This window comes from Citrus sinensis, chromosome 2 (assembly GCF_022201045.2).
Source record: "Citrus sinensis cultivar Valencia sweet orange chromosome 2, DVS_A1.0, whole genome shotgun sequence".
Classification (NCBI taxonomy): Eukaryota; Viridiplantae; Streptophyta; class Magnoliopsida; order Sapindales; family Rutaceae; genus Citrus; species Citrus sinensis.
Genome location: NC_068557.1, coordinates 29,901,011 through 30,041,952, shown reverse-complemented (window position 1 = coordinate 30,041,952; position 140,942 = coordinate 29,901,011). Strand labels below are relative to the sequence as shown.

Sequence of the window (140,942 nt, the reverse complement as noted above, 5' to 3'; positions counted from 1 at the left end):
CTGGGTCCGGTATAAAAAATATGCGTCCGGGTCCAGATCCGGAAAGGCTAAACCCGCACCCGGACCCAGATTTTGCCATCCCTACGTCTGTCAGCCTGTGTCTATTCAAACCTGCACCCACCTGGGTTTGTGCGTGTGGTTATATTATTTTTTTAATATTATCATTTATAGATTATAAGTATTTAGTTGTTATTATTATTATTATTATTATTATTATTATTATTATTATTATTATTATTCCGGTTGAAAGTCTTTGATAAAATGTTATTTTTTTTTTGGAATACTGATTAATCATCAGATTACTGCATTACACAGATATTTACAACAACTGCTATTGTAGCAGAGATATTACACTGATATTTACAATCAGATATACATGATTGGAACTTACATTATTACATTGAATTCTATGAAGTAGATGCCCAGACAAATAACCTCTCACAGGAGAGGGATGTCCATACTCCACTTGCATTTCGCAAGGGAGAAAGATTTTTAAATATAAAGAACATTTAGCCCCCACAATGCTTTTGTGGGGGCTAGAACTGCTTGTGAGGGCAGCAGCCCACCACTTCGGCCAAGGCCGAAGTGACAATAAAATATTGTTAATATATCTAAAGATGGAGAAATTTTAGAATATATTAGAGGTATGATTTCAGAAATATAACAAGTAAATGATGCTATGACATATGCGTATTTATTTTAAAAAATCACCATATAAATAATAGTTATATTAAATTTAATTACACACACGCATAATGGTTAGGTTTTTTTCAGTTTCGATTCAATATTTTTAAAGCTAAAAAAATGTAAAAGTACCAAACCAAACCATTTGAAATTGAACCGAGAGTAACAAAACCCGAACTGAATCGATAATATCATTTTGATCCCTATCCTTTATAAAATTTTAGTATCACCCAATGTTTACGAAATGTTTGCATGTAGAAATTTTGTTATGTCGTAATATTTTTTGTAAACTTTTAAAGAGGGTCCACCTTGAAAGGAAGTTGTTGGGTAAAATATTGTTATGGTCCCTAAAGTTTTGATAAAACTATTATGGCATGGAAACTTAATTTATTTTATTTAAATTTTAGTCCAAATTTTTTTATATTAAAGATAGTCATAATAATTACGAAAATTCTTCATTATAGTCCAAAATGATTGCAATTTTTTTTTTTTGTGAATACCAATTTATAAATTATTTATTTTTATTTATTATACATTGATCGTAGTAGATCTTGTGTACAAGTTAAGCCGAACCAAAAAATTAATTTGTTAATCTAAACCATCACCGAAAAATCAAAACCAAACTAAAAAATTAAAACCGAACTGAAAAATTAAGAAATCGTACCAAACTAAACTATTAGTTTCGATTCTATTTTTATTATCCTTAAAGACTGGATGATTTTTTTTAAAATTTCAAATCCGAATTAAACCGAAATAAAAAATTTATTCCAAAACCAAATCGATCCTAACCAACGCCCACCCCCATTAGTTAATTGTAATACATTAAAACTGTTTATAAATCTCTCCTAAACTTGGCACTGAGCAGTGTCGTAGTATAATTGCGTAGTGTATGGATAAACATTTTGAAGTTTGAACCCTGACCACAACAACACAGGGGATGGATCCCACCAACCCCACCATTGATTTGAAAACTCGAAGCAGCCTTGCGTGCCTCAAAACTGGGTAATATGCTTTTATTTATTAGCTACACTGATTACTGATTACCAGCACTGGAATTGATGTAGCCACAAAATGAGTGGATAAGGAAGGAGATCTCTTCTGCTATGGCCATAATCATATAAGCCAATGCATTCAGATTTACGCTCCATTTTATTTTACTTTCTAAGTTTCTAGTCTTGAAGGAAAAATTAAAACAGTAACCATGTGGCACCTTTTTTTTTTCTTTTTCTATATATATATATATCGCATTGCATGGCAACATACACTGTTGCCCTTTATGCATTATTCTGTTCTGTTGTACATAATATGATGAAATAAACCTCTACGTGCAATATTAATTGACTTTATTACTAAAATGTCTCTTCTCATTAATTAATACATCAATTAATATGCAATTGTGTCTGAAGACTTGCATTAGCGCTTTTAACATGCAAACATATGGCCAGTCATCAATAATCTTCGACGGGTTTAATTAAAAAGGAAGAAATTAATAAAGAAAGCAAACTCATTCTCTCACACCTTAAACCAAAGTGCATCTGAATTTACAAGCAATTTTGACATAGAAATATTCTTTTACTTTTGCTAGTTGTCACTCATCTTCCCGGAGTCTTCAAAATCTGTGGCCATATAATAAATGTTTTATAAGCTGATTGCAAACATGATTTGATTTCTCATACCAATCTCAAATTCTAAAGTGTAGGATTTAGAATAATATGCATGCAGTCGCTTGTGAACATTGCATGTTCTAGCAATCTGGCTATTTAATATCCAGTACAATCCTAGTTAACCTAATACTATCATATCTAATTTAATCCGGCAGGCCAAATGCACCCAAATTACCACGATAGCATATATAAAGATGAGCAGTGTTGTGTAACTAGACCACTACAACGCAAAGAGGAATGGGTCCTGTTGGTTTGAAAACTTGAAAAAGCCTAAATTAATTTCAACATGGGATGTCTAGTGATATTATTAGTTAAATACAAATTATGTAACTGTAAACATTATTGTGTTCAGATTGACTTAGACTTTATTTATTTTCTAGCACAAGTAGTTGAGGGGGAAAAAAAATAAATGAAACTCTATTCTCTGTCACTTAAATATTTTCCTCAGCTCAGAAGAATCAATACTCGTTTAAATTTCTACTTTCTGATTTATTTGATGATGAAAAAATATTTTATGCTCTAAAATTAAATTGCAAATATGGCCTCATGAGGAAATGGACCCGCGAGAAACAAATATTATATTTATGCGTGCAATCCTTCAACAACATATCCCTTCAATACCCTTCATGACTTCATCCCATGTCAGTCTTCTTGACTGCTTCAAACATATAAATGACCAGTCATCAATCATCTTTGAAGTGGGGAAAAAGAAAGGAAAAAAAAAAAGGAAGAAGAAGGAAATAAACTCATTTTTTCACTCTTTCAAAAAAAAAAAAAAAAAATCATTTTTTCACACCTAAAAAAAAGTGTATCTAATTTTACAAACAATTTGACACATTTAGAAGATCTTTATACTCTTGCCAGTTGCCACTCATCTTGCTAAAGTCTTCAAAACTAGTAGCCATATATATCTATTGTATATATAAGTTGAATACAAACATGATTTTCCAATATTACCAATCTCAAATTCAAAAGTCGCAACCAAATTGATTATCTCCTCTAACAATTTAGAAGATACATGCTGTACTTGTATGTAAACATTACATGTTAATCTAGCTATTTAATATAAGAATGGAAGGAATGTCAAAGTCAACATGTGATGAACAAGGAACATTGAGAGGTCAAGATTTTTATATATTAATCTAAACAGACGAGACCAAATGTGCCCATTTGTAGCCAATAAGATATAACCAGCAGAAGCATAAATAATTAACGCTAGCTTTATCAAATCCACATTATGATCATCAAATTAAGTGTAACCCAAAATTAATCAAGCAACTAAGTGTAATCCAATATTAATCAAGCAATTATCGTAGCATTTGAAAGCAAATAGTCGTCTGAACACATTACCAGATGAAATATTCAAAAGCTGCTGCACTAGCCGTAGTTTAACTAGAATTAATTAATAACACACAGAACTCTAATCACACTTTAATTAGCTAGGGTTATTGTGTCGATAGCTAGACAGTCAAATACAGTTCTTTTTTTCAACTGCATCAACACAAAAACCAAGATGGAAAGACTACTAAGAACAAAAAATCCTCAATGGGCACACTTTTTAATTAGAGCATTTAGGTTTCTAGATCATATTGATGCAAATATATTGAGTGATGAACCTTACATGCTTCCTCCATAAAAAAGGAATCATGCATCTTACCGTATACTTCAAAATGCACTACCATCTTGGCCAAACTTCTTCAGTCTCTCTGATATCCTTGCTGAAGCATCATGGTCCGACCCAGAATCTCCAATCTGCTTCACAATTTAAACAGCCAAAAGAAATTTGTAAACCACTGAAACATTCTTAATTAGAAAACCTAAAGATGATTGTTATATATGTAATATGTTTGTGCAACTTAATTAATAATACCTTGGAATGTATTGTGTGAAAGATGGTATCTTCAACAACATTGAAACTGGCATTGACTATTTCAACACCTTCTTCGTGGAGCAAGCGAATAGTCTCAATAAACATGAACTGAAAATCCAACCCAGTTGTCAAAACCACCTCCAAAGCCGAACCCATTTCGTGAATCTCAATTTGCGGTGACCTTAACCCGGTCGTTATTGTTCCACTACTATTCCCACTGCTGCTTGTGGCTGCAGCTGCATCAGGCTTTTCAATTCCCATTAACCTCTCTTTTCTCTCCTTCATTCTCTCCAAGTTTGTCTGTAACCTCTTTATGTACTTGGTAGCTTCATCTAGCTGATCAGGTAGTGATGTCGCTTCCTGCAACTCCATGTTGATTAAACCGAAAAGAAAAACAGAAATGATCAGTTAGAAAATTAATGTTGTTGAGAGAGAGATATATACCATAGGTCTTTGATGGGGCACAATAGAATTGAGAGTGGAGTAAAGGGCCTTCATTTGATTTCTTCTATTTCTCTCAATGGTTTTTCTGTCAGTTCTAGAGGAACTAGGGTTGTTCTCCATCAGGATTATTTTTATTTCCCTCTGTTAGTTCCTTAAATTACTTAATAGATGTAAGTTTTGCCTGGGTTTTTATCACGGAAAAGAAAAGTCAATTGCCGACGAAAAAAGAAACAAAAGACTATTACTATCATGAGATGCTACTGAAAAAGCGTTTGCTAATTTGATGAGAGGATGGTGGGGGAGCTTGCTGGCTCGCTGTTAATGTTGCTGTGGGCCTATCACTTTTTCAGAATTTACAAAATCCACTGTATGAATTTCGGCTTTAACCGTAAAAGGGTATTTTGACTTAACCTTGACTCCATTGGCAAAGCTTAAGAGAGTGTCCTATACGTGTTCATCACAACAGACTTACGGTTCTTTAATTTTTCGGAATCGGAAGGAATGAGTAAGAATAGAATAAGTTGGAATCAAGATGATGAATAAAAATAATAGTAAATTATTAACTTGAGTTACAAGAATCAGAAACAGAAATAGAATCAGAATTAGAGATAGAGTTATATTTCTATTAATATGTTTATTTTATCTTGTAATCGAAATGAATTGTCACAAGTTATTAAAATGCTCGTAGTTATAATTATGTATTTGTTCACTAACAAAATAAAGAGCAAATATTTTTACTGTAATTATTATTATTATTATCATCATCATCATCATCATCTAGTATTTAAATGGGTAAAATGAATTTTTTATTCTATTTATGTGTAAAAATATCAATACACTCTCCGTTCTCATTATCTCATTTTCATTCTCAAATTCTCTATAAAAATGTAATTCTTATTTCTTAAAATTTGTGGATCCCATTTAAAATTCATTCCGGTTCCTTTTATAGCAAATTCAATCCCTTTCCAAGAGGCAAACACACCGCTAATTGCTAATTACATTCGTTTGTGCAAAATATCTAGGTGTCAAGGATTGCTTTTTAAAAAGTTGTAATATTAATGGAAATTGCGACGAAACCAGCATAAATAAAATTGAAAAATGGAAAGTTTGATTGAAGTATATACACTACATATATTCAGAGTCGCAGTCTCACACCCTACCAAGAAAGTCTAGTGGTGTTAACATCATCAATTGTGAGCACATCAACATCCAATGTAATTTCACATATTTATGATGATTTTAAATTTAGTAATTAGTGTATGAGTAATGTTATGCTTCCTTCTCTTTGGATGTTTAATTAGGATACTTAATAATATGGCATATTATGTGTCAACCATTAATTGAGTTATAAAAATAATAGATTAATAATTGATAATAAAATCAATTATTATCATACACATGGCATTAAATGATTGATGACACATCAGCAAGTATCTTAATTAAGTATTTGAACTTAGTGCCTGTTTGATATGGCTTATTTAAGAGCCATAAGTGCTTATTTAATCGTATAAGCACTTTTTAAAATTTTTTATGGTGTTTGGTTATTTTTTTAGTAGAGTTTTTTTAGCTTAAATAAGCTAATTTACCTCTACTAGCAAAAGCCCAAAATTTGAGCTTTTGGGAGTAGAGGTTATAGAGCTTTTCTAAAAATATCTAATATAAAAAATATCACACAATTTAATGGTTCAAAAGTACTTTTTTTATTGACAACCAAACACCCAATGACTTTTTGTCCAAAAGCTCTATTGGTATAAGCTCTAGTGCTATAAGCTCTACTGTTATAAGCTCTATTTAATAAGCTGTACCAAACGGAGCCTTAGTAAGGTCCCATTTAGTATTGAGGTTAGACAATTATAGTTTAAAAACTACAACACTAAAATGTTTATTAAACACTAGTTACTGTAAATTGAAAAGTAAATTAATTTGATCAGTTATTTTTACGTTAAAAACTTTAATATCTTTGCTATTTTTGTTAACATTATTATTTAATAGCCATATTTACTATACACTATTAATTTTTATTTTATTACTACAATTTTTTTGACAGTGATTGCAGCTTAAAAGTTACAGCACAAAATAAGACTAAAATATAGCATTATTGCTAGTGCATATGGAAAAAGTTTATTGAATAATTGTCTGCTTACGTGTTAACATCACAACCACATATCCACCTTATTTCTAAAAATTAAATTTGGTCAAATTTTCAATGGAAAATATCTAAGGTACTACTAGTATCTAAAATCAATTGTTTTGTAATATATATATAAAAAAAAATTATTTAGCATTACGACATTTCAATCTCCTCTCTCTGCTTACGAGTAAGGTTCTAACTTTAGATCTTAATATAAGAAAGTTCACTAATTCAACTAATAAGCACCCCCCAAAATGTCAAATATGTTAATGGGAGAAATGAAAGTGTGTGGATCCCATGCATGAGGAATTTAGAAATTTCGAGTCCGTGCAGAAGCTAGTGATTAAAACACGATTCTTTAGTTCTCATAATTCTAAAACCATAGTTTGGAAAAAGAAGGCCAAAGAATCAACGAGGAACTGACTTTTAATTGTGTGGTGCCTGGTTGAATAACGTGGTGATAGATCGCCTGCATGATGAGGAATATTATATATATTTCTAACGAATAGTATGAAATTGTTTAATTAAAAACTTGTAGCCGATCAAAAAAGTGATTAAGGATCCATCCTTATCTTAATAATGGCAGCTAAATGGTCGGTTCCAATTACATGGATCACGTGGTTGACGAGATGTCGCAAGTCTACAGATAACACTGGAAGGCTAGACTAATAAGCCGGTAATTACACACAAGGTTAATAATATAAACCCAACCAAATTTTACGTTCACACAACGAGTCATGAATCATGCAAGACATAGTACTCTTTTGTCGTTTCCAATTTAAGCACGAGATGCAAGATGCCAGCCAGAAAAACTGATAGGGCACTAAATCAAAATTCAAAAACTTTTAATTGAGAAAGAGATAGTCTGCTTAAAGTCACTTTGAGTCTCTAATTTACAAGAGCCAGAAACATGTTTCACATCTTATCCAAATAAATAAATAAACATGTACCACATGTATGTGTTAATAACTTTGAACTTTGTGGTGTGTATTGAAAAATAAGAGAGCCAGACACTCGCTCTTGCTTTCAAATCTTGATGAAAAAATCAATCAGTCCAAATCGAGTTGTTGCTTTCTCCGATGTGAAAGGGGGGAGTCATACGTAAGTCTTGAATGATAACAGAGTCTAAATTCTATTTAATGGTCCTTCTCAATGTAGATAAGGACAAAAGCTTTAAAGGGAGCCTTTTAGTTTCTTGCCTTATTCGCGGCATAAATGGTTGCTTCAACTGTACATTGACGATCATTTAGAGGTAACTAGAGATTCTTTTTAGATCAGGAGCTCAAGACTAGCCGTTACATACAACTTAATTATAGCCTTGGCTTTGCTTTGATAGCGTGAAACGGCTATTCATTTGGATTAAATCCTAACAAACTATTAGGTATAGATTTTAATCTAGCTGTCAAGTAAAAATGCGTATCTGTCAAACACTTTAGATTCAAAATTGAGTAGAAGCACAATAAGACATATATATATATATATATATATGACTTTCTTTTATCCGTTAGTATATTAGTATCTATAATTTTTTTTTTTTTGGTTAATAACATTCTCACTTTATTAAAATGAAATTATCTTTCACTAGGACAAAATTTCTAAACATAATATCCATAATTTATACATATCATCTGTAAAATCTCTGTCAAATCTATTTTGGATGTATAAGCAAGGTTTATGACGTACAAAGGTGGCCAAACTTCTAATCTTCCAAAGGACAATTCATTTGTCGCTATCCAGAAACAAATCTTAGTGGACGATGTCTAAAGTGAAATATTGAGTTGATTTTCAATCTAGAAAAAGTAACCAACAATCCAAGGCTAAAATTTTTAGTGATGAGTGTGAAATCCAAGCTAAGCAATAATATGTGGCGTTGTCCACTGACAAATAACCCCACTTGCATTGCATATATTGAATCATTGATCCAAACTTTACGACCCAAAACAATACAGAAAGAATGATATTTTCCAACAAGAGCTGATCCGTCGTACAAAAGCACTAAAAATCAGCTTCATTTGAGATACACTGCTTTAACTGCTTCAAGTTGGTGCTTTCTTGTTAGTGCTTTTACTTTAGCTATTATTTCGAGTACATGTTGGATACGCAAATCCTACGACCCCACCTGCTAAGTGAGCTTGAATCGTTTCAGCTAGCCACCAACAATTTTCCCCATTCAACCTTCTTCTGTTATATATGTTCTTCATTCTAACTACCACAGTTGCTTTCCAATTGTTGCTTCTGTTAAGAGGAAAAAATCAGTTGGACTTCAACCCAAAAGCTTAAGCTTATGCCTTACAGTTATAGGACATGCCCTGAATATGAAACGTGGAGAGAGGCTTCAGACAAGAGGTTCTAAATAGACTGATAAGCAAGGATTTAATAATAGTATTATAAATAAGTCTGACTTTTCCTTCTCAATTATAGTAGAATAAAGACTTAGAACTTAGGACAGAAGCGTATAGATGAGTCGAAAGATAAGAGAGTTTAAAAGTGTGGGAAAAAAAATTAAAATAGAGTTTGCAAACGAGAGAGTAAATTTAAACTTAAGACTTTGATGTCGTATAAAACAAATCACAACTTAAAAATTTAAATGGATAGACAATAATTAATATTAATACTAAAAATAAGTCTAATAATTACAAGGACATTGAATTTTGAAGTATCATCAAATTTCCATAACTTGTTGATATTTTTTCCTAATTTTTTATTAACATCCAAGTAAAAGTTTCTTATCAAATAATGATAGAGAGTGCACTCCAATCTCACCTTAATCCCCCACAAGAGTAAATAAAAGTTGAATTAATAATAAAATTACTCCAAATTTTGAATTAATAATAAACTTATCCAAAAATTTATTTTCATGGGGTTGAGATGGGATTTATTTATGGTGTCAGTATTTTTTTTCTTTCTATTTCTCATCGGAATAAATGTTTCAATAACATATTAGTGTTGGGTCTAAGATGCAATCGAATCTAATTTGATGCACCTGTAGAGGCTGACCAGTTACGGCCATGCAAGTCTTTAACTTTGATCATTTTTACAATTTAAAAAAAAAAAAGAATAAATAAAACTTTGATAATGGTTATATCAAGTCAAGGTATTTGAGTTATCCAATCGAAAAGATCCACGTTTCAGCCTATCACACAATAATGTTGATTTCTTCACATATTCCCATTAAAGTTGATAGGAGGAGTCAAGTCTACCGCCAATTTGGGTCCAAAGAATGGAAGAATTCCCACCTCCACCCCCGGAAATAATAAAACTACAGGAAAGTTCATTCCGAGGAAAATATACCTAAATAAGTAAATATTGTCTGTAAGCTTAACAAACCTTCATCTTTATTCATTTATTATTACTGCCCAAAAATCCATGTTAGGTACAAAGACCTGCTCCGATCGACAAGGCACTTACTCTATGATAGATTAAAATAAGACTCAATTCGTACGGACGTGGGTTGTAATATGGATGGTATGAATAACTCAATTCGTATTAAACTCTTGATTAAGTCTATTTAAGAGATCTTAATCCAGAAAGTAATACCTCGTGAAACGAGTTTATTTATTTGTTTATTACATAAAACTATTGCTCAAACTACAACCGACTTACATCAATACTTATGGAGTTCTGCTCAAATTTTAAGTCTCACTAATATTCGAGAAATGTTTATTCCACTCACACTTGGATAAGGGAGAAAACTACATTCACTCAATTATACAATATAATTAAGGAATGAAATACTCTCCCGTTACGCTTGTGGAGGTTTGAACTGTTGCCCTAACCACTTGGCCAAACGAGTTAGTGAAGAATTAATTATTTTAAAAATAATAATAAGTCTAGTTTAAAACAATGAATCCTAAATCACATATATACATTGTACATACATTCACTGCTTATTAGCTTTTAAATTAAAAGTCAATGGGATAACTTTTTTATTAGTTAAAGAAGCTCACTTTGGCGAGTATTCATCACATTTGAATATACATGGTTGACAATGAGAAATGCAAGCTCATAAAAAAAAAAATTAATGCATAAACAAAGCATGCATAAAGTTAAATTCAACTGACAAATGTTTTTACTATACCAATTAATAATGATAAATTTATATGAAGTAGATTCTCGTGTGGTCTAATATAAATATAAACATCATAATAATAATAAGAAAAAAGTAGCAAAAATGATGTGGAGAGTTCATAGGTTCTCAATTAAGACTCCAAATAAAAAAAATTCTTAAAAGTCAATGAGCATGTCTTAATTAAATGCATGCTGTTGATATGGATGAAGCATGCACACCCTCAAATTAAATGCAAGCATGTATGACATAAATGCAAAGGAAAAATTGAAGTCCATAAATAGCAGGCTTCACAATTCTTTTGGGATCATCCATTTTTTTAGCTAAGTAATTCAAGAGATAATTAAAATTAAGTTAAAAGCATTTCCTAATCCATTTTTTTCTCCAAAAAAAATTATTTTTTAAATTCAGCCTGAAAACATATTCAAAAAATAATGTTGAGAAAATATTTTCAATTTTTTCCCATTAAATACATTTCCAGAGTCACTTCAGGAATATTTCCTAAGATAATTTCTAAACACATCTCCATATTCCTTTTCTAAAAATATTTTGTTTTTTTTTTTACATTTTTCTTAATTGCACTTTGTAGACTATAACAATTCTAGAATATTAATATTAAGTTATTAGTGCTCTATTATTCATTGGTGTATTCCGCTCCCACATCAATATTTATAACAGGTGCCATTATTATTTATGGTCAATTCTGCTACTCTACGAAACAACAACCATAGTCAAAATTGCAATATGAGCTTATTTAGGTCATACTAACGCCTAAATATGCTTTTGAAACTTACTTTTCAAACGACACAAAGTAATCAAACGGACCGCAGACTATTAAGACTGAATTTTTAATCAAGCTTAACCTTATTTCAATCAAAAAATAGTCTATCATTGTGACAAGTGGCCCCGATTTTTTTATCAAGATGATACTTGACTAATTTGGTAAAAATTCTTGCTCGAGTGAAATTCTTACCACAAAAGGCTGTCATGCGTGTAATAAGTGTTGACTATTGGCATCACCTCTAAAATCTTTCAAAACCCCGTAAAATATTTACAACTCTACCTTTCACTGAAATTACATTGGAGGATAAAATATTACCTTTGGACCAACATACGTGTTATATGTATTATATATAATTCCAACTCAAAATTTATTAATTGAAAACTATTATGGTTAATTGAGTTTGTGCTAGTCCCTAATTGATACCAGCAAGAGCATCGACTTGAAGGAAAGGGAAAAAAAAAAAAAAGACAATGGTTCGTGATATGCAAATTTTTCATGATTGAAGTTTAGAGAATAATCTTTTTGACTAAATTTTGTGAGCAACGCAGACAGACAACTCCATTTTTTTGGGGTTTGAACAGTAACAAAGAAAATTAAAAGACTTTGTTTTTTGAGAAATGATTTTAATTAACGTCAATTTTTCCATTTAAAAAGGTGTAATTAGAAATTTATTGTATTTTTAAATATTGAATGGAGTAAACAAAGAGAAAGAGGTTGAATAGGTCGATCTATGGGTCCGAATAGTCCAAGTCGTGTAAAAAAGAAAGCAAGCCCAACAAAAGTTACTGCGAGGTGGGCTTCACAGGATTTTGTTTCTGCGAGAATAATCTTTTTGACTAAATTTTGTGAGCAACGCAAACAGACAACTCCATTTTTTTGGGGTTTGAATAGTAACAAAGAAAATTAAAAGACTGTGTTTTTTGAGAAACGATTTTAATTAACGTCACTTTTTCCATTTAAAAAGGTGTAATTAGAAATTTATTGTATTTTTAAATATTGAATGGAGTAAACAAAGAGAAAGAGGTTTAATAGGTCGATCTATGGGTCCGAATAGTCCAAGTCGTGTAATAAAGAAAGCAAGCCCAACAAAAGTTACAGCGAGGTGGGCTTCAAAGGATTTTGTTTCCAGGGCCTAAAAAATTTCTACCCAAGTCAAATTTGACATAATAATATCTTGAGTGGAACTATTGGTAGCCTCCAAAAAATCTCTTAAAAGCCCTTATTCTATTACATTACAATTATAATATCTTGAGTGATACTTATTTTTTCTCTCTCTTCACTCTATTTTTTAAATGAAATTTACATTTATAACCAAATACTCATGTAATTAACAAACTCGAAATCTATACTCAGGTTAAATAATTTGCTGTAGCTCAAGCATAAACCACTGCTTTTCTTTCTACCTAAAACTAGTTGAATCAGTTTTGCTTCTCTTTCTCTCTCTCTCTGGTATATTTTTTTAAGTCTCATCTACAAAATTGACTTGTGCAAACTTAAGACATTATTATTTTTTACTTCTCTCTTTCTTTTTCATTTTGATTATTTTTATTTTTATTTTCTGAAATTAGTGTTTTTGAATTTGCAAAGAGAGAAAATTTGAAAAAAGAAAAGTTTATTTAAGAGGATTTCGGACGGGGCCATATATATATATATATATATATATAATGCTAAATTACAGTCGGCTCTAACTTAGTTAGATCCTATATATATACTCAACCCATAATTATGAGAGAAATTTTAATTAGATTACCAATTAAAAGGAGAATTTGAGTTTTTATTTATACAGACTGCACAGAATTTCAACTGATCCGCAGTATAATTTCTTTTTTCCAAAAAAATAAAAGGTAAAAAAAAAAAAGAGCAAGAATAAGAAATTCATGAAGACAACCTTGGAAAATATAGGACGATGTTCTTCGTTTTAAAAACACAAATCCAAGGCGTGTCAAATTGTGATTATGTAATGGGTCGTACTAATTTTATCATTTTAAGAATTACACCCAATAAAACAAGCTTTGTTACTCTGTTAAACAAACTGATTATTACCAACTCCCAACAGGTCTTCATTCCTGATGGGTGAGTCCGTGAGTGCCATAAATATGGTTTTCGAATGCAGCGTCGACTCAACAAACTCAGAACCAGCAATAAATGTTAGGATAATTTTTTTTAGCCCAAAGGGAGTATAGTTACGTGATTGTGAGAAGATATATAAATGAGGCGTAATCATATAATAAAGACTGGCAATTCCAGGCATGCAGGTAGCTGATTAAAAAGAGTAAATCACGTGATCTACTTTGTTCAAAAAACAGGGTGATGATGACACCTTCAACTTCTTCTGAGTAATAAATAAAATGATCATGGGACCGACACGGAGCGAATGTGAGAATTATTGAAGGCATCTACTTTCCTTGCTTCTTCAATCGTATATTCATCGTGTATGCAGAGATTGGTACACCCGACAATCTAACAAGAAACAGAAAGATGTGCGTAGGGCATGCACTTGCAACAGCACATGCGTGTGTTAGTTTTCAGTTTTCGTGAACATGCGTACACACATATGAATGAAAAAGCTATGCTATCATTCTTATTGCAGAATGAGTTTTCAGCCCTTTGAATGGAAAGAGTGAATGCAAGCATCTAAGCAAAGTTACAAGTGAAGCTAACTGAAGATGGTCGAATCAGATAAGGCAACAATGTTCTACAGTCACAGTTCAATCAAAAAGTGCCATGACTAGTTAGAAGATCATAAGTATTGATATTGTTAAAAGAAAACATGATGACAGTTGCAATAACAAAGATAGAAAAAAGAAACGCAGACTACCAATTTGTTCATAAAAACTACAACGGATTAATACATTTACCACGACTTGAAGAAAAAAAATTATACGTTACACACGACGGTTGCCAACAGAGTTATCTCGCCATAAACAGAGATCCTATGGAAAATTTTATAGAAGAATATAACCAACAAGCCATGATCCTGAATAAAGTGAACCCGAGAGATAAATAAAACACAAAAACAATTGGGACATACATAAACTAATCCTAATGTAGTAAATTCACCAACACATTTACTAAGAATCAATGCCTCCGCACCGTGTATCTATGGACAATTTTTTCGCTCACTCTTGCTATTGTACAAACTTCAACTGTTAAAGAGAATATTACAAGGATGCAACATAAGCAGTGGAATCCAGCAGTGGAAATCACACCAAATTTAAGAAAAATTGTATGAGAATAAGTTGGAAACCATAAACGAAACATGAAAAATGGACCATTTTTTATATACATGCATAGAAACAAGCAGTAAAACCAGTATATGTTTAAAATCTTCCAAAAGAAGTCCCCCAAACAGCCTTAAAAAAAAAAAAAAATGCTTTTCCTGACCCAATATCGAGTGTTCACCATGTCCAGAGCAACATACATTGATGATCATTTGCTGTGTAGGTATGATTGAAAGTCAAAGACGTTTCACTTCAAAGCATGCCTAACAAAATATTCATTCACTCTCACATGAATGTGTCATTGAGTACAAACACAGCAGCCTATAAACGAACCTTTTAATTACAAGTGACCTGGACGTACTACAAAAGCCAGGTCATAAGGAAGATTCATGTGAATTTAGGTTTGGGCATAGGTGAGCTATGAGGATGCATAGGACCAAGCTTTTGAATCCAATGAAGGAGCCCTTTCTTATGATCTTGGCAAATTGGGTTCTGAACCAAATTCAGGGTTCCATTGCAAGCAAGTGAAGTCTCAAATTGCTCCAGTACTTTCACAATGTGCCAGAACTCAGGCCTCTTGTCTGGTTGCAAGGACCAACATTGCTCAATTAAAGCTGCCATGGCAGGCGGACAGTCACCTGGGATAGCAGGTCGCAAATTCTGAAAAAGAGAAAAAAAATTCAATGGCACAATTACTGACCTCATAAACAAATTATCAAAAATGCCTCTAGGGATGAAGAGATAGAGATGTTTCCAGCTCATTTGATATCCCATGTTTAGCAAAGCAAAAACCAAGAAAAAGAACAGTAAAAAAGCAGTTACTCTGCTTGATTATTGATCTAAAGTAGCATGGAAATCTAGATGAATATATTACACATCAGAATCAATTTGATCTGTTGATGTTATGTTCTTAAAGAAAACTTCTGAACATGCCTACTAAAAATAAAATCTGTTACAGCAAACTATTTCTGCATATGAATGTTATGAAATATAATTTTTGCCATTCCCCATGAAAACCCAAACAAAGCTTCTTCTTCTTTTTTTTCCTTGTTTTCTTTTTGCTCTACTATAATGTCAATGCAGATTGAAGTTGTTTCAACAATAAAAATATATTTTACAGAAACATACCATAGTCAAGGAAATTGTGCATCATGAATATTACACAACCCTGAAGATTAGTAAGTTAAATTGATCAAGGCATTTAGTGCACTTTCATGCTAATGTTTCTTGTGATTGCACTCTGTGGGCTCATTGTCTATAAACAACAAACTCAACAATGATTAATTAGAGAGTTGAAACCACGGGGCAATTCATTTTCAGTTTCAATGGAAAATTACTAACAAAGAGTCGAAGATACCATTCAGAAAAAATTAAGCTATGTCAGAGCAGCTCATTGCATATGATGAATTCAGATGAAATGGACCAGATATGCAGTCATAAACCAGACAAATTTATCAGCAAGAAGCACCAAAGTTTACCTTATTCACTACTGCAAAAGCAGCTTGGATTGGATTCATTTCTTCATATGGGATAGTTCCAGCCACCATTTCCCACAAGATGAGTCCAAAACTGTAAACATCGACCTTTCTCCCATATGATTTGTGCTTGATCATCTCAGGTGCCATCCAACGATAAGTTCCTGGGTCATCAGACAATGCATCACAGTACACCTCCTCACAGGCTATGCCAAAATCAGCAATTTTCAGGTGGAATTCTTGATCAATAAGGACATTTTCTGGCTTAAGATCCCGATGAATGACACCTTGAGAGTGAATGTATTCCATTCCACGTGCAATATCGAGAGCAATTGCAATCAGTTTCGGTAAGGGGAGGGTTTTGTGCTCCAGCTTATGCAAGTATGCCCTCAAGGAACCCTCTGATAGATATTCTGTGATGACACAATATACTGGTGGCTTTTTACATGCTGCTACAAACTGTTTAGCAGATAAAATAATCTTACATAAGAACAGATTCAAAAGGCAGCAGCTACGAAATTCTTCACTAGTAGTAACAAACCAATTACTAAATCGCAAAGAAAGCTAAATAAAATATGAAAGGGGAAATGAAAGAATGTTGTCACCTTTATGACATTTGGATTGTGGAGGCGAGATAAAAGAGCTACTTCTCGATTGAATTGTTTCTCTAATCGAGCTGCCAAGGTTTCATTTTCGTCATCATCTGGTATCCTGATAATCTTCACCGCAACAGGCTCATCCTTATATATCCCATGGTAAAGTCGGCTATGTGCCCCGTGAGCAAACCTAAGCCCAAGAAAGAGCTGAGAGAGGTCAACAGTGTGTTCATCTGCAGCATCCACAGCATTAACCCTAACTCCGCCATGATCAAAATACTTGGTCCAAGCTGATTCCTTTCTGCTCTTATATCTCTCGGTAACTCTCAAAGAACCCAAGTGCCTGAGAGGGCTTGTACTGTAGGAATTGGAGGATGCCTTGGTCTCTTGTTGAGGTTGTTTATATAAAAACTTACCCACCAATCCCTTGTCTGATTCTTTTCTCCTAGGATGTGGAGTTGAAAATCTCTTGGTGGCAGACCTTGCTTCCTTGAATGTATCAGGGAGAACTGTTTCGGGAAGGGGTGATACAGATCTTGGCTTGTTTGCGGCAGGATTTTGCTGACTCTGTGAACTGTTTGGAGCTGATTTCTGATTGGAGGAAGCTGGTCCAGGCCTTGATTTCAATACAGAAATCGTTTCTGGCAGGTTAAGCGGAAGGGAGGCCAATATAGATGAATCCAACCTATGACAAACTGTGTGAGAAAACTTGGTCCTCCTGATCCAAGAATTAGCCCCATCCCCCATCTCTTTTTACTTTTTCTTTTCAAGTAGCTATACTAATACTGGAGAGTTGAAATTCTAACAAACCCTATACACTAAAATGTTACAGAGTTGAAGAAATAAAATATCTTCAAACCCATTAACAGTCTAGCCACTGAAGGATCAAATTTTGACTTCACTACAATCAAGAATACCAATCAAACCAATGGATTAGACTAATAAAAGAAGAGACTGTCACAGACGCCAATCTAATCCCCATCAAAATCAAAATCAAAATCAAAATCTATTGAAACCCATCAAATCCCATAAAAAGGACAAATCTTTGAGACCATGAAAGCGGACCCTGACCAGACCACAGCTTCACAACCAAACCCTTCACCACCAAGCCAATCCTGTTTATATTTTATATTTATTATTATTATTATTTTTTTTTTGGCTTCAAAGTCAAACGCCACCTCCCTTATGAGCCTGGAAAATCCCACAACCCAAATGAATAAATCAACCAAAAAGAAAATACGCAATTTGATTAAATTATATCGAAAAAGAAGACACACCCATGATTACGAACCCCATTACAAACACCGAGCCAAATAATTTAAACAAGAAAAAAAAGGGCAATCTTTTTGTCAAAACAATCATAAAGCTATATTAAAATAATTCAAAGACAACAGAGGCCCAGATGAAGGTATCACCTTACACACACATAAATAAATAAAAAGTCATAAAAGTACCAGCTAGTACAAATACCAAAAATGGGGCACATACCTAACCACAGGATGTTGGTGGCATTTTTTTACTATGAAAAAACAAATACAAAAAATAAATTGAAAAAATAAACACGATGCCTTTGTTTTTGGAAGGGGTTTTTATTTTTAACAAGGACAGAGAATCTTTTGTTTTAGCTTTTTTTTTTTGTTTGCTGGATAGCAAAAATAAGGTTTTACATTTTTATTACCAAAACTAGTAGTAGAAATACGTATTCGTATGGGAGACACAGGCCGTAGATTCAGTTGACCCGATATTTAGCGTCAGTAGGGCCCAGGTGAGAGTAGGGGTGTGGTGGTGGTGGGGGACCACACAGGGAAAGTCAATAAAAGACGGAGGAGGGAATTTAAAAAATGTCTAGTTTATGTGAATGTGAAATCATAAGTCATAACGTGAACAGTGGGGCCCCTGCGAGAATACAAGTGTCGTTATCGGAGAGAATAGTAGAATGTGCGGGTCTATGGTGCTGGGTGGTACGGTTCGCACGGATACTTTCGTTTTACTTAATTTTTATTTTTTTTATTTTTTTATTTTGGTGGTGATGGATGGGGATTTGTATTTTGTAAATTGTAGGTATGATTTCATTTTTGGTGCTATGTTTGTGGGTGCAGTTAAATTGATCTGTGAAACCTTACCGCCTTAATTAAGCAACGTTTGGTATTTTCATTTCATATGAATGTTGACATGTTAAGTAAGATCCATAACTTTACGTCTTAGTAAATATCATTTTTATTTTAAGGATTTGGGAGAGAATATTCCTTGAAAATACTTGTTAGGATCAGTTGGTAATATTATAATTTTTAAAATGATAAATTTATCCTACCCCTTTAGTAGATTAGCATATTTTAATTTATCTCTTAAAAGTATGAAAACTTCAATTTATCTCTTAAAAACCGTTTTCTCCCCCTTAATTTTAATGATCGAAAGGGTAAAATTGTATTTATATAGTCTCTTAATAATCAACTCACAAATAGGGATGGCAAACAGCGGGCTTGGGCCGGGCTCGGGCCGGGTTTGGGCTTTAATTATTTATTTTAAAAAATTAAAATTATTGTAAATTTGAAATAAATTAATGATCAACAAGTTATTACAATCATAGATAAATTAAAGAAAATCAATATTTCAAATTAAAATAATAAATAAAGTAAATAAAAACTCATAATTTTAATTTTCTTTAATACTTGATTTTCTAATTCAAACGCTCTCTTAATTAATTGACACAAAAGAGAGAATTTAGTATAATAATTTTAATTTTTTTGAATCATAATTGATTTATAAGTTAAGAATTTAAGTTTTCTTTTTTATTTTTAAAGTACTTTTCAATTTTAATTATATTATTCTAATTTATAAAATTATTTTTTTTAAAAGTAGTAGGCTTGGGCTTTGTCCAGGCTTTTTTTCTTGGGCCCTTGTCCAGGCCCTCATGGGTGAGGGCCGGGCCTAAGCCCGCAGGCCTGGACTGAGCCCGGGCGGGCCCGAGCTTTTTTGCCAACCCTACTCACAAATAAGAAGTCAATACATATAAGTTAATTTCCACAAAACGCAAATGTTTCAGCAAAATTCACTTTGCACCCAATTAGTAATTTTTATTTTTTTAATTAGTTAGTTTTTTAGCTGTAGAAGCATAAAAATTTAGTTCTTGTTAAAATAAGAAAATTTAATTTCTTTCTCACTTTTTTCTTTTATTTTTTGTTTCTAGTTAATTTCTTCATTTTTTTTTTTCCATTTCCTGCCTTTTTCTCCATCAGCTCCACGCTTCATTTTCTCCAAGCATCATAAACCCACAACGTCCACGCCAGCAACTCACAGCAATGTTTGGGGCCGCACGAAACTATGGGCATATCTAGAATGGTCACGTGCAACCATGGGTTTTGCTGGGCAATGGCCAATGGGCATGGGTTTTGCTGGACTAATTTGGATTAAAAGTGGTTGTAGAGTCGTTAAGTATGCAAAAGAGGAAAGAAAAAAAACTGAAAGAAGAAGAAGATGAAGAAGAAAGAAGAAGAGAGAGAGAAAAAATTTCCTTTCTTATAAATTTTGAGATTTTTATTTCAAAAAACTTAAATATTTTTCTTAAATTTGAGAATGGATTGAGGGTGAGGTTTTCTTTGCAACTATATATAGAAGGAGGTTTTTAAGTGGTTTTTTGGTTGGGTTTAACAAGAAATATTATTGTTTTATGTATTATTGAGATTTTGTTTTATTTTCTAAAAAAGAGATTAAAGGGTGATTGTGTTAGTGCTGCACATAAAGTTTGAGTTAGTTTTATTTTAGAAACAGTAGAGGCACAAAAGATTATCTATCTAATATAGGTATAACTGTGAGATAACCTATTCTATAATTAATAAGGATATTATCATATTTTAGTAAGTCAATGTTGGTCAATAGTTAAATTTAACATATTTTATGGGGTAAGTTGAAGTTTTCATATTTTGGAGGTGTAAATTTTAGTATGTATAAATGACTAAATTGGATATAATCTGAAATAAAATTTATTAAAATATTTTTACTATGTACATATAATAATTGATAACTAAAATAAATATCTTAAATAATTAATTTTCTTTTTTATTTGTTATCTCAGTTATAAAAGTATAATAATCTCTCTAAATTTAATGATTGTATTTTCTAATTAATAAGAATAATTTTACATTTTAATAACATATGAAGATATATTTGGAATTTATTAAGTATAAAAGTAATTCTTAAAATCAGATTTTGAAAAGCTAATCCTTTCCATTTTCTAAGTTTTTCAAAATATATTGTAGAATTAGGTGATTTTACCAAAAGTGATTTTTTAAAAAAATTTACTAAATACTACAATTAACTTTAATTATTTTAAAATTACTTTTAAACTCCCGAAAAGTAATCTCAAACAGGCCTTTAAACCCTCTTGAGCGTAAAGAGAATCATTGCTAATGAAGAAATCTTAATACGGTATACTTAAGGATGACAAAAAATTAAAGTACAGCTTGATCTACATCGCAAAGATCTGAAAGATCTGGATCCAAAAAAATTCAGATTCGTACATTAAAAAATGTGGATTTGAATGCTAAAAATTGAAATTCGTGTGGATCTGAATCTGAATGCAAATGCATCCATAAAATTAGATATGCGGATCCACATTATTTTTTAATTAAATTAAAAAATATATAAGTTAATTAAAATAAAAATTATTTGAATGTACATTATTTTATGTAGATTTACGGTGTTTTTATAATTTTATTTGTGGATTTATGGTGGTGTTAGGCTTGGATTTATGTTAGTCTTGATGTTTAATTTTTGTTATAGCATTTTTATTTATGAATTTATTGTGTTGTTATTATTCTGGGGAAACATGTGGTACAACTGTGGTACCGTGCCACAGTTGCATCTAGCCGTTGGATGACAATGGACCCCATCAATCTAAGTGTATCTAACGGCTAGATGCAACTGTGGCACGGTACCACAGTTGCACCGTAGCCTGATCCTGTTATTCTAGGTATTGAATTGTTGTTTGTTGGATTATGATTTGATTTGATTTAATTAAATAAATTTGTTGAGTATTACTTGCATTCAGATCCGTACATGTATTTTTGTAATAAATCCAGATCTCAAAATATTATGGTAAATTTGGATATGATTGCACCTGCATTCGGATTTTGCCATGCTAGGTATAATATTCGTAATGTAGAAATAAGAGATTTTCAAATCTATCACGTTAAAGCGTTTTTTAACCATTAAATGAAAAAGATAGATGACCGATGATATGGTAAACGACATCATAAAAAATGTGATATAATTTGTGGAATATAGACATAATTATAACGTGGGAATCTCAGATTGCGGAGATCGGGAGAGAAATTTAGATAGGGATAAGACTTTTCTTTTTGGTTTTCCTTCCTGAAACGTGAAAATAAAGAAGAGATTAAAAGAAATAAAAAAATTAATGTTCACTTGCCGTGCCATGTACGTTTGCTTTTCGAAACTCCACGGATGTACAATAAATTTGACACTTCCTGCCGAAGGAAATTTATCTGCTCTTCCATATTCGTTGCACTTGCACCGTTCTTGTCGTGCAAAAAACACCTTTGCGTCCTTCGGTTTTTGACCTTTTTTTTCTTTTTCTTTTATCACATGGCCAATACAATTACAAATATCTTCTTTTAGTGGACTTTTCATCTGATAGTTGTTGGGCCTTTTGGGTCACTGGATCTTATCTTACAACCCCAGGCATTTGGAGGAGCTATTGGCACCATGCTATCATTCTCATAAAACCCCTCTTTTAAATTCACCCATTTAAAATTCATGTTTATTGTCCCCAATCATCATAACTTTTTACCTTACCATGATCTGATTTCGCTCGTTCTTCTTAAGACTCGTTCATGCATCATCGACTACTCTAGAAACAGCTTGCTAATGCTAAGCATGCGGGCTATGAGACGAGCGTGGCCCACATAGCCAACGACGGTGCAAAGAACTCGAGCCCATAGTTATATATATATAACTGTAACTCAATGTACAAAAGTTTTGATAAAGGAGAGAAATTAAATACTAAGTAGACAAGGATTTATACATACTACTTTAGCTGGTAGCAGAGAAGATGAAATTAAAATAACAAATGTTGTTTTTCGTAATTTACGATCCATCGATCCATCTTTCGCATATCCACACTCTAAATATTTTACAAATAAAAAACTAATTTTGGCCCTTGAGGACTTACAAACCAAGAAATGAACACGGCAAAATCTAGCTATTTTGCGTAACAATAAAAATAATCACACAAGCCCCAAAGGGTGCGGTCGGGTCGGTTGCAGTGCAGTTATAGCCTTTACTAAAACCCGAGTTCGATTCTTGAGAGTAGTAAAGGAGTAAAAAAAAAATTGTATTTGGACTTGGCCACCCCCTTACCTTTATATATATATATATATATATATATATATATATAATCACACAACCTCGACGGCTGTACAGTGCATATTGGGCAACTTTTCTAACAAATCTACCGTTAGCATGGATGCCCTTGGCTTTGGCAATCGATCAGGATCATATTTACTAGCCATCGATAAATTTTGCACAGATGTGGTCCTTTCGCATGCGCCAAGCCACTTGGCTTGCATGTATCTTTGTTTCCTCCACGGACCCATGTGCATCTTTTTCTCCTTCATGCATTTCTTGGCAGCAGAGCACAAGATCTTGATCACATTACTTAATCTCTCAACTTTTCCAACGAATAATTCCGGCAGCCGGCGGACTAACCTGTTGTATTCTTCGCTTGCTCTAGCCATCTCAAACTCAGCCCTAAAGTTCAACTCTACGATCACCCTCACCTCCCCTTTCTTTGCACTTGAATTATCTCTCACATCCATGAATGTATGCTCACCTGATGGGATATCCGGAGAGCTTCTCCACTTGGACTTGCAGATGGCACTGTTATAACCAGCGTTTCCTAGCCGTCCGGAGACCTCTCTCATCAAGCAACTCCGGCAAGCACCGGAAGCCACCGGCCGTCTCCCACAACCACAGACGTTATTGCCGGCAGTCACTTGTAATTGTATCTCCTTCAATATTTCTTTAGTAGCGTTTCTAATCTTCGACTCCAAAGAGCTAGTCCTACACAACGTTGACTGTAGACACTGGTGCTGTGACTCCCAGAAGTTTCTTTTTTCTTCAGCACTCTCCTGATGTTCTTTTTCTTCATCTTCGCCTTCATGATCATCATCATCTAGAGCTTCGTTTTCGGGCGAAGCAACGCTAGTAAAGCCCGCCGGAATCAGCTCGCCGTCTTCAGGAAGCCCGAAGAACATGTCGGATAAGCTCCCAAGTGGTTGCTCTGGAATTCTGGTGGCTGTAACACCTGGCATGTTTCCGTATTGCAACAGTTTACGTTCTTTATGTATCTATATATGCAGATAACCAGGATTATTCTTGTGATGACTTAGCTTGGATTAGGAGGATTTATGATGTCTCCTTTATATACAAAATGTTTGGTGCGAGCGGGACCCATATCTGTACACGTGGACCAACAAGCCGCCGATCAGACGAGGGCTGACTCTTGCTGACGTGGCGCAGTACCATTGGTAGATGTACATCAAAACAGTCCATTATTATTTTTGGCTTATAATAAGTCAGACAGCAAGGATCCACGTCAGTCAAATCCAATAATTTTGATCTATACTCATCTGGATATACTCGAATATTCACCATAATAATGTCTTTTTCATAATATGTATTATTAAGGGGACCAATACTTGCCAAGTTTTATTTATGTTCATTTAAGGTAATTATCTAATTCTCCTTTCTTTTCTTTTCTTTTGTTTTTGGGATATAAAATTCGCAATAAAAGGTCATATGTCGTTTCCTTATATCCTGTATCCTGATTCCTGTCCTGTGAAATGGAGGGACCAACATAACGTGATGCACAGTGATGTTCATCCAAATGATGATTACGATGATGAGACGTGGCGGAATGAGGGACGCGCGATTTCAGGTTTTATCCAAAAGTGGGACCGACTTGCATGGAGCCTCACCAAACGAGTATTGATTTTGTTTTATGTATTGTTGAATTTTGGCCGAGGGTATAATGATTTAATTTTTAAAAAGGAACGTGGCAGAAAAGATTGTCGGGAAAACGCGGCGTCTTGCCAATGGTTTAAAGCATTTCTGTGCACCAAGACAATCTTTTCCAACGACGACTGGTGGTTTAGTTTACATCCGAAGTGGACACAATAGAGTACAAAATTGTCATTTTGAATGATTCAATAATTGTTGGATTCAATCCTGAACTGGAGGAGTCCTTCATACTGGATCACGAATCCTGAGGTGGCATTCGTGTTGGATATAAAACAACTTATACTTTTATTTTTATTAAGGGAGCTTTTTTGCTGAGTATACTTTTAACAAGAAATACATATAAATATATATATGTTCTAAAAGGTTCGTGTCAACTATTTTTCTAACCTAGGTGATAAAAAAGGAAATTAATATTTACATTAGTAGTGAGCTTTTCCACGTAACTCAATGAAGGATACTGGAACATTTCCGAGCCTACGCTTCTTGAATTTCTAGTGCCAAAGTCAACTTTCCACATGAATTAGGCATTTTTTTCTTGTCACGACAAAATTCTGGTCGGTATATAGAGCATGACTAATATTACAATCATTAGAATCACAATTTATCTAGAGTTAAAAAATCAAGTGGGAGTTCTTTTTTCTTTTTCTTTTTTTTAACTAAGAAGTGGGAGAATTTAGTAAATCAACTTGAAAATTAAAAATAATAAAAATCAAGACAAGTGAACAAACTTCTGATCAAATTTCATAGCATTTTTTTAAAAAAATGTAATCCTCGTTTTGATTGAAGATATTTCTTGTTTCGATTTCACCAAGTTTACTTTAATGCAAACAATATGGGTCGGATGTTTAGTCACCATTTCTGATCAAAGTCGATGTTAACACCTAACCTCATTTAATAAATATACATCCATGAGTTACAAAATCCTCAAAAATAAATTAATTATGGCAATTTTGACTAGTTAATAGCTAGCTGGCCACGTGCGATAGGGGAGATTGATAACAAGTTGACACCCACGTGGATTTGACTAGTTAGTATTCCAGCTCGCTGTAGATATCGCAGTTGATTATTACTTAATTAATTATCAACTAGAGGAAACAGTCAGATGTAAACAACTTGTGCCTTATTGCAGGTATTAATGAGCCAACTTGATCTTGAACTTGATCGAACTTGTAGTGGGGATGGTGTTTTGAATATTGAGTCAAGCAAATAATAATAAATGACATGTGTTAAACACGTGCTTTTATCTTAAACGACCTAACCTCATCATCGAGAACCATCGCGGATCCTGCCAGATCCATCAAAATTTTCTTTAATCTTCCACTATTCAATTATTGAAATTAGAGTTAAAATCGACAAGCCATTTCACGAGTATTCGTGAAAATTAAACAATCAAGTTGCTGCAGCTCATTTTTACGTGTGGACTGACTTGGAGGTGAGTTTGTGATAACCCACCTTCGCCAAGTTAATTTTTAATAATTTCTGTTATAGTTGTCATTTTTCTGTATGATTTAATGTCTCTAATTACTGTGGTGATAACAATCAAATAAAATTGATAGAAATAAAACAGTCAGTTAAATAATTGATTATTTCCGTCTTAATCATTAATTAAGAAAGATTAATTATCAATCAATATAAAAATCGACTGATTTTTGTCTTTGCTGATCAATAATTTTTTTAAAAACTATTGTAATTGTATCGTTTCCTTTTCTATGTTTCAAGTGCTAGTATAAATTGAGTTTTTATATTCATGAATCAGAAAGAGTTAGATTAATATATCTACTCTATATTAATTGTCTCATAAAAGTTTTTACGGTATCAAAGTAAAACACATGTGCCCATATTACCCAACCACTGCACGTAATGGTATAAACAATATTTCACACCAACTGAATAGAATAAATATCGGATTAAGCGTGTAAGAATTTGTTAACCATTAGCTCTTGAACTAGTTTTTGAATATAAGTTATAGGCCTAAAGGCTCCTATACTTGGAGATTTATCAACTGAACTTTCAGGAAAAAAATAATGAAGATGGTGGAAATCAAAACTCATTGCAAGTATATCTTTTCTATCTCTTAATTACTCGTAATACAAATTTATTTCTTGTCCAGTTTCATGTGGACACGAACAGAATATGCTTTCTTAATTTAATGAAAACACCAGCCAGAATACAATTCGATAATCTTGCACGTATAGTTATTGTTTAAGCTGGTTCGTTAAGGTAGTTGCATACTTCATTAGATGTTGGGAAAAGAAAGGTATGAACAGAAAAATGTGAATAATAAACTAATAATCTTCATTGATTGTCACTTCATTGATTATCTGGGGAGTAGAAAAATATGAATAATAATATAAACTGGTTCGTTAAGGTAGTTGCATATGTTATGTGAAGAATATTGTTTTTTTTTTTTTTTGTCTGAACCACGAGGTGGTCCTGAGTGGACCTCAACTGTGGAAGACACCTTTAACTTCGTACCACAATCTAAACTAATCCTAACTCACACCAAGTCGGCCCATAAAAAATAAAGTACGACACAAGAATATGCTCTGAGACTTGAGATACGTACTTCACTGATTATTCTTCTTCAATGTTCGTTGATAATTTGATTCGAATAATTAAGCAGGCACCCTACTTTTTTCACCGATTGTAATTTAATCAGTAATATACATGTGACCCACGGAGAGAGAAGAGACAGATAAGAGTAGTGACACCTGACAGGTACGTACACTACTTCAATAGAAACAAACCGATAAGGTTAGGTCTAGAATTTAAGTAGATAACATGATTCATGTGGCCGCCCAGCCAATAGTTAGCTGCAAGTTAAATTACCTACAGGCCACAGCTAAATCATACATAGTTTGAATTGATTTTTTCAGCCATGCCCAATAATCCGGTCATAGTTTCCAAATGAACTCCTGACAATTATTGGTTAATGCTCATGATCTGCAGTGGATTTCACAACTAGTGATCATGTGCGGCAACTTGTCACTGCAAAGCATCTACGCTCGGGGGTGTCACTGCCGATCATCTCCTTCTATAAATGGTTTTGCACGTGCGTCGCTGCATGGATCGAAATCACAGAACGAGGTCATATTTTCTGTTGCCACATGTCTATATATCACCTGTAATATGATTTTTAGTTATGATTTCTCTGTAAACAATTAATTGGTCGGGCACTTGAAACGCATTTATGAACCTCGTGACCATGAGGGAGGAAGAAAGACGAGAAACCATCCATGCCTGTGGACACGATTTCTTAAAAGTGCTAAATAAACGTGTCACGATTGATAAAATATAATTTATATATAGTTTAACGCATGTGACGGCCAATTTTTTTTTTTTTTTAAATGTTAATGCGTGTAATTAAACAACTTTTAAAAGGAGAAGAAACAAAACTACATAACGTCGGCGAGATTACTCTTTCAAATATGTCCTGCTTATTGTAATTAAAGGATATGCTCAGAAGTTCGAAGAACTATTTTTAGCATCGCCATGGAATTTTCAAGTATTGGGTTACAATCAGTATTGCGAAACAATGGAAAAAAAAAAAAATTCCACATCTAGGGCTGGGCGACATTAATCTAATGACTTCAATAATGCTGTAGATAAATCTAATAACCGTCTTTGTGGGGATTTTTCTCTGTCTAATATTTAGAAATAAATAAAGTCTTTTAGGCTTAGGTATCTGATCACGACACAAGAGTTGGACATTCTAAAGATTTCTTATTTTAAATATGAGAAAATTTGTAATATTATTTATATTCAAAGGATAATCAATAATTTTTCTAGTACAAGGAGAAGAATTACGGATTAATGGCTGGCAAGTTTAAAGGACTTCCGGTCAAGGACGGTGGACTGAAGTATCTACAAGAGTAGTACTATTGGCACACCGTTAAAGAAAATCCTCTTCCTGCCACACCTCATATAATAAATTTTATAATTATATTTTAATTTATATCCCAATAAAATTTTAAAATTAGCCCTATTCCTTCTTCTACAACTAAAAACTTTCTCTGGTTGCATGCATCGATCTTTTATGTGTTATATATATATAAATTGAATGGTTAAATTTATGAAAAGTTTTTAGTTAATCACTAAAACAAATTACTTGGAATGCGGTAGGTTTTTAATAAATCATAAAACAAACTGCTGATAGCGGTTGATGGGACGACTGACAGCTGAAAGACAAGAGCTGTTGGTTAGCTGTGGCTCGGGTGCAGCTACTACTCTTCTCTGGCGATGAGAAGAATAATCTGAATAGATAGTCTAGAAATTTGGCCGATGGCAGCCCGCGGTTGTTAAGCGATGAAGATGCTTTGTGCGCCTTGGGTTTGTTTGTTGTTTAGAGAAGATGGGGGCGTCTAGAGTTTCTTTTTTTTAAAAAAAAATATCATGGAGGGCATTAAAATGAATCGAGATGTGAGAGATGAGGGTAATATTGGAACTATAATGGGGTTTCTGAAAGGTGTAAGGTTGCAAAATATGTATGTTGTAAAATTACGTATAAAGTGTACTTAGAAATGGGGTCGTTCCATTCCATGAAATTAGAGGGGTGTCAGTAGGATCACTCTATCCATGCAATGGTGATTAGGCCTTTGCATTCAAAGCCCAAATATCAAATGGGGCAGAAGGGGGTAATGATTATGGGCTATCGCCTAGGGTGAACAATGAATTGGACTGAATTGCCTTAAGCCGTACTAGAAAAGGGCTAAAATAATAAAAGATTTGCGGTGAGCGTGGATCGAACACGCGACCTTCAGATCTTCAGTCTGACGCTCTCCCAACTGAGCTATCCCCGCTTGGTGATTCCCGTTTATTTATACCTTATATATTCAAGAAACAAAGAAACGATCATCTTGAAAGCATCCCTTTATTTCACAGGAATAGGCCAACAGAGAGGGGGAGAGGGGCAGAATGATTACTGCGATAATAAAGTTTTAACGGTAAGAGACCCACTCACCAAACAAAAATCACATGCAGTGAGAAAAAAGTAACTTGATATGATTTAGAACCTAATATCATCCTTCAATTATGGTAAACTCTCTGTTTCCATTTCACAATTCACATATGTACAGAAACAAGCATTCATTAAACAAAAATCAATAAAAATAATTAATCTCCCTTATAAAATCCTCACCACCCTAATAATCGCAAATAAAGGTATAAAGAAAAGATGTAATTTTCCTTTGTTAAACCAAAAAAATAATAATAATAATAAATGAAGCGCTTGTAGTTGTATAGCATTTGCCTGCCCCTCCATTTTCCCTGATAATGTACACTACAACTCTATCTACCTTCCATTATCGTATTGGACCAAGACAGTGACATTGAATACGAATTCGACTGTCTTATATCATGGAATGTTGGGTGTGTTGCGTAGCCATAGCCGAAACTTCGCGAGTAATTGGCCCACATATCCTTAGACTTCACTTGCTGCAGCAAATATGCATCCATGTCCTCAGTTTCATTCTCAATACCAGCCTCAATCTTTCCTTCTAACACTTTGACCACTTGCCTCATTGTTGGCCTTGCTCTGGGGTCAGGATAAGCACACAACAACCCCAAATGCAGCACTCTCTCCACTTCCTCCTCATCGAATCCTCCTTTAGCCCTCAATCTTGCATCCAATGCATCAAGTAATTTCCCCTGCACCATCAGTTCCCACACCATTTCCACCAAATTTGGCTTCCCTTCTTCTATAGGCCTCCTACCACTCAAGACCTCTAATATTAAGATCCCAAATCCAAACACATCAGTTTGAGTCGAAGCTCGCCCGCTACTAAATACCTCCGGCGCCAAGTACCCCACTGTTCCGACCACGCGTGTTGTGCTGGCCACTTGTCCGTGCCCGTGCATTCGGGCTAAACCGAAATCCCCTAGCCGTCCATTCATTTCTTTATCAAGCAACACATTGCTGGACTTAATGTCCCTATGCAGTACCTTTTTCTCCCATCCCTCGTGTAAGTACAATACCCCGGCAGCCACATCTTTTAAAACCCTTATTCTCTCTTCACAGCTCAACATCATACTCCCGTCGCACTGAAAAATCCACTTGTCCAAACTCCCATTTTCCATGTAATCATACACCAACATTAAGCTCCCTTTTTCTCTTTTACACCAACCTCTTAAGCCTACTAGACTCTTGTGCTTCAGTCTTCCAAGGCTTGAAATTTCAGCAAGAAATGCTCTCGTCCCTCCATCATTTTCATGCGAAATGCGCTTCACAGCAATCTCAGCCCCTCCTCCTTCAAGAACACCTTTATGGACCTTCCCATTTCCTCCAACACCAATCACATTTTCCTCTGAGAATCCCTTTGTCGCCGCCTCGATTTCTTGGTATGTTATCCTATGTGGCCAATACTCCAATTCCCAATCTTCCATTTCCTCCCTTTCCCTTGCTCTCCTTTGCTTTCTCTTAATCAAAAACAGAGAACACAGAACAACGGCCACGATAATAAACAGACCTCCAACTGTTACTCCTGCAATGAACCCTTTTGATTTGAAAATCGAATCTTTCGGAAGAACAAAAGACGGCAACCCGCTAGTGATCAACTCTTCACTTAATGAAAATTTTGTATTACTAAAACTCCAAGCCAAAATCTTGTGACTTTCAACCAATTGCCCGGTTGCTGCAGTGAACCCCACATACATTTCATCCTCAAGAACCCCAGATAAGTTAAGAGGAACACTCAACAAAGGCCTTTTAGGCCTTTTCATGCCTGCTTCAACCATAGTAATATTGATAAAAGAATCCGCATAGTCAATCCAAACTTGATAATTCTTACCATTGTTCAACTTCAATTCCTTGAATGACTTCTCATCATCGCCTGTACCGCTGTTGCTGTTGCTGCCGCTGCTATCTGTTTGATTATCGGGCCAATATCCGGCCGCGTGCGCACTTACCGAAGTAAGTGAATTCACATCAATCCCAACATGATTTTCATCAATATCGTTGAACTCTTGGTTCTTGAAAACATCAAACTCGACACCAAACACATGGTTGCTTGAATTGCCATCATTTGTGCGGTTAAAGAGGCCAAGATGCTGAGCTTCTGTGGCGCCTTTGATACCATGAAACGGTACAAAAAGGAAAACTAAGCCGTGCCCCGCAAGAACTCCCTTGTAAGGAGCCATGGCGAAGATGAAGGAAGTTGAAAATGGATACACATAGGAGGAGTTTGGCCTCTTTGTTGGTATCTTTGAAGGGTACAGAGCACGACCAATTGTGAAAGTTGTACTGTTTGTAAGAGTGAGAATGCGAGACTCAACGGTGGCGGTTCCATAGAGTGACAAGTTCGAAGAATTGAAGCCGTTAAATACGAAATCAACAGCTGATATGGATTCAAAAGATAGGAAAATCGATAACAGTAGGGAAAAGAGAAGAGGTTTCGGGTGATTCTTCATTGCAAATGAAAATGAAGCTAAAGCCTCTGTGTCATGTGCAATTTTAGGTTGGGGGGGGGGGGGGGGGAACAAGTGAAACTAAAATGAATGGATGAATGAGGGAGGACAAGGAAGGTCCGAGAGAAAGGTCTTAGTTAGCAAGGTGACCAGAGTTTCTTTGAATTGAAACTTCATTGGTCAACATTATTATTATTATTATTATTTATGTGGATTAATGGATTGGGGCGGTTTTACCTTTATATTTTAGCCCTTAGATAAATTAAAGATTGTATTTGTTAAATGTTTATGATGAATTTTTAGGTGTGGGGGGTGTGCTGACGGATTCATATTAAAGGCAAAGTGGTTGGCTGCATTCATGAGTGTGACCACAAGTGCACCAGTCAATCATCTTCCTGGAAACTCAATAAAATTACTTTGTTGTCTGTAGAGGAAAAAAACAACTGGAAAATCTGTTTGCATTATCTTCAACAGCATTATCTTATTCTTTTTTTTCCCCCCCTTTATTTTGCTGGGCGCTGCACCGGGAACGCCCCCCTTTTCAATTCTTAAATTATTTATTGATTATTGATTAACCCACCGACTTTGATTATTACTAATTAAAATTATAAAGTGCCTGTTATGGAGCTGTACTTGAAATTTCCTACGCACGCAAGCTGCTAAACCTAAAACTAAAGATGGGTTTAAATTATGACCAATATTTTTAATTTTTAGTTTCTAATTTTCTTTTGTTTTTTCTCTTTTTTTTTTTTGGTTCATTTATAAGGATATTTTGGTGGTTTTAGAAGAAGGTGAACCTTAAAACGTAAGTGTGATGAGGTTGATCTTTACGTACAGCAGAGGGTCAGAGATGATGCAATCGGCTGCGTGTCGGCCACTCGAGAAAAATCTTTATTAGATGGTTAGATAAGTTGAAACATTGAAAATAAGGCTGTAAGATTTTTTTAAAAAAAAATAAAAATAAAAAACAAAAAAATCTGTTAGATATTTAAACCCAAGTACTATTGAGCGTACCGCACAGTAATAAAACATGTCAAAAATTCTCAGTTGAAAAACAAAAAAGAAATTTTGCAAAGCAGAGTAGTGGGACACGCAAGATAAGTGGCTGGAAATTGGTAAGGTAATATGCCAATAAATGGGGTTTATGATTGTCAAAAGGTGATCAAGATGATAATAAAAAAGTATGAATACAGTCTGCTTCAAGAGATACGTAGTGGATTACTTAAAATTGTTCTCTTAACAGTTTGTTTTCTATTTTTAAGTTCAGAAGTTGAAAAGTTGAAAGCTCCTGGTGGTTGGCTTCTTGTGATTGACTAGTTGAACCTTTAAATAAATAGAATTTTTCAGGCGAGAGGTCTTGTCTTGTAATGAATCGTGTTTGAGGCTTAATAATTATAATTAATTATGCAAGTCTGAGTAATTACTATCGCAGCCATATTTTCCATGTCTCTAGCTAGCATTTTGATCGGTGTTAAAATCATCAGATCTTTGATTTCATTTCGTAATAACTTGTACAGAGAAATATATTTGCATGCTAATAGAAACGATAAAAATGGTGGTAGGCTGGTAGCTGGATCTCTAAGTATATATTTAGAACTCATCAACACCTTTGAGTAAATTCAATTATTCAAACTGAAAATACATTTTTGGGGTGTTCAAGAATAATTGATTGCTGATCAGTCCATAGAATCATTTTTTTTTTTTACTTCTGCTGGAAAAAAAAAAAAAAAAAAAAAGTCCAAGATTAACGAGTTAATGTCAGATCTTATATCATCAACAACGACCCTTCCTGCATGAAGATTTCTTTCTTTTTTGTTTTTTTTATCTTGGGTTTTTGATAGGCTGCATGGCGAAAATTAAAGCTAAGTGCGAATGCAGATTTTGATCAGCCGAAAGTTAATGCTATTTTGAAAGTCGTATTATTTTTTGAAGAAGATCGCGCAGGCAGCGACGGGGTGAATTTTGAATTTGTTATTTCACATATTAAATAAAAAGGGTTGACAAATGGGGACGCAAAACAAATGGGCCGCGCTGCATATTAATTATAATCCCAGCTCGGGTCTCCGCCCGCTTCACGCACTCAGGAAAAGCCAAAAGTCTAACCGGTTGTGTAAAGAAAAGTCTTTGTACAAATTTTGCTTCTACACACAAGCAAACGAGAGAGTGTACCCACTATCCAGACTCCAGAACGAAAATTTTGATTACAATTACAGACTTACAGCATCAATGTCAAAATAAAGTATAAATTTTATAAATTATATATAAGATTAGTAAATGAAAAGTTAAATTAATAAGTAAATATTAGATTATTAATCAATAAAATTGATGTAACATGGTCTCTATAAAATTTGAATGAAAAAATAGTTTATTTGTTTACTTTAATTAAACAAAGAGAAACACTCATCAATTGAAAAAAAATAAAAATAACATTGAAAGCAAGTGGATAAATTTTATTGAATTGCTTTAACTATAAATTTTATATCTATTTGAGCACATTTGTAAATTTTTTTTTTCATTTTCTATAATAGTATTTGTTTACTGCACGGTTAATTAAGCATAATTATTTATCTTGATATGGATCAAACCAAAAAAATAATAATCTTATATTACTAGATACATATATAATATATGAATAAAATTATATCTAATTTTGAGTCTTATGCATATTTTTTATAGTTTTAAATTTTATTTCTTATTTATACTTAGAGATCATATAGGGCTGTTGTTGAAGAGGTGTAGAGGAATACAAAATTGTCTCATCTTATAACAACTTTGAAAAATATTTAAAAGAATAGTTTTTCAAAATCCAATTTTTGAGAATAAGTTTTATATCTTTAATAAAATATCACGAGTATTACATAAACCCACACTATGATTATTCAATTTAAATATAAAATTAGCAAATCTATAAGGTAATCAATAATATAATTAGTTTTAAGTTTACATTTGTATTTTTTTTTTCTAATAACTCTTTATATTAATTTACTTATTCACCTTCTATTCATAAGTTTTAGGTGTGATCTACAAAATTTATATATTTTTTACATTTAATATTGATTTATAAGTTATATGTTACATTTTTTTTAAACTAGTAAGCACCAATTTACCATTCTTATATTAATTTACTCGTTTTATCTTCCATATACAAGTATTGTATTTTATTTTTAAAATTTATGTTTTATTTTATACTTAATGTTGATTTACTAGTTTTAAGTTATATTTGCAAGTTTTTATTTTGTTCAATACTAATACATCATTTTACCGGTTTTGTTAATTTACTTGTTTTATTTTTCATTTACAAGTCCTATGTCTCATTTCTAAAATTTATGTGTTATTTTACCCTAAAAATTAGTGAATTAGATTTACGTTATATTTGAAAGTTTTCGTTTTGTTTACTAACAATACATCAATTTATTAGTTTTTATAATAATTTACTTGTTTTTGTTGGATCTTTAATTCTCAGTTACAAATTGTCTTATAAGGTTAAACCCAATTAAAAGTTATTTGTAAAAGCTTTCTATAATTTGGGCTTTAACTTATCTAGTAGGGTGTGAGCATTTAATACTTACAAACTCAAGGGTAATTTATATTTTTATGATTCACTGAAATAGAAATATCTAATGATATCAAGAAAGTTATTTATATAAGTCGTTATGGTCCCCAAATCACGCGTAACATTATATTCTTTTCTGACATCTCATTATCATAGAGAGTGCAGAGAGAATTTTAAAGGATTCTCTGGGATAATATATTGATTTGAAAGCCAAATCATATGACTCCAGAAAATAATTAAGTATTATAGATTTATGTATGCTTCCACATATTTAATTATTGATTCTTGATGATACAACATGAATATTGCTAGATTCTAATTGACGATTGTCACTAAGGGATTATTTTCTAACAGTTTTACATTATATTTACAAGTTATGTGTTCCATTTCTAAGAATTATTTTTTATCTTGCATTTTAATATTGATTTACTAGTTTCATGTTATGTTTGTAAGCCCTTTATCTGTTCACTCGTAGTATATTAATTTACACATTTTACTTCTTATTTACAAGTATTATATTTAATTTTGAAGATTTATGTTTTATTTTACTGTCAATTTTGATCTATAATTTTTGTATTAAATTTACAAGTCTTGATTTTTTAATTACATAATTTATGTTTAATTATAATATTAATGTCATAATTTTAATCACAGCTTGAGTGCTTGCCACATGAGTACGTATGTATGTGTGTGTATAATATATAATTTGATATTTCATGCAGAATAAAAGTATGGGCTTATAGATAGAGCCCACAAAATAATAGCTATACTTCTAGGCCTTCAATTAAACCCATTTCTTGAGGGGTGTATGTCATTCGCCACAGTGTTTTTTTCTTTGTACGACACCCTCACTATATGTCGAAAGACGAAAGCTTGCATGAATTTTTTTTCCCCCCTTTATTATTATTATTAATTTTTTTTTTTGGTTACACTTTTAAGATTTTTATTGTTGGCAATTGACATCCTACACTATCTAATAGTGGACATATTATAAAACAAGTTGGGAAAACAAGAATAAAAATGAAACAAAAAAAAACATCAGAAATTAAAAGCGAATGTTATATGAAGGATGGGCATGAAAAGGCTGTTCAAACAACCTGTACTGTTTTGTCATTCTCTTCATTAAATAGGTACCTAATACCTTCACTCTAAGAAGCAAAATTAAATGAGCGGCTATGGGTAAACTGAAAAAAAAAAAAAACAAAATTATGTGAGTTGGTGTTTGGATTAGTCCTTGCCAATATGCAATAAACTACTATTCAGAGATAATGGATTCAATTTTAAATCCAAGTACATCACGATCGCATTGGAGTCGCCTTCATAATTAAGAGAATTATTAATGACAATAAATGAAAGCTACTCACCAATTAATAGTTCAACTCTTGCCGATCACCCCTCAATTGAGTTGGTTAGTCACTTTCTCACCATCTGTTTTTTTTTTTTAAACGAGATTATTACTCATAATATTTATAATCATATAATTATTGAGACAAGTTTATATTAAATTTTATATAACATTGTTTAAATTTTAATCATCTTTAATATTCAGGGGACGTCAATAATTTTGAGAGAGAAAATTTAAATTAATTCGAACCACTCTTCTCACACTTCTAAAGAAGTGGCCTTTGAGCGAGTGATTTTTCTCACCTTATCTTTAAATTTGGAGATTCAAGTCTTTTTATAAATGTAAAAATAAATATATTTGTTGCTATCTATAATTTTAAATTTTAAACAATAAAATAATAAATAATAAACTACTATATTTAAGGGAAAAAAAAAGATGGCAATAAATAATAATTTAAGAATTAAAAAATAATAATCTGTAAGGTAACCCTTATTTATAATTTTTTACTCAATACCTGTCGCCTATCGTAGAAGAGTTTGCTGCCGACATCACAGTCCTCCATGGACGGCCAGCCGAATCCCGTTGCCGATTGCACAGAACATTATATTTAACTACGTACCTTTACCTCCCTTCAGACTCTTCTTGAGATTGTTCATGAATGTTCTGTGGCTGTTCTCCACTTCTTCTTTAGAGTCTTTTGGAGATTTCAATGTTATGCCATATGCGGCTATTCTTCTTCTTCTTCCTGAGCTTAAGTTGATTTCCCCCATTTTTTTTTTTTTCATGCGTGGAAATTTTTAAATTTATACAGAGGTCTAATGTTGTCGACAAACTGCCTTTATTATCAACTATTATTATTATTAGTTTAGTTTCGAAAATTATTAATTTTTATTTACATTTTAAAGACTAAAAAAATTAAATATTTGGGGATTGGACTCCCCTCGTTTGGAAAGTATTGGTGTATTCTCGATCCAATTCCAGTTACCCTAATAAGACGAAGACAAGGACGGGTTCGGGGATCACTTTGTGTTTAATCACTATTTGCATTGATAAATTTATTCCATTTATCATTATTAATACTCTAGAATCTAATACTATTAATAAAATACTAATACTAATAATAATAATTATTATTATTATTAATAATAGTAGTAGTAGTAGTTCAAATCTCACCATCACAAAAATAAATAATATAAATACAGGATGTAGCTAATAATTCAGTATGCTAGTTGTTTCGTCATCAATAAATCTGGGCTTTTCTTTCTTCTTATGTCAAGGAGGAAACTATTTATGATTTTTTTTAATATTTATATATATTTTTTACTGATATTTTACAACTAAAAGTCAATCAGGACTCTCATTCATCGAGTCCGAAAAACAAAACTAACTTAATAGTAGAATGGGAAAGCCCAAAGACAAAGAGGTGCAAAATTATTAGCTCTACAAAACCATATCTCTCACCTCAACTTCGGAAAGCAAAAAACACAGCTTCAAAACTGAACTTCGAAAGTGAGAATGGAGAAGGCAGGGAGGAGCTTCACCATGTAAACGAGTTAGCGGCGGTGGCTGTGAAACAGCCCCGCCGACAACTATGAATCTCTTGAGTTGGAACGTTCGGGGGCTGGGGAAAGACCGAACGTTCCGTGAAGCCCAGCACCTCTTGCAAGAGCATAAGCCGAAAATCCTTTTTCTCAGCGAAACAAAGATGACGGTGAAGCAAATGCAAGAGAAAGCGAATAAGTTAAATTTTCAGAATTGCTTTGCTATTAGTAGAGAAGGGTTGGGAGGTGGTTTGGCCTTATTGTGGAGCTCTGAGGTAACCGTGGATATAAAGTCCTACAGCAAGCACCATGTGGATGCAGTTATTTACGGCGAGAATGGCAGATACTGGAGATGTACGGGAGTGTACGGCCACCCGGAAGCAGAACAAAAAAAGCATACGTGGGAGTTATTAAGAAGGTTAGCTGCTCTTTCTTCCTTGCCTTGGTTGTGTTTTGGTGACTTCAATGAGGTGTTGGACCCAATCGAAAAATCAGGGGGGAGGGATAAGAGAGTGAACTCGGTGAATGATTTTCGGGAGGCAATGAGGGATAGTGACTTAAGGGATTTGGGAAGCACAGGGTATCCTTATACATGGTCTAACCGGAGATTCGGATCTAACTTTATCGAGGAGAGGCTCGATAGATTCCTTTGTAATAGTAGTTGGGGAAGCTGTTTTCAGGATAAGGCAGCAAAAAATTTGATCTCCTGGAGCTCGGACCACAACCCAATTCTGATAGAGGTAATAGAGAAGGGTGAAGAAAGAAGATACACAAAAAGGTCTTTTCCTAGAGTCCACTACGAAGATATGTGGAGCTCATATGAGAAGTGCAAAGAAATTATTATGCATGAGTGGTCGAAATCGTGCCGTTGGGAGGAAGGCAATCCAGCTGAAATGCTAAAAAAGAAATTAAAAGAGTCCTTGGCAGAGCTGAAGATATGGAGTAAAAATGAATTTGAAGGAAGGAGGAGGAAGCTGAAGCAACTGACGAATAAGCTAGAAGAGATAAAGAAGGGGCTCGGGCAATCTAGCGGGGGAGATGAGGTGCAAAACTTGGAAAACCAGATTGATAACATCCTTTTAGATGAGGAAATTTTCTGGAGGCAAAGATCGAGGGCAGAGTGGTTGAAAGAGGGGGATAAAAATACGAAGTTTTTTCATTCAAAAGCTTCGGCAAGAAAGCGAAAAAACAGAATCAGTGGCCTAGAAGATGAAACAGGAAAGTGGATAGAAGATGCTGAAAAGATTGAACAGATGATTGGCGTTCACTTCACAAACATGTTCACATCATCAAACCCTTCATCTAACCAAATTGAGGCAGCAGTGTCCGGGCTGAACTCAAAGGTCACAGTGGAGATGACAAACTCTATGGACCAACCTTTCACAGAGGAGGAATTAGTGGAGGCTCTAGCTCAAATGGGTCCGACGAAAGCCCCCGGTCCGGATGGTTTCCCAGCAGCCTTCTTCCAAAAACATTGGAGCTCAGTAAAAGAAGGAGTAATCAGAACATGTCTGCACATCCTGAATGAGGGAGGTAACCTAGCCCCTCTTAATCATACTTACATTGCTCTAATCCCAAAGGTGAATAAGCCTAAGAAAGTGTCTGAATTTAGGCCCATTAGCTTATGCAATGTCATCTATAAACTTATTGCAAAAACATTGGCTAATAGACTTAAACAGGTGTTAAATGACATCATATCACCCACCCAGAGTGCTTTTGTCCCCAATAGGCTCATTACCGATAATGTTATCATAGGATATGAGTGTTTGAACAAGATTAGACAAAGTAAGTGTAAAAAGAAAGGGCTTGTAGCTCTGAAATTAGACATAAGTAAAGCTTATGACAGGGTGGAGTGGGATTTTGTCAAATGCACAATGCACAAACTAGGTTTCTCAGAAAAATGGGTGAGTTTGATCATGTCATGTATCTCTACAGTAAGGTTCTCTGTGCTAATAAACGGAGCGGCGACAGGTCTCATCCTTCCCCAAAGAGGATTGAGACAAGGATGCCCCCTTTCGCCTTACCTTTTCATTATGTGCGCAGAAGTTTTTTCTAACATGTTGAAGCAAGCAGAAAACCAGAGCCTCATCCATGGGTTGAAATTCAGCAGAGACATCTCAGTTTCCCATCTCCTGTTCGCTGACGACAGTTTGGTATTCTCAAGGGCCTCAACCACTGATTGTAAAAACTTGAAGAAGATCTTCGATTGCTATGCAGCAGCCTCGGGTCAGGAGTTTAACTACGATAAATCTTCCATGCTTTTCAGCTCAAGCACAAGTCAGAATCAAAGGGAGGAGATTAAAAGCATCTTTGGGCTGAATGTTGTGTCAAAACATGAGAGATATCTGGGTTTACCTTCTATGGTGGGGAGGAAAAAAGTTAGCTTCTTCAACGACATAAAATTAAGAGTGGTAGGCAAGCTGTCCAGTTGGCAGCACAAATGCTTCTCCAGCGGGGGCAAGGAAGTCCTCATCAAAGCAGTGGCACAAGCCGTGCCAGCTTACGCAATGAGTGTGTTCAGAATTCCCCAAGGTCTCTGTAATGACATTGAAAAAGCTATAGCTAAGTTCTGGTGGGGCTCCTCTAATAAACACAAGGGCATACACTGGGCTAGGTGGGAAAGGATGTGCCACGCAAAGATCAGAGGGGGATTGGGCTTCAGGGATTTTTCGAGTTTTAATCATGCTCTTCTAGCAAAACAGGGCTGGAGGTTACTGCACAATCCAGATTCTTTAATGGCCAAAATCCTAAAAGCTAAATACTTCAGCCACTGTGGTTTCATGGAGGCTAAGCTCGGCTCAAAACCTTCATTTGTGTGGAGGAGCATTATATGGGGCAGGGAGCTGCTTAAAGAGGGATTGAGATGAAGAATAGGCCAGGGAACCAAAATCTCAGCCTGCAGCAAAATTTGGTTGAGGAATGTAGGCAGTTGTACTTCAATACCCCCCTCAAACTCACTCAAAGATGTTGTGGTGGCTGATCTCATTAATGACATAAACCAGTGGAAAGAAGATAAGATTGCCCAGCTCTATCCCAAGGAGATCTCAGAAAGGATTGTAAAGCTCCCTCTCCCGAAAACCCCTCAAGAAGATATTCTGATTTGGAGATTTGATAAGCACGGAACCTATACGGTTAAAAGTGGCTATCAATTGGCAGTCCAACTTAAGTTTCCAGAAAATCCAGGTTGCTCTGATGCTTCTAAATCTCAGTGGAAAGTCATTTGGTCAACCGAAATTCCAGAAAAGGTTAAGATCTTTATGTGGAGGGCTGCCAAAAATTTGCTTCCAACAGCCAACAACCTATGGAAGAAAAAAGTGGTGCCATCCCCCATATGTCAACGATGTTTTTGCAAAAGTGAAGACCCCTGTCATGCACTGTTGGACTGCAAAGCTGCGCGCAAAACTTGGAAGCTGACAACATTTTATGATGATGTGAAACAGATGGCTCACCAAGACATGTTAAGTGCGCTCCAAGAACTAGCCTTAAGCAGGGGGAAGGAGGACTTGGCACATTTTATTGCGGTTTGCTGGGCAATTTGGCATGAGAGAAATCTTTCAGTTTTGGAAGGTAATCAAATTAGCCCGCAAATAACAGCAGCAAGAGCAATAGCCATTGTGGAATCTTATAGGAGGATCAAGCAGCCAAAAAACCCAGCCATGCTCACACAGAGGCAATCAGAGAATAAGAACTGGAAACCTCCCCCAAAGAATTGGTTCAAGGTAAATGTTGATGCTACTGTTAAAATGTCAGATTTGCAAGCTGGTTTGGGAGTTGTGATCAGAGATTCAAGTGGCAAAATTGTAAGCGTAGCAGTCCAGAGAATTTGTTTTAGAGGAAACGTAGCCTGTATGGAGGCTGAAGCTGTTCTATTTGGCATTCAAGCTGCTCATCAGGCAAAGTGTGTGCCTTTCATTATTGAATCTGACTCGCTGGAAGTGGTGGATCTATCAAAGAATAGGAAGAGAAGCTTGGCCGAAATAAGCTGGACAATCAAAGAAATACAATCAAGCCTGAAGAACCAGAGTCAATCCTCAATTCAGTTCATTCCAAGACTATGTAATTCCATTGCCCATTCTACAGCAAAAGTTGCTTTAGAATATGAGCACCCAGTTCTATGGTTGGATGATTTTCCAGCAAGAATCTTGTTGACTCTTTCAAAGTTTCTTTAATCGAAAGCTTTACTTTCCCATCAAAAAAAAAAAAAAAAAAAATTCCTATCAGAAAGGACATTGAGTCTCAATAATTACTAAAACTCGAACTCTTACGCACAAAATTATTAAGCGCGTGAGCTGTCAAGAAGGAAACTATTTACCTGTACAATTTATTATTATTATTTTTTAACCTTAAAAGATTCGTTTGAAAGCTCGCGAATAAAGGGAATTAGGGTATGTTCATCTGGTTGATAAGAGCATATGTGTAATTTTTTTTTGTTTTTTGTTTTTTTGGTTTTTAAGAATATTCATGTTTGGAACCCAAGAAAAGTTGATTAAAAAATGCACAAGTAAACCGCAAGTGCGCGGAATTTTCATGCCTGTCATACTATACTTCTTTAAGAAGTCGTTGCCACCAAATTCAATCATAATGTTGAAGCAAGCCCACGCCGCCCTCATACTTAAAAAAGATAATTCTATTATTAACTACGCATATTATAATTATGTTCACCTCTTTTCTTTCTTTTTTTTTGGATAAAAGTTAAATTTTACTTCTAATCTAAATAATATTTTTTTTTATATATAAATACCAATGGAGGAAGCGTGTAATTGTTTGTTAATAACGATTTTGATATTGATATCTCACTATTAAATGCTAAAAGCAATGTATAATATACTAATCCAAATATTTGATGTCAACTTTATTAAATATTTATTTACTTCTTCCCCTTGTTTTAGAAAGAAGCGTTGTATCGAGGCATTATGGGTATTACTAACATATGGTTGTTTGTGAATTTGTTGAAAGAACTATGCATATTTTAAGCTAAGTTTAACATGTGATTGTTACTTGTTAATTGTTTGAGAACAACGAACACGTCTCTAATTTTATTAAAAAAAGATTTTAATTGTTGATAATATTTCTATAACATTGCATAACAAGTAATCTCGTATCTTATTTGTACCCCAATTAGATTAGTCCATTTAATCAAATTCACAACTCATAAAAAAAGTGTCATCACATGGAAACATTCCTTATAATTTAGTCCATTATTAATTTAAATGAAGGTCCACCTTCCATGAATATTACGCATAGTGCATGAATATGGAAATAGACTAATGGTCAAAATAATTCAACTCTTTTATTCTTCAAACGTTGCTCACAAATGTGCAAGTGCTAATCATTAAAAACGGCCCTTAATCAATTAAAAGGCAATTTCATCATAACTCTCTATTACAAAACAATTGGCTTTCTTTATACATACAAAATGAACCAGCTCGCTGGGCAGGCATGATAGGTTACATATGGACTGGAAAGTAAAAAACACAAGCTTTATATTGTTCTAATCCGTATGCAAAATCAATCGTTGCCCTTTTCTAATGTAAACGTCGGCAATTTTTTTTTTTTTTTTTTGGAAAGTTGTTCACAGAAATTTGATAAATGCATTAATAAATCTTGAAGGAGAAATATTGTTGCTTTTGAGACAATGGCAAACTCTCTATTTCCTCATATTTGACCCACTCTTTTATATGAAGATAATGATTCCATACAAAATTTTAATGCTGAATTTGGTATTAAATTAATTCTCTTAAAATCAATGAAATTATGTTAGTGGGGTGTCATGTGTTTATGACACCTTGCATCGAATTGAAATGAAGACATTGACATAGCAACACATTCATACTTACTAGATTTAAAAAAAAAGGGGCTTACCCTAGCCAAATTATTTGAATTTTTTTTATATATATAGTTTTCTGATATGAAATTTTAATATACGGAAAAATTAGGAAAAAATTTAAAATTACATAATTTTAAATATATTATGAAATTAATTTTAAAACCATAGGATTTTAAAAATTTTTCTAAATTTTTTCACACTTTAAAATACTAAATTAAAATTTTTTTATACACACATGCATTATTAATTAAAATAAGTTATTTATTTAATCATGTAACCAATTAAATTCAGGTAATTGTATGATAATTATCTTCGTTCTGAAAAAAAAAAGAAAAGATAAGATTAGAACAAATCCAAAAACACACAGATTCATCAAGACAACGAGCCATGATTCCATGAAGATGAAGTCGCCTAATGTTTTTCATCGTCCGGCAATTTCTAATTTTTCTGACTTCTGAGCTAATCGATTAATGACGTGATTATCTCATTCGCAATTGTCTCTGTCTTAAATAAAGGTCACATTTTTTAATTACATCAGCTGGATTTAACCATCACCGTCTGATTTTTGACATCACGCGCACATGGCTTTAACTAAACCTATCAGATATTTCCACGTTGATATTTAATTTTCCCCATTATATTATAAAAATTACACCAATAATTTGTCATTTGTAACATCCTCAAAATTAGCAAAATATATTACCAGATTCGATCACTTCCCCATTTATTTATTTTTTTGTTAAAAAAGGAAAATCGTTGTTTCACCAAACTTCTTATGATTTCAGCCGAAAATTTTGTATAGCTAATCGAAACCATTTTTTTGTTTAAACATATATTTCTGCGTAAAGATACTCATTTTGATCTAAACGTTCAATTGTGTGTTTTTGCCTTCAATTTTGAAGTACTAATTGTTTCTTCAACTCATTCAGAAACTTTACACGTACTTGCATTATCTTCTTTGATCTGAAGCTTCATTGTGTTTGTTGCAGTTCTGAATCAGTACCTGTTTTCTAAAAAGTTTGTTTTTTTAGAACCAAATACCCAAAAAGGCTAAAAAAAACATTTTTTTTTTAAACTGGATTGATTTAGATGTGATTGTTTAAGTGAATTTGATTAGCTTTGGAGATGCCCCAGAGGTTAAAGGGCAGATTTAGTGAAGTGGGTGTTTCATATTTTGAGCAACTGAATTGGTCATGTTCGTGTATCTAGAGTTTTTGAGTTGATGAGTTTTGTGTTAAGTTTTGGGCTTTGAATGAGAGTGAAATGAGAGGAGTGTGCGTGAGATTTAAAGGAGAATGAGTGGAGGAGGGTCACTGGGGATTCGTTCTGGTAGCTATGGGTCCTTGGATAAACAACTACAAAACGGTGGAAGTTTGTTGCCAGTTCAGCAAACGTCGGCACGTACTAAGCCTTCAAAGATGTTCAAAGAGAAGGAGGGATTGCTGTATTGGATCTGTAAATTTGCTGGCCGCAAGAAGGTTGGAATGTTGCTCCTTTGTGTCATCTCTGCGGCGGTTTTCCTTTGGGTCTTGTACGTTGGCAAAGGTTTGTTGTTGTTGTTGTTTTTTTTTTTTTTTAATCTGAATCTGCTGCTCGATTGGTTTAATATTGATAGTTGAAGTGTAATGGATGCTTATATGTTCTTTTAGTTAAAGTTTTTAATGAGGTTTTGCAGAAAAGTACGCTTGCTTAATTGAATTAGGATTATGCTTCTTCGGGACAATGCTTAGATTTGGAGGCTGTAATGGATGCTTAATTATATTGGTAGTGCTCACGCTGAGCTAAGTTTATCACACTGCCGTCTGTGGGTTTTATTTGGGCTTTGCTGTTGTCAAAAATCTGAGATTAGTGACCATTTTATAGTTGGGTTATTAATTCTGAGACTAATTGCCTGACTTGAATACTATGCTCTCAACCATGTGCCGTCTTTGCTTAAGCCTTATTTGTCGTGTTCTTGTTTTGGATATGCAGCTGCAATCTAATAACAAAAGTAATATATGCTTTTTTGCACAATTTCAGGTGAAGATGCACAGGAAGGTGACCAGGTCCCAAACTTGCGTCTCAATGATAGCTTGTCTATAAACTATTCTGAATCTTCTCCAATATACAGAGAGCAAACTAAGAAGATGTACAATGAGACTTCTTTTAACAATATAGAGAGTCAAAATTCTATAGCAAACTCTGTTGAGGCAATGGATAAAATGGTTTCTGTGAGACCAATTGAAAGTACAGTTTTCCCCCCTCCTCCTCCTTCATATTTTCTGGGCTACACTCTTCCTCCAGGGCATCCGTGTAACAGTTTCACTTTACCTCCCCCACCTGCAGATAAAAAGAGGACTGGACCAAGGCGTAAGCTCTATTGTTTTTTTCCCTTTTTTTTTTTGTGTTTACCATTGCCATATGGACATTTGCGCATAAATGCAAAATAGTCTATATATGTTCCAAAATGGTAGGATCATGCAGCAGCAACGACGTACTTCACAATTACTTTGATGTCAATATGCTGCTGAGTGCTGAGTTTTTCTGCATGTATATCTTTCAGCATGTCCTGTATGTTACCTTCCCGTGGAAGAAGCCATTGCCTTAATGCCAAAGGTCCCCTCATTTTCTCCAGTACTTAAGAATCTGACTTACATCACTGAGCCAGTGTTAAATAGAGAGGCAGAATTTGGAGGTTCGGACTTTGGTGGATATCCTCCTTTAGCACAGAGAAACAATTCTTATGATATAAGAGAGTCAATGAGTGTGCACTGTGGGTATGATTTTTCTTTTTTTATTAATTGTAGTTACTGAGTTAAAATTATGAGTATGTGTGGCTATATCCTTTGAAACTTTACCTTCTATGTTTTTAGTTTTTTTTTTTTTTTTAAATATCCACATTAGTAAGACATTCTACTTGGTTTTCTCCTGACCCCTTGCTCAAATGAGTTGATTTTGTATCAATCAGGTTTGTCAAAGGAAAACCTGGCCGTGGAACGGGGTATGACCTTGACGAGGAGGACATTCTTGATATGGAACAATGCCATGGAATTGTTGTTGTATCAGCAATTTTTGGTACAGCTCAACTTTAGTTGAACTTTTAACTGTTCATTTCTTGTTTATAACCTGGCATTAGCTTATTAAATGATTATATTCTTTTCCAGGGGCTTTTGATGACATAAACCAGCCGAGTAATATTAGTGAATATTCCAGGAAGACTGTATGCTTTGTCATGTTTGTTGATGAAGAAACAGAAGCATATCTCAAAGCTAACAGTGGTTTGGATAGGACGAAGAAAATAGGGATATGGAGAATTGTTGTTATCCATAATCCTCCTTACTCTGATGCTAGGCGGACTGGAAAGGTAACATTTTTAGTTTTGATCTGGCCTTTCTCTGCTTTATATTAAAATCGGTGTTTGGCTAAAACACTGTCTAGTTGATTGTATATGGCACAAATAGCATTTAATAATTGTATACTATTCTATGTTTGATTTTGTGAATGGATTAGCTAGATGGCTCTATAAGTTACTAACTTTCTCATATTCAAGAGAAAATTTTTACTTAAGGATTGGTGTTGCCCTATCCAAGCATGTGAATTAGGATCATCGGGCTTTATGCCCAAAAGTTGTGTTATTTTAATGTGCCTTTTGACTCAGGTTTTCCTTATCTCAGATTCCAAAGCTTCTGGCACATAGATTGTTCCCCAATGCCCGCTTTTCTTTATGGATTGATGGGAAACTTGAGCTCGTTGTTGATCCATATCAAATTCTTGAAAGGTACAGCCTTTTATTAGTTTACTGATTTTTTTTTTTTTGGAACTTTCAACTGTAGTGATTAGAGGAAATTAATGATGTCGAGATATAACCCTGATATTGTCTCTTTTCTTGGTTTGGTTAAACTTTTGGGCCTTAATAACTGGTTACTTCTACTCAGTGGTAAGCTTTGTGACAGACCACAATCTCAACCTGTTAATTAGTCCTTAAATACTTAATTGCAGCTGCTGATGTCATCCTATATATTCTCAGCTTGGAAATTTTTTCTTTTGGCTTTATTCTTACAAATTTGTCATGCTCACTAAACTAAATGACTTTTTGTATATTGATGTGGCTACGGAAAATATTTCTGTTTTTTTTTTCCTTATTTGTGGGGGAAAAGGGCTTGGGATAATGAATGTACATCTTATTGATAAATGCAATGTTGGATTGCTTGATTCTTTTTAATTTTTCTCAAGTCTTCTGCTTATGGATGTCATAATAAGAAGTTGGATTCTTTACCTGTTAAGGGCTCAGTATAATTTTGATGCAAGCATCCATTGGATGGATGAAGCTCTACTGTTTTGTTTTAATTTCATACTTTCAGGATAATTGTGTTTGTTTCTAACCTTTTTCCTTTTTTGAGCAATTTCTTTAGGCACTTGTGGAGAAAGAATGCCACTTTTGCAATCTCTAGACATTATAAACGGTTCGATGTCTTGGTGGAAGCCGAGGCAAATAAAGCTGCTAAGAAGTATGATAACGCATCCATTGACTTTCAGATTGAGTTTTATAAAAATGAGGGTTTGACCCCATATTCTGAGGCTAAGCTTCCGATTACAAGTGGTAGGTGCAAGATCCTTGATCTCCTTTTTCTTTCTCCGGTTGCCTTTTGTTCTGCCTCTGATTAAAGTTTCTGTTTTGGTTGGCTTTGTAGATGTTCCTGAAGGATGTGTGATAATAAGGGAGCATGTTCCTATTAGCAACCTCTTTGTCTGTCTTTGGTTTAATGAAGTTGACCGATTTACCTCCCGAGACCAAATCAGTTTCTCAACCGTGAGGGATAAGCTCTGGGCGAAGACAAATTGGACCGTCAATATGTTTTTGGATTGTGAAAGGCGGAATTTTGTAGTTCAGGTGATTTCTTTCAAACTGAAATATAAAATTTTTCTTCATCCACTTATTTTCTTCATTTATATATTATATGTTTTTTTCCTTGATCATTTTGTTCTGTTGCTTTGGCTACAATGCAGAAATACCATAGAGATCACATCCTTCCAAATCCGCCGCCCGTTCCTGTTGATCTTGAGCCCCCACCCCTCTCTCTTGCTGTTGAAGCTCCACCACCACCAGCCTTGGTTAGTGACTTGCCGAAGAAATTTCCACTGGAAACTACTGGTGAAAGAGTTGTACGTGTTCCTACCAGGAAGGTCTCACCAAGGCGTGGGAGCAGGAGGTCTGCATCGAGGCGTCATCGCAAAACCATTAGCAGTGACAGGGACACTGATTCAAGTTAAAAAAAAATTTTGTTCAGCGAAAAGAAAAAAAAGAAAGAAAGAAAGGAAAAAAAAATCTTCATTCTTTTTCCTACCCCTTTGAGAATTCATCACGGGGCTGGGACATTTGTGGAAGGTGACCGAATGGTCGTAGTTTTATCTCCACAGACTGAAATCTCAAATTTTTTTCATACTTCTGGAGTTGTCTGCTATTGGTATTCAATTTTTTGGTTGTATATATTTATACACATTATAATTCCGAATAATTTTAATGTGGGTTGCCTCAAAATTACCTAGATGTGGTAACCCACTTTGTTGTTCTCATCACTGTAGTAACAACTGTATTAGTGCTCAACTGTTCAATACTTACAAGGCTGTCCCTTCTTCATTAAAATTTATTAATGAAAACTCATCCATTCTATTCTGAATAATTTCCCTTTTCCCCTTGGTTTTATTTTTCCAGCATCAAGAATAACGCATCTTGCGCTGCCTGGGGAAATGGCGGCAAAGCCAATATACAAAAAGTCTTTCAGGTGACAGCGTGGCTAATAAGAATCCAGCTCACGAATTTGATTTGTCGTCGAAGAAGTTCCTTCATTTCTTGAAAAGCGAAGACACTGTACTGTTCTTGAATTGTGTTGGGTGGCAAAAAGATGGCCACAAAATTGACTAGGAACTGTCACAATTATGACACCAACAATAACTAATGAAACCATAATTATGCTAGAAAGAAACACACTCCGATGACTGTTTTAATTTAAGCCAGCTTAATTGAAGCCTTGAACGCGGAAATGTAAGGATTTACACTTAAATTCAGGAGAGTAATATTGTTGATATCTTGTTTTCTAAATGATCAGCTTCAGATTCATATTATTTTAATTTATCACACTCTCTTACTCCTATCTATATGATCTTCTAATTTCATTTTTTTTTTTAAATTTGAACTTTAGGAATATATATTACTTAGTATAGTGTAGAATTCTAAATTTTATTAAAGTATGAAAAAATTATTAAATTATATGGTTATTATTAAGTCACATGGATTAATAGTGTTCTTAGTTTTTAATAAATTTAAGATCTTAATTTTTATATCTATATATATTTATATTTGGAGTTTTTTTTATAAAAAAAAATCACAGTGCGGCTAATTTTTTCACGAAATTCTGTTAGGTTAGATGCAATGATTATGAGGGTCCAGCTAAAATTACGAAGTATGAACTCATATATAAACTTAATTTTTAATGAGTAGCTCTATATATTTATTGAACAATTAAATAAAAAAAACCATCAGCATTGATTCTCTTAAAACGTTGCCAAAAATTTCGTTGAAATTTAAATAAGGCCCGTGCCAAACGTACGCCTGTCGGCACTACTAAAAACATGCCACGTGTCCAGATACTGCAGTCTGTTCCTGATTGATAATCCGATGTCTTCTTTGTGGGTTCCGCTAGACACCTATCGACGGAGAAAATTACATTCTTCTCCAGAAAGTTTTCAAAAATACAGTGTTCCGAAAATTTTACCAGAATGATAAAAAAAATCCTCAACCTCAACAATGTGACAGATACCCCCCACCACACGGTGTTACGAAGACGTTAATTATCATAAACGATCATTTTGACTGAAAGATCTCACCACACCGACAGCTAATAATTTACTGCGTACCCTTTTAAGTTTTTGTTACAGCCACTTTATGAGAGTTAAAAATTTGATTATCACATATAATCCAGCAACGGCCTACAATAAATTTTTTTTTGTAATTATTTTCAAAATTGAGGGGATATTGGTGCGAAACTGATCAAAGTTTGGATATAAGTATACTTTTGCAACAATAGAGGAGAGAACTGTAATTTTTCTTCTCATCTTTTTTTTAAGCCGAAGCTTTCAACATGCATACGTCAAAACCTCAGAATCTTCTCCATAGAAGATAATTCGAAACAAAACCGTGGCTGAAAACCAAAAATAAAAAATAAAAAATTGTAGTAATAATAAATAAAACGGAATAAATAAAAGCCCATAAACCTTTCTCGATTATCATCTTTAATCCCCTCAAAGCAACCAAAGTTTGAAGGTTGTGTGGTCTCTGTTGTTTTATTTATTTATTTATTTATCTATTTCTTGTCTTGGTGCTTTTGGCACGAACATGTCTACAACAGCAGCGACCCGTTGATCACCGTTTCGATCAAAAAGGTCACCAATGTCATCATCCGGGGCGTTCGTCGTGATTTGCCTTCTGCACTCTGTGATCGCACTTACAAGTGGGGCCCTAATGATGTTCAAAATGAAGGAAATCTACACGTTGACTCACGGAGCGGAAACCGCCACCAAACTGCTAGGTTCGAACCCGCATGATCAGCTCTTAATCCGGACCTCCGATTCCTTCTCGGGTCTGCTCCTTTTTGCTATCGGGTTTTTAATCTTCATGGTGTCTTTCGTCAAGGACAAAGAGTTCCAGTCCTTTTTTGCTAAAGGTTGTGTAGTTTTGCTCATTTTCATGGCTTCGTGGAGGGTGTACTTTGAGAGAAGGGTCGAGTATTTGGCTTGGGATTGGTTGAGGAAGACAGTTGGCGATGTCTTATTGGCTCTCTCGTGGGTGTTCTTTCTTGTGTATTCTTGGAGAGAAAAGTATGATTGATGTTAATTTTTCAAAGTATTTTTTTTTCCCTTTTTGTAAGTATTTAGTGTTTTGGTACATAATTTGGGTTCACCTCAATGCTGTAAAGGAAAATTAAATTAATAATGGAGGGGCTAACATGTTATTTCATTTTCTTTTTCTTTTTCGGGTTGAAAATTTGATCTTCAATGCAATAGTGATTTTATTTGAAGTGCTTTGAATTTGAATATGAAATTTGTAGGCAGTGCATATGATATTATGAATCATAGAGCTGTAATGAGAATATTCTATATTTCTATCTGATAATTTATTGAATGTGAATATGGATAAAAATGAATGTTTTGATTTTTTGTGTTTTCTGATTTAGTTTGTTGTGGAAGAAATTATGTGTGGTGTAGTTTAGAACTGCAAGCTTGTAGAAAATTGAATATTTGTGAATATGAAAGTCTAGCGGTGGTAGAATCAACATGATTGCTTACGTTGTTTTAGTTGTGGTGGCAGTGAATATGGATATTGCTTGCTGTCGGATTAGTTTTGTTTTGTGTTGATCATTATCTGCTCTCTTCTTTTAGTTTTAGGAGTGTAAAAGTAAGCAAAGCATGTCTTTGTATTAAGTCAGTTAATTGCTATGAAGGCACCGATGCTTTACACAACTTTGTATGATGTGAGAAAAACAGGGAGCAATTTCTTGCTCAGATAACAGTGGTAAAGAAAGATGAAGGATGGTTGTATTGTGAAACTTCTTTTGGATTTAAATATAGCGGATTAGCTTCTTTATTGAAGAGCATGAAGTTGAGAAATCCTCAACATGCACCTTGAGGTGGGTGCAAATTGTGTACTGTCATCAGGTAATTACTTACATTTTGCTTCAATATTGTGTTTTGGGTTTATCTATTTTAAGAACTTGCATGAAACGGGACTATTATATTTCATATTGGATTCTTGGTAATTAGAGCTTTACTAATGATCTTGTTGCTATCATGAATGATCAGGTAGCTGTTGCTTTTATTAGTTTTATGTGTACACGTATATGTCATCCTTATCTGTATTTTTTTTTCTCTTTCTTGCTACATACACTGAACTGTCATACTTGCTATGTGAAATGCACATATAATTGCATGCAGAAGCATTTTTCTACAATAAGACTGTTTTCCTGGTTGTCTAAATTAGGTAACCAATTGTTTACCTCTGTCCCATTTTCAGCCCAACCTGCACCTGCATGGTTATTGTTTTTGTTTTCTTAGTCATTTGCCCATGTTAAGTTTTGACTGAATACCCTTTTGGGTGCTTGGATTTGCCTCTGTTTCTGTGTTGCTTTAACAATTTTTCTTCCTCTGCTCAGCATCGGTTCATTTTCTGCTAGGCAAACTTCCTTTTGTCCTTCGTTTTACTTTCAATGAAATCCTCTCTCATTGATGTATTCTGATAAAAGATGTGGCTCTGTAAAGTTGTTTCTGCTCTACAACTTTTATCTCATTTTTCGCTGCATAACTATTGCGTATTTGAACGCATATTTACATAGGTGCTATGTAATTAGGTTTTAGGGAAACAGATGGGTTATTTGCTAATTGCTACTCATAATTTTCTTGCACGGCGGCATTTGGAGAGGTAATTCATCTTTCGTCTGGGATGAAATAGATAGTGTGGGTCAGCAAATCCCTAATCAGCTTTTGTCTGATCTGTCTAGCTAGCTATGTAGGAGGTTTAAGGGATGAGATAAAATTCTGCGCGTTATGTACTGCAACCTTATGGCAACAAGATATAATCACTAATTACCATTGGGCATGACATAAGACACAATTACTACTTACCTTTTACCTTTGGCCATTGGCGGTGCAGGCTTTTCAAATGATCTATTTTGTAGCATCATTGTTGGTTTGTTACCTCTTTATACATAGCATTTATCCTGGGAAACCTCTTGATGGCATCAGTATTATCAGAAAAATAAATGTTTGTTTTGGAAGGAATCAAATTATTGAGCTTTCTGTTCAGTCTTCTGTATTATTTTTTGATATCTGGTTACTCACCTTAGCATTGATTCTTTCATTCATTGGGACTCATTGTTCACATGTGTAGGAAACTCTATATCTACCATAAATGTTGTATATACACAATTGCAGAGATGTAATGCACACTTTGCAATTAAGGCACAATTGCAGAGATGTAATGCACACTTTGCAATTAAGGCAAAATTTGAACTGCGTTTGTTGCTCACTGTCACGGCATGGCTCCTGGTAAATTATACTTTTTTGAGTCCACCGTTAAATTCAACACTTCCTTGTTAGCTTTTGCCGCATTGCGTGAAGATTTGCTCAATTACTTTTTCGCATTTCTATCATTTTCATTTTAAACGAAAATCTGTCACTGGGTTTTGTTTGTATTCATGGAAAAAATTGTTTCTTTGAACCTTTTCATACAATTCAAAAGAAGGGTGCGACAAAATTAACATGATATCTTGAACAACTCAAATTTAATCTGTTTCTACTTGTGATGCGAATTTAAAGATCTTTTTTATGCACTTACCGGTAGTTGAAATGTACTATAAAAGAACGGGCCGATTTTGGGTGCAATTTTAACTTAAAAGTTGTGGTATAAATTTTCATTCATCTCATTTTTATTGTCATTCTTATTCATACACTAGCAATAAGAAAGCAGAGGAGTTAGAAGAGTAAAATGAGTTGAATAATTAAGTTTAACGGATTCTTTATGCACGAAATAGATACAAATTCAGTCCTTGTTTGTGATTCTTCCTAAAATCCAGGGCCCAAATGTTATTGTCCCACGTCCCATTCCCAATACCAAATAACGGAGCGAAACTTAAAACAAAAGAACCAAAACCCCGCCTGCACATTTGTCTATTTCACTAAAACCCTAGTGACGCCAAACGCCGTGAGCGCCACCACCCAGCCATGGCTCACCGACGGTGCCTCCACGTGCTCAGTCGCCACGCCGCGGCTCTTCTATCACTCAAGACTCCCCCAACACTTCCTTTCTCTACATCAATTTCCCTAAAAGGCCTAACACCATTCCAACACCGGTCCCTCATTTCTTCTACGTTGGGACCCACTAACTGGTCTCACTATCGGCATTTCTCCTCCAACAAAAACGATGACGAAGGGGAAGACGTGGACGAAGACGAAGACGAAGACGAAGAGACTGCCGATGAGAGTTACGAGGGAGAGGAGATTGGTGATACGGTGCCGGATTTGGGGAGGGAGTACACGCTGGAAGAGAAGGAAGCGGAGGCGGCGGAGATTGGGTATAAAGTGCTGGGTCCACTGCGGAAATCTGATCGGGTTTTTAAAAAATATGAACCGGCTTTTGCTGTTGTTCAGGTGATATTTTGTGATTTTTATTTATGTGTTTATTTTGTAAATGTTTTTGGAAAAAAAACTTTTTTGAATTTGTTGGCTCGTTTAATTTTAGATTGGGTCGCACCAGTTTAAGGTGAGCAATGGGGATTCGATTTTTACCGAGAGATTGAAGTTCTGTGAGGTGAATGACAAGGTTGGTAGATTTTTGTTTTTTTTTTTTTTTAATATTATCATTCAAATGTTGATCGGGTTATAATTGGCATTTTGATCTTAATAGAATATTGCGCCCTTGTTAATTTTATGTTTGATATTTCAATGAAAACAACAATTTTATTTAGAGAGAAAATAGTTTGCAAGGAGAAGGTGCTGTCTAGGACTAGACTATTGCTGTGTTGAGTGTGGTTGAGCACAACACTATGTATTAGGCTATGATAAATTGACAAAAATAAATTAATCATGTTCTGACAGCTTTCGTTTGAACGTCCTTGCTGGTTTTGATAATGAATGTGAGTGGGCATTCCACTATGGTTCTGGTTGGAGCATTACCTGGTTTGTGGCCAAAGATTGGATCAGTGACAGTGTGAACTTGCTTCTGAATGTTGTCATTGTTATAACCTGCGGTTTGCAGAAAAGATGTGTAGTCATTATACGCCTAAGAAAAATTAAGATTATTTATTCTTTTTCTATTTATCATTTAGTTGACTGTTTCTGTTGCAGTTGATTTTGAACAAGGTTCTGTTGTTGGGTTCACAACATCAAACGATCATTGGTAGGCCCATGGTTCCAGATGCAGCCGTTCATGCAGTTGTTGAGGAGCATGTAAGTTGACACCTAATCTCTCACTGTTTCCCCTTTTGTTTATGTTTGTCATGGAATTGTCTAAAAAGAGGGAAAGAGGTGATCGGCTGGGGTGGGTTTCAAGAGCCTGCAAAAAACACCTCTTGGGATTTTGAAGTGGGTTGAGGTTCTAAAACTAAAGGTAGCCTATGGAGTTTCTTGTGCAGAAATTGTTTTGGGGTTGTGTCTAGATTTGACCTCTAGAAGCTGCATTGTAGTAGAAAATGAGTCAAGCCATTGGATTGGCTGTCTTTTTATGCAGCATGCCAGTCCATGCTGCTTCCTGAGCTCTCTTCTCTTGTAACATTAAAGGTTTCTATGAATTGTAGATCCAATGGTTGTTGTTTGACAGAGGTCAGCCTGACGGTTACTTGTGGGAGTGCTATTATCCTGGTTAGGAGTTAAAAATTGGTTGCAAACCAAAAATTCTATGTTGATAGCAAGAATTGAGAGTTTGGCAGACTTCAATTTGTTGTAGATATTGTTGCTAAAACACCATTCACAATTTTTATACTGTACACTCTACAGTGACCTAGTCATCAGTTTGTGCACATTATATCATTGTAATGTTTAGATGCTTATACTATCTTTGTTAGTCAATATCTTCTTCCTTTCTCTCAGGCAATATCTTCTTTCTTTCTCTCAGGCATTAGATGCAAAGGTAATTATTTTCAAGAAAAAGAGAAGAAAGAACTACCGACGTACTAAAGGACATCGCCAGGTCTGTCTGAAGATGTGTATGTTTATGTTTACATGTTGATTTATGATTTATTTTTCTTGACACATGGACTCATCTTTGTTCAGGAACTTACCAAGCTGAGAATAGTTGATATTCAAGGAATTGAGAAACGAGTAGAGGTTGCAACAGCTGCTTAGGAAGTATTTTTTTTAGGCATGAGTATGTAGTAACATTAGTAATAACACACCTGAATGCTCATAACTTCTGAGTTATGGCTTTCTCATACAATATGGTCAAGAACTTTCTCATCCCTGATTGGGTTCATGTACATTTTGGATGTCATATTTGGGCAGAAAGCCTCACATCCAACCAGGTTAATTTTTTGTAGGTTTGGTTTACATGGAGGTGTTGCTTCTCTGCAATATTTTTGTTTCCTTTGTATTTCTTGTTAGTTTATTTGTATTTAGCAGTCCCCAGTCTATGAACTTTCAGTGGAGCAAACAAAAAGTTTTGCAAATAGAATTGTTACTCGGGTTTGAATTGATCAACACACTTTGCCTGATGGTTCTGCCTAGGGATGGCAATGGGGAGAGGAGGGGAGGGGACCAATCTCTCCGTACCTATTCTTGATATTTTGCGTATGTCCCTGTCCCCTCCCCGTCCCCGTCCCCGTCAGAATTACTTGAGAGAATCCCCATCCCCTCCCCGAATAATAACAGGGGATCTCCAAGGGTCCATGATCCCCGAATAACTAATACATTTTTTGTTTTCGATTTCGAGTTAATCATATTAAAATAAAAAATTCAAATAAAAGTAAAGTTTGAAATATATGTTACATTAATAGCCATTATAAAAGTCACATACATTAAATTAGTAAGTAACGCAGCATGTAAGGGATATAAATTTCTTTTACAAACTATCGTGAATAAATTAATAGTCTAATATAAAATTGTTACAAATAAAATTGAATTTAAATTCAAAATTAGCTTTTTCAATGGTGGCGTGGGCACTTTATAAATGTTGATTATTTCCTTTACAACACAATAGTTGAGTCGGAGCAAATCAAGAGCAAATATTAGATTATATTAAATTAAATTAAATATAAAAATTGTGATTCGCTGTGGGTAATTATAACATCTAAAAATAAATAAATAATATATTTAAGTTTAAAACATTTAATGAATATTAAAATTAAAACAAATTTTTTGGGCTAATAGAATTTACCCGGTTTTTTTAATGTCCTAAATAAAAATTTAGGACTTTAATTAGTTAATTAGGCCTAAAAATTTAATAATATAAATATTTTGATATTTTTTATTTTTACCAATATTTATAATTTTATTATTTATTTACTAGTAATTTTAAAAAATAAAAATAAAATTAAAAATTAAAATAGGGAAATGGGTAGGGGATGGGGATTCCACCTCATCCCCGTCCCTTCCTCGAATAAGAAATTAGGTAAAAAAATTTCCCCGTTCTTTCCCTGAATAAAAAATTGGGTATGAAATTATCCTCGTACCCTCTCCGAATGGAGAAAATCTCTGAGAGTACCCGTCTCCGTAGGATTTTTGCCATCCCTAGTTCTGCCCAAGCATAGTGGTTGAAAAACTTTGTTGTTTACTCGATGCTTGTGATGTTATTTGATAATCAAGAACTATTTGTTGCCTGGTTGTCGGTTTAGTTTAAGTTAGAACCAAATCATATGATACGATGATTTAAATCGTTTGCCTAGCCGATAACAAACTTTTGGGCATTCTCTAATTTGAACGTCTCCTAAGATTTTGGGTTTGGCTTTGGTTACTGGGTAACAGAAGTGTGACCATGAGCCCACGCCCTTTTAATATTTTGATCGTAGCTACAATAGAACCTGAGTAAAATACCATTTGAGTAAAATACCATTTGATAAATATTGTGGTTTGAAAGTTAAGTTTATAATTTCATATTTTTATGATGAAAAATATATAATATTTTTATTATTTTGTTATAATTAATAATTAATAATTATATTTATTATATAATATGAATTTTTATTTTATAAATGTAGTTTTTTTTTTTTCATAATAGTTGTGTCTTAAAAAATACAATATCTTAAAACACTAATTAAGATCTAGAGTAAGTGGATTTTTCTTTTCACATGCTTTGTCACATTTTGGTCAACATTTTTTTTCGAATCATTATTTTGCTCAAGATTTATGCATACTTGAAACACAGACTGAAATTATAATACAGACGTTATTAGTAAAGCACGAGGCGACGACATAACATAACATCTCTATCAGCATTAGTAGTATTACTAGTATTTCACCTCTGCCTCCTACCATCAACGATTCAACAGTGAGTGTTCCCATTTCCACTAACAAATATCTCTTTGGTTGACCCAAGCCCCAACTGTACGGAACTTGCTATGTTACAGATTCTGTATGTAAGATAGCCATTGAGCAGCTTACACGCTGTTGCAGGAGAGAGGAAAAGCTGGCTGATGCAAGGCCATAAAGAACTCGGCTGTTAGTTGCAGGTGCTGCAACTTAGCTGAGTCCCAACTCTATAATGAACTAAATTCTCTCCACTTTCGGTGATTATACCATTTTACTCTTTTCTTTTCTATTTCTTTTTCGAAAATGATTTTTTTTATATATATTTTTTTCCCGCCTCAGTACCCAATGCCCCCCACCCTCCACCCCACACCACAATCTTCAAAACATCAAGGGCTTACTTTGCGTGCCAAGTAAGTTCCAGTCTTAAAATTCGAGAAATTATAAAATACATATGAAGTAATACAATTAATTAATATATGTATAACATGTATAATTAAATTTATCATAAACAACATTTATATTATAATTTTTTAAAAATAAATACAAATATATTATAACATTATTTATTTATTGTATAATTTACATAATACTTCTAACGTGTTTTAAAACTTCTCCTTAACATCCACTACCAACCCAAGATCTTTTGTTTATTTAATTTATCTTTCTTCTTTTTCTTATTGTTTTTTTTAGATGTTCCACAGAATACCCGTTATGAAAAATTCTCGAGAGTCGACAGTTTTAATTAGCAAACGCATAATACAGTTAAAAATCAAAGGTGGAGAAATAAAAATGCCCAAAAGATAGCTGGAAGTTGTTTATTGGCAAATGGTGACCCCAGCAAGACCACTTCGAAGATTTTATCTATTCTGTGGTTAGTGGAATAGAATAGGAGGGGCCTTTGATTTGAGTTAAGTTTTGCTGTAAAGAGTACCCCCCATTTGTTGAAAGTTGAAGCAAAGTGCTTTTTGCTGGACTCACATTTTGTGTCATCTATTAGCTAGGAACATCCTAATGTGTTTACTTGATAATTTAGAGAATGAGATGAAGAAATAGAAATGAAACTTATGTTTACTTGATAAAATATAATTTGAGAATAAAAATGAAATGTGTGAGTCCCACACAATTTAAGAATAAAGAATGAGAATCTCATTACCATGGGGGTTCAGAATGGGGATTCTCATTTCCTGAATTGATTTTTGTATCCCTCTAATTTTTTTATATTTTCTGAATTACCTTCGTTCAAATCACAATTAATTTTATTATTTTAAATATCATTAGTATTATTATTAAATTTTATTAATTTTATTAACTTTATTATTTTAGTTATTATTAATTATTTTTATTTTATTAATATTGTCATTATTAACATTTATCATTATTAATAATTTTATTTTTTAATTAATATCATTTTTATAATAATATTTATACATATATCTAGTTAATAAAAATTACATTATTTAATACTATGAGTATTTTAGTAAATCGATTCTCATTCACATTTCTCATTCCTATTTATTTTGTCAAGTAATCACGTTAATATCATTTCAGCACATTCTCATTCCCATTTATTTTTGCCAAATAAACATTGGAATCTCATTCTCATTCCAGCCCATTTACATTCTCAGCTCATTCTCATTCCACCTCATTCTCATTCCATAAAGTAAACGCACCATAATCGATATGTTAGAAGGATCCCTTAATTTTAACATTTTGGACTTAAAAATGAAATAATTTTTTATTTATTAAATTCACTCAATTTGATAAAGATGGATCATGGTCCATGGATGGAAGGAAACCTCCCCATATCACAAAGACTGGACATTTTTTTTCCAAAAGCACTTTTGGCCGCTCCCACTTCCGCCTTTAAATATGATTATGCTAATGGAATTCATTATCACAATAGTTTCTCCACTTCACCTTACCGCACCTCAGGCCCTCGAATATATATCTTCATCCAAATAATTTTAATGTTTTGATTAAGGGTGAGACTATTTGAACCCACCAAAATATTTATTAAATTTAATATTTAATAAATTTTTTAATTGCTAAAATGTCCACATAGAAAATTACTATAATAGATAAGATTTTATAATTAAATTAAATAAAAAAATTACAACTTTTCTCCTATTTTCTTTATTATTCGATGTATTGTTTTCATGCTGTTTACGATTTTTTAAACCCAAAGATTAAATTTGTTTTCCCTTATTTATACTTTTGACTTTTCTTATGGAATAAAATTTCAATTAATTTTTTAATATATTTGGATGAAAGTTTATTGCTATTACAATTCCTCTTGACTTCCACCATCTAATTTCATCACTTCCAATTTCTTTGAATAGGACAACAAATCATCTTTCCATTCAGCAAGCTTTCTTCTATGTAAGAAAAAAAAAAAAATGCAAGAACTGTTGCAATTACTTGAATTTTTTATTTATTATAAATGTATTTGTAATTTTGTTATCAGTTGTTTATTTTAAATTTTTTTAGTGTATTGTTCCAAACACATGAAATATCAAGGGGAAAACATCTACTAAAAATTTAAAAAAAAGTTTAAGAATTTGGGATAATATAGTGATGGGAAAAAGTCCAAATAAAGAAGAAAATGATTAGAGAAATTATGATAATTTAGCTTAATAAGGGTATTTTAGGTATTAACATGGGTTAATAAAGTAAAATTGCATATTTTAAATTTTAGAAGTGTGTTTATTCAGTAAATGAGTTTAATGAGTAATTAAGTGGGTTCAAATAGCCATACTCTTTTATTAAAATGTATTCTATTTATTTCTCAACTTAAACTGTTTATTTTATTTGAAAATGTGCGGCCACCAGTTGCTGATATTATGTGTACTCCGTTTTACCAAGATTTCCCTTTTTTTTTTTAATACCACAAATGGTAACTCAAGATGCATTGTCAACTTTTTTTTTTATCAAGCCAGTCAAACAAATTGAACCAAAAAGAGGAATCAATCTTTAACGAATCATACGATATGTCGCTGCGAATCCTTCGAAGTTGAGATTGGTTGGGTTCCAGCGCATGCAGCTCAAAGTATTGCTTGCCTTTTTCTTGATTTTTGATTGTTAATGCGTATTTTTTTAACCATATATTGTTGCACAGGCATTAAAGAAGAACATTAATTCTCAAATAATAATACACGTTAGAAGTCCATTAGGTTTCTAAATATTAGTAGTATATATCTATAGTATATATATACACATCAAGTCAAGCACTTAACTTGGTAGTGGACTGTGATGGCATCCATACGATTAATTCTTGTTAGTTTTCGATAATTATGGAGCAACCCTATATGCATTAAACTATGATAATGCTCGAGAATAAAATTCCTCTTCTTATTCTATTATTATTATTATTATTATTACTATATTTTGGAATCGGCATGAGCAATTAAAGAGCTACAGAACTTGCGCAATACTTACGAATTGGGGGGGGGGGGGGGGGAAGGGTTTGTATTGTTGATTAAAATCTTTTTTCTCATCTTCTACTGCCTAGAATCATATGAAAAGTGTAGGCAAATTAACATGCAAACTTCACGAAGTTGTACTTGCACGTTCAATGTGTTAAAGGGTCTGAGTTTTTTTTTTTTTGGGCCTTTTTGCCTCTCTCTCTCTGTGAAGTAACTCTTCCCATTTTCCAAAGCTTAATTATAAAAGCTGAGCATGAGGGCACGTAGCAGAAGCTGTGGAGTTGATTATTTGATGTGATAAGAAGTTGACTATCAAGTCAAGCACTATGCCACATAGTGACCTTCACGGAAAGAATTATCTAGATAGCTGGGTCATAATGAGCATAATTAGAAAAGCACTTTTGTTTGATTTTGTCAATCCAAGCATACATGTATTATTAAAAATATTCTGAGTTCCACATTCATCGGTTAAGTTGCTCCAATCCAGGGGGTGCGGTATACAACACCGCCTATTAATCAACAGCTACTCATTATGCCTAATATCACATCGAATTCACGTAATTATATATGTCTGCGACTTGTGAAGCCCTTATTAGCAAGATTTTTCTTTTTCTTGTTTCACAGAAGCCTTATTTAATTTTTTTTTTTTTATGGATAATTTCTATTTGCATATATTTTTATTCTCTTTAACAATTGGCAATCTCTTTATAAACAATAAAAAGTCTCTGGACAAAATTATCACATCTGTCATCATAGAGTTGAGACCTATTATTAATTCTGCAAGAACAGCTTAAGGGGTAAGTAAGAGTTGAGTCCCTTTAGTGACATGAAGCTTATCATCAATTTTCTGCACATGGGTATCTGTATAGTTCTAGCTAGCTTGGTTCCTTGTGATTTTCATGGGGTCACAAGAATTCATTAGGATTACATTCAGGCCACAATCATAAATCTGACGAAAGCGCATAAACAAAGAACTGGCATTTTATAATCCACCCCCCCCCAACCCAAAAAAAAAAAGAAACAGTTTAAAATAGGTGTTTAAACTTTGGAGATTGAATCAAGTTGGAAAAGATAGTTAGGAAGTAGTCACTTTCAGGCAATACTTTTAATATTGTATATCGATCGATTTCCAATTACATAGTGTGTCTTAGTGCTGTTAGACTCTATCATTTCTTAAAAGATTTCACCTAAAAAAAGACCCAACTTATTGCTCCTTTGTCTTGTTTGTAGTTTATACACTTTATTGTAGCCACCCAAATAATTTATTCGAACTTGTTGGCTTTGGTTATGGTTGCTTTATCTCGTTATGGACAAGGAGTTCTGTTGATGATTTTGTACTTGTTAGAAAAATAAACTAGTTCCAGTAGCAGCCATTTTTCCTCAGCAAAACATTCCAAAAACTTCATTTTGTTTTTGAGACATTTGTCTCGTATTATCTTCTTTTTGTGTAAGCAGACAAACACAGCTGAACTTTGCATTTTTTTTTTTTTTTTAGGTAGTCTTGATAGGCATGTCATCAATGAATGATACATTAGGCAAATTCAACTGTGAAAGCTAAATGAGTATTAATTAACAGAAGAAACAATGCCGATTTTAGCAAAATATTCAACGAATAAGAGCCGAGCAATTTTGTTAACCACATATGGTGTCACAAGTTTATTGCTTTTATGTCTCTTGACAACGTTCGAAAGATCACTTGATCAATCATCTAAGAATCTAGCAGTGATGCCTTGCATATTCTTCTTCTTTTAGTGAAAAAGTTTTGGGAAAAAAATTTAATTATGGTCCAATAAGCTCACATGTGAATGCCATTACTGGGATGCCCACAAGAAAAAGCAAAACTAAAAGAGAGTAATGGAACTGGGGAATCCAGCAGCCAGCTGCCTTAATTGAAAGCTACTATTGGCATTGGTTAGGCAACAAACTTAAAAAAAGTCTCCTCTCTTGAGGTTGACACATGGATGGAATAATTCTTCAAATTTGATTTCTGTTACATGCCACGTGCTGGCATTAAAGACAGGGAAGGGGTCACTATGAATCATATATGCTAATTGCTCTTTAGTTTTAATTATATATATATATATATATATATATATATATATATATATATATATGGAGAATAATTTTCTAATTAGTACATTTTTATCTTAACAAAGTAAAGGTGTATTAACAGATAAAAGATACATATTTTAATATATTAATAGATTAAAAATATTTTTCAATATATATATAATAATGTTGAAAATCTTAATATTGAAAAAAAAACTCAATATCAATTATGTTTTACTATTTATTAGTTGATGAGTATAATTTTATTTATTACTGTATTCTATCATCCAATTAATAAATCACAATTAAGACTCAAATGTTGGAGCCCCTATCATCACTCTCTCTATAATATATGAATTTTTCTAATTAACTTTTTAATTTTATAAAGTATCAATTAAAATTAAATCTAATGCTTATACCATTATTAATGCTGTAATATATATATATATATATATAGAAAAGTAAGGGTGATGGGGGTAATAAGGAGATTTGAGTTTGAGCAATAACTGTACAGTATTTGTTTGACACTGTTGGTGTTGGGTATATTCTTCCTTTCCCATAAGAACTGAAAAATACATACTAAGATAACGGTCCGTTTTATCCATATCTCAAAAGGACAAGTAAGTCGCTGCCAACGTTTCACAGAGAGCTCACCGTGTCTGTGTCTGTGTCTGTGTCTGCAATGTTTTCAGGCTTCGTTAATGGCGTGATGGGTGGGATTCAGGGAGGCACCTGCTGAACCTCTCTGAATTTCCCACCCCTTTTCTTCCCCTTGTGCTGGCGTTGGTTTGGTTTCTTGGCTGGGAAAGAAAGTAAAGAAAAGCGAGAGAAAATCTTGAAATGGCCCGTTCAGTGGTTGCTATTGTTCTGAGTCGAGTTCCTTTGATCGTTGCATGTAATTTTTAATTTTTTATGCTGTTTTCTCTCTGTCTTTCTGGAACCAGGGATTTGCAGAGGCTACAAATGGTACAGTTCTTTCTTCTGCTGTTTGTTACCTTTTGATATGTGTGTGTGTGTGTGTGTGTGTGTGTGTAGTAATGTAATTAGTGGAGCCGGTGAATATTTGTCTAATTATTGTGTTAGCTTTCTTTCATTTTTTGTTTTGTTTTGTTTTGTTTTGATAATCTTTTATGACTGTTTATTGTGGCCTGCAATAATTGGAGTAACTCTTTGTTAACTTTTGGTGGGTTTTGAGTTTTGTTAGGAAGCATAAGTTTGGTGTTTAAGCTTTTGAGGTTGTTGAAATTCTTTGAAATTGAAGTTGTATGTGAAAGTTCCAACAGAAATAGATAAAGAATGTACTTTGAATCTTTGTTGTACTGTATAATTCTGGTCTCTCACAATGTTTTAATCAGAAATTTCAATTACGGACAAAAATTTAACACGCTTCCAATTTGGTTGCTCATAGTTATGATGCCTTTCTACTTGAATTTAATATGTTTGCTAGAATGAACTTTAAGAAAATTCAAGTTTTATTTAGTTGTCCTCCGGAGGCTACTTATATAATAGTAATGATTTGTCAAATTCCTAATAGAAAATTCATAATTTTTTCTTTTGTGAAGATTGAATTTATGTTTGGTGCCTTTTTTCATCTGCAGGAAAATCTACAAAATAAGTTTTAGATGTGAAAGTAATTGCTTGTTTTAATAAGAATATGACTTTCAGAAGAGAGGCTGCTGTTCCTTTTTTCAAATTAAAATTCTCATATTTTTCACTTTCTAAATCTGTTGATATTGAAAAGTCTCTGAACAATATTAAGATGTTATTTTTGGTGCAGGTTGAGATATTGCACAGGTCAAAGGAGCTCAATTGACTTTTGGGGAAAGAAAAGCAGTTTTTAGAATAACTCTCTTTGAAGAATTATATGATACAATGACCGAGATTGTTTGAAACAAGCTGCTAGAAATGGTGCTTATTAGTTGTCTTTGTTGGGCAGCTAAGATGTGATGAATCTTGGTTGAACTGATAGAATTCTAGTTTCAGTTTGGGGCAAATCTCCTTTGGCAATAAAAATTTGGTTTCTCTAAGGAGCAAATTTTTAAAACCTGTAACATTCCACTGTTGGGCAAATCTCCTTTGGCAAAAATTTTGTAAGTTTCCTTTGTTGGATACTTACCTTTGCAGTGGTTGATTTTGGAAGAGTCCATTGGTTGTTGGAAATCTATCATTTTGTTTGGAACTCCAAACACCACTGCAGGGCAGATCTCCTTTGGCATTCAGGTTGTCCAACAACCTGTAGGAACAATCTCATCTGGCAGTTGTACCAATTTGTTACTTCTGCTGTTGGGAGTACATGTTCAAAGTTTCACCCAGTGGAAACTTTAGTCTGTTCATTGGGCAAATCTCCTTTGGCATTTGGAGTCCTTTGTTGGCTCCTATTATTGTTGTGAGGAGTCTTTAGTTGACTCCAGTTCCCTGTTGGGGCAAATCTCCTTTGGCAATAGATCTCCAGTTTTCGAGTCAATATATCCTTTTGGAGATTTGGACTTATAAATTGGAAGATCTGTAATTAAAGATCCTTTACAAAGAGTCATACCGATAACCACAGCTTTACACTTGTATCAACTTTTGGAATTGACAACTGATGACAGACCTGCATTGCAATCATTAAGATTTTAACTAGCATACCGTTGGAGAATTCGATTTTTTCAACAGGACTCAAAGTTGACGGTACCTCTCTTCATCTCTACTCTTTTATACAGTTCTTTTGTGTTTTCTGTGCCAAAAGAAGTTCTGGCAAACCCTAAGTAGCTCAAATTTGCTCCAGTGAAGTGAAATGTGGTTTATAACTGCTTCTGTTTGTGTTTATAACTGCTTCACTTTTTTCCCTGGTGAACTGTTATAGTACTCTGTGAAGATTACCAAAGTATTTGAGCAAATTCAGTACTAGAAAAGATAAATTTATATCATTGTTTCTGTGACGAAGGTGAGAACTTTTGCCTGATGGACAATGCAATTTGAAGTTGTCTTGCTACCGTATTTGTCTTCTTTACACTTGTGGTATTGATGGTAACTTAAAGATTTTTGTAAATCTCTTTTGTTAGGCATTTAAATGATGGATGCGCTCTTCAGTGACTCTGATTGGGAAAGTTTTAGTGAGAGTGGTAGCAGTGAGGGGCATGAGGAAAATGACTTTCTGTATGGGGGGCAGGCTACAAGCATTTTATCAAGCCTGGAGGAGAGCATTGGAAAAATTGATGACTTCCTCTCATTTGACCGGGGATTTACGCATGGGGACATTGTGCGCTCTGTAACAGATCCATCTGGACAAATGGGCAGAGTGATTAATATTAACATGCTCGTGGACTTGGAGGGCATTCCCGGATACATCATAAAAGATGTAAATTCCAAAAATATTTTAAAGATCCGCTCCATCTCAGTGGGGGATTTTGTGGTTCTTGGTGCATGGCTTGGCAGGGTTGATAAAGTAATTGACTCTGTGAATATAGTTTTAGATGATGGGTCCAAGTATGAAGTCACTGCTGTAGATCATGAGAAGCTCTTACCTATTTCTCCCAGCTTGCTTGAAGATTCTCAGTATCCGTATTATCCAGGACAGAGAGTAAAGGTTAGGCTCTCAACTGTTAAATCGGTTTCATGGTTATGTGGTACTGGGAGGGAAAATCAAGTTGAGGGAACCGTTTGCAAAGTAGATGCAGGTTTGGTGTATGTTGATTGGCTTGCATCTGCCCTAATGGGTTCTGATCTGAATTTAGCTGCTCCACCACGTCTACAAGACTCAAAAAACTTGACTTTGTTGTCAGGTTTTTCCCATGCTAACTGGCAGCTAGGTGACTGGTGCATGCTTCCAACTGCTGACGACAAGGTTATCACGGAGCCAACTTTTATCAATTCATCTACTTGTGATAACAAGAAATTGGAAAGAGGACTTAGGAGAAGAAACCCTGGTTCAAGTTTAGCAGAGGTTTTTGTTATCGTGAAAACAAAGACCAAATTTGATGTTGTGTGGCAAGATGGTAGCTGCTCTGTGGGTTTGGATTCTCAGGCTCTGCTCCCCGTTAATGTTGTAAATTCTCATGAATTTTGGCCTGATCAGTTTGTGCTGGAAAAGGGCATTTCCGATGATCCACATATACCTAGCGGACAAAGATGGGGGGTTGTGCAGGGTGTGGACGCAAAGGAAAGGACTGTAACAGTCCAATGGAGGGCGAAGGCCAATAGTGATTCTGATGCAAATCAGTCTGAGGTAAGTGCTTATGAACTGGTTGAGCACCCAGACTACTCCTACTGTTATGGGGATGTAGTGTTTAAGTTGGTCCAGAACCAGTTTGGCATGTGTAAAGATGCTGCTTTGGAAGGCACGATCTCTGATTGGGAACAGAATGATTGCCCTGATACACATTATTCATCTTGCATTGGCATTGTTACTGGCTTTAAAGATGGTGCTGTGGAGGTGAGATGGGCTACTGGTTTTACAACCAAGGTATGTGAAATTTAGTCATCCTTACTGTTTGATTAATCTTGGCTATATTCTATGTTTTGCATTGAGTATACTTTTCAATGCATGAATTTTTCACTGACACTTTCCGATAAAGGTTGTGCTGGTAATCATGGGCCACTGTAGCGTACAGTTCAGCTTCATGGTTAGTAGCTAGGAATTTTTAACTGAATTATCCTTCTGAATGTGTATTTCAGAAAGGATTTCTTGTCAGCAAAATGGTAATGCATGCTTAAATTTGATGGTTTTCGCGTGGACACAATGAGCTTGTATCATGGCTGCAATGCTGGTTAAAACAGCAAAACTTTTACATCATTCATCCAACTCAGCACTTAATATACCAGTTTCTTATTGATTGAGTATTCATGATTAATTAGTATCACTTAGGTTCAGCATCTTTAAATTTATACTTGGGCATTGTTACAGGTTGGACCTAATGAAATTTATGGGGTTGAAAAATATGAAGGTTCAGCTACAACCCCTGGGACAAATGAAGGTAATATCGAGGAATTGAATCGAGAACTGCATGGCAAACAATATTCAAGCCATGGAGGAGAGGTAATTTCTCCCTCGCTCCTTTTCTATTGTTATAGACACTTAAAATTCGCTGAATTTGAATTTTGTTTTCAACCCAGCTTAAGCTTGTGTTATTTTAGATTATCTCTTAATCACTGGATAGCTGTTCTGTCTGCTCAGAATTTGCCAAGTTTTGATGGTTCTGGTGAAGGCTGCAAAAAGTACCCATGGGAGTCAAGTTCCTTTTCTCTTGCCTGTGCTGCCATTGGATTTTTCACTAGCATTGTGACAAGCCTATTTGGACCCCTTGGTTCCACATCGCAGTCAGACTCAGTGTCATCTGGTCATATACCTGAAGATGCGAATGAGACTGAGATTCTGCTTGAGAAAGAAGTATTTGAAGCTAAAAATATCTGCTGTGAGCCCCATCCTAGTGAGTTGCAGACACGTGGAAAGACAAATTTAATTCAAGAAGTTGAAGAGGACCCAGAGAAAGAAGAATTTAAAGCTTTTACAGCTTGTGAGAATTCAGAAGATCAGTTTCGGCAGTTTGATATGGTTAGCGATTCTTCAGACCACCATTTTCTTGGTGCCAGCAAGGGGTTAGCACTGTCTCAGGTTAGAGACATCTTTCATTTATCTCTGCAAATATACTGGTTGATACCATCAAACAATCTGGATAATCCTTTTTCTTTTCCTCTCTCCATTTTTTTCCCGACAGGTGAAAAGAGCTTGGGTGAAGAAGGTTCAGCAAGAATGGAGCATTCTAGAGAAATCCCTTCCTGGTTAGTACTATTATATTTTCTGTATGCTGCTTCAGTGTACTTATTCCAGTATTATTCCATTTCTATTAGTTGTAACTTGCAAAAATTGGACTAGCAAATGTATTAGATGGTATCAGCTGCTACACTGGTAAACCCTATCTTGTGATAACAAATGCTCTTTTTCTACTGAAAGATACGGAAACTTGAGCGGGGGAAAAAGAAGTGTTAAGAAAAGGAAAAGAAAGGTTATTCTTCTAGGGAAGAAGATTGATCAGGGACCTTTACTCCAATATATTACTTCTGTTTTTATTTTTTTCCATATGGCGGTGATTATTATGCAGTTAGTTCTATATCTCAAAAATGTCAAAAAAGTGATTAACTGTCAAAGGTAAAAACAGAAGATTTCTGCTGTTAAAGTAGAACTAGTACAAAGGAAAACATTTTAAGTAGGGAGAAAAAAAAAAGTTTCTGCAGCTATGTTATTTACATATGTGAACTGTTAGCACATAAAACTGGAATTTCCAATATCAATGTTAAAGCTGTCAAATTTTTATTCTTTCAATTTCTTATAAGAGTGTGATAACCGGGACAGAAACAATCTATGTCCGCATCTTCGAGGATAGGGTGGATCTCATACGGGCAGCCATTGTTGGTGCAAAGGGAACTCCCTATCACGACGGGCTGTTCTTCTTTGACATCTTTCTTCCTCCAGAGTATCCTCATGAGCCGCCTGTAAGTTTTCGTATATAATTTTGCTTTACTTGTTACTGAGTTCACGCTTGAATAAATCACTGCTGTCTTGTGTAGCCCCAACTTTGGTAGTGCAAAGACTATATTGCCATTTCAATCATTATCGTTTTCTATGCAATAAAGGATGCTGCTTATATGAGTTTCCGAGCACTTTGTAAATATTTGTCTATGCAAACATCTTTACGAATGTATTCATTAAATAATTATTTTGCCTGAACAAAATTATTTTTGTGCAGTTAGTACACTATATTTCTGGTGGACTCCGTGTGAACCCTAACTTGTATGAGTCCGGAAAGGTCTGTCTCAGCCTCCTCAATACTTGGACGGGTTCAGGCACTGAAGTATGGAATCCAGGGGGCTCCACGATTCTTCAAGTTCTTCTCTCCCTCCAAGCTCTTGTGCTTAATGAGAAACCTTATTTCAACGAGGCTGGATATGATAAGCAGATAGGAAGAGCTGAGGGAGAGAAAAACTCAGTAAGCTACAATGAAAATGCATTCCTTGTGACTTGCAAGTCCATGCTTTACCTACTTCACAAGCCACCCAAGGTAATGTCTTAAATTTGGAATTTGGTTTTACCGTGTCAGTAAAGTTGCTATGCTGTTTACTGTCGATCTCTCATTGAAATAATGAGAATAAGATGATCACTAGTCTTTGATCTAAAGCATATTGCAAGCATTACATCTGTGCAATTGAAAATCAGAGAAATAGTGGAATTCTCAATTGACAGAAATAGATGCCATTTAAAACCACCAAGTGTGTTTATCTGGAATATAGAAATTCTTAGTAATGGTTGAATTTTTTTATTTTTTTTTTATGTAGCATTTTAAGGAGCTTGTGGAGGAGCACTTCAGTCAACGCTGCAAATACATTTTATTGGCTTGTAAGGCATACATGGAAGGAGCTGCAGTAGGAACTGCCTCTGGATGCAAAGAAAATGGAGAAAATTCCAACGGATGTTCAGTGGGCTTCAAAATCATGCTTGCTAAGTTATTTCCAAAGCTTGTGGAGGCCTTTTCTAGTAAGGGAATCGATTGCAACCAATTTATTGAGCCTGAAAACTGAAAAATGAATGCCCTTCACGGGTTCAAATAATTAAAAGAACTCGCATTTACCTTATGAACACATTCCTATCGTGTGAATTAAAATGTAAAATAACAAAATATGCTTGTGTTTCTTCTGTGCTCTGTTTACATGGGCGTTGAATTTGTATTATAAGATTGGTTGAATAAGCGTTTGCTGCTGTAATATATGGTGTATCACAATGTACAATAATGAAGAAACAATGGTCGCAGTGGTGTGCCTTAAGATCTTTGTAACAATGATGCCTTATGCAGCTGGATGATCTCTCTGTGATAGTTACTTTAAAATTTAAAATTCCAGAGGCAAGGACAATGCAGCCATAGAAAAGCTTTGGAAAGGAGCCGCAAGTTCAATGTCGCCGCTCAAAATTACTAATATAATTTCATTTTCATCCATGAGTTTGACTAAAACAGGCTTTCATTGACGCCACCAAGTGAGGATAATGTGAAACCAGCCACTGTTAAAGCTGCAACACAGAGCACGTAACTCAAGATTACTTAGACCAGGGCGTAGGCTTCAGGATAGCAGAAAAACTCGGCCAGACTTGAGACCAGGTGTTTTTTGGGAAAGGTTTGGCCCAATCCGAGCATATTCAGATGAAGCCACAGTCTGGTCCGAAAGCTCGAGAACTGATTAATTTTTTTTTTTATATAAAAAAAATATTATTTTAATTAAAAATACATATTTTAACATGTATTTAACCCACTTATGATATGTATTTAAAGTTTTAAATCTTTTGAATCCAACTTCTGAATCCTAAACTAACAAAAAAATAATAATTTACAAGCCATAAAATTTATAAAGCAAAATAAAAAAAATTAAAATGATAAAATTCAAAGTTTTTTTTGGCCGGATAAAAAAAAGAAAAAAGAAAAAAAAGTCTTAACCCGAAAAAACATGTTAAACACACGTTTTACCATCGCCAGATGGGCAGCTACAGCACTTTTCAATAACTTAAAAAAAGGAGCCGGCTAATGGCTATATATATGAAAGTAAATTAATTGATACGCTGTTCTTATTATTATGCGACCGACAAACAACCTTCCTGCATTTGTAGAATATTGTAATTAAGAGGTGTATTATTTAATGTTCCCCCGCCCCCCCCTTTATTTCCTTTTGGAGTATGAGGTTATTTATTGCCTTTCATTTTCTGCGCTGCACACGAGGCATGATTCTGACATACGATCACATTATTGTCTTGCTCACACCCAATTACCCAAAGCAAACTTTTACGTTTCCATTTTCACTCAAAAGATAATTATGGTTTTAATCGAAAAAAAAAAGGAGATAAATCATATGAAACTATGTATATTCTTTAAAAAAATAAAAAAAAAATTAAGCATGGACATTTCTTGGTAATAAGTGCTTCTCGAAAAAGCATTTTTTACCAAGCCACCTATAAATATAAAAATAAATATACAAATCTAAAATTCTTGCAGATGAGTTGATTCGTTCAGCTTCTGTTACACCCATCTCCGTTAGTATCGGGGGGGTAAGGGGCGATACCATCACCGATGGAGATAATTTCCGTTCCTCAACTTTCCCAGATAAACCCTCCAAAAACCCCAAAATGGCGATCGAATCATTTCCAGCGCCAGCGCCAGCGCCAGCGCCGCAGCCTCCTCCTCCTTTTGGGCATGTCCTTCTCCCTCCTCACGACATTTTGCGAATCTTACATTCCAAATCCCACCACCGTAAACTCACAAATCCAATACTCCAAACACTGCAACCACATAGTCCCCGAACCACTTCTCGACCGAACCAACTTCCCTGCCTCCCCTTCATCCCTTCGCTTCACCACCGCGTTTTTCGCCGGCGGCGACCCCCTTTTCATTTCTCATCAGACCATCTGGCCGAATTCCGTCGCTTTTGTCCCCCACATTGACGGTAAAACAGTTAACAGTACCGTGTTCAAACTCGAAGCACGATTGAGTCTTATGATCTCCCCCAAAGATGACGCTAATATAAGGTTCCGTAGATTACGGATGGTTAAATTTCGAGGGCCGAGGATTCCGTTGCGGCGTGGATCGGCGAGCTTTTGGCTAAGTGGTTTCTGGTCCGAAGCTGATGGGAAGCTTTGTATGGTTGGATCAGGATCCAATCGTATAAATTCAGGTAAATCCAATAATCTTAATGTGGTTTTGAAGCTTAATTATTCTAGAAAATTCAATTTGAGTGTTTTTGATAGCTTGGTTAGTGGGGTTTTGGAAAGTTTGGATTTTGAAGGTAGTGAGAGTTACTTTAAGCCGGTCTCGATATTAGGTGTGGCTAAGCTTGAGGAGAGGTCTTATGAGTTTACATTGATAGATAAAGGAAATGAAAGTGATTTTGAGGATGGACTTGATAGAGACAAGAGTTTGTCTGTGAGTGATGCTGATCAAGGTGTGTGTTCGGTGTTTGGTTTTGGTAATTTTAAGTTTGAATTGGCTTTTAATAGTGCGTGTTATAGTGGTGGAAATGTTAGTTGCAGTCCTGTTACAGAGAACGTTGATTATTTACCAAGTGCTCTGCTTTTAAGAAAGATTAGGTGTGTTGAGAAACAAAAAATGGTGATGTTACTGGGGTTTCTGAACTCCAGCATTATTCGTGCAACATTTCCTTTTGACCCTAAGACCACGTTGATTGCTGAAGGTGTATGGGATGACGAGAAGAACCAGCTGCATGGCGTCGCATGCCGAATCTTGAATTTCACTCAAATTATAACTAATGCTTACGTTGGAGATTGCTCGGTTAGGTTTAATTTGAGATTTCCTACAGTTTTCTCTGTTAGAAATAGGAGTACAATTTTAGGGCAAATTTGGAGCAACAAAAGTGAGCATGATCCGGGATATTTTGATAAAATTGGGTTTCAAAGTTCTCAGGAAGTATTAATGGGTCTCTCCGGTTTCAAGTACCGGTACACTCTGGTAGATGTTGCTAGGAAATCTTGTGCAATTAAGAATAATGTTAAACACAAGGGAAAGACGTACCCCGATGTGAATTCTGTGGACATGAGGTTTAGTATGTATGTAAAAAATAGCAACGGACAAATATCCCATGGTTTTGCTTCTCCGCTGTTTGTGGGTGATCACTTATATCAGCACCCGCTGTCTGGACACTTGCATTTGCCGCCATTGCAGAGGTATACTGTGTTTGCTTTTAAGCCAAATAACCAGCACAATATGCAGAACATTAGCTACAAGATGAGTATCGTGCCTCCATCTGGTTTCATGTTTGGTGGTAGTGAGATATCTGAAGCAATAGAAATTTCAGCTGAAGGAGTGTATGATAGGGATACAGGTGTCTTGTGCATGAGAGGGTGTCGCAATTTGAGGCCAAGTCATCAACAAATGAAATTGGCAAAAAATGATTCTCTGGATTGTGAGATTGATGTCAATTTCCAGTTTCGTGCATTGAACGAAGAGGACAGTGAAAATGTCAAGGGAACAATTGAAAGCACACGGCAGAAGTCAGACTCTCTTTATTTTGGACGTCTCGAATTGTTTTCCAGTTCAATTTACACAAGCCAAGCTAAGGAATCTGTTTGGAGAATGGATTTAGAGATTACTATGGCTCTTATATTGAATACAGTTGCATGTTTCTTTGTTGGCTTGCAGCTCTTCTATGTTAAGAAGCACCCTGGTGTGCTTCCTTTCATATCTGTTGTGATGCTCATCATTCTTACTCTCGGGTACATGATTCCTTTGCTGTTGAACTTTGAGGCCTTATTCAAGGCCAATCATAACCAGCAGAATCTTTTTCTTGGTAGTGGTGGATGGCTCGAAGCAAATGAAATAATTGTAAGGATGGTAACAATGGTAGCTTTCCTTCTGCAGTTCCGCCTTCTCCAACTTACTTGGTCTGCTAGACAAGGCAATGGAAGTCAAAATGAAACATGGATTTCCGAGAGGAAAGTTCTATATGCAACTTTACCATTGTATATTGCTGGTGGGTTGAGTGCTTGGGTTGTGTATCGATCGAGGAATTCTTACCATGGTCCATATATTGTACATCGTCATATACAACCTCTCCACCCTCGCCGGGTGCGCTTAAACTGGCAGCATTCTCTTTGGGCTGATCTCAAATCCTATGGTGGGTTGATTCTTGATGGTTTTTTGCTCCCACAGATTCTGTTCAACATGTTCAACAACTCAACAGAAAAGACCATGGCTGCTCCTTTCTACATTGGAACAACCGTTGTTCGACTGTTGCCTCATGCTTATGATCTTTACAGGGCTAATACTTCCAGTTGGTACCCTGATTGGTCTTACATTTATGCAAATCCCAAGATGGATTTTTACTCCACAGCTTGGGACATTATCATACCCTGTGGTGGTCTGCTGTTTGCTGCTCTTATTTATTTGCAGCAACAAAATGGTGGTCGGTGTATTCTTCCCAGGAGGTTTAGAGAGATTGTTGCTTATGAAAAAATTCCTGTAGTTAGCAATGTGGAATTACAAGGAGAACCTGTTGACAAAAATATTTATACTTAATGATAATTGAACTCTCATTTTAGTACATAAAATACAGAGTCCTCATTTTTGTTAATCAAGTTATAGTATTTCATTTTTCTTTTAAATATATATATATATATTTTGGTGCAGGTCTTTTTTTAATATCAGTTGTCACTGTATTTGTTCTTTCTCTAGAAACTTTTGACTTGCAAGTGTAAAAGGAAGAGTAATAATAGGTGTTGATGCTTAAATCTGCTCGCCCTTTGACCGACCAGATTCCTCCAATCTGCACGCCTTTGACTGATTAGATTCTTTCACCAACGCTTGTGTTATCTAATGTTTGCTCGAACCACTGGGATTGGAATCGTCCTCCTTTCCCTCAATAGACCTGCGCTCACTAAAAATGGATCAGAGACGCCGGTGGTTGTGCCGGCGTAAACCCTCCGATGCCTAAGTTAGCTCAAGGTATTTACGGGAAAACAGTGCAAAAAAAATGGTTTCTAAATTATTCGAGATTTGTAAGAAAATGGCCTGGTTGCAATTTGACAGCGTTTTTCCTCCCTCAATTTTTTCGGTCCCCTTCCTTCATCGGTTTCTTCTTCTTTTATAGACGTTGTCCCACGTTCTCACTCACTCTTCATCCCCCCCTTTTTCGGGTAGTGGTAGCCTCTCATGGGATTTTAACTGCTACATTGTGGGCAAACGTGGGATCTCGCATCTCCCACAACGGTTCTGGGAAAAGCGCAACTACCGCGATTCTGTGGGATCGTGTTCCCGCTTTTTGGGGAATTGGTGCCGGCTCGGTATATGATTCTGGTCGGTACATTACCCTGGCCGGTACCCGTCTCTGGTTGGCTCGTGTTCATCTCGCGTTCTGCTCATACCATTTGGCCGAGGTGATCCATGCCGGAGTGGAAATAGTAGCATGGCCGACCTGGAGCTTTTATGTACTCAACACCAGTCCCCCAGTTTCTGGTCTGGCGAGTGAAATGAGTTAAGAGTAGAAACTGATGGTCAAATCTCACCAACCCGGGGAGCTTCTCATCTGCTCCTCTATTTATTGGGATGGGCCTGACCTGATGTACCGTTTTTCTTCTGGGGAGACTCCGACCTGAGCATGGGCCTGAGTGAACATGTCCATTGCGTATCTGGGCTTACATCTATCCTGGCCTCTTGTAACGGTTAGTGACGTGGCATCACCAGACTCTTCGTATTTGAAATTTGAAACGACGGGCTATCCACCCTCGATATGTGGTGAGTGAGCTGGCATCCTCATCACTTAAATGCTTCTATTTTTCCCTTTTCACTTCAAATCCCTAGGTTGAAATCCTCATCGCTTTGTTTATCCGTTTCTCCACCGTTAACCAGCCTGCTTTCTGAACTTTACTCACACTTCCTGCGTCCGGAGTTTCTACTTGTCGGTTTTTTCTCTGTCACGGCAGCGCTATCAGGGCCAGTTAATTTCAGGTACTGCTTTTAATCTCTTTTCTGGTTGTTGTTGATTGGGTTCCGTGTTGCCCCATTTTGTATCCGTATATTCGAGTTTTCTTTGCTTTCTTTTGGGATTCCGATATGTCAAACCGGAAAAGAAAGTTAATTGTTGATGAGGGCGATGAAGAATCAGGGGATTCGGGCCTCAACGTGCCAATACCCACCGATTTCTTAGGTCCTTCCAGCAGTGTAGGTCTTTCCCATGGCAGGGATACTCTTGAGTACCCACGCCCTTTGGTTGTCCCTCCTTCTCCCGAACTAGAGCTTATAGGGAATAGAGGTGGACCTGCGTCGGGCTCTGGTGAGAACCACAGCTTTGATGGGGTTGGGATCCCTGAAGGAGTTGGTGATGGTGAGGGGAGCAGTTCAGGACCGAGGGGACCTCCTCAGAGAAGGCACCTTGGTCATAGGGTAGAGGCGGATTCTTACCCTATTGACTACACAGCTTGTGCCACCACCCAAACTGATCTGTTCAAGCTGAGGAACCTTTACGACATTCCTGCGGAGATTCTCCTGGTAGTTCCAGGAAAAGGTGACGTCCCTAGTCGGCCTCCGCAGGGGTATGTGACGATGCACCTGGAGAGCTTCAAATTGGGAGCTCGGCTGTCCCTTCAACGTTATTTTGCTAAGATATTGGGTGGTATGCACCTGGCCCCAGGTCAGCTACATCCCAATGGGTGGAGGGTTATCTCGGCTATGTATGTGTTGTGGAAGAGGTGTGGATCAGAGGAGCCCTCCCTCGTTGAAGTGAAGCATCTATACCAGCTGAGGAGTAGCCCGAAGGAAGTAGGCTGGTATTACTTCATGTCGAGCTCTGCGAAGAGGAAACCAATCACCGACTTCCCCTCCTCGTGCAAAAATTGGAAGAACAAATTCTTCTTTGCTGGGGGAGCTTGGTGTCCAGCAGCTCATTCGTTGGGTGGTGATATTTACTTTCCAACAAATTTTGTCACCCCAGGTCGTTCATTTTTTGCCTATACTCTTTCTCGACTCGTTACTTATTGGGTTCTTTAACATTGTTTGTTCTTTCAGAGTCGTGGGGTTTGATAAAGGGGCTTGAAGACCGACCTCTGCTCCAGGTGGAAACTGCTCTGGTAAACGCGTCTACCTGTCAAGACCTTCTGTCACCAACAAGCCTGGTCAGTTCGGGTTTAGTGGACATAGCAGCTGGAATGGATAATAAGATCCTAAGTGCGATGACCAAAAAATGTGGTCGGGCTCCAAGCAGCTCCAGCAACCCTCCCCCTCCTCCCAAGAGAACCAGCCTCGGTCCTTCTAAGGCGCCTGTTCCTGCTCTGCCCCCTCCTCCACCTCGTAAGAGTAGTGGTGAGAGAGCTTCTGATAAGAGTCCTGAGGTCAGCATTCAGTCTGGGGACCGATCCTCTCCTCTTCCGTCCCAGGATCAGGGTGACTACCTGAGCTCGTATCAGAAGGATTACAAAAAATCGGTGGGGCCCAAGATGGTGAAGGACATCGAGAGTATGAACCTCTCCGAGTTAGCTGCTTCTGTTCAAAGAGTTTCCTTCAGGCTGGCCACCATGATTTCGTGTTACAAGACCGGGTCTGCCCGCCATGAGAGGAAGCTTCAAGCTGACAATCAGGAGTTGAAGAAGAAAGCTGAATCTGCTGATCGCTCCAAGGAGAAGCTGGCCGAGCTGAACAAGCAGAATACGGAGCTGGAGGAGAAAGTTGCGGTTGCTGAGTCTACTTCCTTGAAACTTGAGGGTGAGTTAGGTGATCTGAAGTCCGATCTTCAGGCCGCTCAAAGTGAAAGGGATACTCTGAGGACCGCCCTTGAGGGGGAGATCAAATCCCTGGGTGAGCAGCTGGCTGAGGAAAAAGGCAAATCCGCTGATATGGATGATCAGCTGGATGCCGAGTATAACTTTGGGGTCGCTTTCAGCTATAAATGCATCATGTTAGTGCTTAAGGAAGAATACCCCGAGCTCAACATGAGCAAGCTGGAAGCTGGAGTGGAGAGATACATGGCTGAGGTGGGCCAAGGAGATAAGGAGCAGGGTGAGCAGGAGCAGGTGGAGGCTCCTTTGGATGGGGTGCAGGAGGGAGAAGCTGGGCAGCGTGTTTTTGAAGTGGGACAGGGGTCCGTGCCTCCTCCTCCCGATATTGTTGACCTTCCACCTCCCGAGATAGCTGACCCTTCACCTGCTGAGGTCGTTGATCCTCCTAACCCTTAGGTCTATTTTTGTAAAGATTCAACATTTTTCATTTGCTTTGTAAACATTTGAACTTATATCAAAAATTTTTTTGAATGCTCTCTATTGGCTTTCTTGTCTGGTTTTGCCTGTTGGTTCTTTAGTGCATCGAACAGGAATAGGCACCCGTTTGCCTTAGTAAAATTTTCGCAAAATTGCCTGCTGGTCTTCGGTGACCGAGCAGGGGTAGGCACTTACTTGCCTTAGTAGAATTTTCGTAGCTTTAGCTGCTGGTCTTTCGTTGACCGAACAGAAACAGGCACTATGTTGCCTTAGTAGAATTTTCGTAGCTTTAGCTGCTGGTCTTTCGTTGACCGAGCAGAAACAGGCACTTTGTTGCCTTAGTAGAATTTTCGTAGCTTTAACTGCTGGTCTTTCATTGACCGAGCAGAAACAGACACTTTGTTGCCTTAATAGAATTTTCGTAGCTTTAGCTGCTGGTCTTTCGTTGACCGAGCAGAAACAGGCACTATGTTGCCTTAGTAGAATTTTCGTAGCTTTAGCTGCTGGTCTTTCGTTGACCGAGCAGAGACAGACGCTTTGTTGCCTTAGTAGAATTTTCGTAGCTTTAGCTGCTGGTCTTTCGTTGACCGAGCAGAGACAGGCACTTTGTTGCCTTAGTAGAATTTTCGTAGCTTTAGCTGCTGGTCTTTCGTTGACCGAGCAGAAACATGCACTTTGTTGCCTTAATAGAATTTTCGTAGCTTTAGCTGCTGGTCTTTCATTGACCGAGCAGAAACAGGCACTTTGTTGCCTTAGTAGACATTTAATGGGCTTGTTACCAGAAAGGTTCCATACTGAATTCATCTTTATTGAATTTCGAATGCGTTACAGAAGTGTGGGATATATGTGTGTGTCACAAATCACCGTGCTCATAACAGAAATAACTTATCAAAATGAGAACCAGTGGAGCACTTTGCTTACTGGAAGTACTTTTTCAAGTGCTCGGCGTTCCACGACCTCTTCACCTCTCGTCCGTCTGGATACGCCAGCTTGTAGGCTCCTGGCCCAGTTGCTCGTATCACCCTGTACGAGCCTTCCCATTTCGGACCAAGAGCTCCATGGTTGGGATCCCTTGTGTTTTGGCTCACCTTCCTGAGCACCCAATCTTCTGTTCGGAACTGCCTCACGCGTACGTTCTTGTTGTAATAACGCGTGACCCTTTGCTGACACTGGGCCACTTTCTGCGAGGCCCCTTCCCTTTTCTCCTCCAGCAGGTCCAGGCTCAAGCAGATCTGCTCGCCATTTTGCTCCTCATTGAAGTATTCCGTCCGATGTGTTCCTAATCCAATTTCTGCTGGGACTACCGCCTCATGACCAAAAGCTAAGGCAAACGGGGTTTCCCCTGTAGTGGTTTTGTGAGTTGTCCGGTAAGCCCACAACACTCCTGGTAGCTCGTCGACCCAAGCTCCTTTCTTCTCTCCCAGTCTAGTTTTCAGGAGTTTCTTTACCACTTTGTTGGCTGCTTCCACTTGTCCGTTTGCCTGAGGGTGTCCGGGGGTGCAGAACTTCAGGTCTACCCCTAGGTTTCGGCAAAACTCTCTGAAGTTGTTGTTGTCAAACTGCCTCCCATTATCGGTGATGATGGTATAAGGGATTCCATATCTGCAGATGATATTCTTCCAGATAAAATCCGTTGTCTTTCTCTCCGTGATTTGGCTAAGGACCCCCACCTCTATCCACTTGGTGAAGTAGTCTACTGCTACAATGGCATGGGTTGCCGCTCCTCGGCCTTTCGGTAACGGACCAATCAAGTCGATTCCCCATTGTGCAAAAGGCCATGGGGATGTCATATTGGTCAGCTTTTCTGGGGGTTGTGTGGGGACCTCAGAGAAGCTTTGGCACGTTTTACAGTTTTTTGCCATCTTTTTTGCATCCTGGTGCATGGTTGGCCAGAAGAACCCTTGCCGGAGTGCTTTGAAGGCTAAAGTTCTTGCTCCCGAGTGATTGCCGCAAATTCCTTCATGAATCTCCCTTAGTACATAATCTGCCTCTTCATCATCCACACATCGCAAAAGGGGCAAGGTGAACCCTCGGCGGTACAGCACTTTATCTAGTAGCGTGTACCTCGCTGCTCGGCATTTTAACTTTCTTGCTTGTCTTTTATCCTCAAGCAAAACTCCGTCGCGGACATACGCGCGAATCGGGTCCATCCAGGATTCTCCAGTGCTTATTCTCATCACCTCCACTTCCTCCCCTATGCTCGGCGAGGTCCTTACCTCTAGTGGAACCGACTTAGGTAATTTCGGGTCTGCAATTGCAGCCATCCTAGCCAACATATCCGCTTGGTAATTCTCATTCCGGGATATCTGCTTTACCTCCACCTCTTGGAAAAGCCCGACCATCTGCTTCGCCTTTTTCAAATAAAGGCCCATCTTCTCTCCCCTTGCCTGGAACTGATCATTGAGCTGATTACATACCAATTGGGAATCTGCTCGAATTTCTACCCTCTCTGCTTTTAAGGCGTGTGCGAGTCCGAGCCCGGTGATAAAGGCTTCATATTCAGCTTGGTTGTTCGTGAGCTGAAATTCGAACTTCACTGCATACGTTATTTCGGATCCTTCTGGGCTCCGTATTACAACTCCTGCTCCGGATCCTTGCTCACTACATGATCCGTCAACCATTACTAACCACACCCCTTCTGTTTTCTCCTGCTCTAACGGTTGCTCCTCCCGATCTCTTTCCCCTGGCTCAGCTCGGTCTACCATAAATTCTACCAGGGCTTAGGCCTTGATTGCTCCTCGGGGCATGTAGGTCAGGTCAAATTCGCTCAGCTCCACTGACCATTTTACTAGCCGACCAGACGCATCTGGTTTTTGAAGTACTTGTCGAAGGGGCTGGTCAGTCATCACAACGATCTGGTGGGCTTGGAAATATGGTCGGAGTTTGCGTGCTGCCGTTATCAGAGCCAGCGCCCACTTCTCCATTAGTGGATATTTGGTTTCTGCGTCCACCAGGGCCTTGCTCGTGTAGTATACCGGGTGTTGCTTCCCTTCTTCTTCCCTGACTAAGACCGAGCTGGTAGCCCACTTGGAGATTGCCAAGTACAAAAGCAGCTGGTCACCCTCTCTCGGAGTTGACAGTAACGGTGCACGGGCCAGATATTCCTTCAGCTGCCCAAATGCTTCCTCGCACTCTGATGTCCATTCCATCTTTCTTCATTTCTTTATGACTTGGAAGAAAGGGTGGCATTTATCTGTGGCCCGCGAGATGAATCGGTTCAATGCTGCCAACTTCCCTGTAAGGCTCATTCACCTCTTTAACTGTCCGCGGAGATCTCATATCTGTAACCGCTCGTATTTTTTCGGGGTTGGCCTCAATCCCGCGGTGGCTTACCAGAAATCCCAGAAATTTACCTGAGCTGACCCCAAATGCACATTTCTCCGGGTTTAGTTTCATCTCATACTTCCTCAGTAATTCAAAGGTCTCTTCTAGATGCTTCACATGATCCCTCGACTCTTTGGACTTTGTAATCATATCATCAACATATACCTCCATAGTGTGTCCAATCAACGGTTTGAAGATCTTGTTTACCAACCTTTGATAGGTGGCTCCTGCATTTTTTAGGCCGAAAGGCATTACCCTGTAGCAAAACAAACTCATGTTAGTTATAAAGGCAGTGCTTTCCTCATCCTGCTCGTCCATGGGTATCTGGTTGTACCCAGAAAAGGCATCCATGAAGCTCAGCAGACTGTGACATGCTGTTGAGTCCACCAGCTGATCTATTTTGGGTAGGGGAAAGCTATCCTTTGGGCATGCCTTATTGAGGTCCGTGAAGTCCACACACATTCTTCACTTCCCGTTGGCCTTTTTTACCAGGACTACATTTGAAATCCATTCTGGGTACTTGGGTTCCCTTATAAATCCTGCTTTCAACAGCTTCTCCACATCGGCGTTTATTGCCTCGTACATTTCCTGGTTGAAGCATCTCCTCTTCTGTCTCACCGGCCTTGCCCCCTTCTTGATTGCCAACTTGTGGCAAGCTACCCCGCGATCAATTCCGGGCATATCTTCATGAGACCAGGCGAATATATCCGCATGAGACTGTAGGCAATTTATCAGTTCGCCTTTTACTGCCCCAACCAATCCTGACCCGATCTTCACTACTCTGCTCGGGTTGCTTTTGCTTACTGCAACTTCTTCCAGTTTCTCAACAGGCTCTTGGCGGCCCTTTTTAAAGTCTCCTCGATTATCTAGAGAGGTAACCTGCAGTGTCTCCTTGGCCGCTGTAGCATAACAACTCCTTGCCATCCTCTGGTCGCCTTTTACTACGCCGACCACCCCATTTACTCTGTATTTCAGTGCCAAGTAATGCGTGGATACAACGCATTGGCTTATACTCATGAATGGTCTCCCCAGTATCATCTGGTAAGGGCTTCTTTCATCTACCACGACAAAATCCAGCATCATTGTTCTTTCAAATGGCTTTGTCCCCATAGTAATTGGGAGTTCGATGATCCCCATGGGAGTTAACCGTCCCCCTCCAAATCTCTTTAAGGATGTATTTGTCCGCTCCAATTTCAAGTATGCGATCCCCATATCATCTAGAGCCGACTTAAACAGGATGTCAACCGAGCTGCCTGTGTCTACTAGTATTCGTCGCAATTCTGTACCGACCACCATTGCCTTGATCACCAATGCATCCTCATGCGGATATAAGATACCCTCTTCATCGTCATCTGTCCACATAATGGGAACTTGCCGCACTTTTGCCTTCTTGGTTGCCGGCAAATTGAAAAGCACTTCTTTGCTAGTCAGGGCATATCTCCCATAGTTCTTCCCTGCCCTGTTCGAATCCCCAGCCAATGTTGGCCCCCCTGCTATTACACGGATAGTCGGCTGTTCACGTTCCAGGCCCATCTCAGCTCCTTCATCCCGCGTGTACTGTGATTCAGTGACGGGGATGTTCCATCTACATATTCGTCCAAATAACGGTTTCTCACCAAATCCTCCACCTGAATTTTCAGGTCACGACATTGCTAATAGTGTGACCATGAGTGTCGTGGAATTTACAGAATTTGCTCTTATCCCGTCGGTGAGCCGGTTTTGTTATAGGGGCTAGAAGGTACAGCAGGCCTCGTCCCTCGATCCTCTCATACAATTCCTCCATGGAGACCTTTAATGGAGTGTACTGTCTATACGCCAAGCTCTGGTCTATCAGCTGAACTGCTCAGCTATCATGAATGTCACCTCGGGCTGGCACCGTCGCTAACTGATCTGGTCGACTAGCCCTGGAATTGGTTGCATGTAATGCTCTGGGAGTGTTGTGATAGGGGTGGGCAGCCATCTGCCGGAATTCTCGTTGCTGATCCCGGTTGTGCTGGAACTGCTGTGATCTCGGAGCTATGGGGTAAGGGCGGGACCGAGCCGATATTCCGCCCATCACTGAAGATTCTCCAGCTCGTTTTCCCAACCCGCTGCCTGTCGGGGCTCTCCGATCCTTTCGCCTCAGCTCGTCCAACTGTTCACTTTTTATTCTCGCCGATTTCTCCTCTTCGATTTCTATATCTCGCCTCGCCTGCTCATACCCCGACGAATAATTCTGCACAAGGGGGCTTCTTAAGTTATACCACAATCGGCCGATTCTTACACCTTCTTTTAATCCCCTCAACGCCTGCGGGTGATTAAAAGCTCCCAGATCCAGCACGGCTCGGTGGTATCGTTTTACAAAATCTCGAAGGGATTCATGCTCCTCCTATTTCATCCCCATCAGTTCCATCATGTCGTCCTCTGGGGCCACTGCCCCCCGGAACTGCTCGGCCAACTCTTGGCACATCTGCTCATACCCCTTTATACTTCCTCGGGGCAGCTTGCGGTACCATTCTCGGGCTCGTCCTTCTAATGTCAACGGGAACACCCTGCACCTCTGAGCTGGTGTCAGCCCCTGCACACCCGTCATGTCGTTGAAACGCTCAATGTGCACCAGCGGGTCACTTCGCCCGGAGTATTTGAGGTCGGGGAAGCGGAAATCTCTTGGGATTATGGTACCCATGATCTCGGTTGATAGTGGAGATTCTTCATCCAGCATTATCCTCCAGCTTGGGGGCTTCCTCTTACCCTGTATCTCCTCTATCACCTGCGCTAATCTGCGCACCTCTCCCTCCAATTCTACAGCACGGTCAGGATCACGTGCAGCTATCTGATCTCGCTCCTGCTCGACATTCTGCAACCGCTGTCTCAACTCTCCTTCATCAGCACTGGCCCCTCGGCCATCAGCTTCCGGTACTCGCCTGGGGCGAGGTTGGTTCCTCCCTTCATCTACTTGTTCTCCCGGAACCCGACCAGTGCTTCTGTGGGGATGCACCCCATAAGGTTGGTCCGCCGGCGGAGGGATTTCCTCGACTCTACGCCTCCGGAGGTTGAGTTCTGTTCCAACATCATCTCTCCCCACGGGGATTTCGCAATCCCTTCTCCGCTCATCTCTCAGCTCATTCAGTATGGTAGCGAGAGTCTCCATTTGCTTCTCTATTCGTTCCAACCGATCTTGCATCACCCTCTCTCGAGCTTCATTTGCAATTTCCCGAAGGGTGATTGTCTCCCCGAATTCGTTATCCTCCCTCAAAGCGTCCTTCCTTGGCAAATCCATGTCTAATCGTTCGCTGTTTCTCCGGTAACTACTAATTCGGTGGTAGCTTTTTATCCAGCTCCCCACAAACGGCGCCAAAATGTTGATGCTTAAATCTGCTCGCCATTTGACCGACCAGATTCCTCCAATCTGCACGCCTTTGACTGATCAGATTCTTTCACCAACGCTTGTGTTATCTAATGTTTGCTCGAACCACTGGGATTGGAATCGTCCTCCTTTCCCTCAATAGACCTGCGCTCACTAAAAATGGATCAGAGACGCCGGTGGTTGTGCCGGCGTAAACCCTCCGATGCCTAAGTTAGCTCAAGGTGTTTACGGGAAAACAGTGCAAAAAAAATGGTTTCTAAATTATTCGAGATTTGTAAGAAAATGGCCTGGTTGCAATTTGGCAGCGTTTTCCCTCCCTCAATTTTTTCGGTCCCCTTCCTTCATCGGTTTCTTCTTCTTTTATAGCCGTTGTCCCACGTTCTCACTCACCCTTCATCCCCCCCTTTTTCGGGTAGTGGTAGCCTCTCATGGGATTTTAACTGCTACATTGTGGGCAAACGTGGGATCTCGCATCTCCCACAACGGTTCTGGGAAAAGCGCAACTACCGCGATTCTGTGGGATCGTGTTCCCGCTTTTTGGGGAATTGGTGCCGGCTCGGTATATGATTCTGGTCGGTACATTACCCTGGCCGGTACCCGTCTCTGGTTGGCTCGTGTTCATCTCGCGTTCTGCTCATACCATTTGGCCGAGGTGATCCATGCCGGGGTGGAAATAGTAGCATGGCCGACCTGAGGCTTTTATGTACTCAACAATAGGCATCTTAAATTTTCATATCTCAAAGTTTATTTTAAATGATGTGTCATTCATCAAATAGTTGATAAGTTTTTAACAATATTTAAGTGAATTAACTATATTATCTCATCAATTAATTGATGATTATCACATTATTTAGAATAATTTTTTAAATAAAAAATTTGAGATATATAGTACTACTCTACAAGGAATAGATTAAATATAAAAATTTTGTTATTAGAACATCTGCTTTTCTTATTATTTCTTTTTTTTTTTTCATCGTTTTTATGATTGCAAAAGATATAATAAGTTAAAGTGGGAGAAAAATATTGGTAACAAATTTTCAGGTTCGTCGCGAGCAAGATGGGAATGCTTGTGATTTCTACTATACCAGCATTGTCTATAGAATATGTAAATGGCTTGCATAGTCCCTACATTTCCTTGATGCTTAGACAATATATTAAAAGCCAATTGCTTACTGTTATTCATCCGGGATCAGTGTATAAGAATCTGATGGTCCGATGGTGAAAATTCACTTGATCTACGTTCTAGAATCATTAGATTTCATTGCGCTAGGCCCGTAAGTCCAGTTTTTGCACAAGAAGGAAATCAAATACTACTTCATTTATTAACTAAAGGATGCATAATTCGAATTCGAGTGGAAACGCCATTAAACACTGCCCTGAAACTATCACAGAAGTTACACTGTACATAAACACTATACAAAAACCATGAACTACAAAATTAGAATTAAAGTTGTAGCCTACCAACCACTAAGCATGTTTGCCAGGACAAGATCTGAAGCAGCATCGGAGCCTGAAAGTGACCAGATACAAAGCTACCAAAAATATTTAAGAATCGAAAATCATAGTCCTCGCCACCCAAGAGTTGACCAAATACCACAGCAAAATAAGTGTTAAGAAAGTGGAAATAAGGGCCAGTCTTTCTACCACCGCTATGTAACTCCTGTCCCATTGGAATTCCTGAATCATAAGATACCGTAAAAGTTAATGACAACATTATGAATTTATAATAAATTGCAGTCAGCATGCAAAGTTCAGATGTAAATATTCAGTTACTGCAACAATACCAACCTCAAGTTAATTATTAGTAAACCATGGTTGGGTCAAGAAGGTAAAAGCAAAGATAGAAATTTACCGCAGCCATGCATCAGTTGGACTTTTTCCCAGTAAGAATACGAGAGATCTGTAGACCCCTACTGAATGCTTGATTAAACAGGATCCTTGTCTGCATTGACTGAAATCCGGGCAACCACGAAAGCAAAGCCATCGGGGCCATAACAATTACTCCAAACAGTAACTCGTACAACCGAGCCAAGGAAACCACGGTATCCCAGACCAAAGTGGACTGCAGAAAAGGTCTAAGAACTTGGGCAATCAATATCATGCCCCATCCTGTGGGGATGAATGCCAAGAGACTTGTCACAAGATCAAAGAAGTCGAACTTAGTGAACTCCAACAATAAGACAATCACTAGTACTACTAGCACAATGACTAGCAGTTGCACTAGCCGATAGTAGATGTGATCTTTTGCAGCATATTTGTTTTGAGCATATGCTATGGTGATGTAAATTGCAACCACCACAACCATGACTATCCAAGATAGCAAATAAACAACTATACTGGTGCTTCCGCCGGCTATTCCGAGCTGATATACAATGCCATACTGAAAGAAGAAGAAACGAAGATCCAAGATAATCTCCAATAGCTTTCCCCAAAGACCGGTCGTCCGTAGATGGTCCTGTTCCTCGTACCACCATGTTTCCCAGCTCTGATCTGCTTTTGTAAACACCCCACGGAACCATATCCAATCAATAAAATCATCGAAGTCATAGACAGTCTTCAGCCAGTCAAATCCAGAAGGGTTGAACACGAAGGGAGACATTATCCATGAAACCACAAGGAACCAGCTCGTGATTGACATTGCTATATAAACAAAAGTATCCTCGGCCATGGGACTGTGGAAAGCATACACAATCAAAATAACTCCGAGTTCAATTGCCTTCACAAAATGGCTCCGAGAATACAGTCTATAATTCTCTGAAAAGCTCTTATGCTGAACCACAAATCCACGCCCAGTGGCTCTGTACTTGGCACCCCCATGAAGAATAGTCCGACCAAAGAAATGAGCACGAGTTCCCAAAGAGAATGTATAAAATAACGATGCTAGCTGAAGTTGCATTGTTAAGAAGTCCCAAACTGCAGGGAGGAACCCATGCTCAAGTGAGTTCTCCACAATCATTGGAAGAGCAGTGAACAGACCAAACTGGACAAGAAACTGCTGATTCAGAAGTGTACTCAGAGCCTTATTGTTAGTACTATTCTTGACAGCCTTCTCAACCCCACTAAGAGCAAGATAAAGACGCCCCCATAAAAATGTATAAACAGTTATGATGACCATCAATGAGTTGAAGTAGTGCCCCAAACTCGTGTAGAAAAAGGAGAGCATCCGGAAGAAGTCTAATCTGTGACCCAAGCGGTACACATCTCTGCTCAATGCCTGCTCACCATTTCCACTAGCAACCTTGGCCTCAAATATGGAGACCTGATTTAACCCAACATCCTTTCCCTTGGCCACCTGTATATATTCGTGGTGTGTTACATTACCACCTCGCAGAGTACAATTGAAACCAGCAAATATATCCTCACTGATATTAATTACTTTAGAAGCCTTGCTAATTCCACCACGAGGCAAGAACCAGAATCTGTCAAACACATCAGGATGACCATAGTGCATCCGTACCTTCAAAGGGTTTGCTAGAACACGCTGCCCAAGGGTCACAAAACTGGTTTCCTGGGCAGACATGAATGAAGCAAGAGAGGACACAGAACCTGAAAAGATATTCTCTCGGACTCCCAATATAGTCGGCTTTCTAATTCCGTAATAATTATTGAATTCCTCCAACAAATTGCGCATCTTGAGTGCCTCCTCAAAATAATTGTCTTGGTTCATGTCAATGGTTTGAACTGCATCACCCCGAGTAAAAATTATGGCATGGTTTTGGTTTTCTGGTTTTCCTTCCCCAAGCTTCAATGGACCAGGCAGCCTAATCCTATAGATTTCCACCTCCCTCTGAATCTGCTGATCATACTTCACAAGAACAGAGTAATACTCAACCTCATCCCTCCCCAAGTGAACCTCATCGACATAGGCAACTCGAAGGGCCTCATTGTTTTTCAACAAATATAAAATCTCTTCTGCACGAGAGTCTCCCTTTGCCTTCTGCTGCCCATACACCTGGCAAGTAACCACATATGTGAATTTCATCAGAGCACTCCCACACTCATGCCCCTTGAACAAAAGACGAACACCACTTTCTGCGCTAGGAAGCGTCTTTGAAGATGCTGGGCCAGGACCATCCGAATAGCTGTTACGACTCAATGAACCATGAGAAGCTAGTTCTTGCGATCCCATCCTTATGTCCATCTCTGATGCAGAATCAAGAAAAGCAAACATCTTGAGAGCCCTATAGTAATACATCATCCCCCTCACGGTACGGGATAAAGTTTGACCTCTGTATGATGCCCAAAGACGGAGATCCCTTGCCTTTTTTGACCAGATATCATCATCGTCCTCCATGCCTTCTCTCCGCATCCGCTCCATAAAATTGTTCCATTCATCAGCATAGATCTTCTGCAGATAAAACAGGATGGAGACACCATCTTCATTCTCTTTTCGAAGCATTTCTTTGCTAAACACCACTTCTTCATCATAATACGGGGTTAAAACACTGAAGGCCAACATTTTCTCAACATATGGTGCACGGGGCATATTCATAAACAGAGAATTGCCAAAGAAAGCTATACGTCTTCTTGCCTCAATATTCACCGGTACATTGTGCATTGAGTCTCTTGAAGAAAGAATTGTGTGCAGACGTCGTAGCTGCCTATAGAAAAACGCATCTTCAGCACCAGGAAACTTCACAGCATTTTCAAAGAGCAACCCTTCGTCAGTGGCTGAACTACGTGGGGCCAGACCTTCCTGTCTCAATTGAGAAATAGACCTTTTCACCCTTGGAAATTCTCGAACAGAAAGTTCATATAAGGCCTGCAGTATATTAACTGCCTTACTGAGATCCTTCTCTGGCTTCATCATAAGCTCAACAAGTGATATAAGGTTGGCATGCATTTTTGGTAGAACGGTCATCCTATATGCCTCAGTAAACTTCCCAATCTGCATATAGTTCTCTATCTCAGTGAAAAATGTTGTAACAATTGCATTCTCTTCTGTGCCATATTTGACAACCGCGAGAAGCAAATACTTGATGCTATCATAAGCTTCAATGACAGCACACCGCGTGTACTCGTTCTTGCATATCTTCAACCACAGCCACCTGTCAGGTGCATCTGCCAGCTCTGTTGCCTGACTGAGAGCAAGCAGAAGCTCATTGCAGAGGAGGATACATGGCCAGCGAATAACCCTTATGTCCCAACAATTAGGTTGCAGCTCCAAGAGCTCAAGCTCTCTGTCACTGATAAGATCTTCCTCCCTGAAAGTTAACATTATCTCATTCCATAGCAAGGCAAACCGGGTAGCTTCCACTTGGCTTGATTCTATCTTATTGTATGCCAGACCAAGTCCATACCTCAGCTTCAATCGGCGAATTGCATCCCGAAGCTTTTTCACCAGTGTTGCCTTCGGACTTAGCAACTGCTCTTCTGGCATTAGGTTAAACTGCATGGCACTAGCAAAGAACTGAAACCTAAGCCTTAGCTGCCCAATATTCCTAATCTCACCCAAATGTGAAAATAACCCAATTACTGCACCAACAATTGATGAAAATATCGAATACCAGATTTGCAGGTCCATCAAATAAATCAAAATAACTGGAAACCACAACAAAACAACTGAAACTCTATTTGTACTACCAAAAAACTCATGCCAATTGTAGTCTACCTTCTTCATATTCAAAAGTGCCTTTGTTGGGGCAACAAGTGGCTTGATCTGAAGAAAATAACTAAATGAAAACTTTGAGAGTAGTACAAGAATCCAGAACACTGTATACTTGAAATTATTAACCAGCCCTTCCCTCAGAGCACGACCCACAAATATCCGAGAGTGGAACCACCATGTCAACATGTACACAATAGGCCAATCCAACTCCTCAATCCAATTCCTTATCCAAGGCAGAACAAACAACACTATCGACAACAACTCTGGCATAATAAACACCAACACAGCCTTAAGAAATGCTATAATCCTTTGATTCGCTTCATACGACCACCTGCCATCAGCATTCTTTTGACTCCAAATCCTCCCATAAAGAACTCCAAACACAACCGTCCATGTCGAAGCAACAACACTTTTCAAAACCATCCTCACACCCAGGAACATTGTCTCCCTTGAGACCAAACTGTACTGAGTCCCTGCATCAAGCAGTGACTGCAAAAATCTGAGCCCACCCCAAGTGATAAAAACAGTCAATAACTCAACCTGAATGTCACGACTGTCCAACGCTTGCCAAGGATAATCGGTAGGCGTCCATGCAACTATAGCAGCAGCCTGCAAAAACAGTATCAACATAACCCAAAGCTTATCGAAACTCCTAAATATATTCCAAAACGTCCGTTGCTCCACAAACCCAGTCTTCCCCACCCTCTTCCCTTTACTAACCGTCACAAAAAAATTACTACCATAATCAATAGGCCATTTCAAGCTCTTAAAACACCTATTACTCCAAAAGTACTCATTTATATCATCGTAATTCCTCCAAGCTGAATGTGGCGCCGTTCCATTCCTACTACTCTCCACCTCAGTCTTAATCGTTTGATAAATCGGCATAACCACACACTTCAAAAACGCACAATCTCCAGAATTTGAAGGTAAAAATGGCCTACCGGTATTTTCATCTATCTTATCATCAAGTACATAATTCAGTTCCATAGCCATGTGATGGTAAATGTAACAGATACATTCAGGAGCAAAACGTAAGTTTGCTGACTCGCCCCATATTAGCAAATAAAGGGAAACATAAAGAAGCTCCCGACGGAGACTTTTCTGGTCGCGACGACTCGACACACTGATCTGTGACTTCCGGCCTAAAAATGAGCACCAAGAAGCATAGTTTCGGAGCAACTTACGCCGGAATCTTCGGAGGACGCTCGTTTCGAGAACGCCCGGCGAAGCCGGCGGTGGTTGGAGTCGCATTTGGGCGTTGGCCAAGTGGAGGACCAGGTGTTCCCGTTGGTTCCGGACGTTGTCGTTTTGGAACCCGAAAAAGATACCCAGCCAGTCAAGAAGGTCCATGTGTGAGCCCCATGCAACGAACGGTGGCTTCCGGAGGTCAGTCACATCGCGTAAGGCGGCGGCCGCGGCGCGTACTTCTGGGTATCTGAGAGATGGGTGCTCAGCTAAGAGGTCATGGATAGGGATAATGTTGTAAATTACTGGCATTGGCGGCGGAGCTGGAGGCGCGTGTAGGCCATCTCCGCCGCGCGTGGGGTACTGACGCTGTCTTAAATTCATTAGGAAAAATATGAAGTGGATTTTGCTTACATTTTCAGCTCTCTGTTTCGAGTTGGAAAGTGAAAAGTGGAGAAGTGGAGAAGAAAGCGGAAAGGATTTCGCGACGGGTTGAAGGAAATTTTTATTTTCTAAGCACTTTGGATAGTACACGAAAGTATGTTCTTCAAAATCTAAAAAATTCCTCTCATCGCGGTCACGCGCTGTAATGGATTGTGACGTGCACGATTGCAAATCAGTGAGCTAAAGGTATAATATTTACTAGTTAGTAGTGCCCACGTGGATCCCACCACAAGTTAAGATAAAGCAGCAAACCGTCGAATCCACTTTGATGGGGCATACACTATGGTTACAGTTTCCTAGTTTATTAAAAACGACACCGTAACAAGCATGTCTAGCAGGCTAGTCGCTATTGGCCATCGCTCTAATGGCTACTGTCGAGTCTTAACTGCTAAAATTAGACGTTAAAGCATGTGTAAATATTAATTAATTAATTAATTCAGTAGGTGTGGGTGGGAGCGTCTAGGGGTTTTATATGTTGTGACAGAACTGAAAAAAGCAGAAACCAACGGCTGTGAATGAGCACATTAAATTTGTCTTCTGGGTAACTGTTCTTTTCATGAGGTGTTAATGGATAAGAGGACGGAATCTCTGTTATGATATTTTGTCAATTTGTGGTGGCGCGATTCTGTGATATTTACTGTGTAGCACGTGCTTTGCTTAGTTTGTGGCTTTGTGGGCTCTCGTCTTCCACATCTTTAAATAGCCAAGAGGGCATGTGTCTGTGTCGGGAATAATATTAAGAATGATTGAATGAATAATTAAATGAGCAAATGCAAATCTGATGATTGAAACAACTGTATCTAAGTGAATAACTTTGGAGAATCAATTAGATGGCTCAAGGATATTCACAAGTGATGTACCCTTTACTTTATGAATGTCAAAAGTTTAATCCTGACCATAATTTTTTTTTTTAATAATTGCGACTTGGGCTTTCACTGGGCTGCTATGCAACATGGGTCACATTTGGTCCGTAAATCAAAGCACACCAATAGTAATCTAAAACATGTCAACGAGGTCAAAACAACCTCAACTCTGATGCGAGCAGAATTCAATCCATATTCCATCACCAGTAATCTAAACATGAACACGACCCACGTTTAAAATGGTGGAATCGGAGCCTATCCCGAACAATGATTTCTCTGTTAGTAGCAACTGAAATGAACTTAATTGCTGAATGACAGTCCACACACATTCTAAGGTTTTTGACAATTCTAATAGTCATACCAGGGCTGGTTCTCATTAAGCCAAATGCGAGTGCGAGCTTCTCGCTGTGATATCTAAGAGAATACTCCCTCTCCTCCTCTTCCAATTCGTGCATTGCTGATTCAGACTCCGGTACATAACCTGCTTCCCTGCATCTGCCCATCAGTTCATCTAGATACTGATAGATTTCATTTGTGTTTGGGTGGGACTTGTCACCCATACTAAATAAGTAATTCTTTTGATCAACCTCTACGGTGCTATAACCAACGTGTTTCCTTAAGCCTTTTTGAATCATTATGTTTCTAACCACTTCTACTCGATCCATCCTACCTGCCAAAGCATATATATTTGATAGCATTACGTAATGACCTGGATTTTCTGGTTCAACAGATAAGAGATGCTCAGCAACTTCCACTCCAAGGTCAAAATTCTTGTGCATCTTACAAGCTCCAAGCATGGCAGTCCAGACTGCCGGAGCTGGCTTCTCACCAATCACATCTTTGACAAATTTATATGCTTCATTGAGTAGTCCAGCTCGCCCAAACAAATCAACCATGCAAACATGGTGCTCAACTCCTGGCAGCAAACCATACTCTTGCCTCATGCTAGCAAATACCCGGTGCCCTTCTTGAACAAGCCCTGCATGCGCACAGGCTGACAATACAGCCACAAATGTGACATTGTTAGGCCTCACGCCATGAGCTCTCATTCGGTGGAAAAGCTCCACTGCCTCAGTACCATATCCATGCATTCCATACCCAGAAATCATTGCAGTCCAAGCAATAACATTTAATTCACTCATCATATCAAAAATCTCTCGTGCTTTACTCACATTCCCACACCTAGCATACATATTAATCAACGAAGTAGCAAGCACCACATTCACATCCAAACCCTGACCAACAATGAACTCGTGCACCCAACGTCCCAAATCAATATCTCCCAACTGAGCACAAGCCGCTAAAACACATACGCAGGTTGTTGAATCTGGATTTACACCAAAATCTCTCATCAAATTAAACAACCCAATTGCTTCCTTAGCAAACCCATTTTGCTCGTACCCTGAGATCATCGAATTCCAAGCAACAACAGATTTGTCAGGCATTCTATCGAACACTTTCCTTGCAACATCCACATTATTAGATTTTGCATAAAAATTAACAAGCGCAGCCTGAACATGCAAATCCGAATCATAACCAGACACAAAAACATGACAATGAACCGCCCTGCCGAGATTCAAAATCGATAAATGAGCACAAGATTTAATCACGGCCGAAAAAGTATAGTTTGATGGCGAAATATTTGATACAATCATACGGCGATAAAATAAAAGAGAATCAGTGGAGAAGTTTGCTTTGGAATTTCGTATGATGAGGGTATTGAAGAGGAAGGAGTCCGGACTGGGAATGCAAAAGAAGATACGCTGCGCGTAGGTAATGAAGCCGGCATCGCAAACCAGAGAGAGGAGCTTTGTGAGCATGGAACGGCTGCGACCGTAGCCTGCGACGATAAGGTGGGCATGGACTTGTTGCAAGGGTTTGAGGCGTGGGCCTGCTTTGAGAATTGCTTCGTAAGCTGGCGAGTGGGGTTGTTTGTTTTTCATGAAGATATCAATTGGTGTTCAAATTAGTTGCATTTCACAGTGTTCATACTTTGTAGTCAAAATGCAAATTGCAACAAGCACTCTATAGTCGCGCAGCTCGCTCCTGACTAGTGAAAATTTTTAAAATCAATTGTGAATAATGAAGAAATGTTTGAATTGAGACAAGAAATCATGTATGGAAAGTCAGCAGCAAACTATCAACTAATGGGTTCCTCCTATCATACTGTTTGAAGTTACGAATGTTTTGCATTAGTATCACGCAAGTTTACAGAGCAGATTTTCAAAAAAAGCCTACGTACGCTTGATGATTGAACCGGGTCTGCTCATGATCAACATAATAGGATAGCTATAGAACAAATTCATGTTTGCAGCAATACATGGAAGTGTTACTATATACTACAAAATAAATTTGGACCAAAATTACACAGCAGAAGTTAAAACCCTACGAGAGAAAGAAAAAGGTTGTAGTGAAGATTTGCTCTTCGCTCCCACTCATTCTGATCCACAAATGCTGAAAGCTGTCTCTGGAATTTGGGTGGAGAGTGTAGGCTACAATCTCACCATTCAGCGAAATGTATCAAGAAGTTTCAGTAGACATACATGTAATCACTGTACATATGTGATGTCATATTCAAAGACTGGAGCATTGCTTCTCCATTTTGGTTGAAAATAAATACAGTTATGCCACCGTTATTGACATCTATTGCACGGAACCTGAAGTATCAAGAACCTTGTTAGTGCTGACTGCCAAAAGAACATCAGGAATGTGTTCTTGTCATTCTAAGATGATATTTCATGGGAATTTGCTTTTGAGCCAGAGGTGACAATTATCTTAGCAAGCAAATGCCAATTATGAGCTAAAACCATTTCAGATAATTGTAACCATAAACCGAGAAGGTGATTCACTATATACAAATAAGCCAGTGACAATAGCTCAGCACACAGAGAAGGGCCATAGTACAAACTTCCTCTTTATGTTAGATTACATATATCAAGTGAAATATCACATAGCTTACAATCATAAATCTTATGAACTTTCTAGATGCAACAAGAAATCTTTCTTCAACTAGAAAATTTTTCAAAGGAAATCAGAGTAAGAATCAAAATTAAGTATTATGCAAGAATCACCCAGGATCGCTTGTTGATTAATGAAGAAAATTTTGATGGGCAATTACGTACCTTTCTGGGCCTAGCCCTAAAGCAGTACAGATCAGTGCCCTTAAAATTGATTTGTGAGTGACAACCAAAAAATTCTCTCCCTGATGAATTAGAAAGAACATATCAAACAAATATATTTGAAAACAAGAGATGTAAATATAGCAAGGAACAGATCATACAGGTGTCAACAGGATCTCCTTCCAAGCCTCCCTAGCTGTTCCCCATAGATTTCTAACAGGGTAAACACCATTTACATTAAAATTAGCTGGATCTTCTCTCCATGTTGTATACTCGTTTGGATATTTCTGCCTAGCATCCACTGCCTCCAAATTCTGAATGCGATTTAGTGAAATGGATACAGAGCTAAATGCAATGTATGTCAAAAGAATGATTTGAAGTTCAACTAACTAACGCAACCAAGTTCCAAGCCAGCTAGTAAATATACAATATATAGAATGAAAACATGATAACCTTCATGAGAAATAGGCACATCATCCATAGTCATACTAAAACTTTAATATGCATATCATTGTATATGTGATGCAACACTGTATCAAGTAAATTTAATTAAAGAGTTTGAATTAACTTTTTTAACAAATAAAAATAAACAAGAGACAGACCATTTTTCATGCCCTCAAGGAAAAACAGATGGGCCTCCTTCAGTGAATCGATGAAAGCCAGTGGCTCATCCCTTCCTTGCCATAAAATTTCAGCAGTAGACTGCATTAAACACCCATTAATAAAACAATAATTGAACCATTGCAGGCTGAACAGTGGTATCTATATTCTATAGAATCTATACCTTAGCACGACATATTGGACTTGAGAAGCACTGATCAAAGTATATATTTCTTAAGGCTTTACGACACCTTTCCGCTTGCCTCACTCCAGCTTCTGTTAGCACAGACAAGTTTGAGCTTCCCTGCAGATATAACAGATCAAGTTAGCATATGAAAACTTGTATAATTCTACGAAACATAGAGAAGAAATAGATATGAATCCCGTGTTCATAAATAGTAAACAAATGCACTGAACACTGAGAGAAAAGCTTGACATTAAATTCACACATGACACATCCCATGTCACAAAATTGTAATTGCCTCTGCCAAGCAGAGACATAATAAAAAATTTGGGTTATAATAAAAAGAAGGTGACAAACCTGAACTCTACCCTCGTCATTCCAAGAGCTAAGACCATGCCTTACAAGAGTGACTTTCTTTGGATATGATATCAACTTCTGAGTAAGAGATTTTGTTGCTCTTCCAAAATCATATGCACCACCAGTCACAGAAGCATCATTCTGAAGTTTCTCTGTCACCAACAAATTATTAGAACCAACTTCATGTAGGGATAACAATGCGCAAGAACTTGTTGAACTTCACAAAATTATGTTGACTCTATTGATAAGCATTCACATATGCACACACACATCCACACAGAGGGGTTAGAGAGATTCTTGAGTACAGGTTTCAAGGCAGATACGGCAACTTCTCATTAATACTCCCTATCAACAGATCTCTAAAAACTCATTCCTCCCCTCCCTCAAAAAAATAAATAAATTGCATTCCATCCGAAACATTTCTTTCTCCAAATGTTATTATTTATAGATAAAGAAAAGGACTATAAAGTGAAGAATCTATGCATCTGTTTCTCAAAATGGAAAGGCAATTCACCTTAGGCAGAGTGTAGCCAGCCAATGGATATTCCTTGGAATGTACCATCAGTGATGGGTTAGAAGTTAGTTTACCTCAACAGCAACCTTAAGACCTCTAGTCCACATTTCTAACTGAGAATGTAAAATCACCCATTGTAGCACAAGCCAACTATAACTACCCATATAAAGGTTTCAGGACATAAAATTGTATCTGAAGATAGCAAATGACATACATTAATAGATTTGTAAATGTCAGACACTGATAGATGATCATTTGGTTTAACAACACATTCCATTTTAGAGTAAGCAAACAAGCAAAGATAGCTATAATTATTTCAAAAGTTTGGCAGGCCATTAATTATCATAAGAAAAAGTAGAATAGTCAAAAGGAAGAGTATTAACTGGCTTAAACCAAAATACTCTATATTGTATATAATTCACCACAAAATACAACATATGACAGCCAATTATGTCATAAAGGCCCATAAAGTTCACAAACAGACCCTCACATTCACGGTTCACCCCTTTGCTGCAATTTCTAATGCATAATCCAAGTCAAATCCTCCCAAATGAAAATTTTCAGATGGGTTCTTGTAATTTTTCCCAAAAAGACATCTTATCTAATCACACATAACAGATATACTCACAAATCTAAACCCATCGTGGGCTTAATTCCACTTCCAAATTCAAATTTTGTACACACAAAAATAAACTTTCCGTTTGTAACCAATTCATCACCCGCATCCAAGAAGGTTTCATTCTACATAATTCCAGAAAATAAAAAAAAAAATGAAATAAGAAGCAGTTACCAGTTGTAGCAGGCAAGTCCGGACTCGAATTTGAACATGCAATTCCGAGTGTCGTAGGTTGATGTTTAAAGGCTCGTTCTCTTTTAGAATCAAATTTGGAGGTTAAATGTGACCACAAAGGAATGGTCAATGACAGAGCTCCACAAGCCATCTTATCATGAACTGGGTTTCAAAAGCTATGTGTTTGTGTTCATCGTAGTTAAAGAATAAAGAAGCTTACAGTTAAATATTATTTAGAAGTTGGTGATTTTTGCATGCATAGCATTTAGAATTTTAGAGGGAAGATTCTACATTCTGGTGTGTGGTTAATAATACGTGTCTTAAGACGTGGAGAGGAACTTGTTTGAGCGATCTGCGACCCTGCTGATAGTGGGGACCCCTGTAATCTCATTGGACGGTATTTTCATTTTTATTTTTATTTTATTTTGGGAGGTGAACCTTGTCCTCGTGGATATGCCGGTACTGGACCTGGAATAGTGGATTCGTTGATGGGCTTAACGACCCTTTTTTTTTTTTTATTCGTTAAGGTTGAGAGACAAAATTGATATTTTTATGTGCTCAAAAGGTTGGGAAAATTTATAATATATCGGAGATACCGCGATAATTATACAATAAGTAAATGATATTTATAATATATGTGTATTTATTTTGAAATATCATCATATAAGTAGTGGTTATATTAAATTCAATTACATATATCATACATACATCAATTGATTGTAATACATCAGAAATATTTTAAAATTTCTCCAAAAGATCAATCTCTCTCAATATACAGCTACTAGTTACTACTTGCATGATGTACTAATATAATAACTATGTAATTGATCATTAGCAGATGTATATACAATATATAAGTACACTGATTAGCTTATACAGAGGGAACAAGGGTGGGTAGAAATATTATAGGAGAAAAATCAAAGCATTTAAAACATGAACAAAATCTGCATATGCTAGGGTAGGGAACCGTCTTAAGGTTTTACACCAAATACAGGACCGAGGGCAGAATAGAGAGAAAAAACAAGAAGCAATGCGTAGACAATTGCGGCGACAAAACCACAAACAAGAGCTCCAGTGACATGGTCACAAAACTTTGGAACTTGTCCACAGATAGGTAGCCAACCAGCATGACTGTTGCCTTTCTTCCCTACACGAGCTATTGCCAATGCGGCCGATATGCTTGAAGTTAGCACCGCTGTCATAACCTGATAAACCAATACAACATGACACAATAAGTAAACCCAGAAAAATTAAAATCAAATTGTTGAAATTTCTCTATTACCGCATCCAGTATGACTATTAATCGCCAAAGCAGGCTTCTGGAAGACAGAATGAGAACTACGAGGGTGTAGCCACAAGCAATTGCTTCTGCGACAACAAAGTACCTATATATATATATACACACACACACACCAAACATTAGTCTAATAACAAAAAAAAAATGAAGATTGTGTAAATAAGAATGCCTAGCTAAGAAATTTGGATAAGAAGATGAGGCGATGGTGAAGACTGAAGGCTTACTTGAATACGGGTTCATTGCTGAATTTAGCTGTGAATGTTAAGTTAAAAACTTCAGCTGACTGATGGCTTGTAACCATAACAACAATGGCAGCAACTGTCGCTCCCAGGGCTATAAGCCTCAGAAGATTGGTGATGATCCTCTTGGTCATGGTCATTTTAGTTGAGCTTGGGCTTGCTTTCTAGAGAGCCGAGTAAATTAAAAGGGAAATGGGGCTCTTGGCAGAAATTTAAATGCCAAAAACCGATGAGTATAGTGAGAAATATGTGTGTAGTGTGTTAGGAAGACAGATAGGAGGTGGTGCACTTGTTTTCTTTGTGTTCCTCGAACGAGAATCAAATTTGGTAACCTGTCTGTGAGTACTTGAAATTTTCGTGCTTGCAATGACAAATTCCTGCATGTAGAGGAACACCAATTAAGCAGCTAATCTGAAATTACCCAGTTTGATTAAGTCTCTCTTCGTACACATTGGTTGCACCAATAATGCATGGATTCAAGCCTTAAAAATGCAATAATTTTGCTGAAAATTATTATCCGTGTTTCTGTTCACCTAACAAGGTATATGAACGAACCTGTACGGCGGTTCCAATTTTTGGGCACGTGGACACCGAGTTGCTTCTTATTCCTTTCTAAACAATTGTTTTACATGGCAGATACACTTGGTAGCTACCGCCGGTTTGCAGTGGAAAGAGAGAGAGAGACAAGCGGATGGGTGGGTAGTTAAATGTCGCTAACTCAATTTCCACGATAAATTGTATAAACTTTGGTAAAATCTAATTAATTAGGCACAAAATTAACTTCTTTTTTAATGATCTTGGGCAGGTTACAAGATTGGAAAAATATAGTCTATGCCATACAAAGAAGAAAAAATGGAAAAATACCCAAGTAAAAAAAAATGGAAAAATACCCAAGTAAAAGCTATGTGATATTATTATGGTTTGCGCACAAATCATTTGCAACTAATGACTTGTGCTTTTGGTTTTGGATTGTAACTTTCACATGAGTTATTTGCTAATATCTTTTATGTTTCTTCTAATTTAGTGTCATATAGGTATCATGCCATCATTTCTCTCGCATGAGATCGGATGGGACATATAAAATAACTAGTTTTAATTTTGCCGATAATGCTATTTTTTATGATACAAGTCAACGATGAATTAGGAATGTAAATTTTTTAAACAATTTTATTATCTACGCTTAGAATTTAGGAGCATAAACTAATCAAACTATAATGACAAAGCCTTTTACTAGAACCATCTTGCGATTATATAATTGATTTTAGTCGTATAATTAACCGTGAATAATCTTCCATTTCCAAGATGAATTCATAAGTCTAAACAGTAAACAATCAAGACCTCCTGTGTATGTACAGCATATAAACACAACATGTCAGCTTAACAAATAAAAAGGAAAAAAGGAAACTTAAGCGAAAGGAATTAATTTTGAGTTGTAACAATGGAGCCTTTGGGAGACTCTTGGATAACTTGAAACCAATTGATTTTTCGATTCGCTATAATCCCAAAATTTATTGTCTATCCCGTAAGGTTGACACCTGTCGTTGACCGTATTCTTCGATTTGTACATGAGACATAATCTTTTCTAGCACTTGTTGCATTAGCAGAAACTCCACCGGTAAGCAAAAGAAGAGCCGAACTTGAACGTCACCTTCTAAAGAGGGCATCAAGTTTATTGGTAACTTCTCCGGATGAGGCGAACTTCGTAGCAAATATTTGCGATGCCAGTACCAGTAACATCCAATTCTTTATTAATAATCTGTGCGTTTAGTACTAAACTTTTACGATTGGACATTACAGAACAAATGAGAATGCACCTCAAAATTCTCTGTTCCCCATTCTTCTAAAAATTCCAAAATTGGATATGCTGCTGATCCAATTGTTATGTACACCATCAATGCGAGATTCTTTACCAAACCACAAGCCTGAACTGACAAGAAAAAATACATGCATAAGCACCATTTTAAAACAAAGGGGTTATGGAAACAACATACACACAGTCGCAGAAGTTCAATTATTTTGCAAACTACTCTCACTTGCCCTTCAGGTGTTTCAGCTGGGCACATCATTCCCCACTGTGAATTGTGCAACTGCCTAGGTTTGGCCAATTTCCCTGGTACAGGCAAACTCCATGAGTGAAAATAGGACAAGACAAATAATAAGTGCTAAAAAATAAAATAAAATAAAATAAAAAAAGAAGATGCCAAGGAGGGAAAATTCATCCCCAAACTGAAACAAAGATCATGTCAACAAATTCATGCACAAGCGCTTTCACCTTCGCGGCCTGGGGGGAATTTAATCTTCATAAATGTGACAAAGTGGAGGCGTATGTTAGACAATTTAACACCTATAGAAGAATGAATGTAATATAATTATTCTACCAGAAAAGAAAATGTTTCAGTCAGGGAACAAAGAAACTATTCTAGAATTCACACGGAAAAACTAATAGTCTCAAACCTGTGAAACTCCAGCTCTTGTACCAGCTGCATTTCCTTGACCCCAGTTTCCAGTAGCAAGCGAGTACTTGAGACCACCGGTAATGGTTTTGGCTTTGATAGCAAATTGCAAGTTAACATCCTTCCCATTATCAACACACTATAAAATGATTGAGCAATTTAAGTAAAAACCATTTAAAAGAAAAGGAGAGAGAGACATAAACTAAAACTAATTAATAGCAAATAACCTTTTGCACGTAACTTCTTACATCCCCGGTTAACTTTCTAAAGAGCTGCATTAATACAAGCACCATGAACGATTAAGAAAACTGAAAGATTAATTCATATTCATATTAAAGTGTGTGTGTGTGCATATATATTTATATCAACAAACAAACCGTTCTAAACAAGCCTCCAAGCAAAGGACCAGCAAGGTCCAGCCTCTTGTTGCCATAATGATCCCTATCATCTTCAGCCCTCCGGCCAAGTGCGCATAGAAGAAGCCGATGAATGATATGTCTGGTGGAGATAGGAACAATGAAAGATTTAGCCATGAAAACAACTCAGAAGGGATCCCAATGCTAAAGCATATAGAAGCATCAAACTAACCCAAAATAGTAAGCTTTCTTTGTTTCACAGAAGTCTCCTGTACCAACATGAGGAAGCATTTCCTTTTGAAGGATCTCTTTGGCGTATCTGAAAGGAGAATCACCTAAACATGATAGAACTTCACATATAGAATTTGAAACCCAAATAATATTGCTGAGCTAGCACGTACTTTATCATCTTTTCCCTAGTCACACCAACAGTTGCTCCTCTTTTTCCAATGTACTCTAGTGCAGTACACAAGAGAGGAACATTACAGTTTCAAAGAGGTTCAAGCACCGAAACCACGATCCCTAGGAAACTATTAAAAAGAAAAAGAAAACTACAAGAAGACGAAACAAGACTGGTCCGATACAAACTTCACTGCATTCATGGAAGAGAACACCTAAATAGTTTACAGAGTAAGCCAACTGATATCAGAGAAGGCACAAAAAATTAGATAACAAGTAAACTAATTTAAAAGAACAATTCAGATTATACACTCACACACCCTCTTACATTCCAAAAATGACCCCCTTTCCTTCTCTCATTCACACACTTGCTTCCATATAATATGAAATCGCAGTGAGGCAGCGTGTATTTGGCCCAAAAAAAATAAAAGAATTACCACAAATCAAACAAGAAAAATGACAAATATAACGCAGATTTCCTCTAAGGATTCTAGGAGAATTCTTATAAAGCCCAATGAAGCAACTAATACATATAAAAATTCATGCCTTTAAAAACTAGTTCAGCAGCGAATAAAAAGCAACTTTGGACCTACTAATAGAAAGAACAAGAGTTTCAGCTTGTTATGTGGAGAAATAACTTAATTTTAGTGATAACCAAGAGAGAAATTTCAACTTGTGCAGCATGCACAGTTGATTGCTGTTATCAAACTGAATGCTCTCATGAAATAACATTCTTGTGCCAAAACAGAAGAGGGTCCATTGACCAACAAAAGAGACATAGAATGGGAAAAAGATAAATAGCAAATGTAGACACTTGATCACACAAAGAAAGAGTTTCAAAAAGTAGGGAATATAAAAGAGGATGGCTTTGTAATTTAACTCAAAGAGATATTTGTAATATAAAATTTCATTGAAAAAATTGGTGCAAAGAGAATTAATATGGATTCATATATCCCACACACTAGAGAATATTTTCCATATATAGTGGAGTTTAAGATGAGAAGAGGGTGGAGGAGGAATAAAGGAAGGAGGAAGGTTGACTGAGAAAGGCATATACAGAGGATAGAATATCAGATGGTTATCCATGTCACTAGAAAGTAAGCATATAACTTCTCTCGCACAAATTAGCATCTCAATCAAAAATATGTAACAGCAGGCAAATCATTCTAAAGAAATAATTCACGGCAGAAGTAGAGGTAGATACCTGTTGATTTTGAATGAAAAATGCTTCCTCCAGGGAAGGCCGAAGCAATTCCATCATTTGAGTATCTTGGAAGTCATAGCAAATGTGCTCTAATATATCTTCGTCAGCTGTAAACCCCAAAGCCCGAAACAAAATGATAATAGGAATTTCAGTTCGAATGTATGGAAGGGTAGCATGAATGTACTGCCCCGAAGAGCCCTGCAACAAATTAAATAGAATGGAAACAAAGTCAAGTCGCAGATGCAGTAAATGAGAGGTACTAATAGCTGCTTTGATAGCTGGAAAATAGAATAAAGATAACTGGTAAAAGAAAATAAAAAACCATCTTCAAACACTAAAAGGGTTATCATTACCCCTTTGGCACTAGTCCGAGAAAGCATCGGCACAAAAATCGTGCTGGGTGGCCTGTTTTGGGACTCTGCCATAGAACAAACTTCTGCCACGTAGGCGTACTTGTTTGGCTGCCTTTTCTTGAAGACATAGACATGATTGGTGCTCATCTTCTCCTGAGCAATCAGAACTTTTTCACTTCCATTGATAATAAAATATCCACCTTCATCATATGGGCATTCCCCAAGCTCCGTTAAAGCCTTCTGTGAGTTTTGATATAGTGTGCAATAACTTGATCGAAGCATTATAGGAACCTAGAAATGCATTAACTGGTGAGTTTTCAGAGATAAAACCAATCCCATCATTAAAAAGAAAATAATAATAATAATAATAATAAGAAGAAATAAATAAACTACACACCTTTCCGATGAAAACTTTAGTGAAATCTTGGGTTTAGGTGACTTCTTCACCATCGTGCCCTTTCTTAATAACTCTCTTCGTAACATCCACGTACAAAGGAGCAGAGTATGTTAAATTCCTCAATCTTGCAGCCTTTAGGAATAATGTGGCAGTCTCTCCATCTGATTCTGTCATCATCGGTTTGCTCAGATATATCTTAACCAAAACTGATCTTGTAGATGGTCTGCACATAATCCAATGTCAGTAAGTTTCAATTTCTATTTGTAATTCATTAAAATACTCATTGGACGCAGTTATATTTTTCTGTAATAATTAACTTTTTAAGGCTAATAACAATTTTAACAAAAAAGAAATGCTTGTACACATTATAGCTTCTTCAGGTGGAAACTCGAGTAATTTTTATCACTCGTAATATGTACAGAATGCTTGTACATATAATAGCTTCCTCTTCTTCAGGTAGAAGCTCAAGTCATTTATTAACTTCTTCATAAATAGTGTATGATTGTAAAACCTCAGCAAAATCAGATTGTTGACCGGGATTGTGTTGGGATTCTGGGCGAATCTCGATATCTGCGGATTCATCAACGATTTCTTGCATAGTGTTCTGATTGAATTCATCAAAGGAATCTAGTTGCTGCCTAACCAAACCCTTTTCTTCAAAATAAGCTGAAATAACCGCCCACGCCTCCTCCTGTGTAGTCTCCTCCTCTTCATCCTCCTCCAGTCCTCCTCAAGCTGTTGCTATTCGGAATCACTTTCTTCTTCCATCATCATTTTATAATATTCAAAACCTAGGAGAAGAGCTCCATAAGAGAGTTTTGATGTAGCGAGACGAGCTCTTGAAAGGATTCTGGGACTGCTCGCCGGGAGAGGGCGGTGTAAGTGCAACCCCTTCTATTTTAAAATTTTGGTTGCTAATTTACAATCAAGTCCTTACTGTTTCCTAAAACTCAAGCTAGTTGTAAGTTCGTCAAATCAATCAACTAAATCCTTCATTACTAATTTGTTAATTTCATAATTATCGATCTTGGGATACAAAGTAAGTTTATAACCTAAATTAACATTACATGTTAAGTAATAGGTGACCAAACTATTAATAATAAGATAATTTCGTAATACTAATAAATAAATAACATGGTAAATGCTACATTATTTAGAAAAAATTTATATGAGTAATGCTACACATTGCAAATAATATGTCATTCATCAATTAAATAGTAAGATATTACAATTAATTTATTTAAAGTTATTAAAAATTATCAATTACTAAATAAATGACATATTAGATGTCACATAAATTGTGATGAAATTTTAAGATATCTTTCATCACTCAATAGTTCATTTAAATCATAGTTTCGTTTATTTTATAAAATCTAGTATGGGGCACGAATAGCATCTTCAAAATTAAGTAGACATTTATCTTTGGTGTGATGATTTATGAGTCCATTGTACCGTACTATTGTAGACTTGAAATCCATGAACTTTAATTTTTTTTTTTTTCATATTTGTTGTATATGAATTGGAATAGATGAATAGCATAAGTTAGATAGCCATATAAAGATGTTTGGTCTTAATAAAGATGAAGATGGTGAATGAAAATAAGGAGAGTAATAATATGGTGGAGAAGATGATGAAGATAGAGAATATAAAGAACCTTCAAAAATGGAGAAATGGGTGATGATCTAAAAGATGGAGAGAAGAGAAAAATAGGCAAGGAGATGAAAGAAAAAAAGAGCATGCATTTGTATGGGTGAATGAGACATGTATATGGTAAGGGAAATGCATAAAAGTTAGGACTAGATGTCATCCTTAGGTTAAAAAGAGAAAATATTTTTAGATTTACGTGTTATATTTAAAAAAAAAGAAAGATAAGCATATTTTTTTTATACTAACTTTATTTTTTCTCACAAATATTTTGAAGTATACAACATTAACCATTGATTTCTAAGTTAATTTAATGTAATTAATTCTTTCAAATGACATTTTTATATTACTCCAAGTATTGTACTTATTTTACCCTTATAATTGTCCACGTGTCATTTATTTATCAGTTGAAAAATATCATTCTAAATTTACCGCAAACACATACATATTATATAGATCAGACTACAGTGCAACTGTGGCACAGTTGCACCACAGTTTTATCTCATATTACATATTGTGATTATTTTTGTTTCTCATGAAATAATTGAGATATTTTAATCGATTTATATATGATTGTTTGCATGTTAATATTCCTTATGCCTGGGAGCTGATTTTTGAAGAGCTCATATGCCATGGTCATTGCCCAAGAATGCCGACTAAGTAGGAACCCCCGGCAGAAACAGGGAAAAAAAGAAAAAAAAAAGAAAAATGGCCATGGCTGTTTATTTGGTCAATCCGGTTAAGGATTAAATCTAACGGTTGGGTGGTAGTAGATGACTTTTTGGAGTTGTGGGGATTATGCAATAAATGTCAGTACAATTGGGTGTCCGATAAAATTAACGCTTAGAAGAGAACCTTTAACGGTGCGGTCTATTTAGTTGTTATTTTCATTTCATCATCATTCAGAGTTACTATCGAAGTCAGATTCAAATGGAAAACAGAGAAAAAGAATCTATGGAAAATCAAGAAGAAAATGAAGAAGCTGGGCCACCGCCGGGGTGGCAACCCATTCCTCCGCCGTTACCGGTGCCTTCACCTTCCGGTCAGTTACCATACCCATTATGTAGTTCTGTTTATGTGCGTATTTATGTGAACTGGTGAGATTTATATATAATTTGTATTTTATTTTTAAATACCCCGAAGAAAAATGTTTTTATTGAATCATCAGCCGGAAGCCGTTAACATTTAGGTATAGTGTTGTTTACTTTCATTTGAGGTTCTGGCTTGTTTAAAGGGTTTTGGCTTTTGTTTCTGAGCAATTATCAAATGAATTATTTCATAAATTATTATCAAATTGTCAACTGAAGAAAAGGAAAAAATGAACTTATGGTTAAATATTGCAAAAAATATTCTCATGGAAATATTAATTAACTAATTTATCCAATGATACATAGGTTGTCAATACAGGTGTGAATAAGATATGTGTTTTAAGTTGAACTTTGATTTGCTTTTCTATTGCAAGAATTCAAGGTATTTGGTGCATATTTTCATGTTTGCCCTGTGTGGTACAACTTGAGGGTTCAATTGGCATGCCAACATTCCTTTCTCCGTGACTTCAATTATATCTCCTATCACATTGAGTATGATCACCAGTGAAAGTTTTAATCCTTACACGCATTTAAAGTGCTGTTGTTTGTCACATTGGTATAGTAGTTGCCAAATGACGACAACATGGTGGAGTGTAGCTAGAGTGAATTCTCTGTCTCAAGAGTCATTTTGGCTGACCTTAACCTGTTACCATCAAGGTTTTACTGGATCTATATGACTTATTGATTTATTTTCCATTCAATGTGATTTTTCCTATTATTTGTCGTGCTTGCAAGCATAATCTCACAGCATTATTTGGTTTGCTAAACTTCCGACAACTTTGCCTGTTCTGTAATTTTGGACAGAAATGGCTCAAATGGTTTGTGGTTCCTGCCGCCGACTGCTTGCGTATCCACGAGGAGCCAGACATGTTAAATGTTCATGTTGTCAGACTGTCAACTTTGTGCTAGAAGGTTCTTTCCTCTCTTACTATTATATGTTGTTTTGCCAACCATACCGAACAGCCCCAAAACCCCCACCTTTTACTCTCTTCTGTATGAATAAATGAATAAATAGAGTAGAAAGATTTCATTGTTTGGGATCATCGCTGTATCTCTTTCCTCTTACTACTCTACCACGCCCTTGAATCTTTTGATCTTTGCTAACCATGTAGCGTATGAAGGGGGATTGCAATACATTTATTTCGAAGGCAAAAGTTAAATACCTCTGAAATTCTGGGTTGTAGCTATGACTTTATTAAAACTAATTCAATGCATATTTTGGCTTAACCCATCAACATCATTGCAGATACACCTAAGTGGAGTAAAAGATCCTTGTGATTCTTTTCCCACTATTTATTTTATTGAACGAGGCACTGAAGTCATCTAGTGTATTCAAATGATTTTATGTCACATTGTTGACTATTACTTGTACCTCCCTTCAACCACCCCTCTTCTTCTTGTTCTTTTGCAACTTCAATTCTGTACCAGTTCCTTTTGAAGATGAAACAATTTGTTTTGACACATCAGTGTTGAAGGACCTCTACCTTAGGTGAAATAACCTTGTGTTACCAAATTCTATGACCTCGCATGTAAGGGTACAGCGTAAACACCAGTGATCATTCATTGCACACATAGATGCGGCAATGTTTCAACTATACATAATGATAACTAAATATTTGATTTTTAAATGTGAAGAGAAATCCTCCCACCTTCACAAAATATATACTTTCTTCGATTTTTTTTTTTTTTTGAATGGTGAAAATATTGTCAATTTAGCAAAATTTGTCCTTTTCTTTACAATCTTCAGTATGATAGGATGGTTAAATTTTTTTTAACCGTGTCCTTTATTTCAGCTCATCAGGTGGGGCAAGTTAAGTGTGCTAGTTGTGCAGTGTTGCTGATGTATCCATATGGAGCTCCATCAGTCAGGTGTTCCTCATGTTGTTTTGTGACAGAAATTGGGGTATGTGGACTCTCTCTCTTTCTCTGTATGTGTGATCTAGCAAACCAGATTTGAGTATTAGACCAACTAGGGATGGATGTCTTAAGTAGGAAGGCAGAGCTGGTGGCATTTAAGTGGAAAACCGTTACCCACCAGCTAAGTCACGAGTGCCACAATGAATTGTATCCAAGATGGGCCCTGGGTCCATGTCATAAATTTGTTCAATGAGATGATGAATAGTTGTTCAGAGCTTGGGGGAATGATCCTTTCAATAATTTTTCAAGAAACTATAATTCTGCATTTAATATCCACATAAATACTTGAGACAGTAGTGAACTCAGTACCTAAAAGTTGTTTGCGAGGTACAACTATAGAGGCTAAAACTCTAGTTATTATCAACTTCGTATTAAATAGTTCTCGAGAGCTATTATTATGGTAAAGCATGCTCTAGAGGTTTTAAATTTGATCTGCTGATGTGCATAGACAAATTACTTATCTGAAACACTCTTTTATTAGTACACATGGGCTTGATTATTATTCTTAGTGTTCGTGGTGAATTACTGACTCCTTGTAATTGCATAATATTCAGGACCACAACAGGCGCGCCCCATGGTCTGTTCAACAGGGCCAACCCACCCCTCCGTCTAATACAGTCCGCTGAGCTTGCAAATTTTATTTTATTTTTTGAAATTCATTTGGGTCTATCCTTGATGATATGATTGACTCCATTTTCATCCCTGCATGTTGAGTTGCTAGTCAATTGTACATAAATAGTGAATCATTTTCCCATATTTAATATTCAAAGTTTTGGGATGTTTCCAGAGTTTCCTTTTGTTTTTAATCCTTTTTCGAATTTTCCTTGTTGTTGAGACTTCTGTATCGGAGAATTTCTTGGGAAAGATCTTTCTGGTGTGTATGATTTAGACAGTCGTGACCTAATTAAAGTACAAAAATAAACAGGAAAATTATTAGAGCAGAACAGAACATGAAATTAGTTTTTAGCAGCACAAGTAGTTCAACACATTTGCTACGAGACTGATTAGAATGTAATGCACCGACTGATTAGAGAAACCGATACCGAAACCGAAACCGAAACCAAAAAAAGTCGGCCAACGAAAAGCATCCAAACGGCTTGGGCGGACAACTAGAAACAGGACCTCACTGAATAACATTGAGATAGATGATCTATTTTAAATTACAAATGATCCTTTTAGTTGCGGTTTACATGTACTTGGAATACATATAATCACCGCTAGGTTCATCTATCCCCCCACTTGATTCCACAAACAATATAATCACTACTAGCTTCATCGATTTCAGTATTTCACTTGAAACTTTTGGGAGGTGGTTCAGGTGTGGCCAAGGATGTATCCGGGCCAGTTCAAAGGGCATTCGTATGATTTTAATTTACTATTATTTAGATATTTTCGTGAAAAATAGACATGGAATGATTTGCATACTCTCTCTCTCTCTCTCTATCTGTGTATATATATATATATATGAATACCAATTTGGTTCAAAATTTTAAACTTTATTAAAATTTGAGAAAATTATTAAGCAAATATTACCCGTACAAATTTACACTTTAGCTGATATGGAATAAAATCATTAGCTACCGAGTGGAAGCGCGTGAATGATTTTAAATATTAGCTTCAAAGAAAATGCGGGCGTTTGTTTACAGAATATTTTAGATGTGCTTTCAGAAATTAAGCAGGAGAACAAACATTCCTTGAAGCTATTTTTTGCTTCTTAAGCTTTGAAAATCGTGGTCGACATTCCCCGTTCGTTAACAGGTTGTTTGGCACACTTGTGAAATGGCCTTCATGAATCATCACCACTTGCATTTTCATATCAAGAAATTCTTCCGATGCAGAGTATATTTATGATAATGAAGAGTTTTTTCTCTTTTCTTTTTTTTTTTTCTTTTTAAATTACACCCGCAGCATCTGTTCGCCCAGGGATTGTGTACAAATTGGACAAAGGCACCAGTGGATTGCTTGTTCCGCCCTGTAACCACTTTAAGGAGCAAAACCTAGTAAACTTCCTAAGGATACTTCTTTGTTTTTCCTGATGGCTGAATTAGCGATTAGGCTAACATGCATTTTCTTTTATCTTGATAATATTTTTACATGTCAATGGCAGAACTAGCATTCTCATTTTCATTTATCAGAACATTTCAAGCTACATGCTATCCACAGAGTGTACATCATCACTCTTACCTCTGGAGTGCCCTCTCAATCTTCTGGCTGTATTGAAGTTCCAATTGGCCGTGATCAAAACAACAGGATTCGTGTGGCTGCCATACCTGGATCACATAAACATGAACATGTACTGGGACGTCGTGCCACTAGCTGGTGACTCATGGTCCTTCTCCTTCTCTGTTTGGCATTAAGTAGCATAGTCTTAACAGTTGACTCTATCTATAGCTAGTTAGGGAGGTATAGACAACTTCAATATATGAGCATGAGGTTTTCTTTCTTCCTGTTCCAGTTGATTTTGCCTTAATGGCGGTTGTGGATTTCAGCCCCTTGAAATTATATGTTTGTAATTACTATCTGATGCTAGAGTTGATGAAAATTTCACATGGTCCCCCAATTATGATGCACGTTTGTCGAAGTTGGTCGAACCATTATCAGGTCACTCCTCCATTAGGTTGTGAGATGTATGGAGGGACAAAGAACATGGCCACGTCGCTGCTTCAGCCCAGAACCTCACCTAGCTGAGCTCTCACCGAAAACTTTGTGTATGCCTCATCTGTTTTCTCCTTTGTGTATGCCTATATCTAGCTGCTAGCATTGTGTACAAAAGTTTTGTTACCTAGGTTCACACATCCACACACGGGTGGAAAAAGATACACTGATTATGTTCGCTACCTTCAGATTTCTGCTGAGATTTTAAGCCAGCAACAGGGAAATTGGCACAGAGACGCTATTCCAGCTGAAACGATATTAATGGCCTGATGATTATGATTATTTTGAGTATATCCACATTTGAATGCAAGATTGTCTTCGCAACAAGGATTCCGTGGATAAGGCTTCTCATGGAAAGTGTGCGCTCGAAAAATGAGTTATTTTTGTTACCTCCCTAACGAGGGTAAGTTATTTATATTTTTGAATTGTAATCAATACGATAACCAAAAAACCGGGTAAAAAAAAAGTAATTAAAAGAAGTATTTAACAATAAAATAAAAAATAAAATAAAAATCTTGACAGCACACGCACTTTCACACGTAGCACGAGCGAAGCATCTGTATATATCTTGAATTTCAGAATTTACCGTTAGTTTACATATGTATATCAAGACACCACCCACATCCGGACTCGACTAGCTTACAGAATCTGTAAGGTACAGACTGCAGCATCAGCCGTTGGATGTGGAGTGAGAAACTAAACAATAGAAAATCGGATGGTGGGATGACGGGAGATGTTTGTTACAGAATCTGTACCATAGACAGGTCCCCCACATCCCCACATTCCTATTTATTAGTGAAAGTACAAATACCAGATCACTTATCTGAACCTCACTCTATTTATCAAATGGCGGCCGAACAAAAAGCTTTCTACCCAAGGCTCCGTTTGTTTCAAACTGCCCTGTCCTGCAGCTGGGCTGCCGGCTATTTTTCTTTTTTTCTTTTTTAAATATAATGATCGCGTTCTACTCCAACATTAATTTGGCCTAGCTATAATTTACTTGACAGTGTTTCCCAAACACCCATCAACTTTTTTCTTGACAGCTATAGCTTTTATCCTACAAAACAGACCATAAATGGCTGTGAAAAGGATTCAAGATATCGACATCTTAAGGTCCTGCAAGGAAGAAATAGAACGTCAGAAAGTTGAATCAATGAAAACTCAACACATGTATAAACTCTGTAAGCCTCCAAAGCTATCTTATTCTAAAAACAGGACAAGCTTTTGTATTCTTAATTTTCAGTGCCTACAAGCACATCTAATTTATCATTGTCATTGATTTCAAAAACACCTAGCTGGGTCTTTTTGGCTATCCATAAAATGGTGATTTGGCCATAGCAATTCCAATTTGGCAAAGCACCGGCCAAGAACATGAAGTCCTTGCCTGCATTAGGAACTTGTTTAGGAAGAGAAGCAGGCCACAAACTCATGAATCCGAAATTTTAACAGGTAAATGTGCTGTATACCATTGTATCAAGATGCATACCAACAAATATCACAAAGTTCTCAAAAAAGATGCATGCCAACGCATATTAAATTTCATAAACATAATGCCTTATGCATGTTTCACAAAGTTCAACTATTTTTTTCACCATTTACCTCTTTATGTTATTGCTTAGGCTTTGTACTCGTGAACATGCATCCATTTTGTAGCTGACCATTTGTTCCCTCTAATCACAGGGCAACCGCCTAGCATCAAACATAAATTGAATTTATCTAATTTAGTACACCATGTTAAAAGACTGAAACCCGTTTGTTAAAACTTTCAGTAAAAAATAAATAAATATATAAATAACAAATAAAGGCCAATTTTTTCATTCTAAAATGGAAGACAAATTGCTGCATCACTTTTGAATTACAGTTAAAGCTATGGACAAACAGAAAAAATGCACAATTACCGACCATGCAAACTTGAAGGATCTAGTGTGGCATCAGGTCTCATGCTCCAAAATAGTAATGCATCACCCCTTTTTGGTTTTACGGAGAGACCTTGTTTGCCGCATTCAGATAACTCGTTCCACCACCGCACGGAAGTAAAATTTGCATTGGCAGCAGGAAACACTGTCTCACCCCCTTCTTCAACATCAGACCTGAAACAACCGTAGGAAAAAAAAAAAGTGCCAGAAAGGCAAACATCATATATCCATGGAAAATGCAGCTAAACAAAAGTTTAGGTGCATGTTGAGCATATCCTGAGATGTTGGCGGAGGCAATTAGTTCTTACAAATACATAAGAAGAGTAGCCATTCGTTGGCCTCCATTCTTTGTGTTGAACTCATCAAGGAAGTAATCATAGTGAGCATCATATTTCTGTCCAACTTCATAATGGAGGACTTGAATTCCTTCTCCATGCTCTGTAGATTGTAAGGTTAGATTGAATAGACCTCGATTTCTTGAATTGATAAGCAACTAATTACAGTAAAAAAGAAATTTACACAGTTTTCTCTCATAATGATGAGCAACGAAAATAATAAAGGGGCAGGCAGCAGCAACAAAGAAACCTAAAATAAAATAGAAAAAGTTATACTTAAGCAAGTGAGCACGCTTTAGCAAAAAGTATTGTGTTAGAAGTAAGTAAAACAATGTATTATTGCATTTAGATGAGCATGCAAGATTTCTGGAAAAGGCTTTTTTGAGTTGAGATGTGCATTGTACAAACAAACTGATTGAAAGGAAAGCCAGAAAAATCATGAACATAAATAGGAACTCTGTAAAATCTATGCAAACAGAATACAAGGCAAAAAGTTGGCAAAATAAGCACATGCAAGCAGGCATCTGAGTTTCATATTTATTAAGAAATAAACAAGAGAATATGTTTTAAAAAGAATGAGCATAAGGTACATCAATTTTTCTTGAGAAAGATTAAGCACCTTTCAATATCAAACAAAGAAAAGCTAGTCAGGACATAATTCAGAAACCCTTCATCTAAGAAATTCAACTGGAGCTTTTAGAACTTCAGATACTCACCCATGGGAATAAAAGTGAAGTCTGCTATCCTCTTCTCAATTCCCCTAATAATTCTATCTTGTCCTCTTTTCAGAAACGTGCCAGAGCTTGTACGCACCCTATAGACAAGACATATCAAGTTCCTCAATAAATATGTTAACCAAAACGTAAGTTTAATTCTCTTTTTTTCTTTTCCTCCCAACTTAATCCAATGTGCCAAAAACAAAAAAATGGAGATAGCAACAAGGAAATGCAAACCTGCTATCTTTGCTTTGACCAGTTTTGCTATCGACAACTGTTGACTTTACCATATAAGGTTTAGCAAGATCTATTAAGTATTCACATTCTGCCGTGGACTGTATAAAATCAAATTCTCAAGTCAGTATTATTTCTGAAAAATTACCAACCTAGGTTTCTTGTTTAATTAAATAAACAGAGCAGCAACAGTTAAAATTAAAAAATAAAAGAAACTAACCAGAAAATTATGGTAAACGAAAGCTCTAGGCTCCCAAGCAACAATTTCCGTCCACTGCTCTCCTTTCTCCTCCGCAATACCACTACGTCTGCGACAGAATTTGCAAAGATATTAAAATTAATAAAACGTAGCAAAAACAAAATGTTCGAGATCATCCAGAAGCGCTGTGTTTACTTTAATTAATAATTTAAGAAAAAAAGGAGTCGCAAAGTTCGATCACATACTTTTCAAATGCGCGGCGGCGAAAGGAGGTGAGATCATTTGGCGGAGAATCATCGTCGCCGATTGGAATATAGAAAATTCCCATAGCAAGAAGCATCAACAAAACAATCGTTAGCATGAATAGCATTGACAGAACCAGCGTTAATGTGGACCATTTCTTCGCTTGTAATCGAGAATGCCTCAATTTCACCATTATTCTCCAACCAGCTCACTCAAAACCCTAAATTGAAATCGATACCTATTTCTTGAATACTGTAACTCCACCTCAAAGGATCAGTTTTTTATCTTGAATTTTCTGTTTTACTGTTTCACTTTCTTTGACTCTCTGTTCATTGTTTGTTGAGATGCGAAGCTATTACCGACTTTTCAACTCCGATTTGCACTCTGGTTTTACTATCTGAACCCCCCTTCATAAACAACTATATAAGCATAAATTTTCAAACGGTAACGTGCTAGGAATGGAATTTGAATGACGAAGTTACCCTCGATTGTAGGTGAGTACTCTTAGTATCCCTTAAAATTGCAGGAAAAATAACAATTGGATCCGTATTGTTTCACGAACTCTCGAATCAAACATAAACTCTCCGATTTGTGCCAAATAAGTCCCTAACTAAAATTGAATTCCCAAAATACCCTTAGAGATCTAAATTTTGGGCATTACGAACTCGCAATATAGGGAGATGTTAGGGACAGTCATTTCGGTGTTAGGGTGGTACTTGATACAAACGAACAATTATATATTTTTTTGAGAATTAGTAAATAACTAGGGAAACAAATGTTATTAACCAAAATACCGGGAGAACGGAGGTAGTTCTGTCATTATGTCTGCTGAGGAGTTCGGTACATACATTTTCATTTCAGCATTTTGGCGCTGTGGGCGGGCGGCACAAGGTATTGGAACGGAGCTGGACTGGAAACGGGAAATTAATAAGAAACTTTTTTTCATCCTAAAAATCTTGACCTTAAATCATAATTGTCTTACTAATGACGTGTGTGTGTGTATATATATATTGAAAATAACACAAAATTTTGAGTTAAAAAATTACAGAAAATAAAAAAATCTTTATTTTATAATGAATTTTTTTTGTATGATTTTTTATGCACATTTATTATTATTTCTTTTTATGGAATAGTTACTGTAGACACAGCAGTGAAGATTTATTTATTTAAAGTTACGGGAATCAAGATGCCTCCCGTTCCGTGGCCTATGCGCAAACCGTATGCCAACTCTAATCCGATTTTTCTCAGTGTCTCATGTAACTGATGCTTCTGCATGTGATTATATATTTAAAGATGGCTAAATAATCCATCTCGCCCACTGCAAACTCTCTCTCTCGCCAACAATTGATTTTAGGAATATGATTTTCTCCTAATATGATCTTATTGCTTCTTCTGCATGTGATTATATATTTAAAGATGGCTAAATAATCTATCTCGCCCACTCTAAATTCTCTCTCTCGCCGACAATTGATTTTAGGATCAGGATCCTCTCTCGATCTGATTTTCATCTGAGTAAATTCTGTTAATATGATTAATGATTAATAAATTAAAAATACAGGTGGCACAAGATCTGTAAAAGATCATAAGTGCTCAGATCAAGAGAAAATCATGATCATTGATTTTAATGTCGATTTGAAATTATATGCTGGCATTTGATATCTATAGTGAATGGATGCATTTATACATATTATTCATTATCCAATTATCAAGTGCAATTGTGCAAATTTCATCTGCATTCCATTTTAAAATACAATGCTAAATTGCAATCAGCATCATTTTCCCATGAGCTGAGAACACAATCACAAATCTTATCAATGGAACCTAATGGGCCTCTAATATCAATTGGGCTGATTTTAGTTATAACGAGATAAAAAATAAGAAATAAAAATTGCAATATAATAAAACTCCTCTATCCTCTGTGATGATACTCTATATAGAAAAAAAATTTCATATAGTTCTAAAAAAAATTTAGTCACAATTTGAACCAACTACAAATAAAAAAAAAACTCTACATTCTAATAAGTTATAATTTTTTATATCCCATCTTAACAAAATTACCTCTCTCTACATGAGAATAATTATATGTATATTACAAAAATATATGCTATGTTCCATCATAAGTTTAAGATAGAATAAAATATTTTTCTAAAATTATTTGGGACAATAGTTCATTTTGTAGAATTTTAAGATAACTTTGCATATTCCTAACACTATATAGATATACTATCTCATTTTTTGAAACTACGTCTATCTTTTTTTTATCAAAGTCCATACATTAGATTTGACATGCTTCATTAATTAATTATCAACATAACTTATAAATATACTTTACCTCTATATCACTAGAATTAAAAATAACTAAGTAAAGATAATAATCTTTGCAACTACATCTCGAATAAATTATAATGAACTACGTTGTACTATGTATGATCTATCAGTCATAATGATAATGCAGTTGCACAGCTGCTGCATTCACCAAATTTCGGTAAGCCACAGATTTGTCCAAGCAGCCTATTGATCCGCCGTCTGATTGATTTAACAATATAAGTATCAACCAACTCAAATAATCCTACATATGGGATAAGTAAATCTTTTTCTTCTTCTTCTTCTTCTTCTTATGCGTCTCTGAACAACGGCTCCTTCAACTTAGCATTTGATGCTATTATAGCTATTGGCAAATAGCATGATCGCAACGGCATCAAATCGTTCAATGGCGTTAAGAGGTGTTGGGGTCACAGATCATGCTCTTTTAGCTCGATCGCCAGAGATGATTTAATTAATGTATTTACGAGGAAGCTTAAGTTTGCAATAACCCTATCACATGTATAGAAGTTCTTATGTGCTGCTTAAATGCAAATTTCGTGTGAATTCACGTCAACGAATCCGCATGAAATCCACATTTACCGTCCGCACTGAAGAGCTCTATATATACACACACACATATGCCTGCATGCTATATTTAAAGATAAAAGTAAATCTAAACCAATCTCAACATTAGAAAATAGAATTCGAGTTGTACTTAACTCTATATATTCTTTTGTTATACATGCATTTATAGTCGTTTAATATTGAAAAACATATTATTTCTTATTCATCCATAACATTCTTATTCATCAATAACATTCAATCACAATATTATTAAAAACTTAGCTCAACATTGAATACAAATCATAAAATATTATTATTAAACTAAAAAAAGTTTAATTACTGCCACTGAATTTTTATTTTTTATTTTTTATTTTTTTGGGTTATAGCTATATATACGTGTGTAAGAACAATCAATACATTTTCTTTGTAGATCCTTGCTGAGGCGTCAAGCATCTTCATCGCGAACCGAAATTTCTTGCCAATAAACCCTAATTCCGTCTTTAAACAATGGCTTCTTAACCTTCACATATCGCGTCTTCATGTTGCCCGGATACGGTGGAGTTGCACTTTTCTGCGGAGGAAGTGATGCCAGATCCTTTAATGAGATGTATTTTGAACGTTTAGCCTCATCCATGCTTACTTGTGCATGTGAAGGAAAACTTACGTATTCAATGAAATCAACAGTGTCACGCAGGCTAGGGCTACCCTTTGAAACAAAGGAATTGGCTTGATTGATGGACAAAGTTGGTGGTGTTAAATTAAAACCCAGAAAAGGAAAACTTATGGGAATCGACTTTCTATTTAGATCAGGGAAAGAAAGATGAATGAGAAGAAAAGAAAAGGGTTTAAAAGAAGCCATTGACGATGAACACGAACCAAACACACTCCATCATCACTTGATGAGTCTCAAAGAGCGATAAATTTCACAGCTTTAATAAACCAACCATTCACTTGTACTTGCTCGGAAAAAATGAAAACTTGTAAATTAGATTAGGAGATATGATGGCCCTATAACGTGTTCTACAGATTCCACTTTAAATTAACAGCAGTCTTCAATGAAAGCAAAATTACCGGAAATGGCACGTTTAAATGACGTCGATAATTTGATTTCAAAATCGAACTTAAAAGGAAACAAATATATTTTGCATTATTATAAACAACCTAAATTCAAGTGTATCACGAACATAAAGAATATCCAGTATAAAAAACTTTATTGCGTTTTTTTTTTTTCCACAAAGATAATACTAGCTCTCTTCAGTATTAATTTGTTTCATATGTGTTATGGTTTAATATGGAATTTATTGGAAACGAGCATTCAGTGATTTGGAATGCCAATTTTTATCATTCATTCCCTAACTTCGGGTTGCTCAAAATTTGTAAATATACTGTCTATACATAGCCAGTGTGTTGCAGCAAAACAATGGTTAGTTGATCAAAATCAATTATGTTGCTCAAAAGTCAAATCAGTTTTTCATATTATATAAATCATGCAAGTAATTTTACGCTAGTGTTAAATGGTTCCTTTCAATTTATAGGAAAACTAAATCTAATTTATTTGAAGACTTATAAGTACATAATAAGGTAGATAACTAGATATGTGTGTGCGCGCGCGTGTGTGCGCGCGCGTGTGTGCGCGCGTGTGTGCACGCGTGCGTGTCGGGAGGGGAGGGGGGAGCGCGAGATCTTCGCAAATTTTATGGTAGATCAAAAGTATATATGGATTGTTTTTTCCCAAATAGCCATTCTCATTTATCTGTTGATTCAAAACTTAAAGGTAATGAGATAAATATTGTAGAAAATTCTTCATCCGAAAAAGAAAATCAGTACAATAGAGGGTAAATTTATCTGGAACATCTACTGCCTTGTTATATTCTCTTAAGATATGACAAATCCAAAAATCTTACTTTAGTTGAATAATTCGTTGAATCTCAAAAACAATACAAATATGACAAAACCAGAAATATTGTTTTGGTTGAATAAGTCACTGAATCTCAGGAATAATACAAAATACGCTGACCTGAAGCCAATAGACTTATGCACAACGAATCCGACTCAACTAACAATGGAGATAAACCACTCTTATTAATTAATTATAAACCAAACCCTAAGGCTTTCGCCTCAGCAACATCAACATCATCGGAATAAAACCATTAAAAAAATTAAAATCCATCCCACAGACACCGAAGAAAAATCTTCACTCCAGCAGGAACTCGTAACTCCCAAATACATCGCCTTGAGACCCCAGTAGAAGCTTCAGCACAAGACATATTCTTTATCTGCATGGCCAAATAATACCCAGATTTAACAGAATACTCGCCGCTACGGTCAAAATGCCACCAAACTCGAGCCCGGCAAGCCTGCGATGGCAATATTCTTCTAATGCTTTGAATATTTTCTTGTGTCATTGTCTTCTTCACGAATTCGAATTTCTTGCCAGTATATTTTAATTCCATCTTTAAAGAAAGGTTCTTTAATCTTGACATATCGAGTCTTGAAGTTGCCTGGATATGGTGGAGTTAGTGTTCCCACTTTATGTAGTGGTATCAGATCCTTCAGTGAGACATACTTTGAAGGCTTATTGACGTCAGCCATTGACACACAATACAAGTGATTAATTAATTATGAATAGAAATATTCACGGATAGAGTATGGAGGAAACTCGTTCCTTTTATATATGATTATTAATAAGATTCTGTGAAGGATTACAATATTAAATTTCAGCAGTAATACGAATTGTATTATGAGAAGTACTATGTATTAGTTGTTGTTGTAAAGGTAATGTATATTTGTAGCGATCAAGATGGAGTAGTTTATCTTTTATCATAAGGATTGAATTAGATTGGCCGATCAATTAAAGGATAAGTCATATCATAATTAAGTGCATTTGATGGATTATCTTTAAAAATAAACTAACATATACAACTTTTAGAGTTTTTATGAATTATCCTTTACTGAAGCATTACGGCAAATTAATCCACACAAATATTTTCGTCCTTTGACACATTGGCACCTTATTTTATTTTATTTATTTTATATTATATTTATCCTTATTGACTTGTATTTCTATATTACACAGAACACCGATTCCATTTATACTGTTACAAAGTTTACCAGTTGCTTTTGCATTTGACAGTCATGGCCCTCGTACAATAATTTTTGCTCACTACAAAAGAACAATGCAACTCCATAGATGATGGCACTAAGGTGATGTTTGGTTGAGAGGAGAAAGTGGGGGAGAGGAAAGTAATTTAAATTCTACTTTTATTTTCATTGTTTGGTTACACAAAATATATAAGAATTTAATTTTCATTAGAATTTAATATCCCTTATAGTGTAAAATTTAAATTCCACACCAAAGAGTGAAAAATTCAAATTCCTCTTATGTTGAAAACCTAAGCTTCTAAAATTGCCCTTCAACATTTTTACTTGTTTAATACTATTATTTTCAACATTTTTACTTGTTTAATACTATTAATAATTATTATTTTATCAATTTAATATTATAAATAATTTTATATTAATTATATTTAATGAATGATTTAAGAAATTTAATAAAATAAATAAATTTATTTGTTTATTTAATATGAAAATATATAAATATAAATTAACTATCACCGAACCTCCACCAAAACTTCGCCAGACCGTCGCCGGAGCTATGCCGGATCATCGTTGGAGCCTTAGACATCGCCGGAAGCCGCCGAAATTCACCAGAAAGTCACCGGCCACCATTGACCGATGTTGACTTTTGTTTACAGCGTTGACTTGTGTTGACCGCTACTATTGACCGGCTTTTATTTATATTAAATTATATTTAATAGTTTAGTATATTAAATTATTTATATTTTATATTAAATATAAATCATGAATTGTTTTAGAACTTTTTGAAATTAAAAAAGTTTGGTATTAATATTAAATTATATTTTATTACTAATATAGATAATTTAATATTTAAGGTAAAGGATAAATTTGTCCAAAAAAAAAATTGTAATTCCTTTCTCTATCAAATTTTATGTCAAACCAAACAATGAAATTTAATTTCACTATTTTCTTCCACTCCTTTCTTCTTCTTTCCCCTCCATTCCACTCTTTTTCTCTCCTCCCTTTTCTTAAAAACAAACACCACCTCAAGGGATACACTTCAAAGGAAATGGGTCAACTGATCAAGGGAGAGGGCAATTACAACTAACGGACCACTTATAGAACTAGCATTAATTCCTAAATGTTACTTGATATCTATCAATTACAGAAGACAGAAACAGGCACTGATATTTTAAAAGCTTAGGAAGGGGCCAAAAGCAGAAACAACATGCTAAATGAATAAATTGAAATTTTAATGAATATTAAGAGCACGGTCAGCATTAGCTCATAAAACCTAAAGAAGCAAGCATTTCATAATTCGCAATGTTGAACCATATTAGAACAGAAGGGAAAGACGTGCGTTGGAATAAACCAGTGTGGGTTCACCAGTGCAGACATACGAAAGCAAAGAATTTCTCTGCCTACTAATTACCATTTAGACAACAAATGTTGATATTATTTTCTTGAGTTCCTGCATCCAAGATGAAATACTAGCATATATGCTAGTATATATTGGTTTCTCAGAGATGGTATATCATAAGCTTCTTTCTTAAGGAAGAAAAAGTTACTAGTTATACGTCTGCAGAACTCCTTTGAAGCAAATCTTTAATCATCAGGCAAGAAGTCCTCATCCGAGGCATTGCCAAGAAATGAACCGATAGTTTTCCTCAAAATGCTGAAAGTTTTGTCATCCTGTTTTCCAAAAAGTAAAATCTAATTTATGGCTATTAACATGAATGCAAACAAACCAGCAATCTAGCAACTTGATGCATATAATTTGCTTACCTGCTTCTTCTTTTTCAAGGACGACTCCAAGTTAGCAATTTTATCAGCACAGTATTTCTCTTGTTCAGATATCAAACTCTTTTCTTTCTTCCCTGATTTCAAAGAGCCACCAGATCAGTGGAATTAAGTTTCTAACAAGGGGGAAATAGAATATTGTTGCTTACTTAGTTGTTCATAGCGCATGAACAGTCTTTCCTTGTCCTCTTCAAACTTGGAAATAGTATCTGTCAGTGCAAAAGATAAAGTTATTTACCAGTAACACTTCAAACAGAATCATATCACTAAGCAAGAATTATTTCTGAGTTGACAACTCTAGTGTTGACTGGTTGCAGGACATTGACCAATGCTTTAGGCCCTATTTTTTTCACTTTCCATAGTGCTTCAGGAAAAATGCAGCCAACTCCTCAATTTGGTATGTATTTCAGGGTAACATAGACACGATGGGATTGTGCTTTGTTGCATGTACAGGGTACTTAGAGAGAAGCAATCCTTAAAGCTGACAAACCAAATTACTTTTAAAAACAATGAATCCGGTTTAAAAGACGCAGTTTAAATATGATAATGAAAAATAAATAAATTAGTTGATGACGAATTCATACATAAATGTACAACATTGTTTTGAGTTTAAATCCTTCTGGACCACAAGCCAAAAGTCCGAAAGACCAAAAGAAACAAACAGCAGCAGGGCATACCTTTTAAGACTTGAAGATGAGCAGCTCTCTCCTTGCAGAATTTCTCATAAACATCTTGGAACTTGGCAGTCTCATTCTTCAAGCAACTTTCACACTGAAAATATTTAACCACATATCTTATCCAAACAATCTATTGGATAACTCTAAAAAAAAAAAAGCATAGCTAAACCTAAAATTCATCTCCAGCAATCTTTAGGCAAGTTCCTTTGTTCACATCAAACCTCTTTTGAGCTCTTCGATAGTGCCTTAGCAAAACTCTGTCTGCAATGAAAATGCAAAAAGGAATAAAATAGTATAGTTTGTGCACAAATTAAAGTTAGATGTTCGATCTGGTTACTGAAGTGTACTAAGAGATTTAAATTTTACCTATCCTTCTCGATTTTGGACCTCAGTTCATCAATCTTAGACCGGATTTCAGTAGCAACACTGTATCGAAACATAAATTATTCACTATAATTGTAGAATTGGTACATAAAGAGCAAAGGAAGCACAAACATAACAATATAACTTGAGCACATTTAACAAAACACCATACTGTTTTTCAAAGCTGAAAAATGGAGCTTAGGTATGTTATATTTATAGCAGCACTTACAAGCAAATATGCTTTTGCAGGAATATTTATCATTATTTTTATGCGATCCATGGTTATAAATTTTAGCTAGGAGTATCAAATGTTTCTCAACATAAACACTTCGAGTACATTTCAGATCTAAAAGATACTCTCAAGAAAACACTCATCAAATTCTTTTCTAAAAATCATTTCAATATTTTTCTAGCTTTCAGTAACAAAAAGGCTTCGATCGTTCTTAGCTGATGTAAGTGTGAAACTAATTGTTTGCATTGTTGATTTATGGTAAATGAAAAGGAATATCAAAAAATGAAGTGACTCAAGCTGAAGGTAAGAATCATGAATCATAAAAAATTGCTTGTGCATTTGGTAGCTATGACAAATTCTTTACGCATCATGCACAAGCAATTAAGAATCATGAATCATAAAAAATTGAATTAAAAAAAGCAGAAGCTAACAAGTAACCAAAAATACGAAATAAATAATCTAACCAAACAATAACTACATTTGATATTTTTTAAAGAAATTATTATAAGCAAATTATAGGCAAATAAATCTTCAATGTCCAAGCTAAAATCAATTAGCGAGAAAAAATTACCTAGAGATCGTCTCTTCGTTCTTCTTTTGACCGTCCCTCTGTGCTTTCTCTCTGATCTGCTGCAGCGCCGACATAATACCTTTCAAGTCACTGCAATTTCATCTAAAAAATCAGAACAACAAACCTTCATCAACAAACGCAAAATCAAATGTCGTTTTGGAAACGGACCTTGAGAAATGGGGATCAAAATCGTCCACGACTCGGTGTTTCGAGTCCGATACGGTGTCGGAGCCTCGTTTTCTGGAGATCGATTTTACGGCGGACATTTTGAAATGCAAATGAGATGTGAGAGATAGAAAGGATTTTTTCGGATTTGAAAAAATATACAAGAATGAAGGTGCTTTCAGGTTTTATATGCGTGGCTGAGGCTGAGGCTCAACAAAGGCATTTTGTTTATGGCGCGAACTCTAATATGTTTTCAGTTCAAATTTTCAAACTTCATATTCTATTTATTTCGTTAATTCGTTCTTTTCTTTAAATAAATTTAAAATATTTTCTATATCAAAAAAATAATAGTTTCAAGTATATACTTTCTTTTAAGTATTTTGTTATTTATTATTATTTTTAAAATTAATTTGACTACTTTATTTGAACTTGGTTTTTGTAATGTCAAAAGTAAAAACTTAATTAAAATTCACTTTTGCTATTCATAGTTATTTTGAATCTTTCCCAACAACTTAAAAAATGAAAAGTTAAAAAGTAAATAGATCTTCTAACTAAGCTATTAGTAAAAAATAAATAAATATTTTATACTTTATACAATTTAAAATTTTTAGGAAGATAGAGCAAATTCAAACTTTACTTAAAACAAAATTTTAATAATAAATTTTTCAATATGATATTAAAATATATTAGTTTCATTTTACAGAAACAATTGTCAATATTTTATTTTTTATTTTATGTTGATGAAAAATAAATAAAAATTATATTCTTTTAAAAATTCCACAAAAGACCACCAGTTAAGATGTTTGGCCTCAAGATTTAAAACAATGATATTATTAAAACACTCTAACCGCTAACGTGGATGTTCGCGCATTTTAAATTTTATACACGTCATGTTTGAAATAAATGAGAAGAGATATTTGACCAAAAAAATAGAAAAAAACAGAAGATGCAGAAGAGAAAACAAAGTTTGAAATAAAAAGGGAGCTTGAAACACAGGCGTTACCCTATTACGTCAAAGAATTTGAAGTTAAACACATAAATAATTTATTGAAAGTTCATATTATTTTTTTATGTTGATTTTTCAGAAATTTTGGTAACGTAAGACAAAGTAAATGTAACTCTATCCTAATGGATGGGTGGGATCATTTCCAGTATAAATTTAAGATGTGTTCACTTTGTCGCTTGAAGCCCTAGCATAAAGTATACGAAACAAATTGCCCTGTTCTGTCACTGCCCACTGCCTTATTTAATTGGGGAAAAACTAATTTATGAAGCTTTTACAAATTGAGGGCGAAACCCAAAAGGGGCGTATGAGTTGTGCTTAGTGTCGCTGCCTTATGTCGTTGTTTTGTGGAAACTCTATTCTACCTTATTTTCGTGGCAAGTTATGTTTAGTGTAGAAAAATATGAGAGAAATTTACACCTTTTTCTATCTACCAACTCACTCTCCCTCTTTCATTTTCTTATTTCTTTCATCTTTCTCTACACCAAGTATTTTTTGTGGCATATTAATGCAGTTGGTTGGTTTCTGAATTTAAATACCAACATCAATAATGGCTTTAACAGAGTTAACACTAACCTGCCCATGATTCAACTCCTTGCATGCAAACTGAGCGGTGTGTTGCACGCAACATTGATAACTTGTGTGTGTAATTTTCAGAATCCAAACAAAATAAAGATTCTAATTTAAATTCAACTCAAATTTGTTGAAATTTTAAACAAAAAAAAATTAAAAGGAAAACAAATCAAAGAAAGAAGTAATAAAAAATTTTATTTTCGGAATTAATAAAGATGGCTGACAATATAATATTACATTTTACCGGCATAATAATAATAATAATAATAATAATAATAATAATAATAATAATAATAATTGATATTTGCGACAGTGTCTGATTTATTTATATATATTTTTGAGTGCCTTGTCGTTACTCGTTAGCACTGAAAGGCTTAATTAATAATCAACGATAGCAAAGTTAGGCACACATCTTATCTTGTCGATTGTGGTCACCGCCTCACCGGACTTGTGTTTGGCGTTATTCTTTTATATGTAATCTGTCTTTTATTTGGCGTTGTTCTTTTATATTAGCACTGCAGTATTTTTTGTCCCAGCGGATACAACAGGGCATGAATAGTAAGGCCCATTATTTGTGATACAATCTTGCTAACGGGTTAAAAATGTTTAAAATGACATATTATTGATCAAATCAAATTTAGATTATTTATTTTTACTAATTATATCAAGTTGTTTTAGAATTTCTGACATGTAAATTAATTTATAATATAGTACTGTAATATTTTCAAAAAAAATAATTAAATTTTGTTTTTAGGGAAAAAAAATTATATTAAACAAACCAGCACTGAAATTTGTCACTATAGAAGGGCATGATGTGCCCTAGAGAAACTTGTGTAGTTCAAATTGAGAACACAACTCTACGACTTATGCTTAACTTCTGTTATATCAAAATGGCGGACGCCCCAGTATCACTTTTTCTCCTGGGACTCTTTTTGGTGGCCAACGCTTGATGGAGAAAAAGAAATCAAGAAAGGGAGCCCATATGTTACAATTAATGTAACATACACACTCAACAACAACCACACAAATGATGGGCCCATACAATTTGTGTGGTTGTTGTTGAGTGTGTATGTTACATTAATTGTAACATAGCATTTGCCATCAAGAAATGGGACATAAAAACGGCGGCAGCAGAGTTGTCGTTCCCATGGTACAAACTCGTATGTGTTATTCATGGGCAAACATAGTTTTCTTCAACAAATAACTAATTGAATTAGCGTTTAAAACTCTTTACGGGGGTTATATTATATTATATATACATTAATTGTAACATAGCATTTGCCATCAAGAAATGGGACATAAAAACGGCGGCAGCAGAGTTGTCGTTCCCATGGTACAAACTCGTATGTGTTATTCATGGGCAAACATAGTTTTCTTCAACAAATAACTAATTGAATTAGCGTTTAAAATTCTTTACGGGGGTTACATTATATTATATATAACATAACATATAATAAAACTTACGAGTTGTCACATAAAGCAATTTAACTTTTTTATATACTGTAAATTTTAAAATTTTGACTAATATTTTAAAAATTATCATATATTATATATGATGTAATATAGCATATTATTTTATGCGATTATCAAAAGGATCAAATTCATATCTGTCTTGACTTTCTCATAACACAACCAGTCAAACACGATCCACCAACCTTAAGAATATAAAAAAAATGATAAATGAATTTAGAAATGAAATTAAAAAAAAAAAAGAATAACGTTGAATTATATATATTACACAGGCACATGGGCTGCATAAATACTGAATCGTTGACCAAACATCTGCCCGTATTCCATGGGATTGCACTTTTTCTAATCGGGTTAGTTGATCCTCTGCGTCCGTGGTTGGTAGTAGAGATTTGATTGGTGAAAGGAATAAATTAATAAAATAATAGACGTATGTATTTCAGTTAGAGACGGTAGAAAACTAGAAATCCGCGCGGGATGAGTTTATGACATTTTTTTCATTATAAGAGAATGATTTTATATCTAATTTTTTATTAAAAAAATAAAAATATTTTTTACTCAATTTTTTATTTAAAGAAGGAAAGAGGATGATAGAATCACAATCTTCTTCTAATTTTTTCATTTTAATTTTTAAAATTATTAGTGAATAATAATAAAATTATAAAATATTAAATATTAGTGTAAATAATAAAATATTTATACAAATAATATAAATATTAATTAATATAAAAATATAAATGTAATTTAGATTTAACCACTACCCAAAACTCATAACTCCTCAAATGCATAATCTATAAATCAAATCTTAAGTCGCTCTCTCATAATTTTACTTATCATATCCAAATTATTTGTAGGGCAACCAGCACCAACTTGTCATCATCTCATCATAGCCTAATATTACGTCGCGTCCTCGTCTCATTAGTTTAAGTACCTATATTTATTTCATCTATTTAATTATTTATATAAAAGTAATTTATTTTTCTTTTTATTGTAAGATTATGAAGGTTGATGGAAATAATTATTCTGATAATTCATATTTTGTAGTGAGACTCTTATAATGAATTACTATTAATGTAAGATATATTATCAAATATTAATTTTAATTTTATCATGTTAATATAATTAAATTAAGTTTTAAAATTAAAAATATATTAATTACTCTAGGATCAGAACCCTCGAAATCTCTTGTTATTATTCCAGAACCACCGTCTTCTCTGACGGAGAGAAAGAGAGTGGACGGTGATATATACAACATATTAAGAATAAGTACACTAATCTCTCTCCTCCCCGTTGCCGTCCCTATCAATTCCGCCAATAATATCTGACTTTTATTTTATGTCTCATAATTGTGCTAAATGTTAATATACCAATTTTGCTGCAATTGGTATATTAACATTTAGCACAATTATGGGACATAAAATAAAAGTCAGATATTATTGGCGGATATAATCAATATATTTATTTTTCCAGGTCAATAACATATGAGGGGGAGAAAGTAAAAAATATTTTTTCCATTGTTGCTAATTAGGAGAAAATTATGGTGCAACGATGGTACCGTGCTACTGTTGCACCCAGTCGTTGGATTCTAAAGAATCGATCTATTCAAGTGGATCCAACGGCTAAGTCCAACGGTGACACGGTATCACCATTGCACCGTAGCCGGACCCAATTACTACTAATTAACTGGTTTGACATGACAACACTCACGTGGCAAGTGCACGTATGACGATACAGAACGCGGTCCAATAAGGAGAGAGCACACGCGTGGAGCACGGAGTGGATGAAGCCATGTCAGCAACAGGGCTGATCCACGCAGTTCGATTTATTTTGCAAATTCGCACTAGTCATTAAAATATCTCTCCTCGACCATTCGCTTTCCATCGTCATCGACATCCTAACCTCACTCCCTTCTGTCTTCTCTTTACTCTCTCTCTCCTCTCTCTCCTCTCTCTCTCTCTCTCTCTCTCTCCCTCTCTTCAAATCGCTGAAACTCTTCTCAGAGCAGAAGCCTCGGGACGCGCCGTTTTTGTCTGCCTTCGGTATGTTATGCATCTATTCTTGTTCGTCTGGTTGCGATTCTCTCATGTTTTATTTTGGTTTCTGTTTTTTTCAATTGTTTGTTTTTGAAATGTAGGCTTTGTTTGGATTGCCTTGAAATATTACAAACTTTTTAGCGGTTGCTTTTCTTATGAAAGGCTTCCTGTTTAGGCTTGACTAATAACTTTCATATTGCGAAATTTTTCTGGAGAAATATATGTATTTGTAGTTTATAGTCAATTTTGGGACGTTGCTAAGAGAATTAGACGATATATATGGTAAAATTTTGCGCCAAAATCAGTCGATAGATCTCGTTTTTGAGATGGTTTCATAATTCCAATTGGAATGATGTTTCGTGTTTGAGGGATAAAGCCCCGAAGGATTAGATCTGCATCATTATATTCCTTTTCTTTTTGTCAGCAATTTATATTATCTAATGATGTAAATTGGGTACTTTCCAAAGAGATTGAACAGGTTTACGAGAAAGCAGAATCCTTTTGCTTTATTCCTGTTTTATTTTTTATTTGGCACCCAGTGGATAGACTATATTGGCCTATTTGTTGCTGAATATATAAATTTTAAACTTGAGGTTTTTATTCTTTGATTAATAGCTTTAATCAAACTTGAGCTTAGGCTCTTTTTGGTATTGTAGCTTAAAAGCCAATGTTAATGTGGAAAAAAAAACTGTAATTATAGAATAAAAGTTAATAGTGTATAGAAAATATAACTTTTAAATAATAATTTTATAGGTTTTTTATCGTGCAGGTAGTGGATCAAACCAACTTACCTTTCAAATCATAGTAGCTAACGTTTACCAAATACTTTAGTGAAAGCTATAGCTGCTCAACCTCAATAATAAACAGAGCCTTAATTTTAGAAAAGTTTTTGCCATGTATTGAGCTCCTTCATAAAATCATGTGTATTTTGCGTATTGGTTGAGTTGTTGTAATATGTTTATTTCAAATGTGTGGAACTTTGAAACTTGTGGTTGGTTGTTCGATTCTTAGGTTTTGGAAGCCTTTTTCTTTGAAGTTCTGATGGCAGAGTTCTTTTTGTTTTCTTTGAGCTGAATTGACATTAGAAGTTAGGTGTTATGTAGGTCTAGATTCTAGAAGTACGTGCAAATGAGATGCTGAATATTCAGGATTTTTGTTTTTTATTTATTTTGGTCTTTGTTCCTATTCCTATTCAATAAAAGCTGGAGGACTTTGCAGCTGGTTATTGCTTGGTATTAAAATTATATGATATTCTGGGTACCAAATCTCAAGCTTCCCCTACTTCTTCTTCTTTTTTTATTTTATCTTTTTATTGATTATTTACTTCTAATGAATTAACTTGGTACTGTTTTATCATGCTTTGTCTTAGGTTATTTGACTATCACATTCTGAGCTTATTTATGCTTATGTTACTCAACCTACACACACGCGCGCGCGCGCGCACACACACACATATATAAATCAACTGGCCTAAATAAATCAAAGTGGAAACTGATGTTGGGTTGAGGAGGATTTTTGAGAAACAGCATTTTACTGGTGTAGAGAAAGTCAGTAGTTATCTTCAGAAAAAATAACTGCTTAAATTTGTAATTGTGTGTCTGTAAATTATTTATCCTTATTGGACTTCTCTCATGAATTTTTGGATTTCTTTCTCTATATGATTTTACATATACCTAGTATGTGATTCAATAATGTCCTCAACTTGCAAGAAAACTTAATTTTTGAAAAGAAAAAAAAAATGGTGCTCTTTATGGTATGCCTTTCAAACTTCTCTTTTGCAAAGCACATCATAAAGCTGTTCCTCTGATTTTTCAGACTCTGTATGTAGGAAAATGAAAATTTCCAAACAGAACTTAGAATAGAAATTATAGAGGAAGGTAGAAAAAGAGAAGGGGGAAAATGTTGACTGGGCATGTATCATATGGTGTTTGTACATGATATATTCTTAAGTCGTGGGTCCTCTCAGTTTCCTGTGTTGCTTATCCATTTCATAGATAAGCTGCCTCAGCTCTTAGCGTTTGAGCGCACATTAAGTCATCCTCTCAGTGGGCCCATTCTTGTTTATTGTTTTCTTAATCTGCGTTCCACCAAGACTGATTTTGATATTAGTACTGTTATATATATATATATCTTCTGCACATTTTGTCCACCAGTGTCTTGTTGTAATGCAACCTTTTTGTTTTTACTTTCATCTCCTGCCTATTTGTTTGGTTGCAAGGTGAGTGTGCAGTTTTTGAGATAAGGATATTAGTCAATCTTGGAACCAAGTGCTAATAGAGTTTCACTTTTTTTGAGGTCTTTCAGAGTCAAAAGGCATACTGGTAGTTGTTGCAACTTGTGCAAATAAATTCATGGCCTTTGAGCAATACTTTGCCCGCGAATGGAAGTCCATTGCTAGTGCAGCCACAGGCTCAGAAAATTACAATGGTTGCTTCGATTGTAACATCTGCTTGGACTTTGCCTACGACCCGGTGGTCACCTTGTGTGGCCATCTCTACTGCTGGCCCTGCATCTACAAGTGGCTCCATGTTCAAAGTGCCTCTCTTGCCTCTGATGAGCATCCACAATGTCCGGTATGCAAGGCTGATATTTCACATACAACAATGGTACCCCTCTATGGTCGGGGTCAAACTCCAACTGAATCTGAGCCAGAAGGCAAGGTTTCTCACCGAGGTACGGTCATACCTCCAAGGCCTCCAGCCTTTGGCAACCAAGCTCTTCTATATCCTACATCCAATACCGGCCAACAGCTTCCTTATCGTAATCCTTATCAGAGTCAAAACTATGATCCTCATGGACAACATTCATATGGCGGTTTTGAAGGGAATTCTCCATCTCCACTGCTCAATCTTGGAGGCACTGCATTGTCTGGATTTCAGCATCCGGTAGTTGGTATGTTCGGAGAGATGGTCTATGCGAGTGTGTTTGGAAATTCGGAAAGCTTGTACACATACCCCAACTCATATCATAGTAACCCCAGGTTAAGAAGGCATGAAATGCAAGCAGTCAAATCACTGAACAGAATTTCAATTTTCCTTTTCTGTTGCTTTCTTCTGTGCCTTATTGTATTTTAAATATAGGTAATCCGCCTTCTATTCCTTTTTGTATAATTTGTAAAGAAAACAAACGTAAGCTTATCAACATTGTAGATTAGAATATATTATATATATAGAGGATATATATATATGAGATAATTGTAGAGAATTTGCTACGGCTTGTGTACCACTTTCTTCCTGTGAAATTAATGTTACGGATCATTTGAACAATTTTGACGTTGAAGACCCAAAGTTTAGAAGCAAGAGATGTGGGTGCCGACGTCAATGCTGTGTGAAGTTAGGCTCTTACAAAAAAATATCTCCACTTTCAGTAGTGGTTCCTGTGCTTTTTGGAAGCACTCAAAAAAAAAAAAAAGCAAGGTATATGATTCTATGGAATATATCTTAACTTTGGTAGGGCAAGATTTGTTGGTATGAGAATAAAAGGTCAATGCCGCTAATTAAGAGAAATAAATTAAAAAATAAACAAATAACAGAGGTGGGTTCCAACTGCCACGTTGAGGTTAAGGCTTTTGTCATTATCGAAGACGAAAATTAGCGCACTTGTTCGTTCCTCCGTTATCATCGATTCGTAACCAAAGTTATTTGGTTTGAGTAATTCGGTACTTTTATTTTTTAAGAGAAGTCAGGAATACAAGCCTTATTCTCGTATGAAATCATTATTTTAGTTAATATTTTATTTTTTACGCACCGATTTAGTACGAGCAGAGATTAATCTGAGTTATGCTATAGGCTTAAAAATACCTCCCACAGTTGGGACCTATTTAGGACCACCTTGTGGTTCATACCAAAATAAAAAAATCATCATCGATTCCTAAATTGGTAAGCAATGAAGGATTGGGAGGGTGCTTTTTTTTTTATTACATAAGATTATTATTTAAGAGTATAACTCATATTACATGAGATTATAATTAATATTTATAAATTAAATTATTATTGGGACTAATTTATATCAATTTTTATTAAGTACCACCAGATTTTTACCCTCTTTAATATTCGAGAAATGTCTACTTCACGCATATTTCGAAATATCAGACTATTACTGAGACTAATTTACATAATTTTTTATGAAATATTGTCCAAATTTTTATCCTCTGTAATATTTGAGAGACGTCTACTCCACTCACATTTCGAAAGAAAAAATATTATTTTCACTCAAATTGAAAAAAAAATTAAACCCGCATAATATATTATAGGAACTTAAATTCATGATCTCACATTTGTAAGATTTAGATTCTAAGCACCCGTTGATTGGGAGAGTACTTTTAATTTAATAAAGAAGAAACCAATTTGATCCTGGACAGATTTTGTTTGGGCATGCCATGCAATAATAGGACTTACTGCCATGACAAAGAACTGCGAGATGTGAGCAGGGTCGGTAGTGGGGCTCATGATTAAATTAAGGAATGGGGAACATTAATTATTGCTATGGGCGCTATCCAATCAACTTCATTACCTAACTTTAATCTAACAGATGATTGATTCAGCTAAGCTAATCTCAATTGCCACTTCGTCACGCTTCTAATCTTTACTCAATTGGAAATTGCCATCACCCCCTCACTCTCATACCCGTCCCCCACACAATGCCCCAGTTGCCAAGCAACGTGTCCAAATCCTTTTCAGACTCTCCCTCTCTCTCATGCCCTGGTGCCCAAGGAACTGAGTTTAATTTTAATCCAATTTATATTTTATACACACACACAAACACACGACTACACGTTAAATGATTAATAACAATGTTCTCTCTCCTATTTTTGCATCAATTAGTTTATTGTTTTATATTCTATTCTCTCTTCCTTTTGAAACTTCTATCGTCTAGCACCACCTCTCTTATTAGCAACTTGTAAACTTCAACCTAGTTGCTGGAGAGATTTATCTCTCTTTTCGGTGAAGATTTTGGACTTATTTATCTTGTTTTTTCCTTGATCACTTTTTACTTCACCCAGATCTGAATTTGTAATGAATTGGCAAGTTTTAATTGTATTCGGTGAGGTATAACATCACTTTCTTTTAGTTCCAAGGACTTCCAACTTCATATCTAAAAGATTTCAAACTTTTTTTTTTGTGTATAAAATTTATCACTATATTAGTCAGAACGATTGAATCCAAATAATGACGAATGATGATTTAAAATGGCTTATACGACATACTAGAAAGATAAATTTATACAAAGTAAATAAACACCAGCATGTGTTATAGCGAATGTATGATTGGTAAAAAAATTTGTCTGATTGAATGAAAGTCCAACTTGATAAACTAACCATTTCTTTCTTTGTTTTCTTTTTATACAAGTGGGCAGTTTTTAATTTGAAAGACCCTAAATATGTTTAATGGAATATTTAGTTTGGAGAGAAAAGAAGAAAAGAGAGGAAGAGAAAGGAGGAGATAAAAAAGTGAAAAAATAAAATAAATTTTATGTTGAATCAAATACTGTAATAAAATTGAGATTAACTCTTAATTTCTCTCATCTTTTCTCTCTCATTCTTCATTTCCTTCCCTCTTATCTCTGAAATGGAATAAACAGATTAATGCTAATAAAGTTGGTTGCTTTCAATTTGTATAAGTAAAATATAAACACAGGATGATTGAAAAATAAAAATAAAAATTCTCATCGTAAAGCAGATGTGCATCTCAGACTTTTTTTTTTCTTTTTTGAAACTGATTAAGTATTAGGTTACTGTATTACACAGAGATATATACAACTGCTATGACAGCAGGTCATTACACTGATATTTACAATCAGATATATATACATGAGACTTATATTATTACATTTTTATTCTATGAAGTACATGCACATCCAAATACCCCTCACAGAGGAGGGATGTCTCTACTCCACTCGCATTTCGCAAAGGAGAAAGACATTATAAGAAATCTTTACACAATTATATTTAATTGAGGGAGGTTGAGTCTGTGGAGACTCGAACTATTACCCTCATAATTATACTTAATTTTGAAAGTAATGGTCCACGACTGAACTACAAACCCAAATGACTTGTGCATCTCATACTTGCATTACTTTTAAGCCCTCTTTTCACTCATCTATTTTAAATTAATCAAATTATAATTTAATGTAACGGTGGACCGACGCTCGCACAAAACTCGATAACTCAGAAGAAGACAATTTGGTGGCCAAAAAATAAATAATACTAAAGTCAAAAAATTACGGAACATTGAATCACGGATGTTGCGGTGGGGAGAAAAAGAAAAGTGCTCTAATCCATTATGGTGTCCAATTGGACAGAGATGACAAGAGTCGAAAATTTATTTAATCAATCATTTCATTATCTAGAGACTAGAGGTAGGCCTGTAAATATTTGATTCACTGGTGTCCATTATTTGAGGTAAAATTGTTTACTAAAAGTGGTTGGAATTCAATTTTTTAGTTTTGGTGATGTGATTGTGATATGTCTACTTTTGTGGTTTGAAATAGCCTATCAAGTGGGGTCCAACTATTAATTAATTTAATATATAACTAAACTGAACATTGTCTATTATTTATTAATTATAATTGACGATAAATATATATATACATGATTTTTTTAATTTAATATAATGGTAATTAATTTTCTCTCACTTACGTGAGCGGATTCAGACATTATACTCTTTTTTTTTCTAATATAAGTGATTTTATTATATTAAATAGATGGAATATACAAAATATGAAAATTAATTTAATTTCATATTCTATCTAATTAATGTTTTATTATTTTCTTGTAACATAATATTTATTTAACATACTATCGATTATTCGATTATGTAAAAAATATATATTAATTTATTAATAATAATAAAGTGTTAGTTTATCAATTCGTAAAATCATTTTTGTTCATTTGAACAAGGATTTTGTATTTTTAGTTTAGTTTCAGTCCTTAAATAAAAAGAATAAATTTAATTGCACATTTAAATAAATTGACTTTTATTATTCCACCCCAACATTTTAAATAGTCATTAGCACACATCCATACGGTTAAGATATTTCATTAACTTAATTAAAGAAGGGTAAAAAAACAAATCTAAACAATTACTCTATTTGAAAATAATTTAAATATCTCTTTATTATTTTTTTTGTAATTAAAAATAAGAGTAATAATTTTGTTTCTATATTGAAAATAATTTTAATTACATTTTAATATTAATCATTTTAAGAAAATAAATAAAAACTAAGATTTTTTTTTATGTAAAACACATTAATTAGTTTTTTTATCATAAAATGCATAGTGATTTATAATTAAAAAATAAATGTTCATGTTTACCCTTG

General features: G+C 35.9%; 18 protein-coding genes, 2 non-coding genes and 1 pseudogene across 27 annotated transcripts; 8 read left to right on the top strand and 13 right to left on the bottom strand.

Annotated features, from left to right (window-relative positions):
* Positions 1-2,006: 2,006 nt before the first annotated feature.
* Positions 2,007-4,937, bottom strand: LOC102624080 (transcription factor bHLH162). 8 transcript variants are annotated; one of them, XM_015526831.3, is made up of 4 exons: positions 4,663-4,937; positions 4,219-4,578; positions 4,006-4,103; positions 2,007-2,300 (listed from the first exon to the last, which is right to left on the bottom strand). In XM_015526831.3, exons 1-3 carry the CDS (start codon positions 4,780-4,782, stop codon positions 4,014-4,016), a joined length of 570 nt encoding a protein of 189 aa, XP_015382317.1. In that variant the 5' UTR covers positions 4,783-4,937; the 3' UTR covers positions 2,007-2,300; positions 4,006-4,013. The 8 variants fall into 8 exon arrangements, with proteins under 8 accessions (XP_015382317.1, XP_006467791.1, XP_052288569.1 ...); XM_006467728.4 differs by having other exon boundaries at positions 4,006-4,100; positions 4,663-4,930; XM_052432609.1 differs by lacking the exon at positions 2,007-2,300 and adding an exon at positions 2,747-3,006.
* A 10,153-nt stretch (positions 4,938-15,090) lies between these two features.
* LOC102625107 (serine/threonine/tyrosine-protein kinase HT1) lies at positions 15,091-18,567 on the bottom strand. The gene is made up of 3 exons (XM_006467729.4): positions 16,945-18,567; positions 16,343-16,798; positions 15,091-15,524 (listed from the first exon to the last, which is right to left on the bottom strand). Exons 1-3 carry the CDS (start codon positions 17,680-17,682, stop codon positions 15,252-15,254), a joined length of 1,467 nt encoding a protein of 488 aa, XP_006467792.1. The 5' UTR covers positions 17,683-18,567; the 3' UTR covers positions 15,091-15,251.
* A 4,444-nt stretch (positions 18,568-23,011) lies between these two features.
* LOC102625397 (uncharacterized) lies at positions 23,012-24,339 on the bottom strand. The gene has a single exon (XM_006467730.4). It carries the CDS (start codon positions 24,264-24,266, stop codon positions 23,352-23,354), a length of 915 nt encoding a protein of 304 aa, XP_006467793.1. The 5' UTR covers positions 24,267-24,339; the 3' UTR covers positions 23,012-23,351.
* Positions 24,340-29,701: 5,362 nt separating this feature from the next.
* Positions 29,702-29,774, bottom strand: TRNAF-GAA (transfer RNA phenylalanine (anticodon GAA)). The gene has a single exon. It is a non-coding gene; the product is annotated as a tRNA-Phe (tRNA).
* Positions 29,775-29,993: 219 nt separating this feature from the next.
* On the bottom strand, positions 29,994-32,460 carry LOC102625673 (L-type lectin-domain containing receptor kinase VII.1). The gene has a single exon (XM_006467731.4). The coding sequence runs from the start codon at positions 32,377-32,379 to the stop codon at positions 30,262-30,264; it is 2,118 nt and encodes a 705-aa protein (XP_006467794.1). The 5' UTR covers positions 32,380-32,460; the 3' UTR covers positions 29,994-30,261.
* Positions 32,461-45,330: 12,870 nt separating this feature from the next.
* LOC102625961 (probable hexosyltransferase MUCI70) lies at positions 45,331-50,290 on the top strand. Its single transcript, XM_006467732.4, has 9 exons — positions 45,331-46,187; positions 46,662-46,991; positions 47,185-47,398; positions 47,590-47,696; positions 47,786-47,985; positions 48,296-48,399; positions 49,034-49,221; positions 49,313-49,512; positions 49,629-50,290. The coding sequence occupies exons 1-9, from the start codon at positions 45,938-45,940 to the stop codon at positions 49,890-49,892; spliced, it is 1,857 nt and encodes a 618-aa protein (XP_006467795.1). The 5' UTR covers positions 45,331-45,937; the 3' UTR covers positions 49,893-50,290.
* A 1,474-nt stretch (positions 50,291-51,764) lies between these two features.
* Positions 51,765-52,635, top strand: LOC102626252 (uncharacterized). The gene has a single exon (XM_006467733.4). The coding sequence runs from the start codon at positions 52,069-52,071 to the stop codon at positions 52,504-52,506; it is 438 nt and encodes a 145-aa protein (XP_006467796.1). The 5' UTR covers positions 51,765-52,068; the 3' UTR covers positions 52,507-52,635.
* Positions 52,636-55,037: 2,402 nt separating this feature from the next.
* LOC102626544 (50S ribosomal protein L21, mitochondrial) lies at positions 55,038-57,863 on the top strand. Its single transcript, XM_006467734.4, has 5 exons — positions 55,038-55,820; positions 55,912-55,992; positions 56,517-56,618; positions 57,283-57,357; positions 57,441-57,863. The coding sequence occupies exons 1-5, from the start codon at positions 55,395-55,397 to the stop codon at positions 57,510-57,512; spliced, it is 756 nt and encodes a 251-aa protein (XP_006467797.1). The 5' UTR covers positions 55,038-55,394; the 3' UTR covers positions 57,513-57,863.
* A 7,777-nt stretch (positions 57,864-65,640) lies between these two features.
* Positions 65,641-72,926, top strand: LOC102627024 (probable ubiquitin-conjugating enzyme E2 24). The gene is made up of 9 exons (XM_006467736.3): positions 65,641-66,067; positions 66,879-67,771; positions 68,146-69,545; positions 69,987-70,118; positions 70,257-70,694; positions 70,798-70,861; positions 71,433-71,572; positions 71,827-72,138; positions 72,413-72,926. Exons 3-9 carry the CDS (start codon positions 68,154-68,156, stop codon positions 72,653-72,655), a joined length of 2,721 nt encoding a protein of 906 aa, XP_006467799.1. The 5' UTR covers positions 65,641-66,067; positions 66,879-67,771; positions 68,146-68,153; the 3' UTR covers positions 72,656-72,926.
* A 1,261-nt stretch (positions 72,927-74,187) lies between these two features.
* On the top strand, positions 74,188-77,145 carry LOC107175539 (uncharacterized). The gene has a single exon (XM_015527035.2). The coding sequence runs from the start codon at positions 74,188-74,190 to the stop codon at positions 77,143-77,145; it is 2,958 nt and encodes a 985-aa protein (XP_015382521.1).
* A 1,533-nt stretch (positions 77,146-78,678) lies between these two features.
* On the top strand, positions 78,679-80,792 carry LOC107177655 (uncharacterized). The gene is made up of 2 exons (XM_015531785.2): positions 78,679-79,519; positions 79,630-80,792. Exons 1-2 carry the CDS (start codon positions 78,679-78,681, stop codon positions 80,790-80,792), a joined length of 2,004 nt encoding a protein of 667 aa, XP_015387271.2.
* Positions 80,793-88,782: 7,990 nt separating this feature from the next.
* On the bottom strand, positions 88,783-94,881 carry LOC102627313 (callose synthase 11). The gene is made up of 2 exons (XM_006467737.4): positions 89,336-94,881; positions 88,783-89,160 (listed from the first exon to the last, which is right to left on the bottom strand). Exon 1 carries the CDS (start codon positions 94,661-94,663, stop codon positions 89,348-89,350), a length of 5,316 nt encoding a protein of 1,771 aa, XP_006467800.1. The 5' UTR covers positions 94,664-94,881; the 3' UTR covers positions 88,783-89,160; positions 89,336-89,347.
* On the bottom strand, positions 91,613-91,692 carry LOC112497358 (small nucleolar RNA J33). Its single transcript, XR_003064156.1, has one exon. It is a non-coding gene; the product is annotated as a small nucleolar RNA J33 (small nucleolar RNA).
* Positions 94,882-95,505: 624 nt separating the features above from the next.
* Positions 95,506-97,712, bottom strand: LOC112497267 (pentatricopeptide repeat-containing protein At2g33760). The gene has a single exon (XM_025095331.2). The coding sequence runs from the start codon at positions 97,527-97,529 to the stop codon at positions 95,787-95,789; it is 1,743 nt and encodes a 580-aa protein (XP_024951099.2). The 5' UTR covers positions 97,530-97,712; the 3' UTR covers positions 95,506-95,786.
* A 140-nt stretch (positions 97,713-97,852) lies between these two features.
* On the bottom strand, positions 97,853-101,448 carry LOC102627896 (probable 2-carboxy-D-arabinitol-1-phosphatase). The gene is made up of 7 exons (XM_025095332.2): positions 101,151-101,448; positions 99,847-99,998; positions 99,490-99,609; positions 99,308-99,407; positions 98,867-99,006; positions 98,709-98,788; positions 97,853-98,243 (listed from the first exon to the last, which is right to left on the bottom strand). Exons 1-7 carry the CDS (start codon positions 101,299-101,301, stop codon positions 98,117-98,119), a joined length of 870 nt encoding a protein of 289 aa, XP_024951100.1. The 5' UTR covers positions 101,302-101,448; the 3' UTR covers positions 97,853-98,116.
* Positions 101,449-101,602: 154 nt separating this feature from the next.
* On the bottom strand, positions 101,603-103,535 carry LOC102628188 (CASP-like protein 1C3). Its single transcript, XM_006467740.4, has 3 exons — positions 102,672-103,535; positions 102,433-102,535; positions 101,603-102,355 (listed from the first exon to the last, which is right to left on the bottom strand). The coding sequence occupies exons 1-3, from the start codon at positions 102,824-102,826 to the stop codon at positions 102,122-102,124; spliced, it is 492 nt and encodes a 163-aa protein (XP_006467803.2). The 5' UTR covers positions 102,827-103,535; the 3' UTR covers positions 101,603-102,121.
* Positions 103,536-103,959: 424 nt separating this feature from the next.
* Positions 103,960-108,729, bottom strand: LOC102625303 (DNA-directed RNA polymerase II subunit RPB2-like; annotated as a pseudogene).
* Positions 108,730-110,086: 1,357 nt separating this feature from the next.
* On the top strand, positions 110,087-113,285 carry LOC102628479 (protein LOL2). Its single transcript, XM_006467741.4, has 4 exons — positions 110,087-110,534; positions 111,385-111,492; positions 112,374-112,483; positions 113,052-113,285. Exons 1-4 carry the CDS (start codon positions 110,423-110,425, stop codon positions 113,121-113,123), a joined length of 402 nt encoding a protein of 133 aa, XP_006467804.1. The 5' UTR covers positions 110,087-110,422; the 3' UTR covers positions 113,124-113,285.
* Positions 113,286-116,075: 2,790 nt separating this feature from the next.
* LOC102628780 (probable prolyl 4-hydroxylase 3) lies at positions 116,076-119,201 on the bottom strand. The gene is made up of 8 exons (XM_006467742.4): positions 118,798-119,201; positions 118,574-118,661; positions 118,357-118,454; positions 118,120-118,217; positions 117,377-117,506; positions 117,055-117,242; positions 116,752-116,841; positions 116,076-116,268 (listed from the first exon to the last, which is right to left on the bottom strand). The coding sequence occupies exons 1-7, from the start codon at positions 118,986-118,988 to the stop codon at positions 116,768-116,770; spliced, it is 867 nt and encodes a 288-aa protein (XP_006467805.2). The 5' UTR covers positions 118,989-119,201; the 3' UTR covers positions 116,076-116,268; positions 116,752-116,767.
* Positions 119,202-125,960: 6,759 nt separating this feature from the next.
* On the bottom strand, positions 125,961-128,686 carry LOC102629056 (uncharacterized). Its single transcript, XM_006467743.4, has 8 exons — positions 128,553-128,686; positions 128,385-128,474; positions 127,585-127,644; positions 127,440-127,479; positions 127,219-127,312; positions 126,691-126,750; positions 126,527-126,618; positions 125,961-126,433 (listed from the first exon to the last, which is right to left on the bottom strand). Exons 1-8 carry the CDS (start codon positions 128,648-128,650, stop codon positions 126,347-126,349), a joined length of 621 nt encoding a protein of 206 aa, XP_006467806.2. The 5' UTR covers positions 128,651-128,686; the 3' UTR covers positions 125,961-126,346.
* Positions 128,687-133,452: 4,766 nt separating this feature from the next.
* On the top strand, positions 133,453-136,836 carry LOC102629340 (E3 ubiquitin-protein ligase RMA1H1). The gene is made up of 2 exons (XM_006467744.4): positions 133,453-133,631; positions 135,930-136,836. The coding sequence occupies exon 2, from the start codon at positions 135,977-135,979 to the stop codon at positions 136,697-136,699; it is 723 nt and encodes a 240-aa protein (XP_006467807.1). The 5' UTR covers positions 133,453-133,631; positions 135,930-135,976; the 3' UTR covers positions 136,700-136,836.
* The last annotated feature ends 4,106 nt before the right edge of the window (positions 136,837-140,942 follow it).

Coding starts and splice junctions, on each gene's coding strand:
- LOC102628188 (XM_006467740.4), bottom strand. CDS start 102,826: ATGACCATGACCAAGAGGATCATCACCAATCTTCTGAGGCTTATAGCC. Junction 102,536..102,671: donor AGCAATGAACCCGTATTCAA/GTAAGCCTTCAG, acceptor ATATATATATAG/GTACTTTGTTGTCGCAGAAG. Junction 102,356..102,432: donor TAATAGTCATACTGGATGCG/GTAATAGAGAAA, acceptor TTGGTTTATCAG/GTTATGACAGCGGTGCTAAC.
- LOC102629340 (XM_006467744.4), top strand. CDS start 135,977: ATGGCCTTTGAGCAATACTTTGCCCGCGAATGGAAGTCCATTGCTAGT.
- LOC102627896 (XM_025095332.2), bottom strand. CDS start 101,301: ATGGCTTGTGGAGCTCTGTCATTGACCATTCCTTTGTGGTCACATTTA. Junction 99,007..99,307: donor CCTTGAGGGCATGAAAAATG/GTCTGTCTCTTG, acceptor ATTTGGAGGCAG/TGGATGCTAGGCAGAAATAT. Junction 98,244..98,708: donor TTAGGGCTAGGCCCAGAAAG/GTACGTAATTGC, acceptor TTGATACTTCAG/GTTCCGTGCAATAGATGTCA.
- LOC102627024 (XM_006467736.3), top strand. CDS start 68,154: ATGATGGATGCGCTCTTCAGTGACTCTGATTGGGAAAGTTTTAGTGAG. Junction 70,119..70,256: donor ATTCAAGCCATGGAGGAGAG/GTAATTTCTCCC, acceptor CTGTCTGCTCAG/AATTTGCCAAGTTTTGATGG. Junction 72,139..72,412: donor TACTTCACAAGCCACCCAAG/GTAATGTCTTAA, acceptor TTTTTTATGTAG/CATTTTAAGGAGCTTGTGGA.
- LOC102625673 (XM_006467731.4), bottom strand. CDS start 32,379: ATGAAGAATCACCCGAAACCTCTTCTCTTTTCCCTACTGTTATCGATT.
- LOC107177655 (XM_015531785.2), top strand. CDS start 78,679: ATGTCAAACCGGAAAAGAAAGTTAATTGTTGATGAGGGCGATGAAGAA. Junction 79,520..79,629: donor AGCAGCTCATTCGTTGGGTG/GTGATATTTACT, acceptor TTGTTCTTTCAG/AGTCGTGGGGTTTGATAAAG.
- LOC102626544 (XM_006467734.4), top strand. CDS start 55,395: ATGGCTCACCGACGGTGCCTCCACGTGCTCAGTCGCCACGCCGCGGCT. Junction 55,821..55,911: donor CGGCTTTTGCTGTTGTTCAG/GTGATATTTTGT, acceptor GTTTAATTTTAG/ATTGGGTCGCACCAGTTTAA. Junction 57,358..57,440: donor GTACTAAAGGACATCGCCAG/GTCTGTCTGAAG, acceptor ATCTTTGTTCAG/GAACTTACCAAGCTGAGAAT.
- LOC102625397 (XM_006467730.4), bottom strand. CDS start 24,266: ATGCCAGGTGTTACAGCCACCAGAATTCCAGAGCAACCACTTGGGAGC.
- LOC102629056 (XM_006467743.4), bottom strand. CDS start 128,650: ATGTCCGCCGTAAAATCGATCTCCAGAAAACGAGGCTCCGACACCGTA. Junction 127,645..128,384: donor AACGAAGAGACGATCTCTAG/GTAATTTTTTCT, acceptor GTTTCGATACAG/TGTTGCTACTGAAATCCGGT. Junction 126,434..126,526: donor CCTTGAAAAAGAAGAAGCAG/GTAAGCAAATTA, acceptor TTTGGAAAACAG/GATGACAAAACTTTCAGCAT.
- LOC102628479 (XM_006467741.4), top strand. CDS start 110,423: ATGGAAAACAGAGAAAAAGAATCTATGGAAAATCAAGAAGAAAATGAA. Junction 110,535..111,384: donor ACCGGTGCCTTCACCTTCCG/GTCAGTTACCAT, acceptor AATTTTGGACAG/AAATGGCTCAAATGGTTTGT. Junction 111,493..112,373: donor TGTCAACTTTGTGCTAGAAG/GTTCTTTCCTCT, acceptor CCTTTATTTCAG/CTCATCAGGTGGGGCAAGTT.
- LOC102627313 (XM_006467737.4), bottom strand. CDS start 94,663: ATGAATTTAAGACAGCGTCAGTACCCCACGCGCGGCGGAGATGGCCTA.
- LOC102625107 (XM_006467729.4), bottom strand. CDS start 17,682: ATGGGGGATGGGGCTAATTCTTGGATCAGGAGGACCAAGTTTTCTCAC. Junction 16,799..16,944: donor ACAATCCAAATGTCATAAAG/GTGACAACATTC, acceptor TCTGCTAAACAG/TTTGTAGCAGCATGTAAAAA. Junction 15,525..16,342: donor CTTTTGCAGTAGTGAATAAG/GTAAACTTTGGT, acceptor TCTCTTTTTCAG/AATTTGCGACCTGCTATCCC.
- LOC107175539 (XM_015527035.2), top strand. CDS start 74,188: ATGGAGATAATTTCCGTTCCTCAACTTTCCCAGATAAACCCTCCAAAA.
- LOC112497267 (XM_025095331.2), bottom strand. CDS start 97,529: ATGAAAAACAAACAACCCCACTCGCCAGCTTACGAAGCAATTCTCAAA.
- LOC102628780 (XM_006467742.4), bottom strand. CDS start 118,988: ATGGTGAAATTGAGGCATTCTCGATTACAAGCGAAGAAATGGTCCACA. Junction 118,662..118,797: donor CGCCGCCGCGCATTTGAAAA/GTATGTGATCGA, acceptor ATTCTGTCGCAG/ACGTAGTGGTATTGCGGAGG. Junction 116,842..117,054: donor AGATCCTTCAAGTTTGCATG/GTCGGTAATTGT, acceptor GTTTGATGCTAG/GCGGTTGCCCTGTGATTAGA.
- LOC102624080 (XM_015526831.3), bottom strand. CDS start 4,782: ATGGAGAACAACCCTAGTTCCTCTAGAACTGACAGAAAAACCATTGAG. Junction 4,579..4,662: donor TGCCCCATCAAAGACCTATG/GTATATATCTCT, acceptor ATGGAGTTGCAG/GAAGCGACATCACTACCTGA. Junction 4,104..4,218: donor TTCACACAATACATTCCAAG/GTATTATTAATT, acceptor TAAATTGTGAAG/CAGATTGGAGATTCTGGGTC.
- LOC102626252 (XM_006467733.4), top strand. CDS start 52,069: ATGTCATCATCCGGGGCGTTCGTCGTGATTTGCCTTCTGCACTCTGTG.
- LOC102625961 (XM_006467732.4), top strand. CDS start 45,938: ATGAGTGGAGGAGGGTCACTGGGGATTCGTTCTGGTAGCTATGGGTCC. Junction 46,188..46,661: donor GGTCTTGTACGTTGGCAAAG/GTTTGTTGTTGT, acceptor GCACAATTTCAG/GTGAAGATGCACAGGAAGGT. Junction 47,399..47,589: donor TCAATGAGTGTGCACTGTGG/GTATGATTTTTC, acceptor TGTATCAATCAG/GTTTGTCAAAGGAAAACCTG.